At 37.8% G+C, this 125919-nt stretch overlaps 3 protein-coding genes, 2 long non-coding RNA genes and 1 other non-coding gene across 24 annotated transcripts in view; 3 read left to right on the top strand and 3 right to left on the bottom strand.

The window, feature by feature from the left end:
* nphp3 (nephronophthisis 3) overlaps positions 1–9803 on the bottom strand; it is a 25999-nt gene extending 16196 nt beyond the window's left edge. Inside the window, exons 1-11 of one of the 2 annotated variants that reach the window (XM_046848046.1) lie at positions 9674–9803; positions 8757–9149; positions 8483–8608; positions 6304–6454; positions 5389–5541; positions 4655–4788; positions 4245–4405; positions 3719–3893; positions 2212–2286; positions 903–1058; positions 6–109 (exon numbers count right to left, since the gene is read on the bottom strand). In XM_046848046.1, the coding sequence (XP_046704002.1) occupies positions 6–109; positions 903–1058; positions 2212–2286; positions 3719–3893; positions 4245–4405; positions 4655–4788; positions 5389–5541; positions 6304–6454; positions 8483–8608; positions 8757–9080 (1559 nt within the window). In that variant the 5' untranslated portion in view covers positions 9081–9149; positions 9674–9803. Of the gene's footprint in view, positions 1–5; positions 110–902; positions 1059–2211; positions 2287–3718; positions 3894–4244; positions 4406–4654; positions 4789–5388; positions 5542–6303; positions 6455–8482; positions 8609–8756; positions 9150–9449; positions 9624–9673 lie in introns of those variants that run through there. The other variant, XM_046848045.1, reaches the window with a different exon arrangement.
* Positions 9804–21356: 11553 nt separating this feature from the next.
* Positions 21357–23144, bottom strand: si:dkey-96n2.3 (uracil nucleotide/cysteinyl leukotriene receptor). The gene is made up of 2 exons (XM_046848028.1): positions 23089–23144; positions 21357–22575 (listed from the first exon to the last, which is right to left on the bottom strand). Exon 2 carries the CDS (start codon positions 22552–22554, stop codon positions 21610–21612), a length of 945 nt encoding a protein of 314 aa, XP_046703984.1. The 5' UTR covers positions 22555–22575; positions 23089–23144; the 3' UTR covers positions 21357–21609.
* An 11625-nt stretch (positions 23145–34769) lies between these two features.
* si:ch211-285f17.1 (sickle tail protein) lies at positions 34770–111090 on the bottom strand. 15 transcript variants are annotated; one of them, XM_046848628.1, is made up of 22 exons: positions 110965–111090; positions 100409–100698; positions 82607–82693; positions 77327–77531; positions 74034–74232; positions 70875–70968; positions 59114–59781; positions 56948–57055; positions 56704–56753; positions 54255–54412; positions 53953–54128; positions 51488–51624; positions 50528–50675; positions 49553–49943; positions 48846–49062; positions 47663–47982; positions 46338–46490; positions 42585–42689; positions 41397–41474; positions 39547–41118; positions 37216–37353; positions 34770–36236 (listed from the first exon to the last, which is right to left on the bottom strand). In XM_046848628.1, exons 1-22 carry the CDS (start codon positions 110972–110974, stop codon positions 35760–35762), a joined length of 5781 nt encoding a protein of 1926 aa, XP_046704584.1. In that variant the 5' UTR covers positions 110975–111090; the 3' UTR covers positions 34770–35759. The 15 variants fall into 15 exon arrangements, with proteins under 15 accessions (XP_046704584.1, XP_046704581.1, XP_046704596.1 ...); XM_046848625.1 differs by lacking the exon at positions 110965–111090 and adding an exon at positions 103869–103944; XM_046848640.1 differs by lacking the exon at positions 110965–111090 and adding an exon at positions 103869–103944 and having other exon boundaries at positions 41029–41118.
* trnae-uuc lies at positions 89356–89427 on the top strand. The gene has a single exon. It is a non-coding gene; the product is annotated as a tRNA-Glu (tRNA).
* On the top strand, positions 96685–105837 carry LOC124385340. Of its 4 annotated transcripts, none has more exons than XR_006925726.1 (5): positions 96685–96773; positions 96981–97146; positions 97240–97397; positions 100348–100572; positions 103936–105837. It is a non-coding gene; the product is annotated as an uncharacterized LOC124385340 (long non-coding RNA). The 4 variants fall into 4 exon arrangements; XR_006925724.1 differs by having other exon boundaries at positions 96710–96880; XR_006925725.1 differs by having other exon boundaries at positions 96710–97146; positions 103936–103986; positions 104698–105837.
* A 286-nt stretch (positions 111091–111376) lies between the features above and the next one.
* Positions 111377–115069, top strand: LOC124385341. The gene is made up of 2 exons (XR_006925727.1): positions 111377–111502; positions 113934–115069. It is a non-coding gene; the product is annotated as an uncharacterized LOC124385341 (long non-coding RNA).
* The last annotated feature ends 10850 nt before the right edge of the window (positions 115070–125919 follow it).

Genomic DNA, 125919 nt, shown 5'->3' with positions numbered 1-125919 from the left:
AATACCATTTAGCAAGGAGGAGAGATTTGCCAGAGCCTGGTCCTCCTGACACTAATAAAGGAGGAGTGGGGGGTGGAGCAGCAACCATATCATTCAGGTGATCAATGTACTACAGAGAGACAGCATGATGGAAGGTGCAGAGAGAGAGAGAGAGAGAGAGAGAGAGAGAGAGAGAGAGAGAGAGAGAGAGAGAGAGAAAGTGTGAGACAGACAGAGAGCGAGAGAAAGAGACAGACAGAGAGAGAGACAGAGAGAGAGAGAGAGAGAGAGAGAGAGAGAGAGAGAGAGAGAGAGAAAGTGTAAGACAGACAGAGAGAGAGAGAGAGAGAGACAGACATACAGACAAACAGACCGAGAGTGAAAGAGAGAGAGACAGACAGACAGACAGACAGACAGAGAGAGTGACAGAGCGAGAGAAAGAGAGAGACAGAGTGACAGAAAGAGAGCGATAGAGAGAGACAGAGAGAAAGATGAAGACAGAAAAGACAGAGACAAAACAGAGAAATGAAGAGACAGGCAGAGAAACAGAGAAAGAGGCAGAGAGAGACAAAGTGACAGAAAGAGAGAGATAGAGAGACAGAGAGAGACAGAGAGAAAGAGAGACAAAGAGAGACAGAGAACGAGAGAGAGATAGAGAGATAACGAGAGAGAGAGAGAAACAGACAGAGAGAGATAGAGAGAGACAGAGAGAGAACGAGAGAGAGAGAAACAGACAGAGAGAGAGAGAGAGAGAGAGAGAGAGAGAGAGAGAGAGAGAGAGATGTTTAATTCCAGTACTCTTAAATACAATTTTGTGGACTGATATTTATCTGATTTACATTCTGTCTCCGCCAAATGCCTATTCTGACTCTAATGGAAATGAAATGTTATGGCATATGAAAAAAACAGAGAGATAGAAGAACCTTCTGAAAGCTGTGACTAGCTGAAGAGCTGCAAATCTGCTGGTAGGCCTCAGTCTGCTCCTGTTCATCATGTAAATCCCACAGCACATCACCAGAATCTGATTCTTCTCTGTCCTCCAGTCCTGTGCTGTCCTCCAGCTCCAACCCCAAAAGTTCCTACAGAGTAAAAGGAACAGAAAGGAAATCACAGATAAAAGAAATGTATCAACCACCACAAAGACCAGAAAGCTGTATATGAGAGTAAATTGTATATGAAATTCTAATCATATGCATTTTTAATCTCAGACCCAATTGTTTTAGTGGAGAGCAAACAAACCATTGTCCTTGTCACTTCAATAAAGGAAAAAAAATAAATAAAATAAAAAGAGAATCAAAAATGCGATTGGATGCATATGTTCATTGTCAGACAAAATATATGTAGAATTGTGATTTCATTTGTGGTACCATCATGAATTACATCAACAATAAAGGTTATTAAACCTGTTCCAGGAACATCTATGGAAGCTATTTGGCCTTTTACAGCACTTTGGAGGTTGATCTTAGCACAAATCTTGTGGCTCCTTTTGTACTACTTTGCAAAATACCAACCTTGCTTTCTAATACTTACTGCTGATAAGTGTTTTACATCTTGTGGTATGACCTCTATATTTCTGCTCTATAACTGTTCTGCAAATAGAGGATTTGTGCAATGTACCTTGTTCCTTTTTTTTCTCACTCATAGACAGCCCTTTGATCTTCATGCTGGTTTTAATCATTTTGTATGAACAAATGCAGTCCTCTCAGAGCTCAAACTAAGAGCAGGCAATCAGTATATTTAATTTTTGACAAAAATCTAACAGGACAACAAAACACCAACTAGTCACATGTTCCAATATCTTCGATCACTTGAAAATGGGTGGGTTTGTACAAAAAGTACCATGGTCTAAGCTGCACACACACATGAAAGGTACAAATATCAGAAGATAAAACATGAAAACTCTGATATATATGATGAGCTAGACTACTCAATGGGTTTCATATAAAACCAAATTATATTCAGTAAATAGCAAAAACAACTCAATTGATCTTTTTATTTCAATACTTCCAGAGGGAGTATTATTAAATGTCTGTAATAAAAATTACACACATTTAAAGTATTAAATGTACATTAGGCAATATAATACAATATAAAAAAGATCGTCAAAGATTCGGCTAAATGTAATCTCTCAAAAATGTGACATGGCTCCATTATGAAACATTTCCTGTGTGTTCCATTCACTCTTCAAATTTCTGTGCTAATTTGTCATAAAATGTAAGAAATGTTGTGTACCTGCTTTATAATCTTTTCTAGCTGGGCATAAATAAGTGCGGCTCCCTCTTCTGCAGAGCCTGAGTGGTCCACCACCTATATATCAAAACACAATGCAGAGTATATACATGCTGCCTACACTGGCATTGCAGATACAAATCAGTTGACATAAACACGAGAATTTAAATAGAATACATAGCTGAAATTATCTGATAACGGCAATCTTCAAGTAAACTCAATCAAATTTCATTTGTATAACCCCAATTGCAAAAAAGTTGGGACACTTTTTGTAAAATGTAAATAAAACGGAATGCAATGATCTTATTCACTTCTCAATTCACAAATGATTTTATTTTATTCAATGGAAAAATAAACAATTGTAAGGGACAAAAAGGTCATTTTGAATTTTAAGGCTACAAAAAAAGGCTGGAAAAGTCAGTGTTAGTAAAAAACAGTGGTGTATTGTCAGGGCCAGCAAGTCCTTCTCTGCTGGCCTAAACATTATCAGAAGCACTGAGCTACAATTACAACCTAAATTCTAATATTTGTTCCATGAAATTGTATTAATTTGCTTCTAGTACATGTATGTGGAAGCACGATTTTTTGTCCAATCAGATTTCAGCCTCTATTTGCTGCCAAGTCAATCTTATCTGCCCAAAGCCTTCATAATCAGCAGTCCTGGCCGATGTACCTTAAACAATATTTGCAATGGGACTTTTTTTTTAACCAATCAGATTTGGCCCAGAATAGCGTCAGCATTTTTCTATCCTCTGATTGGGTGGTCAGAGAGAAACTGTTACAGCCAAGTTCGACTAGCAAAATACGTCTGTAGCACTCTACACACATTAATACAACAAAGTTAGACTTTTTTATGCCCACAATGGCTGACAGAGGAAGAGAAATTGATTTGGTCTGGGACATACTTAAAAATACATTTTCAAGGCAGACCTTTCCAGTGGAGCTAGAGGGAGAGGTCAGCCAAACCCGAAGCTCTCAGCCCTGTAAAAGGGTTTGTGTACCACTTCCCGACCAGTGAATACGAGCGGTGATTTCTGTTGTAACTGGAGTTAGCGAGCTCTCCCTTCACCCAGACTCAACGCGTTACAATGGCTTGTATCTAAACAGTAGCCTTACAAGAAAGTCATTGTTCACTGTCTTCCTCCTTCCTTTCACAACTATTTCTCTCGGGAGTTTATCTTTCGGCATCGTCGTGCGTTTTTTTTCTCCCGATGTCGTGCAGCTCAGAACACAGGTGAAGTGCGTTTTTTCGTTTCCGTTCAGAAAATTTAATTGGTCTAATGTTATGGGGTTCAGTTTTTTGGCTTGAAGTTTGTGAAAGCGGGAAAAACCCAGGAAAAAATTCATAAATTAGCCGCTTCGCTGTTTAAGCCGCGGGGTTCAAAACGTGGGAAAAAAGTAGCGGCTTATAGTCCGAAAAATATGGGGTTTTTTTTAACACATGAGATGTGTGGTGAAATATCTGTGTGTCATAGCTGGAATTTTTTTTTGAAGCACAGCAGATACCGACCTTAACCTTAGCGGCCTTGTCAGCATTGTTCACTTTTTCCAGCAGGTCTCTGGTGGCCGAGCTCAGACAGGAAACCCCCTCAGACTCCTTCTTTTCACCCATATTTAGGTAAAGCAGCAAAGGACGAGAGTCTGGAGTGCGTACAAATGCCTCCTCCACATCTTCCATTACACAACTATGCAATAAAAAAAAGACCACCAGAATTCACAAATAACAGCAAGGATGTTTCTCTACTAAACATAAAGTAAAAATATGGAAACAAACTAAATTTATTCATTTATACATTTATTAAAGACTAATTGAAGTTAAACACACTGTGTTATAATTAGCAATAATTCAACTGTTTAATTTAACAGGATAAAATACTTTAACAGTGTGGTATTTTGTCTGGTTACATATTGGTTTGATCAGCTCATTGTCTATAATAAAATCTCAAAAGGCTCTCAAAGAAGTTACACATTATGTATTAATAATTGTTTATGTGTATGTGCGTGTGTGTGTGAATGTGTGTGCGTGTGTGCCATGCCTGGACACTGAGGACTTAAGTAGCAGGATACACACTGAGCTCCTTTCGAGCTCCAGCTGACGCTCACTAGCGTAAAGAGAAGCTTTTTCCTCAGGGAAACACACAGTTAAGTAGAAATGGCCCAAACTCTCACAAAACTTCTTCAAATCAGGAGAATAATTCTGAAGAGAGAACACAAGTGATGCATTTTTATATTTTATTTACATTTTACATTTATGGTTTTTGGCAGACACTCTTACAGCGACTGACAAAAGGGCTTTGAAGTCTCAATCAATTAGTGCATGCTGATGCTTGTTCATTAGCATACAGACTAAAAACACGATCAATCTACAACTACAATCTACAATATAGCTGAAAGGCAATTTTTTTTCTTATAATAGCATAAATGCTATTTATGTGTATGTGTGTACCTCTATAAAGCAATGGAGCTCTGCTCTGGTCTCTTGGGTGTAGATGAAGTGACAGCGGACTGTGTTACTCCATAAAGCCTGAGACACATGAGGAGAAACCTGCAGCAGACTGGCCACTGCTGCATCCCAATCATCTAAAAAACACACTCAGTGTCAATTTAAAGGCCCTCAGTTAAATACATCTACTAACTAATTAGTTAAATTATGTTTAAAGATGTTCAAGGCCTGGGAACATTCTAACTATATAACTATATAAAGCCTTTTTTGTGGAATGCACTTCATTTTTATTGAATGACACCATGACAGGAATCTGTAACATTTGCATCTCATCATTAGCTTATAAAAGAATTGGGCGTTATGACTGAAGTATGAGTTATAACAGAATTGGGAGTTATTACTGAATTAGGAGTTGGTTGGGCATGTTGTAAATGTTTATAATGCATAAGACCTTCTAAATCAATTTAAAATCAATACGTTACATGTGCTAAGACAAATGTAAACAAAATTATCTTTAGTTCTCTTTGAATGCTTTTAGCATAAAATCTAATATTTTAACATCTTCACCATATTAACTGTCATGTTGTAACTTCTTAATGGTTCAATTATGTCCGAAGCAACACTGTCAAAACTGCATATTCCATGCATATTTTTTAGGCTGAAACACTTATCAAGTTGGCATACGAAAGCAAAGTTTTAGTAGATCACAGCCTAATTATGCAGTGATGAACTCTAACCTCTGCTGACATTAGCGAATGGCCCCTCAACATCGATGAGACTGTGGGCAAACTCTGGCCCTCTGTGACCCTGCTGCAACTGCATCATACTCCCCATGGAAGGCTCACTACCCAGAATGCCTCCATTCCAATATTCGCACCGAGTCCCTGAAGCTAGAGTCAAAGAAATAAGGTAGTTAGTGGAAAAAATACAGACTTAAAAGCTAGCAATTGAAAAAACTCATATAACCCAATAACATCAACTGTATCAATATATACTCAGTAGCAGATGTGTACATACCTTCAAAATCTAAAGTTTATGAATAACCAGTCACATATTTGATTAAATCCATTGACTTAAATGCCTACAAGGACAGAACGCTGAAGGGGATGGTTCAACATTAACAGCCTAAAGATTCCTGAAATTACTAAGCAACTGATGGTCAAACTTTGAGGATAGATCTGGACTGCATTAATATTAATATTTTGAGTCTGGTTCAACTCATGAACAAACTTATACATTCTTTTATAACCGCTTTATCTCTGTAAAGCTACTTTGAGAAAATATTCATTGTCAAAAGCGCGATACAAATACAAATTAGCTGGAAGCAACTTATAGAACATATGGTAACTAAGATAAAGCAGAGTCATGTGACAGCAGTTGTGCAAAAGCTTGTTGCTTTATGATTATGTTACAAATTATTTATTACAAAGTCGTAACATACTGTTACTGTTACATTTCCATATATAAGCCCAAAACATTTATCTTAATGACCTTAAAATACCTGAAATGAACGCAGAACATTTACTTCAGTTGGCACATCTGAAAAGTGTCATCCGACAGACAATGACTTTACTGCCTAGGTCTGAACTACTCATTATTCCCAGTAACAAATAATAATAGTACACTTATATAGATAAGTATATACATCTTACTTGTGACACTTGTGTGGTTGTCATCGGAGTCAGAGTCAAGAGGCTCGTATAGCTGGATACCCTGAGCCTGTAGCTGCTGCAGTTTGGACTCCAGGTCACGCTTTGCCCTTAACAAATCCTGAATTTCCTTTTCTTTTGTCTCACGGAAGATCTGGCCATCAGGTAAAAAGAGATGTGGTGGTGTTAGATGTGCAAAAAGGATAGCAGATGATAGTGTAGTTTGAAGCTAAAAGGTTAGTATAACATCCAGAAGACAAAAGGTTTTGATAAATACTTCCAGAAAAAAGTGTACTAAACTAGCACTGAGAGTAGCTCATCACTAGAGTAATATCCTGATAGATCTTTAAAAACCTTTATCATTTTTATTTGGAAGATGATTTAATATTAGATTAGATTAAACTTTATTGTCATTACACATGTACAAGTACAAGGCAATGAAATGCAGTTTAGGTCTAACCAGAAGTGCAATAGCAGGAAGTACAGGATATACAGTGTTTACATAAGTTACATAAATTAAATTAAATGGTATTTATTAGTAATTTACAAATGTGTATGTACTATGAACACAATATACAGATGGCTATTACTATAAACAGAAATATACAGAAGGATATGTACTATGAACATAATATATGGCTGTTACTATAAACAGAAATCAGGTGGATATATACAATGGTAAGTTAGGCAATGGTGAGCAGCAATTATATATAAGTAGTATTATAATACAATATTAGAAATCAGAATTGGACCTCAATGATTAATGCTCATCTTTGACAAATACAAACAGACCTATATATAAGAGGTTTCATCTTTCAAAAACACTAGGCAGTGGGACTCGCTGAGACAGAAAGATAAAGGTCTTCCTGGACCTTTCAGCAGCATTTGACACAGTCAACCACAAGACACTTTTGTCAACCCTCAAGAGCCTTGGTATCTGCGGAACAGCATGGAAATGGTTTGCTTCCTACCTGGAAGGTTGCTTATACCAGGTAACATGGAGGGGATCCACATCTGCCCCGTGCAGACTCACCACTGGTGTCCCACAAGGCTCTGTACTTGGTCCCCTCCTTTTCTCCCTCTATACCCACTCCATTGGTGAAGTCATATCGTCACATGGGTTTTCTTATCACTGCTATGAAGATGACACTCAACTCATCTTTTCTTTCCCTCCATCAGACACCACAGCTTCCGCTCGGATCTCAGCATGCTTGTCAGATATATCTTTGTGGATGAGTGCTCACCAACTAAAACTCAACCCCAGCAAAACAACTGTTGATCATTCCAGGTGATTCATCTCCAGGTCAAGATCTCCAAATAACTCTACATGACTCGTAACCTTGGGGTAACTATGGACAATGAACTGTCTTTTTTCCCACATGTCGCTAATGTTGCTCGTTCTTGTCGATTTCTTCTCTATAACATCCTAAGGATTCGACAATTTCTGTCCATAAAGGCTGCCCAGATGCTTGTTCAGTCTCTTGTCATTTCAAGACTTGACTACTGCAACTCTCTGCTGGCAGGTCTCCCCCTGAACGCTATTCGTCCACTGCAAATGATCCAAAACGCAGCTGCACGACTTGTGTTCAATCAGCCCAAGTTTTCCCACACCGCCCCACTGCTGCGCTCCCGTCACTGGCTTCCAGTAGCTGCACGTATCAGATTCAAAACACTGATGCTTGCCTACAAGGCCAAAAATGGACCAGCACCATCATACCTCAGTGACCTCATCACATCTCGCACTGCACCACGCTGTCTGAGATCCTCCAGCACTGCTCGACTGGTACCACCTTCTCTCAGAATGAGAGGTAAGTACACTTCAAGGCTCTTCTCTGTTCTGGCACCGAGGTGGTGGAATGAACTTCCCCTAGATGTCCGTACAGCAGAGTCCCTGACTATCTTCAAACGACGACTGAAAACCTACCTTTTCCTGAAAAACCTAAATTAGCACTTTCCAAGTTTGTAGAATTCGAGTTATATTTATATTAGGTTTATAATCTTGCGTACCAGTGTAGTTTTATTCATTACTAGAGACTCAAAGCACTTTTGTACGTCGCTCTGGATAAGGGCGTCTGCTAAATGCCACAAATGTAAATGTAAATGTAAATAAAGAACATGAAACAGGTTTCAGGTAATGAAATTATGTGTGAAAATACAAACCGTAGATCAGAAAGTTTTGCACCTTAAATTGTCGTTTCACTTTATCTCGATCATGTTCAAAGGTGGCTGCTCTCTCCATGGCCTGGTATTTTGCTTCCAAAGCACTTTCCTTCTCCCTGAGAATCTTCTGGTACGTCTTTTGCAAGGCCTGACAATAAAATTGAGTGTGTTATAATCTTTGCTATAATGTTTCTCTAATTCACCAAACCGTCGATGAACACAATCATACTAAGGTGACCTTAATTACTGACACCTGTGATAGACACATGGGTTGAGATCTGGTACTGTTCTGCTACCTGCAACTCGGCCCGTAGCCTCTTGTTCTCTTCGTCCAGCTTGGCCTCTTTCTTCTGCATAGCTCCTATCTCGTTGTTCTTGCTTACTCGGAAGATCTCATAGTCCTTCCGAAGGCGCTCATATTCAGCAGCATACTCCAGTTCCACAGAGCCTGTGGATTTGAAACTGGCACCGATGACCCGTGGGCCACGTCGGAATGAGCTGCGTACCAATCGTGCCTTTGGCTTTACTTCCACGGGAATCTCACACGCTTCTCCACCCTCAGCCCCATACCCATCCTCGATCACATCTCCAGGACTTACTAAAGATGAGGCTGTACCCATAATGATCTTGTGAAACGCTATTTATCTCCTTGGGGACATGCATTGGCATCACTGGTCCTGCTGACATATCTGGAGGAGAAAGAAGAAAAAGATTGATACAATGATGACACTTGCATATGACACAGTAGAAAAAATTACATAAAAAAATGTTTCATTTGATTTGTAAATGTAAAAGTATTAAATGATCCTCTGCAACAAAACATAGAGCTTAAGGTCAAATTGGTGGCGTTGCGATTAGATTTAATGTTAATTTTCGGTCATTGTTTATTTTAATTATTATTATTATGGAAAGAATCATATGCTGAAAATCTATTTATAAAGATCAAAGTGAAGATTCCGAATGGATCTTGTAGAACAGTGTTTATTTACCGCAGTCAGTTTAACTTTTCTTTAATGACAAGGACCAACAGTGAAGGTGAATAAAAGAAACTTCAAAAACACGTCGTAGCTCTGTAATAAACTCTTTGGGTTTCTCTGAGTACCGTTACCTAAACCCGCGTGCTCAAAACACTCCAGCCAAGGAGGAACTGCTAGTGAACACGTGACCTCGACCACAGCCTGATCAGTAAAGTGATTTTAAAAGATTAACTTACGGTAACATTTTACTACTTTAGTTTCATACAAACAGCGAACGCGAACTTTAAGTTTGTTCAGAAGTAAACAGTTGTGCGCTTCTTCCGGATAAACCGGGCAACTGGCCACGCCCACTGTACGGGGTTTCTCTGAGGTCAAACTGCTGAGGTTCTTCTTTCTTGCAAAACTATTTAGACCCATGTAGTAATAGATTGAAACTATTGAACTGCAGAGAATTGTGTCAAATTATATATAAAAAATGTATTATATTATTAAATATTGTGCAAAAACAAAACTGTTTATGCACATCTTTTTGACTGCTGCTTTGCACAAACCCTTTTGTTTATGTTTAGTTTGTTTACACTGCACTGTGGAATATACAGCAGGTTAACTGGTGCAGCTATTTTGTGTTTTGTGTATTTGTCCTACACTGTCTTGTGTTGTCTTGCATGGTCTGTCTTGCACTGTTTGCACCAGGTTGCACATGATGCACTTTATGTGGCGAGGACACTTACTAGTCCTCAGCTCAGTGTTTTCTGTTATGTGGTTTTATGTTGTTAAATGTAGCACCAGGGTTCTGGGGGAACGTTGTTTCATTTCACTGTGTAATGCGTCAGCTATATATAGTTGAAATGAGATTAAAAGCTTCTTGACTTGACCTGATATAAAAAGCTCACGAGAAGCGTATGTAAAGCATGTAACTGCTTGTCCTAAGCAGAAGTATGAAATGATCTGCAACAAACAAGGACAAGCTGCCACTCCACCTACATTAACAGCATTTAGCAGACAACCTTATCCAAAGCAACTTACACCTGAGCAGTTGATGGTAAAATTCAGTTATCATCTGGTAACCAGATTTTTTATTCATTTTTATTTGTATTGTGCTTTTAACAATGAACATTGTCTTGAAGCAGCTTTACACAGATAATGTGGTGATAAAAATAATTATGATGTTCTTTATGTGTAAGTTTGTCTCTGATGAACAAGCCGGTGGCGACTGCAGCAAGGAAAAACTCCCCGAGACGGCATAAGGAAGAAACCTAGAGAGGGACTCAAGAGGGAACCCGTCCTCATCTGGGTTTCACTGAATGTCCATTTATTACAGCTAAATGATGTTGAGGTGATGATCAGATAGAAACTGTAGTCCTGAATCAGTGTAGCAGACTGTTGATGTAAACTTCAGTCCAAATTCCAATCCTCAAAGCTCCTGTTCTTACTCTGTTTTGTTTCTGTATGGACTATTTCAGCCTGGTGGTTGTAAATTTTTGCACACTTGTTTTTTGTTTTTTGTGTTTTTTTCTACGAGGACATTGTATTTTGCTAATTTTTTTTTGTACAAATATTTTTGTGAAAAAAAAAAAAAATTCAGCAACACACACACACACACAGTGTATATGAATATATAGGTGTTCCTAATAAAGTGTTTGCAATACGTAAACACAATTGTACATATAATTGTACATACAGTAACATGGTCATTTTTTAAAACATATACACAGAGTCGTTAAAGACTCATAATATAAATAATACAAAATTACCTTTACATATAAATATCGAAAAATGGCACTGCTGGAGGATTACGCCAATGGAAGTTTTATTCCACATGTGACTAAATACAGACAGAATTGTATATTCTTCTTTGTAAGAAACAGCTTCCTTCTGATCTCCCTACCAGACAGCCAAGACTTGTACAGAATACAGGATATGATGGTCACATGCAAGGAGTGACCAGTACCTGCCAGAAACTATCTGTAGTTCCTTAAGAATTGCTGTTGGCCTCTCGACTCTAGACTGCCTATCAATTTATTATTCTCATCATCATACAAAATACAGGAAAACTATAATGCAAGGAAAAAAATTCATAAAGATGCATGAAAAAACCCAGGAATTTTTTTTTCGAGGTTAATATTGATGTTTCTGCTAGAGTTCATATTTGTGAGTGGTGCCGCTGTGGCTTCAGTGAAAAGAGACTTGTTAAATTGTGTTCATTGGGTTTCTTGCTTTAGTAAAGGCATTATTCACACTCTATAAGATACCTGTCTGTAATACAGCGCTCTGATTTATCCGATTTCCTTTGTAATAATGAAGGTTTCTATAGCTGTGGCATCATAATGATTTTATTAAGAGAGGGATTGGGACTGAAGGCCGAGGTGTGAAATGCACGGCCCATCACCCTGTAAATTATAAAAGACGACCAATAATATACAGTGAGGAAAATAAGTATTTGAACACCCTGCTATTTTGCAAGTTGTCCCACTTAGAAATCATGGAGGGGTCTGAAATTGTCATCGTAGGTGCATGTCCACTGTGAGAGACATAATCTACAGTTGTGTTCAAAATTATTCAACCCCCACTGAAATTGATTGTTTTGGTCGGTTTGACATTGATTATGATCATTCAGTCATCCTGCTTACAATTAAATCAAAGAGGCACGTGTAGGTCAGACAAATATAACATAACATTTATAATGAAATAACCACAAATGTCTTTTCTGAGCTCACATCATTATCAGTTTTATTCAACCCCCAAGTGACATTCAATCTTAGTACTTAGTACAACATCCTTTTACAGTTATAACAGCTTTTAAACGTGAAGCATAGCTTGACACAAGTGTCTTGCAGCGATCTACGGGTATCTTCGCCCATTCATCATGGGCAAAAGCCTCCAGTTCAGTCACATTCTTAGGCTTGCGTACTGCAACTGCATTCTTTAAGTCCCACCAAAGGTTCTCAATCGGATTTAAGTCTGGTGACTGCGATGGCCACTTCAAAATGTTCCAGCCTTTAATCTGCAACCATGCTCTAGTGGACTTGGAGGTATGCTTGGGATCATTGTCCTGTTGAAAGGTCCAACGTCTTCCAAGCCTCAGGTTTGTGACGGACTGCATCACATTGTCATCCAATATATCCTGGTACTGAAGAGAATTCATGGTACCTTGCACACGCTGAAGCTTCCCAGTACCTGCAGAAGCAAAACAGCCCCAAAGCATGATTGACCCCCCGCCATGCTTCACAGTAGGCAAGGTGTTCTTTTCTTCATAGGCCTTGTTCTTCCTCCTCCAAACATAGCATTGATCCATGGGCCCAAACAGTTCTAATTTTGTTTCATCAGTCCACAGAACACTATCTTTGCCTTGAATTTGCGAATGATGCTTCCTATGGTGTCTCTTGGTATGTTTAACATCTTTGCAATCTTCTTATAGCCATTGCCCTTCCTGTGAAGAGTAATCACCTGTTCTCTTGTCTTCCTGGACCATTCTCTTGACCTCACCATGTTTGTAACCACACCAGTAAATGTCTAGAAGGAGCTGAGTATCACAGTCATTTTAAAGCTGCCTAATTGGTGCTTATTAGGCTTTATTGCTGCTCCCTGATATCCACAGGTGTTTTCAATACCTGATTGAAAACACTTCATTGAACCTCTGTTCTTCAGAGTGGTAGTCTTTAAGGGGTTGAATAATTATGTCAATGAAGAATTCACAAAAGAAACATTTACTACTGTATTACAAAACTAATTGATGTCATTTTAGTTGCATATGGTTCTTTAAGAAGTCCTTGTAGGATTTCATTCTGAATACAATTACAAATGTACACTAAATTCCCTAAAACCATTTACAGCATTGGGGTTGAATAATTTTGAACACAACTGTAAAAAAAAAAAATCCAAAAATCACAATGTATGATTTTTTTTACTATTTGTTTGTATGATACAGCTGCAAATAAGTATTTGAACACCTGAGAAAGTCAATGTTAATATTTGGTACAGTAGCCTTTGTTTGCAATTACAGAGGTCAAACGTTTCCTGTAGTTTTTCACCAGGTTTGCACACACTGCAGGAGGGATTTTGGCCCACTCCTCCACACAGATCTTCTCTAGATCAGTCAGGTTTCTGGCCTGTTGCTGAGAAACACGAAGTTTGAGCTCCCTCCAAAGATTCTCTATTGGATTTAGGTCTGGAGACTGGCTAGGCCATGCCAGAACCTTGATATGCTTCCTACAGAGCCACTCCTTGGTTATCCTGGCTGTGTGCTTCGGGCCATTGTCATGTTGGAAGACCCAGCCTTGGCCCATCTTCAATGCTCTAACTGAGGGAAGGAGGTTGTTCCCCGAAATCTCGCAATACATGGCCCCGGTCATCCTCTCCTTAATACAGTGCAGTCGCCCTGTCCCATGTGCAGAAAAACACCCCCAAAGAATGATGCTACCACCTCCATGCTTCACAGTAGGGATGGTGATCTTGGGATGGTACTCATCATTTTTCTTCCTCCAAACACGTTTAGTGGAATTATGACCCAAAAGTTCTATTTTGGTCTCATCTGACCACATGACTTTCTCCCATGACTCCTCTGGATCATCCAAATGGTCATTGTCAAACTTAAGACGTGCCTGGACATGTGCTGGTTTAAGCAGGGGAACCTTCCGTGCCATGCATGATTTCAAACCATGACGTCTTAGTGTATTACCAACAGTAACCTTGGAAATGTGGTCCCAGCTCTATTCAGGTCATTTACCAGCTCCTCCCATATAGTTCTGGGCTATAGGATCATTGAGACCCCAGGAGGTGAGATCTTGCATGGAGCCCCAGTCCGAGGGAGATTGACAGTCAAGTTTAGCTTCTTCCATTTTCTAATGATTGCTCCAACAGTGGACCTTTTTTCACCAAGATGTTTGGCAATTTCCTCGTAGCCCTTTCCAGCCTTGTGGAGGTGTACAATTTTGTCTCTAGTGTCTTTGGACAGCTCTTTGGTCTTGGCCATGTTAGTAGTTGGATTCTTACTGATTGTATGGGGTGGACAGGTGTCTTTATGCAGCTAACGACCTCAAACAGGTGCATCTAATTTAGGATAATAAATGTAGTGGAGGTGGACATTTTAAAGGCAGACTAACAGGTCTTTGAGGGTCAGAATTCTAGCTGATAGACAGGTGTTCAAATACTTATTTGCAGCTGTATCATACAAATAAATAGTTTAAAAATCATATATTGTGATTTCTGGATTGTTTTTTTAGATTATGTCTCTAACAGTGGACATGCACCTACGATGACAATTTCAGACCCCTTCCTGATTTCTAAGTGGGAGAACTTGCAAAATAGCAGGGTGTTCAAATACTTATTTTCCTCACTGTATATATATATATATATATATATATATATATATATATATATATATATATATATATATTTATTTTTATAGACATACACTTCTATAATTATAATCTATAAAAAAAAAATGGCTTTTTTTGGTCCATGTGTGATGACAGGAAGCTGATCTGATTCATGCACTTTGTGATGGCTGGGGGAACAGGCTGCCATAATGGCTTTGGGGTTGCTGGGTGCAAGATCATGACTAAATATGAATCATGGCTTATGAATAACATTTTTAAAATGTATCAGTCAGGATTTCGGCCTCATCATAGCACAGAGACAGCGCTGGTTAAGGTGGTAAATGACCTGTTATTGGCCTCTGATCAGGGTTTTGTCTCTTTACTTGTTTTACTCGACCTTAGTGCAGCTTTTGACACCATTTATCACACTATACTGCTTGCTAGACTTGAGAAAGTTGTTGGAATAAAGGGAACGACTCTCTTTTGGCTCAGGTCTTATTTGACTGATCGCCATCAGTTTGTTGATGTAAATTGTGAGTTCTCCACACTCTCTGAGTTAAAGTTTGGTGTTCCTCAAGGATCTTTCTTATGCCCACTGCTTTTCTCTTTACAGGTAGTCGTCGATGTACGACCACGATTGGGACAAACAGACCAGTCATAACATGATTTGGTCGTAAGTAGAGTAGGCTATATGTACAGTACTGTGAAATTATGCCGGAAGCTGCTACGCACTGTCGTATGCCGCGGCTAGCAATTGTGGTTGTAAAGTCGAATAGTCGTAAGTTGCATAGGTCGTAAGTCCACGACTACCTGTATATATGCTGCCTCTTGGTGAAATTATAGATAAACATGGTATTCGCTTCCATTGCTATTCTGATGATACACAGTTGTGTATTTCAGTAAAGCCAGATGAGAGAGATCAGCTTAACAATGTTGAGAAGTGTGTAAAGGACATTAGACAGTGGATGCTTTATATCTTTCTTCTGCTCAACTCAGATAAGACGGAAGTACTTTTACTAGGACCACATGCAGCTAGAAGCAAACTTTCCGATTACGTAGCATCTCTGGATAGTGTTTTTGTTTCAGCGTTTCAGGTCAAAAACCTTGGTGTTATTATTGACCCTAGTTTTTCCTTTGAGGATCTTGTGAATAATATCATCAGGATCGCCTTCTTTCACCTTAGAAATATTGCTTAAATTAGAAATATGATGTCGTTACAGGATGCAGAAAAACTAGTTCATGCTTTTGTTACTTCTAGATTAGACTACTGTAACGCTTTACTGTCTGGGTGTGCGAGTAAGTGCATAAATAAGCTTCAGTTAGTTCAGAATGCAGCAGCAAGAGACCACTGTTCCTGCCCCTCTCCCCTCCGTGGATCTTCCCACTTTGTCCAGGCGTTTCTCATCAACGCCTTGAGTGGTTCCATGAAATTTTGGAGTAAGAATGGGCGCTTTGAGGATAGATTGGACTGTAGTTAATGTCAACAGTCTGCTACACTTCCCTCTTAAGTCTGGTTCCTCTCAAGGTTTCTTCCTTATGCATCTCGGTGAGTTTTTCCTTGCCACAGTCGCCACCGGCTCACTCATCAGGGACAAACTTACTTATAAAGAACATATTCACTTTTAATCACCACATTATCTGTGTAATGCTGCTTTGAGACAATGTTCATTGTTAAAAGCGCTATACAAATAAAAATGAATTGAATTAAATTAAATTCATAAGTACAGTAACAAATTAGATTTACTTTGTTACTGTCCACCACTGCTCAGTGTCATAATGTCAAACTGTACAACTGTTAAAAATTGACTCACGCAAAAAAAAAAATATTCATCCAAAGTTTTATGCCATCGATCCGTGACACGTTCAGACCACCTGACTCGTTTCGACATTTTTCTTGAGCTGGTTTGAAGTTGTCATGGTAACAGACTCACTAGGTTAGAAACAGTCAAGCTTTTTTGAGAAGTTGGAGAAAATAACATATATTTTAAAGAAGTGGGACTGAAAAATACGTCCTGTGCAGGTCTTTAGGTTAAACTACATCTTTAATACTTGTGCAATTTCTTGCATCACTTTTCTCATCTTCATTCCTTAAACTAACCCAGGAACAGAGTAGGAACATTCTGACCACCTGCTGTTGTTTTTTTTTTCGAGAGACTGCTGAAAGGAAATTTCTGGAACTATCTATGGATTCAGACTCGGTCGAGCTGAAACGGTCACCCGACTCTCCTGAATATCATTGTATTGAATAGAAGTGATCGAACTGAACTCTCTTGAACCGAGTTACTTGTACTGAATCTAAGGAGTTGAAATCATGGAATCAAATCTTTTCAAACTGAATTGACCAAACTGAATGGAATGAATTATTAAAACAAATCTATTAAATTAAATAGTTAGTAATTAATAATTAAATATTTCTGATGTTTTTCTATTAAATGCGCTTGTCAAAAGTTACACTTGAACTATGATATTATGAGGCTGCATTTAAACTAAACTTTATAGTATTGTGTGCACCAGATAAACCCATGAAGAACTCATGTATTGTAAATTGATTTAATCTTTTTGTTATTGTGATTTAATATTTGAATTGATACTGTGAATCCTGTTCAATAACTGTTTATTTTATTACTTTAACTTCTGTTCATGTAAAATTGGGTTTAAACAGAACCTTTATTTTAATATCATTTACTTTTGTCCCATTTTCCCAAAATTTTATCATGTGGAGTTACATTTAAATGACGTCCAATAATAATGTAATAATTGAAACAAAACACACACTATATTTAAGATATTTATTTATTTTGAAGGAAGGAAAAATATTTAGTTACAATAATCACTGATATTCTTGTACTTTATTATATGTAGGACATGTCCAGCTTGATCTCCTCTTTTTCTTTCTCTTGTTTTCTTTCTCTAGTGCTGAAGTCATATTGCTGAACAGCTTCCTCCAGTCACTCTCGGGTTTCCATCCTCATTTCTCTTCCCTCACTTAAGAATCTTTGTTTCCTCAGAGATTTTCTGCGACTCTTTGGGCTTGTAGAGGTTCAGCTTTCTGTTTCTGCTGTTTCTCATAGTCAGAACCCAAAGTGCCCTCAGCTGAGCTACATGTTTCTCCAATTGCTCTTGGTTTCTCAGAATTATCTTTTTGATTATATATTTTTATGGAGAGCAAAATATTTTGAGTTATTTTAAGTTTAAGTTTATTTATTCTGGAATGATATTCCTGTCTGTTTTTATTCATATTTATGTTCAAAAATCATTGTTTTAGTGTGTTCAATAAATGTTTATCCTGTTCGGCCCGTGACCTAAAGTGTGCTTTAGTTTTGTACTTTAGTAAAGTTTTGGCTCCCTGTGCAATTGAATTTGACACCCCTGACATAGATGAATATCATTAATTATTAAAAATAACATAATTAAAGGTAAATTGAGCAAATTTTTTATCTCAGAAGTTTGTATCAAACTGGTAACCCTTCACATTAGTTGGTACCCAAGAAGTAGCTCTCAAAAAGGTTGGTGACCCCTGATTTATAAGCTTGTTACTTTTGATCCTACATGCACATATAAATTTTTATATTTAGTCATTGTGATTTCATCCTTTTACATTGTATCTCTGTTGGTTTCTTTTATTCAGCTCCATCTCACAAACTTCTGGGACAGCTCTTAGGAGCGTTCTCCGCCGACAGTATTGTTAGTTTCAAATCTTCTCCCTCGCCACTGAGATTGCTCGAATTATTGAACATCTCTCTACTCCAGCTGTTCCAGAGAACTCCTGTCTGCTTCCTCGCATCGTGCAGAGTACTTTTAGATGTGATATAGGCACACAGACCTCGTCTGACCTTCCTGCTGTTTATCATCAGGTGACACAGACCGACAATGAAGACTATGACGACTCCCGAATTCCTGCATCAACTCTACCATCTCCTCTTTATCCTTTATGTTGGTCCCCTACTGATTATTCTCCTACTTCCCCCGTTCTCTCACCTGATCATTATTATTGATTGTGTGAAATTTGTGACAAAGGATAGAACGACAATTCCAATCACGATGTTTTGCTGGTTCAGTTGTCCATAGAACATAGCCACAGAAGGTTATGGTGTAGTTACAAAGGTGCTTTGCATGACGAAGTCCGTGAAGAGAAATCTGTGAGTTCTCGGAACACCCAGCGAGCGGGCAGGAACTCCAAACGATTGGACAAGGGTAATAGCCCTATGCACATGAAAGATATGGGTGATTAGCTGAAGTCCTGCAGGAAGATCATAGACAGAGTTCTGGATGAAATCTAGCCACATTCCATCTGGGGAGAACATGTCAGCGTGGTGCAGAATGTCGATCACCGGTCTGAACTGGTCCGCATCAGTTTCCCAAACGAATTTGTCCTTTTCTGGAGAAAACTTGAAGAACTTACAGGGTCCATTATGGCACCATTTACCTAAAGAACAGGTGGGCTTCTGCATGCACCACAGGCAATGCTTTGAAAGATTGGAAACAAGGACATAACAAGCATAGCAGGGAGTTCTAAAGGTGTCAAAGTCGAAGCGATACCCCTTAGCACATGCTTTGATGCAGACGCATACCTTTCAGAAGCCTCCTATGTTCACCAGCTGCCATGTTCCTGCACACAGCATAAAATACACACACAACAACAACATGATTTATACGATATAATCAAAGGATCAGAATTGAAGTGTAGAAAGGGTTTAGTGCTTTTAGTTATAAGGAAACGTTTGTTACAGTAATTTTTTTTTATTGACTAGGGCCATAATCCCTCCATCCAAAACCACATAGATGTTTTGATCCATATCTGTGGAGATGTTTTCCGTAGAAGACTCTTTACCTGTAATTTTATACACTGGGAGCTGTACATATTGTCTAAACAATGGCAAGGAATTCCACAACAGATAAAACATGCCACGGCTGCAAGGATTATTAAAATTGTAGTCCCAGTCTGACCCTATTCTACTCTATTTATTAGTATATTATGTTAATTAGGCTTGGAGTAAATAGGTTACATGAGTTTGATTAAAATATGGGATAAATAGGTTAAATTAAGCTACTTTATTGTATCTAATAGATTATATACTAATTATTAGGTCAATTTGTTGGATTAATATAAAAAGCTAAACTATAAAAGCTAAGCTTAGCTAGTTACCCATGCTAATGTCACTAAATAATTACTTTTTACTTTTTGAGTCTTCTACTAAATAATCTACAATTTTATACAATAATTATTTAGATGACTTACCAGGTACCTGTATGAAGAAATGTTTAATAGAAGAGAAGTTGTAGTTTCTTTATTGCTGCTAATCGCTGCTGCTTCTTGTTTATTTGGTGGTTGTCAAGGAGAAACTATAATTTTTATGATGACATCATAGGAGCGATTCTGTACACATTACTCTGGTCACATGACCAGCTGGACACATGAGTTCCAAAGCACTTTGCTTAAGAAGCCAGCAGTGGTAGCTGAGTGGTGCTGAGATCTGAACTCATGACCTTCTGTTTCAAAGTTCAATGCTTTAACCACTGATCTACCATCTCCCATCCATGCTTTATTCCTAGTCATGGGAGCAAGCGCTGAAAATGTGTGTTGCTGCTGTTGCCTATGTTTTTTCTACTTTGGTCCATGAAACTAGGCTCAATTGCCACCATTGGGTCTAATTAAACCTAATTTACAGGTACACTGTTTGTCCAAAATTTGATAGCCAATTATCCCTGTGTTCCAAGAGGGGGAATGCTAGTTTTTACAATGTTAGTTATTATATTGTCTGCATCTTGAATGTTTGTTTTATAATAATTGCAACAACATTCTGTTTTTAATTAACTTAATTTTTCAGTTATTCATCTGAATGCCATCCCATGCTAATGTTCTAGCAGTTAAGGATTTAAGTCCATTTTGGTTGAAGCAAGAAAAAATTATGGATGTTTTTTCATCCCAACTTGCTCAAATTAGCATTATTCATTTCAGAATGTTTTTATTTTGGGTAAATTTTTATGGATTTATAGAAATAGAACTACAGAACATGACACAGAAGCATCAACAGAGCCAGCAGATCTTCAACTCGAAACTTTTTTTGCAAGTCCAGGTGAAAGTAAAGGGTTGTCTCATATATATATATATATATATATATATATATATATATATATATATATATATATATATATATATATATATATACACACATGTCATATATATATATATATATATATATATATATGACAATTATTAGCAAAGACCATTTTAGTAAAGTCCAAACCTTCTACTACTACTAAAAGTGATCACCAAAGTCACCAATGTTTAGTGCAATTTTCAAGGAATATCCTTGGTTTCTTGACATGCCATCTGCAGAGAAGCTCATAAAAATAAATATATAAAAACGTTATATTTCATAGATTGTAACATCAATTTCTCTTCACTTTTATTTTAGACTCACACTGATATTGAACATTGAAATTTCCGAACTCACAGATGTGAAAGAAGATTTTTTTTTTTATCTTGTTTATTCAGCAAAATTGACACACAGAGTAAAAATTCACACACATAGTAAAATTATGTTTTATTTTATTATTACACAGAATCAACAAAAAGTCACTTGACATTTAAGATCATTGGCATTGAATATGATCCAACCAATTAATATTTCATCCACATACAACACTGTATGAATGTGATCTTTAAACTTCACTGCTTTTCCACACATTGCATTACACAAACAAGAAACATTTGATTCTACTAATCTGATAGCTATCATCTGAGGATGATCCAGCTAATATTTTAACAAGCAGGTTGCAGAAAGATTTATTTGTTTGACCATTTATCCAAGAAATGTGGTTTTGAAAATCCTCTATTTTCATTCAAGAGGTTAACTGTGACTGGTCTTTGTTGCTGTTCCATATAGCCGACGCAGAGACCTCTTGTAATTTTGAGCCAGAAAGAAGTACAGAAGAGGATCCATTATACCACTAACACATGTGAGAGCAGAGGTTAAACGGTTACCAAATGCTAAAGATCTAATTTCAAAATCAAATAAATTGCCCTGTTTGTGGCGCTCTATGTAAATCAAACGATGTATGTGATAGGGCACAAAGGCCACTATGAAGGTAACCAAAGTAAGTAATATCATTCTGATTGCTTTACTTTGAACAGATTTTCTCTGGTTAAATGTCATCCCTCTGAGTTTAAGAAGAATGAGAATATAAGACACTGTCAGAGAGAACAGAGGGATAGAAATTGCAACCGCAGTTGACACAAAAGCTTTGATAGATCCATTTTCCAAGTACAGCTGATTACAATTGGTCACATTCCTGCCAGAGGGCAAAAAGTTAGTTGTTTGGTGAGAGAAGAGCACAGGCACCATTGAAAAAGTCACCAATGTCCACAAAATGGCACAGACCACTTTAGCGTTTTTACTTTTCCTCACGGATTGGCCTTTCAGGGGTAGGCTGATGGCCAGTAGGCGGTCCAGGCCAATGCAAGTTATGAAGTACATGCTGCAGTAAAGATTTATAAAGAACAGAAACCCCACCATGCGACAAAATGCCTCCCCAAGTGGCCAGTCACTATTTAAAGCATGATAAATCACACGCATGGGCAGCACCAAAACATAACACATGTCAGCTATAGCCAGGTTCAGCAGAAACACATTGGAAGAGGAGGAGCTCTTACTATGAAAGAAAACCCACAGAGCCAGCAAGTTGCATGGAACAGAAATGATGAAGATAATAATGTATAAAGTGGCAAAGAGCATGTTCTCTTCATAGGAACCAGCTGAGTAGAAGCCATTCTGTTTCTCCACTGAGAAATTCATATTTATATCTTTGCTTTGAGTCTGAGAGAGAGATTGAAAAGATGCAATTGATTGTACAGATAAAATGAAATGCACATTAATAAAGACATTGTTCTGTCTGAGGTCCAACTTAAATGTTATTTACATGCCATTAAATATATGCAATCCAAAATGCCTTTATAGATCATAAGCATTTATTTGTACCTTTAATTATTGACATCAAAGCTGTCTCAGAAAATTTAAACTAAATCTAAAATCGGCCCACTAATGAGAAAGATTGTGGGTGTCGGTAACACATATAAATGACTAGAATGAGCTAATCATTCTAGGGTTAAATAATATTATACTTTGAGTGTTTGGGTCACCATTACTGGGCTGTAAAGTAGAAATGAAAATGAACTTCTTAAGCTTTTCATGGTTTCAGATGCAATATTTGCTGATGGTAAAGTCAGCTGATCATACAAAAGATATAACATCTGATATTTAATACAGAGCCTTTTCAGAAGACCACAATTTTGTTGAATAAAAAAAAAATAGCAGTGCTCAAGTACTTACTGATCAGTTGAATGATTCTATTTTCATGGTGATTTCTGATGGACTAATGCTCTTTGGCTTCAAAAGCTTTTTTTTTTTTTCAAAAGGCATTTACCTTCTTCCTGTTGTGGGAACTCACCACCCCCTCTATTTCTCAGAAGAACGTCAAGTTGAACATCACAGACCAAGTCTATGAACTTGTAAACAATGAATATTTGTGCTGTAAAGAATAGATCACAACAGTGACCAATTTATTAATTAATTAGCTTGAAGCTATGCTGAATAAAAATTGTGTAAGTAAAAATAAGGGACAGTCATTAGACATACTTAATTCCTTAACACTAAGGAATTTCATAGTGCTTCACTATCCATGACGCCTAGTGAGCAGTGGTCTTTTTCTATTTGGGAAAGGAGAGGACTGCTGACAAACTGAATATTAACAAACAGGCAATGGTTAAGTATCTTACACCTACAGGGTGCAGGTCCGCAGTAAGCAGCTTCAGAAAGTCCATATAACACAGTGCTAGTCATCTAATTTCTTAGTCATCTCATGTCATTATTATAGCTTATGGAAATCATAGCTTTGAAAACTTTCCAAAAACATATAAATAAACTGTGGATGACATTACCACAGGGGTGGCCAACCAGTCAGAGACCAAGAGCCACATTTTTTACATTTGCGGCATTTAGCAGACACCCTTATGCAGAGCGAGGTACAAAAGTGCTTTAAATCTCTAGTAATGAATAAATCTACACTGGTACGCAAGATTACAAACTTAATATAAATATAACTCGAATTCAGTCGTCGCTTGAAGATAATCAGGGACTCTGCTGTACGGACATCTAGGGGAAGTTCATTCCACCACCTCGGTGCCAGCAGAGTCCCTGATTATCTTCAAGCGACGACTGAAGACCTACCTCTTCCTGAAATACCTAAAAGCACTTTCCAAGTTTGTAGAATTCGAGTTATATTTATATTAAGTTTGTAATCATGTAATCTTTAAACTGTGAACTGTGTTATCGCAAGGAGCCCCATCATACACATGAACATCACCCATCCCTTCCTCTTACACACACACACACAGTCAGTTCAACCAAGTCCACAATCAAAAATATAATAATTTACAATAGTGTTTTTCTTTTACTATACATGTTGCTTAGTGGAACTTCTGGCATTCCAGGTCAGAGTGCAACTGTGATTCAATAGCCGTGGTAATGTCTGATATTCTGTGTTCAACAGTGTGGAGGGACAGTTGGACGTCTGATACAATGCATTTTAGTTTGTCTTTTTTAGAAGACAAGATTTCAACAACATCACTGAGGCATTATTTAACAAACTCCCCTTCATTGTATGGCTTTTTAGCCCATGCAATGTTCCAAGCCAAATTTCATTTTCATTTAATTTTCATCCACAAGATCATTTAAGTTTTAAAAATACCGTATTGAACTCAAGCAAAGCGAACACGCACATAAAAAAAAAAAAAAAACACAAACACAAACTTCGATATGAACGTAAGAGCCGCATGAAACCAGGCAAAGAGCCACATCTTCTCTTTAGATCTGCCTGATTCATCCCAACCCACCCAAGAACTATGAGGACTGTATTTAATACCGATAGTCTGCTACAATGGCTTAGGACCACAATTGGCATGAACAGTTCTGCATTTACTCATTCATCACCAATGATGCAACCAATTTAATTAATGGACATTTGGTGCCACCTAGATGAGAATGGGTTCCCTTTTGAATCCATTAATAATAATAATAATAATAATAATAATAATAATAATAATAATACATTTTATTTATAGGTGCCTTACATCACAATCAAGGACACCTTACATACAATATAAAACAAAATAATTAACAACATTTTCAAATAATGAAACACTCCGTAACCAGAAAGATGTACAAATACAACATCAACTGAATTTGAAAACAGAGACAGATTTGCTGTTGCTGATATCAAAAGGAAGAAAAATTCCACAGGTATGGGGCAGCATAGCTAAAAGCTCAGGATCCCATTGTTGCCAAACACATAAGTTAGACGAGGACATTGATCTAAGAGTTCAAGAAGGAGTATAGAAGGTCAGACAAAAATGGAGAAGCCAGGTTTTGTAAAGCCTTATAAACATAAAGCAGTAATTTATATTCATTGCACTGTTTAACAAGAAGCCAGTAGGGCTGTTAAAAAACAGGAGATATGTGGTCCATTGTAGGAGTTCTAGTGAGTATTCGTGCTGTAACTCGTGCAGGAGTTTATAGGTTAGACCAACAAAAGGATTTTTTTTTTCCCCACAAGAAGAATTTAAGTTTACTACTGTGAAGTTTTTAAAATTTAGTTGAGAACCAAGTTTTAACTTTAGACAGTTAGAAAGAGAGGATGGAGGAAGGTAGGTTTTTAGGACAAGTAGAGTTGTGTGTTGTCAGCGTAACAATGCAATTGGATACATCCAATCTGCAATAAATAAACAATGAATAGGGTGAGTAAGGGGCCCAGAACTGAACCCTGTGGGACACCTGCAGTGATGCTTGAAGATTTAGATTTGAACTGGCCAAACTGAACAAATTGAGTGTGACCAGAAAGTTAATGTTATACATTGCATTCCAATTGTTGCACAGTTTGACCTTTCAGCTCACCGTACTGGTTCTTTGATTATGGCACATGTGCAGTGGGCGTGTGCCATAATCAAAGAACCAGTACGGTGTGCTAAAAGGTCAAACTGTGCAACAATACACGATCACTTCGTGCAGATAAAATAAAACTGGCGACAAGGATAAACGTTCCTTTTTTTTTCTTCTGCAACATTTCTAGAGGTAGTGTTATCCAGCTGACAGTGGCTCCCCGCAAGTGCGTTGTCAGAAGCTAATAGGCAAATCGCACGTGCAATGCTCACCATGTTGGGAGAATAATAAATTGTTCCTTTTTGTGGGAGGAAAGAGACAGCTACAAAAGAGTGAGCAATAAATAAAATTATAATAATAATACACTGACTACCAAACCAAAATGGCAGGTCTAGTGGGACAAATTGTTCCATATGATGAAAATATCAAGCAGTGGAGCAGTTCGATTTCATCTAAGCTAACGGGAATAAAGATGAGGTTTTAGTACCAACATTCCCTACTGTAATGGACAGCAAGACATATAATCTACTGTGCAGCTTGGTTTTATTGCATAGTAGTATTGCTTAAAGAACATTATTTACCAAAACCCCTAACCATTGCTGAAAGATTTTGCAATCAATTACAGGAAGAATTGATTGCACAATTTGTTGCCGTATTGAAGCGACTATCGGATCACTGCGAATTTGGCACAACACTGAACGACACAATAAGAGACAGAGTCCTCTGTGGGCTGAGTAGTGAGACTATCAAAAACCACTCCTATGCAACAGTAATCCTACATTAGAACGGGCAATGAAAATCAGTGTATCCATGGAAATGGCTGCGAAAGAGGCGCAAGAGTTAAGCGTATCCACACAAGTTCACAAAGTATACAGTGAGAAAATAAAACAGGCTGGCAAAAGAGCATGTTATCATTGCAGAAAGAATGTTTATTCGGCAAAACAATGCTGGTACAAAGACAAAGACAAAGACTGCAAAAATTGTGGAAAAATGGGGCACATAGATTGGTTATTAGAGCCTGTCAAAACAAAAAGATGACCATAAATGAGAAGTAAATCCAACAAAAAAAGGTGCAACAAAAAGAAGGTCATGCCATACAGTAATCATATAGAAAATACAGGGAAACAAGATGATGAATCTGATAAAAATGAATTCTCGCATATAATGCCTGTGTTTTCAAATATTGATGGTTACTGGGTGATGCCACTGTTGAATGGGGAGGCATACATATGCAGGTGAACAGAGGAGCAGCTGTATCACTTGTGGCTGAGTCAACATACCTTGAGAAGTGGCCATACCTCCATCCCAAGGAAGCAAAGCGAACTCTGAAACCATACACAGGAGAGCTTGTGCCTCTTTTAAGGGTGGTGGATGTGGCTGTGAGGCTAAACAACCAGAAGGTAAAATTACCACTGTATATTGCGGAAGGTAGTAGTCTCACAGCTCTGATTGGCTGAACATGGCTAGAGAAAATAAAGTTAAATTGGCAGGAAGTGCACTCAGTAGGGAAAGAGTCTACCAGTTTGCAAAACATCCTGCAGAAGCATGCGAGGTGTTCGGAGATGAGCCGGGGAACATAAAAAACATCATTGTAAAGCTGGCCGTTAAACATGACAGTAACCCTAAGTGCATTAAAGCCTGCCCTGTTTCTTACACAATTAAGCCTAAGGTGGAAAAAGAACTGGAAAGCCTGGAGAAAACTGGAGTACTAAAGAAAGTAAGTGTAAGCGACTGGGTCACACCTATTGTTCCTGTATTAAAAAAAGATGGAACAGTCAGAATTTCAAGGTTTCAAGGTTACTATTTTTTATTATTTACTGTAAACTGTAAATTAATTGATGATTTTTTTGCTGGATCAGCCGGTGGCCAGAAATTTAGCAAAATAGACTTATGTCATGCGTACCTTCAAATGCAGGTCGATCCTGTTTTACAAGAAATGTTGATCTATAAAGTTACCAGTGGCTACCTTTTGAAATAACTTCGGCTTCAGCATTGTTCCAGCGTGCCATGGACCAGATCCTGAGTGGTTTAAATGGAGTACAGTGTTATCTGATGACCTGTTAATCACAGGGAAATATGATGAGGATCATCTCAAGAACTTAATACAACACTACAGTGGGTAAAGAAAGAAAATTAGAATTCTTCCAACCCACCAAATATCTTGGACACGTAACTGACAGTGCTGTCTCAACAAAGCTTGATCTAAGGCAAAAGCTATTCTGGATGCACCCTTTCAAATCTGGCCAGCAGGCTTCGTCTCCCTAGATGAACTGTTAAACAAGTCCAAACAGTGGAAATGGTCCGACAGATGTGAGAAGGCATTCAGGGATGTGAAATGTGTATTAACACAAGCCAAGGTCCAAAACTGGCATTTCCTCACTGGTGGCAAATCACATGCAGCACTGGGCTCTGTTGCTGTCAGCGCATTAATACAACATCAAAGACAGGAGATCTGATCAGTAACACAGACGCACTGACCAGGCTGCCCCTGCCGGACACACCACCAGTATGTGGTCAAGCTGGCATTTTATTTATTTTTATCATTACATTATCTGTGTAAAGCTTCTTTGAGACAATGTTTATTGTTAAAAGCGCTATACAAAAAAAAATTAATTGAATATTTTACTTTAAAGAAGTACAAAGTGCACCTGTCACAGCGACTTAAGTGAAACAATTCACAAGAACGTTTTGTCAGTAGTTTTGAACTGGATCTCATGGCAAGAGAGGCAAGATGATTGACAAGACAAAAATCAATCCTTATCTGGTCGACAAAATGAACTAACCGTACGGTCTGCTACTTACTATGGGGTTATTGTGTCATTATACCCTTGCCTCTGAAGTACATTTTTGCTGAAAGAACTTCATGTGAGAGTGGTGAGGATGAAAGAGATGGCACAGAGATACTTCTGGTGGCCTGGCATAGATGCAGAGATTGAAGAAGAAGCAAAATAATTGTCCAGATTGCCAGACCTATTAATATTTCCCAAGGGAAGCATGTATATTGTGAAAAGCAGGAGTCCTAGAACTGAACCTTGTGGCACCCCATAACTTACTTGCATTAACCTGGGTAGTTCTGCATTTAAATCTATAAAATGGTAATGATCAAATAGGTAGGATTTAAACAGCTTAATGCCTGTCCCTGAATAACCCAGCCATTAGGAAAGCACAAGCCAGTACACTCTTAGTGCCGGTCCCAAACCCGGATAAATGGGGAGGGTTGCGTTAGGAAGGGCATCCAGCGTAAAACATGTGCCAAATTGAATATGTGGGGGTAACGATTAAGAATTTCATACCGGATTGGTCGAGGCCCAGGTATCGTTAGCCAACAGGGTACCGGTGGAAATTAGATTAGATTAGATTAGATTCAACTTTATTGTCATTACACATGTACAAGTACAATGCAACGAAATGCAGTTGGGCTACTGTTGGCCGAAGGAGGAGAAGGAGAGGAGGAAGACATCTACAGAGACGGCAGGAAATGGAGAAGTATAGGAGAGTAAAGGTTAGGGTTGGTACTTTAAATTTTGGCACTATGTCTGGTAAAGTGAAAGAGGTACCTGGTATAATGGAGAGGAGAAAGGTAGATATGTTGTGTGTTCAGGAGACCAAGTGGAAAGGGAGTAAGGCCAGGAACATTATAGGTGTGTTTAAACTGTTCTATCATGGTGTGGATGGAAAGAGAAATGGTGTAGGGTTGATTCTGAAGGAAGAGTACAGTAAGACTGTAGTGGAGGTGAAGAGAGTTTCTGGTAGGGTGATGAACGTGAAGCTGGAAGTTAAAGGGATGATGTTAAATGTCATTAGATGAAGTGGTAGAAGGTGTACCTAGAAATGAATGATTGGTGATTGGGGCAGACTTTAATCGGCATGTAGGTGAAGGGAACAGAGGTGATGGGTAGGTATTGCCTTAAGGGGAGGAATGTGGAAGGGCAGATGGTGGTAGATTTTGCTAAAAGGATAAAAATAGCAGTGGTGAACACTTATTTTAAGAAGGAGGATCATAAGGTGACCTATAAAAGTAGAGGAAGGTGCACACAGGTGAACTATGTTCTATGAAGGAGATGCAACCTGAAGGTGATTGGAGACTGTAAGGTGTTGGCGGGGGACAGTGTAGCTAGACAGCATCGGATGGTGGTCTGTAGGATGGTTTTGGAGGCGAAGAAGAAGAGGAGGAGAGTGAGGACTGAAAGAAGAATAAGATGGTGGAAACTGATGGAGGAAGAGTGTAGTGTGAGATTCAGGAAAGAGGACAGACAGGGGCTCTGTGGTGGTGAAGAGGTGCTGGATGATTGGGAAACTACTACAGGAGTAATGAGGGAGACAGCTAGAAAAGTACTTGGTGTGACATCTGGAAATAGAAAGGAAGACAATGAGATGTGGTGGTGGAATAAGGAAGTGGAGGAGAGCATAAGGGAAAAGAGGTTGGCGAAACAGATGTGGGATCAACAGAGAGATGAGAAAAGTAGGCTGGAGTACAAGGAGCTGCAGCAGCAGGTAAAGAGGGATGTGGTGAAAGCCAAGTAAATGGCATATGAGGAAGCTGTATAAGAAGTTGGACACTAAGGAAGGAGAAAAGGATTTGTACTGATTGGCCAGGCAGAGGGACCGAGCTGGGAAGGATGTACTGCAAGTTGATGTGGAGTTGGTGAACCAGGAAGTGGATAGGATTAGTAAGGAGGAAGTGAGAGCAGTGATTAAGAGGATGAAGAGTGGAAAGTCTGTAAGACCAGATGACATACCGGTAGAAGCGTGGGGATTTTTCGGAGAGATGGCAGTGGAGTTTTTAACCAGATTGTTTAACAAGATTCTGGAAGGTGAGAAGATGCCTGAGGAATGGAGAAGGAGTGTGCTGGTACCGATCTTTAAGCATAAGGGAGATGTGCAGACCTGCAGTAACTACAACGAAATTAAGTTGATGAGTCACACCATGAAGTTATGGGAAAGAGTAGTGGAAGTCAGGCTGAGAGAAGAGGTGACCATCTGTGAGCAACAGTATGGTTTCATGCCGAGGAAGAGCATTACAGATGCCTTATTTGCTTTGAGAATGTTGATGGAGAAGTATACAGAAGGTCAGAAGGAATTGCATTGTGTATTTGTGGATTTAGAGAAAGCGTACGGCAGAGTGCAGAGAGAGGAGTTGTGTTGTTGTATGAGGAAGTCAGGTGTGTCAGAGAACTTTGTGAGGGTGGTGCAGGACATGTATGAGAACGGTGTGACAGCAGTGAAGTGTGCAGTAGGAACAACAGACTGGTTCAAGGTGAAGGTTGGACTGCATCAAGGATCGGCCCTGAGCTTTTTCCTGTTTGCAGTGGTGATAGACAGGTTGAAAGACGAGGTCAGACAGGAGTCTCCCTGGACTATGATGTTTGTGGATGATACTGTGATTTGTGGTGAGAGTAGTGGAGAGGTGGAGGTACGCGCTGGAGAGAAAGGGAATGAAAGTCAGCAGGAGTAAGACAGAGTACGTGTGTAAATGAGAGGGAGGGCAGTGGAGTGGTGCGGTTGCAGGGAGAAGAGGTGGAGAAGGTGGAGGAGTTCAGGTACCTGGGGTCAACAGTGCAAAGTAATGGAGAGTGTGTTAGAGAAGTAAAGAAAAGAGTGCAGGCAGGTTGGAGTGGGTGGAGAAGAGTGATAGCAGGGGTGATTTGTGATAGAAGAGTATCTGCAAGAATGAAAGGGAAAGTTTATAGGTCTGTGGTGAGACCTGCGATGTTGTATGGATTAGAGACAGTGGCATTGAGTAAAAGGCATGAGGCGGAGCTGGAGGTAGCAGAGCTGAAGATGTTAAGGTTTTTGTTGGGAGTGACGAGGCTGGACAAGATTGGAAATTAGTTTATTAGAGGGACAGTTTATTTGTAGGACGTTTTGGTGACAAGGTGAGGGAGGCGATATTGAGATGGTTTGGACATGTGCAGAGGAGGGACATTAGTTATATTGGTAGGAGAATGCTGAGGATGGAGCCACCAGGAAGGAGGAAAAGAGGAAGACCAAGGAGGAGGTTTATGGATGTGGTAAGGGAAGACATGCAGGTAGTTGGTTTGAAAGAGGCAGATGTGGAGAACAGGGTGGTATGGAGACGGATGATCCGCTGTGGCGACCCCTAAATGGAGCAGCCGAAAGAAGAAGATGAAGAAGAAGAATGCCTGTCCATGAATGCCGATGTAATTCTGTTAGTGATCCAGGAGAAAGTCATGATCATTTGTGTCGAATGCAGCACTAAGGTCTAGTAAAACCAACAGAGAGATTTAGCCTTGGTCCGGAGCTAAAAACAGGTAATTCTTGATTTTCACTAGAGCAGTTTCTGTGCCATAATCGGCCCTGAAACCTGATTGAAACTGTTCAAAGATATTGTTTTCTTGTAAGAAGGAACATAACTGGGCAGACACAATCTTTTGACATACAGTACAGACCAAAAGTTTGGACACACCTTGTGTCAAACTTTGGTCTGTACTGTATATATATATATACAGTACAGACCAAAAGTTTATATATATTATATATACAGTACAGACCAAAAGTTTATATATATTATATATACAGTACAGACCAAAAGTTTGGACACACCTTCTCATTCAAAGAGTTTTCTTTATTTTCATGACTATGAAAATTGTAGATTCACACTGAAGGCATCAAAACTATGAATTAACACGTGGAATTATATACATAACAAAAAAGTGTGAAACAACTGAAAATATGTCATATTCTTTAAAGTAGCCACCTTTTGCTTAGATTACTGCTTTGCACACTCTTGGCATTCTCTTGATGCCTACTTTGAAGAACCTACAATATGACATATTGTCAGTTCACTTTTTTGTTATGTATATAATTCCACATGTGTTAATTCATAGTTTTGATGCCTTCAGTGTGAATCTACAATTTTCATAGTTTATTTTCATGAAAATAAAGAAAACTCTTTGAATGAGAAGGTGTGTCCAAACTTTTGGTCTGTACTGTACATGGAAGGTTTGAAATGGGACTGTAATTTGATAGTGTGTTTGGATCCAAATTAGGTTTCTTAATGAGGGGCTTAATAACTGCCAACTTAAGGGCTTTAGAGACGTGACCTAAAGTGAGAAGTTAATATAATTCAGCAGAGGTTTTCCAGCTGTATGTAACAGTTCTTTCAGTAATTTACTTGGAATGGGATCTAACAGACCTGTTGTTTATTTGGTTTTGGTGATAACATCTGTCCTATATGTGTAAAGCATTGTAAAGCATGTCCTCACCACTAAACTTTTCGGATATTAGATTTGTCGTTAATTTAGCCACTGTACTAAAAAGGGAACCTGAGATTGGTTGTTTTCTATCAGTTTGCTCAGGTGCTCAGCCCTAGCAGTGCTTAGCGCCTGTCTGTAGCTGTACTGTCTTTATACGCAATTCTAAAAACATCTAATTTAGCTTTTCTCCATTTTCTTTCCAGAGTACAGGTTGCTTTCATGTGGGAATGAGTATGACTATTATACCATGGTGCAGGTGTTTTTCTCTAACCTTTTTTTAATCAGATGGGCAACAATGTCTAATGTGCTAGTGAGGATAGAGTATATGTTGTTTGCCACTTATGAATCTGTCCTAATGGTCAGAACAATAGTCATACCAAGTCGACAGTCACCACTGGTTTGCTCATAGGGATAAACTCATGAGGAACAAACTTATAGGCACTGCACTTATACGTTTCAACTTCCTAATACTTTTATCTCTGTAAAGCTGCTTTGGGTTGATGCCTATATCTGGCATCATGTCAGTTAAAGTCACACACTTTTTTTTCATTCTGATGTAAAATATCTGCAGTTATAGTTTGCAAACCAGGAAGGAGGAAAAGAGGAAGACCAAGGAGGTTTATGGATGTGGTGAAGGAAGACATGCAGGTAGTCGGTTTGAAAGAGGCAGATGTAGAGGACAGGGGTGTATGGAGACGGATGATCCACTGTGGCAACCCCTAATAGGGAGAAGCCGAAATAAGAAGTTATAGTTTGCAAACTATAACCGCATAAATGCAATATAATAATGCAAAATAGTTTGAACATATTTATCCCAGGTGTCTTTATTGCTCTTATCTGTACACCCTTTTAAATTGCTATCGAAAAAGCTGTTTCGAATAAACTGTTTGCTCTCGTAGTCCTGAGGCATGAAGTAATGACAGTCACTGATCCTGCTAAGGATGGTCAAACCTTGACACCATAAAAACTGTTCTTCGATATACTAGTTTTTTAGAAATCATAAAGGACTATGATTCTCCATTCCATTCTCAATCTCCATTCTTCTTATTTTTTCAACACATGCTACTGGTCACTATCATTTGGTACTAATTTATTTTATTTATACCCAGCTATACAGGGTGGGTGAAAAGTAACTAGGCAATATTTAATGCCTATAGAACTTGGCGACCTTATTATCATGCAGGAACCATGATAATAATAACCACCCTATTTTGCTCTTACTGTGTGTGTGGTTTGACAAGCATTTTCTAGGATACAGGCTGGATGACGTGGACCTCATGAATGATCTCCAAAAAACGTCTCACTCCATGTGATTTCTTCCTATGGGGCTACGCAAAGGAGGATGTGAACAGGACAAAGCCTCGCACACTGGAGGACTTTGGAGACACGGATTCAGGAGGTTCTCAGCAATATCCCAGACGACTTCCTTCAGAAGACTGATTCCATTCCAGGCCATTTGAGGAAACTGGTTGATGAAACAGTGCCTACGTTGAAATTTAAAGATCTGCTTTCATTTTCCTATGTAATAAAGTACATGTACAATTTGTTTCAATAAAATTGTATTAGAAATATCGACTTTATTACCATATATATTTTAATTACTTTTCACCCACACTGCATTAGTAAAAGAATTTATAAATAAATGATCCCAGGATGGGTTTTCTTTTGTATCCGGTGCTTTTTCTTCATCATGCCTGTTTACTTGCCATGGTTGTCCCTGGCTTGTTCACTAGGGATGTTTCTGTATGTTAATGATTAAATCTGAATATTGTTTAAAAGGTGAAAATCATTATGGAGTTAATCTTATATCTACATTAGTCCACTTTGTTTATAAACAAACATAAAAAGATACAGACGATAAACATGCAGATGTTTTAATGTTTTCATACATAGCCTTTGCCAGTCTCGTTAAGTTTTACACAAACGTAAACATTTTTTTTTTTTTTTAAATACATATTTACAAAATGTGTGCATTCATGGTTATCCTCTTACACAGCTCCTGCATGCATTCTCTAAAGATTCACAAAGACAAAAATAAAATATTTGGTGTAGTATGCAACCAAAACTCAGCTAAATCTGAGGAAAAGTATATACAGTGGGAGCAAACTATTGATTAAAGCACATTTATTATCTATAAAGCCACAGCCTTACAGTAAAGCGAGAGAATTCCTTAGGTAGGTTCTGTTGGAGTATATTCATTCATTCTGAATAAGGATTAAAAAAAAAAGAAAACAACTTTGGCAAACAAGTACAATTATTATTGACTTGTTTAAAAACATATAAAATCCACTGGCAGTGAACAGAAAACAATTTCAGATGGCAATTTGACTAAAAAAATGAAATAAAAAATTCGGTACACATTCGGTACTTAAAACAAGAAAAAAAAAAACACTATTGCGGGCGAACATCTGTCAAGGTAAGAAGAAAAACATTAAAATATTATATGAACATCCAGTTTTATCTTGTATTTATTTATGAACACTTATTAAGCAGTCACTTATGAGAATTTAAGTATTCTGTTGCCATGACTACTAGAAAATTCAAGCTTCAAATATTTAGAATAATGTAAGGATGCAAAGAAAAAAAAGAAAGAAAGAAAGAAATATATTTCTAATATATTTCTATTATAATTTTACACTTATGTCTTCTCTGTATCAGAGAAGACATAAGTGTTAAAGAAAAATCTCCCCCAAAATATTCGACCTACTTTGAACATGCTTGAAGGTAAACAGAGTTGGAACTGCAAGATAATCAGACAAACACAATAAAAAGTATACTGTTTCTGAGCAAATTAAGAGCATCACTACCTCATTAGGACAAAAGCCACTGGTGACAGAGCAGCTGAACATTCTACGAGGCATCCTTGGTGCTTGATGCTGTGGGGATTGCAGATTTCCCAGCACTCGCATTGTGTGGCCGACTGTAACTGGTGAAGCTGGGGGTGTGAATGGTTCGAATACTCTTTGAAACCTGTGACAACATGGTGGGGGACAGAGGAGAGGGAGAAGAGGAAGAGGAGGAATATCGTCCATTTTGGTTCTGTGTGGACAAGGACAGGCTTTTAGTGCTGTGAGTGGACTGTGCATGCTTAAGAGATCCATTCGAAATGGAGGGAATATGAGAGGACGAGTTGGGGATTGAGCGATGGTTGAGGATAGAAGACTTGGAGGAGGAGGAGGATACAGCAGAGTGGTTAACAGGGTTAGTAGCATCAGGCTGAGAAGCAGCTTTTCCTGCACTAGAAGAAAAAGCAGGGATTTTAGAGACAGGTATTGTAGGAGAAGTAGATTTGGGATCTCCTCCAGCTCTTTTAGCACTTCCGTTAGCCTGTAAACAAAGATGTCAGAAAACATGGATTTTCATCCCTAAGATTCAGTGATTGAAGATGTGAAGCTGTACAAACCTTTCATTTACACTAACAGGAGTTACAAGTTAATTATCACAAAAAAATCTGAGTCAGAAAACACATTAATATAAACTACAATATTTAAAGTACATTAACATCCTTTTTCTCAGGGCTGTAAGTTAAAGTTGAGGGTGAATATTAGGTGAAAGACAGCACATTCATGTTTTAAGAGCATTCATATTTAAAGTGAGTATTTTAAAGTGTGATGAAAACCAACCAGTTACATAAGCCCAGAGGAGGCTCCAAGAGTGGAGAAGGTGCACTGTGGGAAGGTTTCCAGTGGAGGTTTAGTAGGGGGTTGTTCCTCAGATTGGGAAAAGGGACTCATCCCATATGAAATAATCAGGGAAAAGAGTCTGATACTGGGTTTAGTAGAAGAGCACCTTGGCTGGCAAGGACATTTGTCTCTTGGGAAACAGTGATACTTGTGGTGTTAGAGCTGTGTCAAAGTGAAATAAAACATGTGATGTAGATTTAGATAATAGTTAAAAAGCAGCATCTACCCAAAGCACAGTATAGGTTAGGAGCAACAGAGTAAGAAATTAAGGAGAAAAGCTTTGATAGCAACTCAGGAAATTATTTAAAAAAAAAAGAGTTTGTTTTTCATCCTTATCACCTACTTAGAATAAAAGCCACAAGCAGAATGATTATGTAGAAACATTCCATTATGTTATAACAGATGCATTATGCCTTGCAGACATGCTTTCAGCCACAGCCAATGAAAGCACAGTCATCAAGATCACATCCATCAGTGACAGTCAGCATGGAGTTGATCACACAAAGAACATTCTTTTCTTTCTTCATTGTTTAAATACCTTTTAGAGCGATTTGTTTTAGCTGATACATACGCTTATGTAAATGTTCTCTCAATGTGTAATCCCTAGCTGAGTATATGTCTACCTGGCGAAACTGCCTCTGTGAGTCTTGCATCTTTAATTGCTTTGCAGCCCTTTCTCTGTCTGACGTGCCCGGCTGCTGCTTGGCCTTCACAGACATGGGCATTGGCATCCGACTAGTAGGAAGGGACACGCTGACATTCTGCAAGAGGGATTCAAACCAAACAGGAGAAAAGAAGAGATAAAAATAAAGAAACTCTAAATGTTGTGTATTGGAAGGTTTGTAAAAATAGAAACAATGTCTGCATAAAATCTTTGTGGTATTCCATAACATTTAACTGGATTTACAACAGGGGCCATGTTCACAAAGTCTCATATCTTACCATTACGAGTTCTAAATGGCCATAAAATGTTAACTAAAGGTTTTTTAATCATTCATCTTTAATAACTCCATTATCTCGATCAGGGATGCAGTGGATCTTTCACAGAAACAAAACACCGGCATTGAGGTTAAAAAAATGCGTGTACATATATATATATATATATATATATATATATATATATATATATATATATATATATATATATATATATATATATATAAAATAGTGTATATATGTTGCATAGTCAATCCACCTCCGGCATGTTTTATCCAGGAAACTACACACATAACATAACTAAGAGTTTGTAAAACTACTCACAAGTGCAGAGACAATTTACAGGTGCATCTCAATAAATTAGAGCATCATTAAATAGTTATTCAATAAAAAAGGTGAAACTTGTATATGATAGATTCATCACACACAGACTGATATATTTCAAGTGTTTATTTCTTTTAATTTAAATGATTTTATGCTGACAATGTAGGGGCTGCTTTTGCTTTAATTACTGCCTCAATTTAGCGTGGCAGGGAGGTGATAATTCTGTGGTACTGCTGAGGTGGAAGCCCAGGTTTCTTTGACAGTGTCCTTCAGCTCATTTGCATTTTTTTGGTCTCTTGTTTCTCATTTTCCTCTTGACAATACCCCATAGATACTCTTTGGGGTTCAGGTCTGGTGAGTTTGCTGGGCAGTCAAGCATTTAACCAACTTTTGGTGCTTTTGGCAGTGTGGGCAGTGACTCTGCAAACTTTACACTGGACCTCAAGCAAGTTGGATCCTGTGCCTCTCCTTTCTTCTTCCAGACTCGGGTACCTTAATTTCCAAATGAAATGCAAAATTTTCTTTCCTTTCATCAAAAAACGACTTTGGCCCACTGAGCAACAGTCCAGTCCTTTTTGTCCTTGTTCAGGAGTGGCTTGACACAAGGAATGCCTCAGCTATAGCCTATGGATTCGTCTTTGCAGGTGTTTGGATGTAATGAGCTGATCAGAATGTAACACCATGAGTCTCCAATATTGAACTTTTTCATAATATTCATAATATATATTTTCTGAATTTTGTTTTTTTATTAGCTGTAAGCCATAATCATCAAGATAAAAAGAAATAAAATAAAATGTGTGCGATGAATCTATCAAATATACAAGCTTCACTTTTTGTATTGAATTACTAAAATAAAATCAACTTTTTAATGATATTCTAATTTATTGATATGCACATGTATATTATTAATGTTTTCTTAAACTAGGTTGAAATGCAAAGTTTATCTTGCTGGATGATGCACACTCATTTAATCAGCATTGAAAATATCTGGCTGATCCATTAAACTGTTAATAAATTAATTAGTTTTCCTTTATTGTGGCTCAATTAATATTTACTGTATAACAGCAGTTTTATTTGGCTGAATAGACCCTGATCAAGAAAAAGTGGTTACTGAAGTTGGATGAATATTAGGATTTTTTTTTGGTCTATTTGACCATTTCCCAATTCCCCAACTACTTTTTAAAACTATTTATTTATTTATTAATTCTTTGTTACATGGAAGCTGAACATACTTGAAGGAATGAACTAAAGGGCTAATTCTAACCTTTTATTTTTTGTGAATATGGCCCCAAAAGAAGAAAAGATGCATGCAGACCTCCAACACCAACAGAAAAATATTTTGTTCTTATACCTTAGTCCCCACTTAAAAGAATCAGAAAAAAGACAAGGTGAAGGTGTGCTTCTTAGTCTGTGAGTAATCTTTTTGGCTGCTTAAATCCAATGTTAGAAACTCTGCAGTGAATTTATGAAGGCACTGGTGAAGGCTGTCATAAAATCACCCATAAAACACCACACTAGTTATATACAGACATATTTACACTATAGAGTTAAAATGTTGAGATTCCCATAGTCATTGCAAGAAGATAAGGTTAGGATCTGTGAAAGCCACTGGTTAGACTGGGATTACTGTGAGGAATAGGAGATGGAGAAACCCATAGTCTTCACCACCAAGGCGGTCAGAGCTCGAGAGAGACCTGTTGAGGTGGAGCTGGTGTGATCACAGCAGGCCGAGGAAGAAGCTGTGGTTTTGGCTTCTTCCGAAGGCTAGGGCGCTTGCTGGAGTTTGAAGTTTTGGTGACTAAAGGTTTCTGTGGAACTATTTTGGGTAAAGTCTCTGCACCCTGGATGCCATGAGGTTTAGAGTATTCAGTGGGCTGTAGGTCCTCAGAAGACCGTGGCCCCATTTCACTGATTGTAGTCTCAAGCTGTTTTATCGTCTGTTCAAGGCTATCAAGTGTCTTGTAAGTGCTCTTTCGGATTTCTTCTGTCCTTCCCTGTGGTTCCTGGGCAACAGCTTCTAATTTTGGGTTATTTTGTTTGGAGCAAGAAATTTCAAATCTCTTGGTCTCTTTATGTTTAATAGTACCATCTGATTCCTCATCATCTTCATACACCACAACTTGTAAGGTTTTCTTGCCTGTCTTAGTACCAGTGCGGATGGCCTGTGTTAAAGCTGCCAATTGCTTTTTAGGGAACTTAAACTTGAACTTCTTTTTAACATCCTGTTTGGCCTCACTAGTAGCAGGTGTTACAGTCCCCTCATCGGATAACAATGATGAAGACAAAACAGGGTTTGATCCAATTTGGGCATTCACAAAACTCATCTTATCTCCATGATGTGTGACCTGTAAACCCCCGTTTCTTTTATCATCATCCTCGGTTTCCTCAATTTCTTCCTCTATCCTTTCTTCAGCCAACATTCTTTCCAGCTCATCTTCACACTCAAAAATGGTGGAGAGACGTTTGTAGGCTGAACGTATATCCATTGGTTCATCAAAAATTATAATGACAGGCTTTTTGCTGAATTCACTATTTCCAGCATCAGCAGAACCATTGCTACAAGTTAGAGTGGAAAAGTCAGAGCCACATTTAGTCTGTGGTTTGGCACCTACAGTCACAGTTTGCACATTTCCTCTTTTAGCATTTACAAGCTCTTGGTACTCTCCAGTTGTCAAAGCCTGCACTTTGGTGTTGGTAATCATGAAAGCAATATTATCTGGTGGCGGAGGAGGAGGTTCTTCCCCTGGCAAGTCAGGGCTGAGGAATGTCTCATTTTCATCTTCTACTTCTTCATACTTCATCCTCCTAGACTTGGGAAAACTTATTACCTGCTGCTGATTTGCTGAGCACAACTCCCCATGGTTTTCAGGCACCTTGGTGTAAATGAGATCAGGGCCACCCAGTAAGATGGGTGTACAAATTGCTGTTGGAGACTCCACTGTCTCCTCTATGCTAAGTTGTACCTGTGGAACCTTAACCACATGGACTTTGCCCTGTGTAGGGCTGCCTGGGCCTTGTTCCTCTGTCTCCACTGGACTTGAACAAGTCAGTTTATATGGTAGGTCATTAGTAAGGCTTAAATTGTTGTCTAGGCCATGGCTTGGAATACTGGATGCAGCATCTGAGGATAACAGCAGCTTGTTTTGGGATTTCTCATAGGTATTGACATGTGACACCTGGGATGGAGATGCGAGGGATGCTGCTATGTTGTCAGTTGACTCTTCTTGAGGCTCCTTGGCGATCTGTGCTGTGAGGTAATAGATGACCTTTAAGGTTTAAAGGTCACAAAATAAAAGAATAAAAATATTACCAGGGAGCTACATAATTATGCAAGCATTTTATTAATAATACAAATACTTCATAAAATAATACAAAAATTATTTACATCATGAATAATAGGTCAAAGGACTGCCACTGAATTTACACAAACAAAAAAGTTCATAAGTTAAGGCTGTTAACCTTCACATGTCAGTGATTGTAATTTTTTTGACTGTTGACACCGAATGGAACAACAAACGACAAATACACAGTTGTAGATGCTCACCCCCGTATTTTGACGTGCTGTGTTGTTGCCATTTTCATCCATGACCATATCGTTTTTCTCCTGGATGTCTGTACTCTGCTAAAAATGTGAATAATATAACATTAAGTCACAAAAAAATAGCTTCCACTAAATTATGTAACTGGTGATACCTTAAAAGTTTTTCAGGTAAAATGTGCTCAACTTGCATCATTTTGAGCAGATATTATTTACACCATTACTTAATCTATCTGGTAACAATTTATTTCACTTCTAATATTTTCTAAAATCATGTAGTTTGGACATTCTATTAACCCCTAAAACACTTAAAACCAATATTTCTCTATCTTGTAACAAAAATTTCAATATAGTTTTTTGATAAATCATATACTATAAACTGACATCTCAAACATTTTAAAACCTTTATAAACCTTACAGTATTGTGCAATTTACATTTGTTCTATCCATCATACCAAATATCATATCTGAAGATGCCGTAAAATATACTCAGTAACTGAGCAGAGATGCAGAGGAAAAGCATGCAGCAGGTGAAAACAAGTTTGCTTGTTTTTGTATGTTGCTACAGTAAATGCAACTCCCCAGTGATAGCAGACAATTTGTTTTAAATGCATTTATTTATCAGTATTGACCAAGTGTGAGAAACTTAGATGCAGGCAATGCAGTCAAATATGCATTAAATATTATTTATTTGTTAGATTGTTATTTTTTAGACAATATTTGATAAATTTTTTCTTTTTTTTTGTCAAAATACATCAATTATGTAATTAAATTTACAATGAAATGGGTTGTAAATGTTTTATCACTGGGAAGCTCTAGGTTTAAGTATATAAATATGCATTTATGTTTTGATATATGCATATCTAAAAATCAGGAAACAGTGACATCAGTAAACAGAAAACAGTTGACTACATGGCAAAGAATTTCCTTGGTTTATTAAGAATGCCAGACAGAAGATATGTGAGAATCTTTGGTACAGAGAAGGTCAAATATGAAATCAGTGAGATTTTTTAGTACAGAGAAGGTCAAATAGAAAAGCAGTGACAATCTTTGCTACAGATTTCTACCACAATACAGTAAGCAGAATGAAAATGGCAACAAGCTTTTTTTTTTTTTGCAGTGCAGCCCTCAGGCACAGGTAGCAGACTGGAACAAGCAGCTAGTGGGAGAGCTAAAAGATGCCATGTCCATTACCTTCTTATCTTTGAGGGACAGTAAGGCCCCAGATCTTAGCTCTTTGATCTGTGGCTCTACCAAACCTTTGAGCTTTATGTCCTTAACCAAACACTTCTGGAAAACCTGAGAGGGGGAGAATATATGTAGGGGTTTAGGTCCTGGTTTTTAAACTGCAGTATCCATGAAGTTACTGAGCACTTCGAACTTTGAGGATGGATTTGGACCGTAATTAATATAAAGAGGCTGCTCCAATGGCTTAGGAGCAAAGTTTGCATGAACAGTTCTGCATTTAAGCTTGCGTCACTGAAGAGTATGCCACAACAATGATGCAGCTGTAATAAAAGGACATTTGGTGCCACCCAGATGAGGATGGGTTTCCTTTTGAGTCTGGTTTCTCTCAAGTTTTTTTTCCTCATACCATCTCAGGGAGTACTGTGTTGTGCATTGCTAATGTTATTCTAATCTCAGCCTAGTAGGTGGTGTCACTAACATCAAAACATTCATGCATACAGACTCGTGAGCAAATAATAATTGAAACAACTGAAACAACTTGCTTGCTATTTTCAGAGATCTGTGAAGGGAACTTTAAAAAAATGCCAGAACTCATTCATGTGTTTTTGCCATCAAACTAATTAATTTTAAAAGTACATCGACAAATACATAGAAAGGACATGGCATGTTTAGACTGATTTTTTTTCTGTGAAGAATAGATACCAATCATTACAGTAAACCAAGAAAAAAAGCACTGCACAGACACAAGCAAAACTACCATGGCACCAACATTACAGCTTAAAAATGTGCCATTAAATATTCCATCTATAGAGTGTGTGTGTAAAGTTCAAAATTAATAAAAATGTCATCGCTGGCTGTGAAAATACAATACAAAGTTTTCAGAACAGCATCACAACTTTCTGCATATGGGGCTTTGTAGTTTGTAGCTGGCACTTGGTGCTTGTGCTAATCTATTTCAGATGCCAAAAGAAGAGATGGTACCAGAATGAGCGATATTCTGCTAAAGACCTGGGGTCCAGGTATTCTCATGGAGGTTACTTGGTCATGTTCCACCTACCTTAACACTGCAGGCCAAGTACACTTTCTTATTGTATTGGTATTTCCTAATCTCTTTCCTAGTCTCTTTCAGCAGAATAATGCTCTCTGCCACACTGTAAATTTGCTCAGGAATGGTTTGAGGACCATGACATTTCTCCAGATATGCATCTGTGTGATGTGTTTAACGAACACACACAAATATGCTTACTCTACACATCCTAGGTATGCCTTCCCTTTGCTTTCAAAAGTAAATTTCAAAATTTTTTGTTGAATTAATTTACCTTTGTGTTGTCATGGCAACTGTTTTACAGTGCTTTAAATTGTTTATAATGGCTTTATATCCCTTCCCAGATAAAGTTCAAAGCAAATGTATTTCTTTGTTTGCCATTGTGTTAAACATACTTTACAAAAGGAACGTGATACAGAACGTCCCTCATATCATTAAAGTAAGTTTGCACTGCAACACAAATTGCTACAAATCTTAATGCTGGCTGACACATACAACGGTGTCTGAATAACATTATAGTTTTCTGCATATGGCATTATGTGTGTGTGTGTGTGTGTGTGTGTGTGTGTGTGTGTGTGTGTGTGTGTGTGTGTGTGTGAGAGAGAGAGTGTATACATATATACCAGTGGTGGGCCGTCAAGTCTTCTCTGCTGTCCTAAACACTATCAGAAGCACTGACCTACATTTGCAACCTAAATACTAATATTTGTTCCATAAAATAGTTTTAATTTATTCCCAACAGTTTATTTTCTTTATTTCGTAGCGTTTCTCTTGGCTACACTGCTTCCAGTACGTGTATGTGCATGTTAGATTTTTTGTCCACTCCGATCTCAGCCTCTATGTGCTGCCATGTCGGTCTAATCTGCCCAGGGCCTTCAAATTCAGTAGTGCTGGCCTTTTTATCTTAGAGAATATTAGCAATGAGTCTGTTTCTTTAACCAATCATTTTTTTTCAAATTTGCCTCACAGGGCCAGCCAGCTGGCCCAGAATAGCGCCAAGATTTTTTCCGTCCTCTGATTGGTTGGTCAGAGGAAAACCGTTATAGCCAAGTTCGACTAGAAAAAACGTCTATAGCACTCCGCACACATTAATACATCTGATTTAGACTTTTTATGCCTACAGAGGAAGAGGAGTTAATTTTTAAAAATAAATTTTGAAGAAAAGCTAGACATCGTGAGAAGAGGTCGGCCAACCCCGAAGCTAGCTAGCTTGTGTCAGGTTTTGTTCGCTATTTCCAGACCAGTGCCTACGAGAGGTGCCACTGGCTTATAGCCTCTGAGGAGTGGTGCACATTATGAGTATGCATCTCTGTTTATGTCATGTTATTAGACGCGGTTTTCTAGTCGAACTTGGCTATAATAGTTTCCCTATGACTAACCAATCAGAGGACAGAAAAAATCCTGACGCTATAATATTGATTTTGAACTGCTCCAAATGATGTACGAGGCACAGTTGCGGTTGTAGTGTAGAGTTTTGAAATCTTAACTGAGTTTCTTGCTTTAGTAAAATGGTATTCACCCTCCATACGTGAAATGTCTCTCTCTCTGTAATTCCACACGTTGTTATATTGCGTTTTTGTATAGTTTTGATGGTTTCTTTAATTGTGATGTGATATTGGTGGTATTTAGAGGTGGATTAAGTCTGGTAAGTCCCCACTGAAGTCCCAGGTAGTCCTAACCCAAATGCACAGCCCTCAACTAATATACACACTATAAATACTGTATGATGCTTGACAGGCTCATCATGCTTTGCTGAAGACAACCTGTCCAAGAGCATAAATTAGTGGAACCTTGTCCTGTGACTGATGAGACTAAGATAAACTTGTTTGGCTCAGATGGTGTCCAGCATGTGTGGCGACGCGCTGCTGAGGAATACCAAGAAAATAGTTTATTTCCTACAGTCAAGCATGGTGGTGGTAGCATCATGCTGAGCCATAAAATGATTTTTTATATCTTCAGACCTGAACCCTATTGAGCACCTGTGGGGCTTGAGGATGCCCTATAGGTGTACTAACATCCAGCAGCTCCTTGATGTACTAACATCCAGCAGCTCCGTGATGTCATTATGGAGGACTAATAGAGGATCTCAGCAACATCCTGTGCAGCTATGCAGAATTCCATGCCAGGGAGGATTAAGGAAGTGCTGGATAACACAAAATATTTACACTTTGGACGCAGTTTTGACATGTTTATTTAGGGTGTACTCACTTTTGCCAGCTATTTTGACATTAATGGCTGTATGTTAAGTTATTTTCAGGGGACAGTAAAGTGTGTATTAACTATTTGTAGATTATTGTGCATTTTCCAACAAAAACAGCTTTTACTCTATGAGGCATAGACTGTACAAAACATTCGCAGTGCAAATTGTGTGGTGTGGCCTCAATGTATTTGACTTTTTTGTCAAGCACAGTGGTGTCCAATGTTCTCTGCAAAGTTCTGGTGTGGAGGCAGGCTTTATTTGAAATGTAATTAAAACCTGGTCCTAGGCAGAGAAGACTGACAGCATTGGTTTAGCAGTGTGTGTTTTGACTCCTTTGTATCAGAGCTATCACTAAAGATTTCAGCTGTAAAAGCTCTTCCTTGGGATCAGACCAGATGGAAAAATCTTCACTCCCCACCCACATCAATAAGTCTTTGGTGGCAATGACACTGCAGGTTAAAATGTTGTCTTCTTAAACCACTTTTGGTAGGTATAAAATTCATATATCTCCCACCTGCAGTTCTGCCATGATCTTCTCCCCATCATCCTCCTCTTCCAGAATGGCAGGAGCTGTAACAGGAAGAGGAGTGCCAAGCTTGGGCATCACCTCTGGAGAGCCCTTTGGTTTGTTCTGAGGTGTCTGCACTGGAGTCTCAAATTCACCCTCCTATTGAGTAAAACAATATTCTTTAATTAACCATTTTGTCAATTTAAGAGTGCAACACAAAGCCAAAAAATGTTAATGCTGGCTGTGTCAAGCTTTCTGCGTATGGGGCTTTGTAGTTTATAACATTTACATTTACGGCATTTAGCAGATGTAAATGAAAATGTTTATAATGGGTCAGAGTGCTTGTGCTGACAATTGTCAACTGCCAAAAGTACCAGAATGGACGATATTCTGCTGAAGACCTGGGGTCTGAGTATTCTCGTGGCTGTTACTTGGTCACGTTCCACCTACCGTAACACTGCAGTGATGTCTGTTTCTGTCTATGTATACATGCATAAGTGCCAACAAATGACACATAAGTCAGATGTAAAGCCTTGTATAGTTTAAATCACAATGTATTCAAAATGCTTTTTTTTTTTTTCCCCCTTTTCTCACTGGTGTGACTTATGTGTACGTAAAGAGAAACATGAACATGTCTAATGCTACTCTTATCACACCAATCTATTAATAGAATCTTATTAATGAGTCAAACACTGATTGATATCTTTCAAAATGATCATAAGCACTACTGCTTGATCAACTACTTAAAAATATTGTGCAAATAAAGCCACGGGTGTTGCGGCAAGCTGAACTGTATGTTCATGATAAGTGAATACTTCCGAACGACAATCAAATCAAGTTCAAAACTACACTGATTGGTGATTTGCTGCGCGTTTGACCAGTTACATTTTTATCCACTTATAAATAAAAAGGAACAACTGATTTTGCAGAAGACATTTTACTTATGTAGTGTAATATGTAGTGAAGTAAAAGTCTTCCTAAATGGAAATATTTCAGCAAAGTGCAAAAGACTGCTTAAGTAGTGCAAAAGACTGCTTAAGTACTGTAACTACTGCATTTACTTTGTTACTGTCCACCACTGCATTTCCACAAATACAAGAAAATGTAGTTATAGAGGAACTCAAGGCTATGTTCTGTGGGAGTAATTGGTTCTATGCACTCTTTCATTGCAAACAGATATGCAAACATGCTCTCAAATCTATCGCCACTTTTTTCCTATCTTGGGATATCAAGATGAAGGTCAGGTCATCATGTATGATGCCTTTACAGTTCACAAATATTCTGACACCAGAATATAAACCAGGGCACACATGCACATAAACAAACAAAACCTGTGCAGATCCAGACTCCTTCTTGCAGGTGTATACGACCTCTCCTGAGCGGGTGGTGGCGACTCCCATGCTGTTGATGTAGTTCCTGCGTGGGGGAGGTGGAGGCGGAGATTTGTTGGCCTTCTCTGAGCTCTGACTTGTTTTGCTGGTTTTGTCCTGAGACTTTGCTTCTCTATCCGAACTTGTTTTTACTGACAGGTTGGGTTTTACAGGTTTACTCAACACTGCTGCTGCTTTAGGTGCCTTTTCAAGCTTGGGTTTTAGAGCTTTATCAGTTTTAGTAGACTTCTGAGAACTGGGCATGTCAGGCTGCTTGTCCTCTGCAACACAATCAATACAATCATAATTTAGTACAGGATGTAGGTACATTAAGGTTTAGGACTGTAGGAAAATGTAACCTCAAAAGCTGACAAAAAAAATGAATCATATATTCCAATGAGGAAAACCTAGATAAGAAACCAGATTTCCTTTTCATGAGATGAAAGTTGTGTTTAAGCCCGGGATTGACACGGGCAGCCTAAATGTAAAGAAACAGCCACATCATGCTTTACTGATGAGCTTGAACGCTTTGGAACATGAGCAGATGCTTTCTTTCCTAACACTTTGTTACCAGATATTTTTGTTTGACTCTCCTCTATGTTTCTTTGTTAATAGCCTTCCAATTCATGCTGCTGCTGATCTCTGCATGTTGTAACATGACCTATAATTCTGCGTTTAAAGTCATCTTCAAACGAAGAAATGTAATACCTTGGTTCCTGCCCTGGGGAGGTGGTTTATGTTACTGAAAAAAACAGGGTCACGTTTTGGGCTTTTCTTCACAGCTCTCACAGCATTTCTGTCTTTAAATGGTGGGGTTTTATTGTCCTAACTGTTCAATGTATTGTTGTCATGACATCAGTGGTTTCTTTCTTTTTCAGGACATTATAATTTGCTGTATAAGCTATGCCTGATGCTTCCAATGGCTTCAAAAGATTTCACACCTTTACTCAGCTTCAAAATTGCCATGGCTCAAACCGAGAGAAGCCCTTTAGAGCAATTAGTTTCTTAAATAATAACACTAACAGGGTTCATGCTTGCAAGAAGAAACAACTTTCATTCCAAAATGTCAATATATTTCTCATTATAAAAATTAATTTTAAATTTGAACATTTTAAACAAGGTGTCACAGAACATGATGTCTGACCTTTTACTGAGGGTGCAGAAGGCTTGGGTTGCTCCACTCGGTCCTCTGTAGCACAAGGTGGGGCTGCAGCAGGGCTTGGCATAATGCTATCCTCAACATCAACACTTGGTGTTCCTTTCAGCATATTGGCTTCTGCTTCCTGCAGCATCTTTTCAAACTCAAACCCATCATAATGATGCATATTTTGTCTCTTTTCTTCCCATTCTTTTTCAGCTGCCTGGACAGAGAAAGAGGGACAGACAAAAGACGAAACATTTAAAAAAATTTTTGGTTTGAAGCTCGTGAAACTGGGAAAACCCCCGGAAAAATCCATAAATTAGCCGCTTCATTGTTTAAGCAGCGGGTTTCAAAGCGTGGGGAAAAAGTAGCTTATAGTCCGGAAAATATGATAATTTTTTGTTGTATAATGCTTTAAATAATGGACAGTCACAAAGCATCTTCAAAGAAACAAAAACCTTTAGGCCTTTTTGTCTAAAATGTTAATTATATGACTATATTTTAGAATCCCCTAATGGCATTTGAATCTTCACCACAGGAAACAGTCAGTCACTCTTACCAACAAAAAGTACTTTTAAACTTTGACAACTTGTTAAGTTCTAAATATTTGCCCACAAACGGCTTTGTACAACAGACTGGACTGGATTGGATTTTTGCTTACATACTCCCGTTACTTACAATGAAATTTGCTGCTTATTGGACATACTCACTGCAATAGACGGGGCTCTGTTTTTGCCCTTGCTTTGACTGATAATCTCCTCAATAAATAGGCTCGAAGCTCCACTCATGGAAGATCCATTACAGCGAGCAGTGCTAAGAGCCACTTCACTGCTGCTGCTCAATGATGTTGTGAGTTCTGGCAGAGCTGAGCTGCATATCTCAACATGGCTTGTCTTGCTGATCGACTTTGTAGGCAACTCCGGAGTGAGTGAGAAAGAGCTGGTACAGGGCGGTAGCAAAGGCTGGGAGTTAGCAATCTCTGAACTCATAGAAAATTTTTGAGGCTCGAGCTGAGTGACTGTACTGTGGATATTATCAGGAGATGTTGGCTCTGTCTCATCCACAACATCAGAAGATTTCAGTAAACCCTCTGTGGCACACCTACAGAATCCACCAAAATAAAAAAATAAAAAAATAAAACACACACTATATCTCTTAACAATTAAACAAACCCTGTAGATAACATTACAACCACATCAAGTCCCCAATTAAAATGTTTTACTCTTCAAGATATTGAACTAATTGCATTAATTTCCTCATTAAAACTTGTGTACCAGATCTTTAACCTATACTGTATGTTTCTTCTAATGTATAATATATACAAAGCAAGATCCTTTTTTCCCTAACTTCTAAAAAAAAAAAAAAAAAAAATCAAAAAGTGATGAACTAAAAGAGTGTTGACCCCAATAGATTAAATGCTACATTCTAAGCTGCCTTAACTAAACATGGGTGCACACTAATTCTACCAGGTTAATAACATTGTTACACTTAAATTGATATTTCTTGCATTGCATTTTAATTGATTGCACATTCACAATCCAGGCTGTGAAATGATTATTGCAAACACAGTTTCCACAAAAATCTGCCATTTGATCAGGTCGGATATCCACAACCTTTTGGCCATATAGTGTATCTAATATCATTATATCAGATCCACAGTTTCACACAGACAAACACAAGTGTACCTTCTCAAAGTGCTCAGAGTTTCAGTGAGTGATTTGACTCTTCTCAGCATGCTGTCCAGTTTATGTGGTTCCTCTTTGAGAAACTTCACAGCTTCCACCTCCACTCGGAGCACAGCCCGCATTCGCCCTTGCAATGCTGGGAACTCTCCTGATTAATACATGTGTATGTAAAGCTTCAACATGTCATGCACAAACCTATTTTAATAGACTCTTTTTTATAGCCATTTATAGTCATTCCCACAAGAAATAGCAGGACAAATTCAGGTGTTAGCAATGACATTAATTTGGGTTTTATTCTATTCAGGTTTATGAGAGCCAGGTTCCTGCTATTGCTGAATACTAAATATTTCCAACTTTTGCCTATAGAAACTGCATACACATTTCCTTTTTTTTTGCTGATTGTACTAAAGAGACCGAGAAATAATATGTATGGCATTTCCCTTGCTGAAACAACAAATCTAATGTTTTTTGCACAGTACAGTATTTATTAAATATGTGTGGTTCAATTATGATACACCTATGAATTCATGAGTACAACTCATGACAGGAAATCATAGAGAGAGGAAATTGTTCAAAAATTACCTCCTGTTTCACAGGGTTATACATATAACCATCCTCATTACATTACGTTCTTTAGAAACCAAAACAGAGCTTTTTGTAATCAACACCAGTAGTAATTTTGGTGCACAGTGAGACATAGTGATATAGAAATGTACCTAATGGCCATGATTAAATATGGTGGGTGTGCTTTATTTTTTGGGGTAGTTTTTTTTTGCCAGAGGACCTAGACCATTTGTTAGGACATATTTCATCAAGGGTAAACCAAGAAATCATCAAAGAACCAAATTCATGAATTTTTAACCAGCCTGATTTTTACTTGTTACATCTCTCTCTTTTAGAGTATGCAATATTTTAGAAAGCCCTGAAGCATACTGTATCCTCATTTTCAAGAAATTGTACCTTTGAGTACTGCCAGACTTTCCCCAACCTTCCTCAGGCCCACTGCTCCTTCTTCTACTTCCTTCATTGTGATTGGTTTCAAAGCTGTGGCTGAGTTTGAGTCCCTTCTCACAGACTTGACATATTGCTCCAGATCCCTGCACACATGTTTATAACTGTGATTGTACAATATGAGTATGAAATTCTCAACACTGCACAGAGAAATACCTCACATCTAGAGAAATATCACCCCCTACATTTTTAAAATTTATTTTATTATTAAAATTCTAAAAAAAAAAAAAAAAAAAAAAAACTTTGGCAGGTATGCATCTAGGAATTCCTCTTTAAAGTGTACTTAAAGACGTAAAATCTTATAAGATTTAGATGAGTGTTGTTTACATAAAAAAAATAGAAGTAAATCCCAGGAGAACATTTTATGCATGAATTCAGTTGCATTGCTATACATTGATCACCCATGCCCTAGCAACATAATATGAGCCAAAAGAAAGTGCACAATAAGACAGACACAAACCCCCTAAAGAAACTCCAGCACTGACTTCATCAGATAAGATGAACAGAAAAGTTTCTTACAGGAAACAGCTTCCTATATTACAGCTAATGTATTTCATCAACCAATTGATTCTATGATATTTAAAAGACATAACTTTCTTTATATACGCTCTGCATCAACTGCAATGCATCTTTCATGTCACAAATGAAAATTTTACTCTGAGGAACATTTATCACTGTTGCACTGTCTACATAAACTTTGCTGCAGTATGATTTAGCATACATTTGAAGAACACTCTGATCATTTAGATTTAGCAGGTAGAAGACAATACTCAAGGAGTGAACTTAAAAATGGACTTAGCAAATGTTTTACACATGCAGATATTCAGAGTCAAATTGCAAAGTTGTTTTTATTCTGGAGGACATATAAAAGATATAAAAATAAAAGAGAGGGCGCTCACATTCAGGTTAATCGATATTTGCAAGCTTTTTTTTAGCTTCTGAACTTAAAACTTCACAGGACATCTGCATGCTGGTCAGTGCTCATGTATAAAAGCGAAGTTGTATACGTTTGCTCATGCAGATGAGTGTTCATGCTAAATTCCTCACTGGCCTGTGCATTCAAACAGGCATTGCAAAGCAGTTTTTCCCCATTAATTTCTGAGTGAGTCCAGGTAATTCTGTTCTGTGTGTTTCGGTCACACAAAAGAAATGTAAATCAATATCAAAATCTGGAAGTGTGGTGAAGCAATTTATTACAAGTTTGAATCCTTTCAACATGGCTTATCCATGACTTCTATAAGTTTATACATGTGCTGCACTTTAATCTTAGTGTGTTACACCTCTCTCATAATTAAACATTGGCTTATTCCTTTGTAAGGCCTGACATAGGAGATTAGAGCTAAAAGTGTCTTTATACCGTTTTTACATTTTTAAATAAAGAAAATGTACACAGGTTCCCCTGTCCCTCAAATCTATCCAATCAGTTATGGTATATGGTACTTGGTGTCATTGCTTTGCTTTTCAGTTTATTTTCTGCAATTTGTGTATAAAAGTTATCCAGAAACATGCACAAAAGAAAAAATTTTACATATAAAGAACCAATAGTAACAGGTATTTATAGTTTGAGTTGCACTGGCAGGAGGCCTATCGAAGATATATGAAATGTATGAATTGGGATTTGTATAATAAACTCAGTCAGAAGATAATATGAATGGCAAAGTTTGAAAGAGTATTAAGTGCTGTCTCCATTGTACAATGCTAAACTAGTGATTATAAGCATATATTATATGATACCTGCATCAGTCTTGTAGGATCAGTTCAAAGCTTAAAAAAATTATAAATAAATAAATAAATATGGACATCAACCATGTTTCAAACTGATTTCATTTAGGGGGTGGTAGCTCAGTGGTTAAGGCTCTGGGTTACTGATCGGAAGGTCGGGGTTCAAGTATCGCCAAGCTGCCACTCTAAGGCCCTTAATCCTGTGTTCTCGAGAGGTGTTGCATCATAGCTGTCCCTGCACTCTGACCCCAGCTTCCAAACAAGTTGGGGTATGCAAAGAAAATAATTTCACTGCACTGTAATGTATATGTGACAAAGGCTCTTCTTCTATATTCTGATTTGTTATAATTGAGGTAAAGGTATGTCAAGTAACTAACTTATATCATTAGTATCATCTTAAATCATACATTTCTGGAAGGCCATCTCTGATTAAAAATAAATAGTGACTGACTTCGCATTTGGTTATTTCCATATGAGATTAACTGTATACCAATTTCTATTGATTGAATTCAGCTCCACTTGATTATGTATTGTGATGTGTGCAGTCACCTTCCTTTCAGCATCACTGCAATTCACGTCATGTGACAAAACTTCCTAACTTCTATCCTATGTATCCTAATCCTAATTTGTCTACAGTTTTCCTTCTTTGAAAGCAGTGTACAGAGAACAGTGAACAGAACTCTGTGCCTCACCTTAACTGAGACAGAACTGTTTCTTCCATGCTGAGATATTTGTGTCTCTCTTCCTCCACCAGAGCTCGTTGCCTTTGTGCAGAATCCTCTTGTAGTCTCAACGCTTCAGCCAGCCTTGCACTGATCTCATGCTCCACCTTTTTAATCTGAGCACGCATACACTCCTGATTCTGCAACTGCAAAAGGCACACCCACACAGATACGGACACCATAACACAAATAGAACAGGTGCATGTTCCATACTGCATGTTAAGTCACACAGTTTCTGTGAACAAAATGACTGGCCCACTTATTTACTGTACCTGGAGTTGTCTTAGCTGTTGTAACTGAATGCGTAATCCAGAGACGTTCTTCCTGAAATGTAGGAGGTTCACCTCGAGAGGGATGGTACTAATAGAATGAGTTGTGACGAAGTTACTCTCTGGTGTAACTTTGGTTCCAAGCACTGGAGAAGAACCTCCTGATCAAACACAGATTTAAAAAACATCAGGGACCTTTTTGCAAGACACAAATAAACTATACATTTGTAGAAACTTGACTGTCATCTTAACGTGTCCTTGCTGAACATCACATTCCAAAGCTAGTCTTCACTTTTGCCTTTATAAAAGCCTCTATTGTTGTAAGAAGGCTTCTGGACTTGATTTTGTAATGTGTCTAAAGATTTGTGTTAATTAAGCCACAAGGGCTTTAGTGAGGTATTGAGCATGTTGAGCAAGATGGCCTGTTGCACAGTCAGCATCCCACATGTTCAGAGGCATTGAATTCAGAACTCTGTGCAGACCACCCAAATTATTTTACTAACCCTGACAAGCCATTTCTTTATGGACCTGAATTTTTGCACAAAGTCACTGTCATGCTGGAACAGATTTGTTCAGTTTCAGGAGGACTCGCATAGATGTGTGATAGTCAGCTATCCACATACTTCTGGCAAACATGGCATGTACGGCTGTTGTTTGCAGTGAAATGTTTGAGTAAGACCTTGATTAAATGACAGCTCTGTCGGTAGAAATGCCTTGCTGGTCATAGGAAAATTGCCACATTGGTAAAGTTTTTAGGAAGGATACAGTAACACATACAAATGATAATTGAAAACTGTAGTAAGAAGAAACAAATCTTAGCATTAACAAAACATCAAGCTACACAGTGGATGGACGGATCTTCTTCCATCATGAAATTTAATTGAAGCTTTTGGCCTGTTTCTGTTTTAATTCATGCACTGTGCTGCTTAGTGGATAGTGGACAATATATATATATTTTTTTTTAATTGTTGATCAGTCTAATTTATAATTATCTGATTATCTTCTGGTAAGATAAATGTTATCCAACAGGATTGTAACTGTATTTTTACAGCAAGTAATGATGATCACAATAAATGTTCATGGTTTGTACAATTTTTTAAATGTGGAAAAAAAGAGACTACACTGTATGGATTTAGAAGTAAAAAAATTGTTACTTGAAAGTATTGAACACCATTATGTCCTGATCACCTTGAAAATGCTGCTTTGCTGCTACCTAAAAAGCTAATATGCTATTGATTTGTTCCAAGTTATTCAAAGTATTTATTATTAAACCTCCAATACACTTATAGAAATACATCCAAAAATACATAATAGAATAAGAATGTGATTTTATCAAGGCTAAGTCTAAATCAATAAAACTATTATATTTATTTTGAATCAATATTAGAATTACATTGTACATATACAGTACATATTCACCATCCATCAAGCCTATCCACTTTCAACTTACAGTGTAAGAAATCAACTTAATTTAAATATTAAATAATGAAGCTACATAAAATAAAACAATTGTGTACAACTAAAACCAAATACACACACAGATTTTGTTAGAGAACTATAGTTTGAAAGGTATCAATTTATAAAAATTATATTAAAAAAATAAATAAATACAAAAGACGATGATCCCAAAAGAAGTGCTATATGCAAAGTCCAACATATTCTATATTGGACTCATCAGAAGAGATAAACTTTATAAGTCTCCAGCATGAAATTTCATAAGGCTCTCCAGTCTTGCATTAGGCCCAGCTTTGTGGATAGCCAGGACTATGGTTTTCCTGTAAAAAGCTTCTCCAGTCTGAGCTGTAGATTTCTCCACCTCAACCAGAGTTACACTTGAACTCTTGGCTGCTTCTCTTACTACTGCTCTTTTTACCATGGCCACTCACTTATTTTTGCTGTTGGATGGCATGTCAGTAACAGGTGTATTTATATAGAGATGCGCGACACTTTAAATGTTAATAGCAACTGATTATCATAAAACCTTTAAAATTTGCTATAGCAACAGTCTGAATACAATCTAATAACCTGAAAAATAGTGTAATGTGTAATGTAATGTAACAAGGACAGTATTATTGCATACCACTGTACCTATACAGACGCATGTGCATTAAATTGTTAAATATAATATACCTAAAACTGTGTTAAAAGTTGAAACAAATATTTGAACCTATTTGAACCCAATAGATTCATTATGAGTCATAATGTAGCAGCACATACTTGTGCGAGAGTGAAAGTGTAACTGTGTGAACAGGTTTATTTGGTAACTAACTCTGTGTCATGAAGCAAATGGGAGAACACACTACATTTTTGTATGAGATAATGGTTGGTTCTGCATTTTAATGTGCATCACTGTCACATACAGTTCACATTTAGCCAGACAAAGAATCTAACTAAAACAAGAATACAGGCAAGGTGAAAGAGGAAATTCAAAAACTAGAAAACCAGATCTAACCTGCTCTAGATGTGATGTAAATAGGTGATCCCGACTTCATGGATTGATCACTGAAATAACAGGAAATAAACAGCATATAACAAGCACAAAGACAAACAATACTGTAGCCATGATATACCAGTAAGTTACATTAGAACAAGCAAACTAGTTTAATGAGTTAGTGTGAGCAGCCAGGCCATGCTGACAGTTAGCAGTTATGCAACCTACTGATACTAGACTACACCTCTCAGATTGCCCTGCTTACCTGACATGCTCCCTGTCACTTCTTTTAATGCTGGAATCCATTAGTAATGCATGATGCACAAGGCCACTCAGACTGGCTATCTGCTCCTCCATAGCTCTCATTCTCTGTCTGCAGAGAGACAGCAAACACAGATGCACATGCTCACTGCTAACCGTGTGTGCGCACATGCATAACAGGTTACAACAGTAATAAAAAAGTATAGTAAGACAACTGCAAGATCAGCTGTAATGCAAGCATTACATTATTTAGTTACTATGTTGTTTCTCAACACTGGGCAAATTTACTGTGGCCTGAATCCCACTAAAGCATTTGTCTGGATCTGTTTGATTTACTTGATTCTATCAATCTTTTTCATATGAAACCATCCTATCTGATCATTACTTATATCATTGGTTAAAAGATATGTGCAGGATACTTTGTGTGTTAAAAGAGCCTGTGCACACCTCAGTATGAGTTCCAATGCTAATGAACTCTGGTACAGTGGTGCAATTTAAAATTTTACTGTATTTAATTTATTTGTCTATTTAATTTGTTTGTGCATGTGAAAATGTATATTGATTGTAATTGTATAACAATGACCTCACCACAATAGTAAGTCTATCATGGTACTAGGGATATCTTTTTAAAACAACGCAATGTATTGGTCCTGTACTCCCTAAAAGATAGGCCACAGATAATGAAATTGGGAAAACGAGCAGTTAAGCCCTTGTCATAAACAGTGGTGCTTCTCAGGGAGGTGTCCTCTCCACTTCCTTTGTGTTTTTTTTGTTTTTTTTTTTACATGAACACCAATGGCTGCATCACCAGATTTAAATCCAGATTTTCCCCTCTTCAGAATGATGGGTTCATCAGGGTAAGAAGATCGGCAAATGAATAGTGCCTAGTGCTTATAATAAAGCCTTCAAGTCTGTGAGGCAAGTGTTATGATCTGGGGTTGCAGCAGTTCGTCAGGTCTTGGTTCAGCAACATTATATGCCCAAAAAGAGGACACAACATTTATAAACAATTGTTGCAACAGGGCACTGCACAATATTCTGCTGAAAGGGGTCACTGCTGTTATGGAATATCACTGACGAAGTATTCCTAGTCTGCAGCTTTACAGTAGGTTCTGTTCAGAAATTTGTAACATGTGAAAATAACATCAATATGAATCCCAGCAGACAAGGTTTTTCACCAGAACATCGAGCAGAGAATCATATTGCTTCCGCCAGTCTTTCATAGTGCATGATAAGTGAGCAACACAAAGCTTTCCAAATGAGGAAAAATAAACCAGGTACCACCACTTCATGTCACCTTCTTCTACTGATTAATGACCCAGTTCTGAAGCTCATGTTACTATCACTTGATAGCAGTTCTCTGGTTACCTTCATTGGACCACTTTAGTAGATACTAAACACTGCATACCAGGAATACCCACACAAGAACTGCCACATGGAGATGCTCTGACCCAGTCATCTAGCAATCACAATTTACACCTTATAAAAGCTGTTCAGATCATTACAACACATTAACTTAGAAAACTTACTGTGTGCTATAGCATTACATTTTCTTTTTACAGTGTGGCCCTGATTTTAACCACAATGCATACCTTTGGGGTGAAATAGAATCACACACCTCTCACCCCAACCTCTTTGCCCTAGACCTCCCTCAGCCAACACTCCCTGACCGTATGCTTACATCAATAAAGGCATTATTCAGAATGTTTTAAAAGTCTTCCAAGAAGAATAGAAAGTTATACAGAAAGGAGTTAACCAAATCTGGATTATCCAATTATCCAAAAAAACTTCTGGCCATCTAGTGTATCATAGTATTGCTGACAATTGTTGTGTATAGACTCAAATGCCTTAAAAATGTAAAAGTTTTAAACAGCATTAAATTCTATCAATTTTGGCTATAACTTTAATATTGAAAATTCAAACTATTCAAAATGGTTTTTTTACAATTTCTAAATAAAAAGGGCCTTAACACTTCATTAGACTGATTACAAGACAGATCAATATAATTTTCAGTGAACCAGTATAAACAGCCAATTACCCTCTGCAGTTTGTGGTGAAATAATATATTGAGTTAGAGCATTCATTCAGGGTTAGCATGCATTTGCATGATGATGTTAAGGAGATATTTGGTTATATCTTCACAGGTGCTTTCTCCCCAAAGCACACTTACTGTGTTGGAGGTTCACTGGGCGGTGCCAAAGGACCATGACCATGATCAGAGGTTACTGGAGACCCCAGTGCATTCTTGCCCTTATCAACAGTAGGCCCTTCCTTTCTCAACGATTGTCTCACTGGTGAAGATCTTTCAAGACCCAGAGTTCCTTGAGACTGGCTTGCCTGGATGTCAATTATTCTCATCTCACCCATTCTGTGTGGTGATGGGGGTGGAGTTTTCCAGCTTTTCTGACGAAACACTGAGTGGTGCTCTGTCGGCTCCATAGTCATTGCAGGAACACCATAAGCACGGAGAGAACCACGATGGTAGCCTTGGTCCAGTGTTTCTGAGAGTGGAGCATGATGATGTATCAGAAAGGTATCGTTGTACATTCCCTCTCCACCCCTCCCCATGCTTTTAGCAGAGACATCTTCATCTGGCTTGACATCACGCCGTTCAAGGATGGCACTGGAGCATGGTGAAGCTGAGCGTGTGGGTGTGGCCAGTGGGTGGCCTGGTCTCTCACGAGGCATGGTGGCTCCTCCTCCAGATGAGCGGGGGCCAAAAGGGATCCGTGAAGGCAAAGACGTTATTGAATGGGGACTAGAGGGCATAGACGGACTGTTACTTGTCTGACGCATCAGAGGAGCATCTCGACTTGTGTACATCACCTCCCTGTTCATCTGTGGGAATACAAAAAATTGTATATTTAAAACATGACATGAAATACTACTTTCCCATGTAACACAAGTATATAGAATAGTCTCAATCTTGTGCAGGGTATAACTCTCATGATATCTTTAGCATAGATTCATCCAAAATAATACCTCAATGCTTTTCATTGCTCATGAAAACATTAATAATGATCTTGTACAAAGTAAAAGTCAAAAAGTCAAAAGCCAAGGGGAGCTAGTGATTGTGGGGGTAATAAAGGAGTCCAACAATAACTGGTTCAGGCATGTAGCTTTGGTTTTCAAGACAGATAGTTTGTGAGCTCTGTGTGGACTTTTGAAAATGTCAGTGAGTATCTAAAACTGATGATGAACCCAGTGACTCACATCCAACACTGAATTTGACAAATGTATATTGGCAACACCAATTCATACACCTTCATTTTATATTGTCACTAGCCCTGACAACATTAGTGATCCATTGACAAAGTCCTCTGTCCACAAGCTGCCTATACTTCACCCTATTTATATAATATTATTCATAGCAACAAGCCAGTACATTCAGTGTCTGAGTGCTATCTTAGGAATGCTGAAGCAGGCTTACAACAAACTCAAAGAAGTCGTGATTGGACAGGTAGAAGTACAATATCTGGCTTCCACTTGGGACATTTACCAAACTGATAAAACAACAGTAAATGGGCAAGCCTCAATGCCAAGTACCTGTTCCTGGGCTGGGACTCATTATTTCCAGTATTTTCTTAATTATTCAGATGTCCACTTACAGAGGTCACTAATTAAGGCCAGCAATCAGCCAGGACTGCAATGAATGGACATTCGGATGAGGATGGTTTCCCTTTAAAGTCTGGTTTCTCTCAAGGTTTCTTCCTCATACCATCTAAGGGAGTTTTTCCTTGCCACAGTTGCCACTGGTTCACACATCAGGGATAAAGAATTATAAAGAACTACCTTATATGAAATAAACTTAATGCTTTATCTGTATAAAGCTGATCTGAGACAATGTCAATTGTAAAAAGAGCTCTGCAAAAAAATGTAATTAAATCACAGTTAAACAGGTAACAAACACACATACTTCCTCCCTCACAGATGATGAATTATGAATAACTATGAATAGTCTGCAGCACTTAGTGTTATTTTTCTACATACTGAAGTCAAATGAGTCCTGTCTTATGAGGATTTGGTGCTGCTAACACTGGTGCGCCACTCACAAACCAAACGTTTATTAAACAGGACAAACACCCACTAGAGATTCTGTAGCCAGAAATATTTAAAACACATACTAGAAGTACACCAAGACTCTAAGGAATGCCTACAGAGCAAAATAGGGGCCTACTAATAATTAAAATAAAAAGCTATCAAATGCCACGCTGACATAAAAAAAAACTTCCTCAATCATAAAGCCCTGAGCTCGTCTCTAAAACAAGAATATAAAAATCAGAATACCCGAGCACAGTGGCCAACCCTAAGCCATAATTCAGACCAGACTCAGTGAGCACAACGTAGCCATAGAGACAGGAGGACAAAAGAAGATCCTATTTTGTGTGCCCTCACTGAACGCAAAATGAAGTAGAAAGAGGACTGCACCAAACAAAACCTTATAACATACCCTACTTATAGACAAATTAGGGAAACATCTTCCCTACTTCACATCCCATTGAAAAGATTTTCATCTAATGCCAATCAAAACAAACTTCTGCACTCTCTAATCTCTTAGCAACTTAGCAAGTTTGTTTGTTAACCTCGCCAAGTGAAGTCTGTGAAGAGGAAATTAACCAGTGCAACGAGACCCATCAAGCACAAAATAACATCATACTGTAAACCTGCAGAAAATGCTGAAAAACTTTTGGATAATAAAACAAACAATTTTATTTTATTTTTTTTAAACCTTCTTATTACTATTATTAAATTAAACCTTTTGTAAACTGTAAATACTGCATGAGAGAGAGAGAGAGAGAGAGAGAGAGAGAGAGAGAGAGAGAGAGAGAAAACAAGAAAGACTGGGATGAATCCTGGGCAGGAAAATTACATAAATAATGCTCCTTCAGACTGGCACAGGCAGCAGACACAAAGAACCCATGCTGACACTACCACCTTTAGAAAACCACTTTAGTGTGAGTCTATAGTTTCCCTCCTGTTACCTCAGCAATGAGGACCAACAGGAATAACCATGTCAGCAGTGAAAGTGGCAAAAGGTCTTAAGAAGTGAAAATGAAACAAGCTGGAATGCAGCTCGGCCTGTCTGTGTTCTTGCAAGAAATGCTCCTTGTACTGGATTATCTAAGTATTCTTTCCCATTTAAACAAATCCAGGTAATGTTGATGAAAATCTTAGACATATGATAGATAATACTGTTTAGTCAAGTATTGGGCTTTTTAATATTTACCAAATAATTTAAAATATATATTAAATCTGAGTGATGTGAGTGAAACTTCATGTAATGATGCACCTGGAAATAATGTTAAACGCATTGTCACAGAAAAGGGGTACCATGACACGGTCACTTCTTTTAACACAATCATAAAGACATGTGCTTAAATGTAAATAAAAAGGCAGAACCTTTTATACTTCACATCCATTTATCCATTTACCAACCAAATACAAAAACAAACTGAAACTCTTTTTGATCTGCAGCTTTTTCCCTGACATTCTTTGAAAGGTCAAACAGTCAATTACTCATTGTGCTACTCTCGTTTCTAACAATCAAGGCTTTTTACAGCACTGAGTCAGATGCCCAACCAAAACCACACCCAGCACAGGTGAGGCCCATGTCTCTTTTCACTTTAGTTCTAACAAAGCAGAGCACAAACTCAACTACACTTAGCAAATCATTAACAATAACTTGTTTAAATGCCCAATATTACTTGATGTGAGTACCAAAGTTCCTTTTAACATTTGTATTTTTATCCAAATATATTTTTACCCACATAATAATGTAATAAGTGCATTTAGTTTAGTTAGTCACATACACACACACGCTTTCAATTGGTGAAATTTTTCTATTTTAGGTGTCTACTTCATTGATAATCACAATGAAATATCTATTTTAAAATAAATTGTACAATTGCATTTTTTTCCTAGACAAATGTCGAGGCTCATTGGGAAGTTTACAGCAAAGTAAAGGAGGGGACAGGAGTTGAACATTTAGCATCTTTTTAAAACCAGTGTATGTTATCCTTTTTTTTTTTTTTTTTTATAAAATCTTGTGGAAATACGTCAGAAAAACCTCAAAAATAAAGGTGACCTGGATTAAAGGTACATAAATTTGTCCTAGGGGACAGAGGGTAATACTTTAACCTGAGAAAAAGCTGGGTGTGTCAAACAAAGTAATATAATAAGGCAAATGTGTGTGCACGCACACACACAGTATTTAATACTATAAAAAGAGACAAAATAAAAATCTACACCCAGTAGAATTTACCATATATTGCCTAATATATATATATATATATATATATACACACACACACACACACACACACACACACACACACACACACACACACACATACATACATACATACACACACACACCATACATACATACACACTGATTTCTTCTTTTTTTGCATGTTTGTCACACTTTAATGTTTCAGATCATCAAACTAATTTAAATATTAGTAAAAGATAACACAAGTGAACACAACATGCAGTTTTTAAATGAAGGTTTTAATTAACGAGGGAAAACAAAATCCAAAACTACATGGCCCTGTGTGAAAAAGTGTTTGGGTAGGCCACTCTTAGTAGCAACAACTAATAACTTGCAATGAGTCTGTTATAGCGCTGTGGAGGAATTTTGGTCACTCATATATACACACACCACTATATATATAAATAATTAGAGGTGTAATAGTACACAAAATTAATGGTTTAGAACGTACCTCGGTTTGGTACAATTTCAGGACGGTTAGGGAGAGGAAATGCAAACCATAACATTGCTTATTGTTTTTTATTAAGGCAGTTTATTATTATTAACATTTGTAAACATCAGTTTACATTTTTTAAACAATTTAAAATAAAATGCCTGCTTGGCTAAATAATATATAAAATAATGTTTAGTGGTAAATAATGGTGATATTTTATAAAGATAAAAAATCCATAAAAAATAAAATAGGATAAGTCAAATTAATGCAATACATGTTTTTAGTAGATATGTTGATTTTTTTTGCATACTCTGGCAAATGTCTTTAATCATTCCTTCCATCCTTCTTTTATTCACTCCCTCGAAATGCGGAACTGTCAGGATTTTTTTCTTTGAAGAGAAATTCTGGAAGCAAACACTAAAGATTCTATATTGTGGGACTGTCATAAAACCAGAAGTTGCTGTGATTTTGCAAAGGCGCAAAGCAACGCACTACAAATCGTATTTCTGGTACAAAGTGAGTAGCCACAGTGACAGTGTGCTGACTCCAGTTTCTTTTTTCATACCTCTGGCATTGTTGTGCATGTTTTCAAGTTTAATAATAATACAAATGTGCTCAAAGTTCAAGGCGGAGACTAAACAAACTTGCGGTCCGCCACATAATACGTTCCCGTGGGAACTTAGATTTGAACGATGTTCTGCACGTAAAAAGTGTTACATTTTGTATTATACTGAACACATCTTTTTTTTGTTATTAGGAGATTATACAAATAAACGTAGACCCTTTCCCTGTTAGCCTTACAGTACTACTTGTAGTCTTCTGCCTTGCTCGCTGTTAGCTTCGTAAACTAGCACAAGTCTATGATGTGTGAGATCCAGAAAAGGATACACCAGCTGTAGATTGAAAAAGCCACACAAAGAGAAGAAATGGGTTAATGGGCTGAAAACGGCACACTATTAGGAAAAAAAAATGGACATTTCACGAAATAGATTAAAACTAAAGTAACAAGCCTGTTTTGAAAATGTACAATGTAGAAAGAACAGATAAATGTGTCAAAAGTGTATGATTGAAAGGAAGAATTTGTCTAAAAAATAAATAGTAAAGTACTAATACCAGAAAAATCTCCTTAAGTACAGTAACATAAGTGTTTGTACTTCCCACCTCTGTTTTGATGTCACAAAGTAAAAGTCATCTCAAACTGGTTTAAACATATCATTAAACTGGTCAACAAAATCTAAATCCAATAGAACAAATTTGGATGTGGGTAGAGACTTAAAAGGCACTTTTATAAGTTGCTTTTGGAAAATGGTGGCATAAATATAAAAGGAAATGAGATTCACAGCACCTGAAAAACCTATGTTAAGTGCAAGATGCAATCACAGACCTGAATGCTAATGTTTACTACATCTTGTGGAATCCATACCATAATCCACACCATCCATACCAGCTTTTGTTTTGAGAGTAAAGGTAGGCTCAACCTTTAATTTTTTAAAATAGTACTAGGGAATACAGCAGGAATATTAACACTATAGTTTAACACCATTAAATTATGGATTAATACCATATTATATTCTCAAAAAATATCCAATATTTAAATGCTATATCCCAGGCAAACTGAGATCCACACACACAAAATGTATAAAGAATCAGTTTATGATCACATCTTAGCATAAAACCAAATTGAAACAAAAATAAAACCAAATTGAAACACCAACTGCAGTCTCTGAAAATACTGAATATAGCCCAATGGAAACAAACAAATATCTCTCTCTCTCTCTCTCTCTCTCTCTCTCTCTCTCTCTCTCACACACTCACACACACACACACACACACACACACACACACACCATTTTCTCCATTCTCCTGTAGTTTTGAACACACAAAAATCTTTACATTTACCTCAAAAGCATGCAACCAGTTTGGGTTTGTTTTCACCTAAATCTGGTTTAAAATAACTTTCTGTACTTGTATTTCTCCACTTCTATTTCTGTGCTAAAGTTACTGTTATTGCAATCATATTCCCATAATATGAGCATGTCTGCACAGATGCAGGGTAAAATCTGGTGTGCTTATTAAACCTGCGTTTACATATCTGAGTTGACTGCGGGTACAGACTTGCATGCCTGTGTATTCCATCATGCACACACAGTCCACAATTGTAGACTTTTACAATCTACATAGTGTTTAGTCTATTTGTGTGCCCATGTAAATAAAGGGTCAGTAAAACTGCAAAAACTTAAATCGATTTTTTTTCTTTTACATAGCGGCTCAATGACATTTCACAGAATTGTACACTTTTATTGTAACAGCAACTGCACACACGTTCAAGAATAATGGGGAAATACACTATAAGACAAGAAATCTCTGGCCACAATGCTTGAATATTTATTGCAATAATAAAAATTGGTTCATTTTAATTTTTTTTTTACCGAATTCAAACAAAATCTTTACTTGAGTCAATTATCAGTTATCAGTGGTGGGCGGTCAGGGCCAGCAAAGCCTTCTCTGCTGTCCTAAACACTATCAGACCTGACTACACTGACCTACATTTACAACCTAAATTCTAATATAGCTCTATGAAATTGTATTAATTTATTCCAAACAGTTTATTCTCTTCATTTCGTAGTGTTCCTCTTGGCTGCACTGCTTCCAGTACGTGTATGTGAATGTCAGATTCTTTGTCCAATCAGATTTCAGACTCTATGTGCTGCCATGTCCATCTAATCTGCCCAGGGCCTTCAAAGTCTGTACTGCTGGCTTTTTACCATAGTCTTCTTGAGAAAAAGCTCTGTTTCTTAAACCAATCAGATTTTATATTTGCCTCACAGGGCCAGCTAGCGTGCTGCACACATTAATACATCTGAGTTAGACTTTTTTATGCCTACAGAGGAAGATAAATTGATTTGGTCTCGGACATACTTAAAAATATATTTTTAAGAAAAGCTAGACATGCTGAGGAGGTCGGCCAACCCCAGTCTGCATCTCAGGTGAGTAGGTTGTATTTTATTTTATTTAAATATTAATTATGAACTGTGACGTGATACTGGTGTTATTAAGAGGTGGATTAATTTGGGTAAGTCTCCACTGAAGGCTCAGGTACCAAATGCACGGCCCGCCACTGGTTATAATGGTTACTAGTGAGTAAATTTAAATCTATTTGTTCTCAATATTATTTTTCTTTAAAATACTTTAAAGTTTCGTTTGACTGTTCTGTTTACAACTTGCTTTAATGTGCAACAAGATCATGTAACTGAAGCTTGAACAGAATAAGCCCAAACAGCACTCGTGGCACAAAAGTTATGTTATACACAAATGGCACAAATTGAGTTTTGTTTAGTTAGCCATTGCATAATTCTTTCAAAGTGGGTTTCAGAAAATACAAGAGCAGTTGGTTGGAGATGCTGAAGTTACATACCCTATAGCCTAAGGTTGTAGAGTTTAAGACAGTGATGTCCAATTTTTTACACAAAGAGCCACTGTGGATGCAGGTTTTCATTCCCACACTGGCCCTTTGTGGAAAAGATTGAATGCCCCTGGTTTAACCAATCCTTTGATTAATCCCAGAACACTAAAATGTTTTTTATCAGATTAGGGTGCAAACGTGCTTCCAGCGTATGCTGTAATACAGTGGTGTGCTGATTTCTTATTTTTTTGCACGTTTGTCACACTTTAATGTTTTAATCCATCAAACTAATTTTAATATTAGTAAAAGATAACACAAGTAAACACAACATGCAGATTTTAAATTAAGGTTTTTATTATTGAGGAAAACAAAATTGAAAACTACATGACCCTGTGTGAAAAAGGGTTTGCCCCCGTTAACTGTGATTTAGCACACCTGAGTTCAATTTCTCTCACCACACCAAGACATGATTAGCTGTTCACAATCAAGAAATCTTTTTAATAGGACCTGCCTGACAAAGTAAAGTAGACCAAAATATCATCAAAAGCTAGACATCATGCCGAGATCCAAAGAATTCCAGAAACAAATGAAAAAGAAAGTAATTGAGCTCTATCAGTCTGGTAAAGGTTATAAAGCCATTTCTAAAGCTTTGGGACTCCAGTGAACCACAGTGAGAGCAATTATTCACAAATGGCAAATATCACGGAACAGTGGAGAAGCTTTCAAGGAGTGGCCAGCTGACCAAAGTTACCCCAAGAGCACAGCGACGACTCATCCAAGAGGTCACAAAAGACCCCACAACAACATCCAAAAATCTGCAGGCCTCACTGGCCTCAGTGAAGGTCAGTGTTCATGACTCCATCATAAGAAAGAGACGGGGCAAAAATGGTCTGCATGACAGAGTTCCAATATGAAAACTGCTGCTGAGGAAAAAGAACATAAAGGCTCATCTCAGATCCCCAAGACTTTTGGGAAAATACACTGTGGACTGACAAGACAAAAGTTGAACTTTTTGGAAGTTGTGTGTTATTAGGTTTAGGGGCAAACCCTTTTTCACACAGGGCCATGTAGTTTTGGATTTTGTTTTCCCTCAATAATAAAAACCTTCATTTAAAAACTGCATGTTGTGTTCACTTGTGTAAAAGAGATACAAAAGGTAAAATATGACTTTTGAGTAATATTGAGTGATGATATTGAGTAAAAGTACAAAAGTATTTCCCTTCAAATGTACTTAAGTATCCAAAGTACTATGATTTATTATGGTTATAATGTTCTTATCATTTTTATCACAAAACTTTTTGCTTAATCAACAGTTTATGTGAATGCTAATGTTACATTTAGCACACCAAACTATTAATAGAATGATATAAGTTAAACACTGATTGATATCTAATAGATTATCATGAGCCCGAAACCTTTAAAAAACCGTTAAAAAAAGAAAAACATGTAAATAAGGCCACGGGAGCTGTAGTGAGTTAACATCGAGTTGTTTCCATCATTTATTCCTCTCAAAATGTTGTTTGCTGTTGAACTGACTCTGAACTGTATGTTCACACCAAGTTGACACCACCAAGCAGCAATGGTGGTTCTAGCTTGAATGACACTCTGGGTGAACAACGCCATGACCCAAATTCTCCACAATTGATTAGTTTCAGCTTTGAGAAGCTTCTATCTGCTTCAGCTACCATCACTTGAGTAAAACATTCTCAGAGCAGCCCACAAATTTGGAGACATTTAATGTATAAATAAACATCCTAAATGCATATATTATGCAATTAAATACCCATGTCATTGTGCACAATTTATCAAACTCTCAGAACCAAGAACCAAACAACTCCTTGGCTAATTGTAGCCATAAGATTCATACAACATTTATATCCTTGTCATATACAGTATGTCTTTTGAATTTTAAGCCTTTAAAGCTGCATTGGAGATTCTGCTTACTAAACTGAGTCAGGACATTTTTAGTACAATCACAGAAAACCTTTAGGACATCACCTATAAGTGCCAGTTTAACTACAATCCAACTAGACTAGTTACAGTAAGTTGTAAATGTTTTGTTGCTACACACATTATCATAAACTACATACTATAAATTATGTTATGCAGCTTAATGAAATATTGTTGCTCTAAGTAAAAGCATAGCAGGCAACAGCATAATCTAAGTGATATACAGCTATTAGCTATTATTATTATTATTATTATTATTATATTAGCTGTTATTAGTTATTTAATTATATGAATTAGCTTTTATTATCCTCATAATGAGCTGCAAACACTCCTTTATCTTTTGCACATTTCCCCCTATTCAAGCTGAAATTAAAACAAGTTTAAAACAGTGCGAGTCAGAAGTTTCATCCATCATTTATTTGTCTCAAAATGTTCTGCTTGCTGTTGAACTGATGCTGAACTGTATGTTGGTGATAAATACATACCACCAAGTAAGAATCAAAACAAGTTAAAAACAACGCAGGCTCTACCCTGATTGGTGGCTTGCTGCATGCTTGGCCAGTTATGTTTTTATCCACTCATTCATAATAAAGATGTTAAAGCTAAAGTTAGAGTAAAAAGTTTCCCCAAATGGAAATACTTCGGTAAAGTACAGATACGTGAAACAGCTACTTGAATACAGTAACACATTATATTCACTTCGTTTATGTCCATCACTGTTGTGGTCAGACCATGCCTGTTAAAGTTTATCGTTATGGATATAATTACCCTGCCTTAACCTTGACTCCTGCTGTGTTTTATGGTCACAATTCCTGGATTGTACTTAATCATAAGCAACACAATATTTTCACACACTTGTGCATGTTAATAAACTTTCAGAAACACAAGTACTACACTGACTACACATTTGCACATCATTGAAGCGGTACCATAAAAGAGACTTAATACCTTTAATATTTTTGTACCTTTGTACTATTATTATGGATATTCCTAAATCACCTGAGCACAATTTAAATGAATGATTTCTAGAAAAAAAAGCCCATCTTACCCAAAAAGCCATAAAAACAAAGACAAAGCTTTTAGACCAATGTTGCTCTTGTAATATGCAAATAAATGCTTCTTGTTTCTTTTCCTTCATAAAACAGCAGAGCTGCCTGGACTGCCTACAAAGTCACAAGACTACAAACATTTGAACAATAAGAGTTTAATCCTCTTACCAACACACAGGGAAGACAACATTCAAAGTAACCAGGAGAATGGAAATGTATATGTGAAAATGTATATGGAAATTATAATGTGAAAGGTTAAGTAACAACAACTTTGTATTTTTTCCTAAACGACAGAAACAACAAATAGAACATTCCTAACCTGATACTAATTTTTTACATTATATTTGAAATGTATGTATGTATGTATTTCTTTCGGCTTCTCCCGTTAGGGGTCGCCACAGCGGATCCTCCGCACGTTTTTGATTTGGCACATGTTTTACGCTGGATGCCCTTCCTAACGCAACCCTCCCCAATTTATCCGGGCTTGGGACCAGCACTGAAAGTGGCTGGGGATGGTTCCCTGACCGGGAATCGAACCCGGGTCGCAGCGGTGAGAGCGCTGCATCTTAGACCACTAGACCACCAGGGGACCTTACATTATATTTGAAATATAGCCACATATTTCAAATGACCTCACACATACTTTCTCAACCTGCAATATGAAATCTCCTAATGATTTGTCCTTATATTCAGTGAATTAGGTCAGAATCATCATCATAACCACTTTTAGAGCAATTTGATTTCGATTCTGGACCTCTGGACCCCACAGTCAATAGACATGAGCAACCATTAAACAAAAGTATATTGATCAAGGCTAGCACTCACCCTGGAGTCTCCACTGCTGGGCCGTGTTGCATGGCTGAAGGCATGTGCTGTGTCCTTGTGGTAAACCTTTAAACACGACTGATCTGTGATGCTCCTAGAAAAGGAGAGATCCAAACATGACCATCAGACCGCGGGCGAGTGTGGTCATAATTTCAGCTCTTGAACTTAGTTACTGCAGGATAAATTAGGTTAGAAGGGAGATCCTTGCAAGAAAGAGAAGAAAACCTGTGCGAGAGGAGAGACAACATTTCATCAGGCACAGAACAAAAAGACTTTGTCAAAAGTGGAATCCATAAGTCCTACTGCTTTCACTTCTGCCTATCCATCTGGTCTTGTCTGTGTTATGAAGTAAACTACCACTACAGTGTCTGAGTGACAGCACACAAAACTCTATTATAAAGTAATTAGGTGTGTGCATGTGGCTTGTATCTTATTTCTGATCAATGTGTGTGTGTGTGTGTGTGTGTGTGTGTGTGTGTGTGTGTGTGTGTGAGTGTGAGAGAGAGAGAGAGAGAGAGAGAGAGAGAGAGATAGATATTTGTTTGAGATAGAGAGTGTTTATGTGGTATGTTCTAGTTTTATGACCATAACCTAATATCACTATATAAGAGAAAGAGAGACAAGGAAGATAATTATAAAGTTCAGCTTACATCACTATGGCTTTACTGTATAAGACAGGAGGTGGTTATCAGCTCATTTAATATCTCTGTCAATATATCGATTGATTCCCAGTATGTTTTGGGTTTGTTTTGCAGCCATTGGCACAGGAAAGTAGAAAGAAGCATAGATACCATAAACACCATACCATTTGTAAATAAGCTAAAGATTAAAAGAAGATGCCTTCCATAAAAGGATCATCATCAAATCCTAAATACAACACAAAATCTAAGTTGGTCTGGCCCAGGCACAAGAGGAGGATTTTGACACTGGTGGACAATGTAATTGTTAAACTGTAAAAAACGATAAAAAAAATAAATAAAAAAAACCCCGATTTACCAGTATACAATACAAACCACCGTCCATTCTCCATACAAACCTTTATTATATTCTCCAACATTATAAACACACAGATCGCTCAAAAAAAAAAAAAAAACAGCGGCTGCACAGTGCCGTCTCACATTTAGTCCACATGTGGAAAGAAAGACAAAAAAAACCATAACTAAGTGTCTGAAAACTTATGACCATCAGGCTGAAGTAATCCGCACAAACACACAAAGCAAAGTGTCCGAAAAAACGTCCGCGATGCCGAGGGGGAGATAAGCCGAGCGAGAAAGAGAGAGAGAGTTTGTAAATGGAAAAATAGGGAAATAAAAAAATACCGCGACCGGCGGCACGGCACGAAGCCGGAAAAAAACCCCGGAAGATCCAAAACCGAACCCGAAACAAAAAAACGAGGGACAGAAAAGTCTCAAACGTCTCGAACGGCCGAAGGGGGCGTGGCAGGTGCTTTCTCGTCCGCTTTCTCTGAAGCTCCCGGCTTCAACTCCTTACCGAGAGAGCCGTGCTCCTTACCGGCGCGCGTCGCTCCTTACCGCTCGGTAAGGAGCACGGCTCTCTCGGTAAGGAGTGACGCGCGCGCGCTCGGTAAGGAGTTGAAGCCGGGAGCGCCGCGCTCCCGTTCATCGCATAACATTTAACAAAAAAATGCATATGTGCACTTACTAACAGCAGAGATTCACCAGTATACAATACAAACACCTGTAGTGTCTGTAAGGTTTGATTTTTCCGCCACTTTCGTGAGTTCTTCTGCGGCTGCACAGTGCCGATCGACATAACTGACGTTAAAATTTCTAATTTTTCCCCCTTGTGATCGAGATATTAGGGTTCGGCGACATAAAAAAAGTCGACGTAACCGAAAAAAATGCGTAGAAAAAGCGAGAATTTGGCGGTTCCACTTCAAAAACGTCGACTTAATAGGGTTGTCGAGTTAACCGAGGGCGAGATAACCGGGTTCCACTGTGTATATATATATATATATATATATATATATATATATATATATATATATATATATATAAACATGCAAGATGCTTTCTAAAAATCTGGTCATCTGTAGACACACACAGACACACAAAAAAGAAACTAGAGTTAGCGCAGTGTCACTGTGGCTTGTAGTGCGTTGTTTTGCACATGCAGGCAATAGCTTCCGGTTTTACGACAGTAAATCCAAAATATGGATTCTCTTGACAATTTTGCATCTCAAGGGAGTATCTGTATTACCCAAATGGGGTCTAACAAATTTTAAATATATACATTTCCATTTATTTAATTTAGTCCACTTAATTTGTGGCAATTTTATCAATCACTTAATTTGTGATCAATGAAAAAAAAGGCAATTTTATTTTAATAAAATATTATAAAATATCCTTTTATAAAATTATTAAACCAAGCAGGCATTTTATTAAAACTTATTTTAAAAATGTAAACTGGTGATGTTCACAAATGTTAATTTAATTAACTATGTTATTAAAAAAAAAAAACTATTATAATAAAGTAACCCAGACATTAGGGTTGCACAAGCCAGTGCACTCTCAAACCAAGGCTATGCCACCATGATCTTTTTTTTTTCTCCTGGAAACCCTACTAAGCAAACCATAATTGTTCAGTCTTTTTTATAATTGTACAGTCATGAACTTTTACACCGAACATGCTGACTGAGGCCTGTAGAAACATATACAATAGATATATAAAATATAAATAATAATTAATTAATAATATGTACATTGACACCTTTTGTTTCACAATTATGATCTTTCACACCTGTATTGATTCAATGGTGTTGATTCCTAATCAGTAACTAATGATAGCAAATAATAAAGATTACTGTAGAGGGCAGATGTTTTTCTTACAAAGCCACACAGCTATGAAACAGCTTCTTTAATTAGTGTCAGTAAAAACCAAGAGTGTGTCTGAATCTAAATAGTGAAAACCTCTTTGCCTCACCAGACATTTGGTTAAGTAGATTTAATATTTAACTCTTAAAAAAATATATTTAGATTTGGAGTTCCAAATAGCTGCTGTCAGAATGTCTTTTGTTTAAACCACTTTGTACATAAAATTAACCTGAATAAGTCGAAGCACAAGCAGTGTGAGCATTTTAAATTTTGCTATTATAGTATACCATGTTGTAGTTTAAAAGATCACATCCATAACACATACCTGACATCCATCAGTTCATAGTACATGTTTCTGATGTCATCTTTGACGTAAATGGCTGTGCTAGGCGACTCGAGCATTTTCATGCTGAGCTGCTGTGGAAACGCACTGACGAACAACGCTTGCACTGTGTCTACTGTTGTGATCTCATTGGGCATCCGGATTTGCTTTGTGTCATCACCATACTGCAGGTACAGCACACCTACAACAGGTGGAGAGTGAGCAAGAAAGACAGAAATCTACTTTAATGAATGGATATATGAAATATACTATAAATGATAAATGCGTCTATCAGCATTTATCAGAGGCCCTGCTCCTGAATGACTTAGAGTCTCTAACATCACATCCTCGTGCTAGTTTACCAAGATGACGTTATTTGAAGAATTACAACAAAATATTTTATATAATTGCAATTAATTATTGAATATATAAAATAAAATAAATAAAAGCAAAAATGCATTTAGACAAAGAAAGATTGATCATTTAGCTATGACAAAAGGAAATGTATAAATGGAGGCAGAAGCCATAATTAAATGCATATCAATGTTTCTATAGTGAATCAGGTGAACATTTCAATGTTTAGATCACATGATACCATGATATGAGCTTACACTGAGCTGAGCTGAAAGTAAGGACAGAAAGAAAGGAAAAAAAAAGGAAAAAATAAACAAGATGTGTGCATTGAAAAAACATTCATTATCTATATGTATGTTATTCATTACACATTTATTTCTGAATATATTATATATATTATTTATCATGTATTTAATGGTATTAAATCATTACAAGGCAGCAAAGTGTGTGAAAGTTGTATTGCTATGCCCAGCTGTGTGAACAGTTTTTCCCCCTCAAGTTTTCCCATTATTGTTGTCTATAATCTATACAGAATATTATATACAATTTGTGGATATTTGACACAATTGTGTGCTTTTTGAACTTCCATCCCAGATTCCAAACCGATTTAGTCACTAAATTTTGAGTTTTTGCAGGTCATGAGTTTACAGTCTTTTAAAAAGCTTGGAGGAGTCCAATCATTGGCTTCTGATTGAGCAAGTATCATAATTTGGCATTAATAGGAGCATATAAAAGGTAAAAGGGACTCGAGATACAGTGGGGTTTTTTTTGCACAAAATAGCATGAAACAACCTAAAATCTCAAAACAAAAAATTATTTGGAGATAATAATATAAAGATATTGATTGCAGAAGATATAGAAAAAAGAAAACACACTACATTATTCATAAAACAGGCACAAATTTAATCTCATAGATAAATGAAGAATGGCTTTATATAGTTTATTGTTTCAACTTAATCTTAATACCAAAGCATTTGGGGGCATTAGGTACAATAAATATCTGCTCTAATGCCTGAAATGCTGTTGCACATTAAAGTACCTCCTATTTTGAAACTGGCATTTAAAAAGTCAGAATCAGGTCTGTGGGTGATCATCAGTCTTTAGAAAGAAGTCTGCCCTGGTTTCTTTTAGCTGATGAGGAATTTAAATACATTTTAAAATATAATTAAAAACATCCTATAAGCAAAAAAAAATAACCACTGTACAATGAAGCAAAAATATTTGATTTTTTTTTTTTTTAATAATTGGAGCTTTGCACAAAAGTTCAAGTTAGCCTATTCTTAACCCTAAACATACCATAAAGAAATTACATTTTGTCAAATTTTGTAAATATGAAAAAAAAAGACTATTTTTTACAAACTGTCAGTGAAGAATATGATGTGATTTAGTGAGCCTAACACTGAATGTAAAATGAATAAATATTTATATTTGTTCATCCTATAACTGATGTAATCATATTCTAAATGTACTTCCTGTAGTAACTATCAAATATGCATCATAAAAATATGCTTTTTCTTAAGCATAGACTTCTTATTAGATAATATAAAAAAAATAAAACTGAAAAAAACATAATTCTAAATGAATTATGCAGACACAGACATTGGAGAGGATTCTATTCAGCAAGAAAGTCCCTGTAGCTTCAGTGTATTCCTGCTGTCTCTGTAAATGAGAAACAAATGTTCGGCACATCCAAATTGGGATATTGTTTAAAGAGACAGGCTTAGACAGAAGATTTACTCCAGATCTTATCACAGACGCATCCGAAATACAGCTTTAAATCATTTTTAACAGATAGATAGAAAAAAGGTCTACAGCCCAATAGCTGAACAAACTTCTATAGTTCTATAGAGCAGATAAACAATGCTTTAAAAACAAACTATTATTTAATAATATGGATTATCTAAGAGTATCTAGTTTCTTTTCTCAATCTTTTTCTGTCAAAAAGTAAAAAAAATAATTTGAGTACTTCTGAAGTACTGAAGATGGAACTCGCCATGCCTCTAAACATCTTACAACAAACCAGAATTAGATCAGGACCAGCAAAATGAACCTAAAGCTTTTTTATTATCTAAAGCATACTAGAGTTAAAAGTCAAAATAGTCATGCTGTTAAACAATCACATTATCCTTAAATCAGATGCAAATATCCAAAAACAGTTACACTGAAAAGCACACTTACTGTTGCTCTCCGCAGTGCAGTAAAAAACCTGACCGTCTCTAAACCCCTGCGATTCCACAATGTTCTTTCACAAGCTTTATTTAGAGAAGACATTTCTCCCCCCACTTCCCCTTCTTTCTCTCCATTTCTTTCTATACCTCTCTGCCTCTTTCCAGCTGTTGCGCATTTAAACCAACCAATCAGTGATTTTGGGCCAAGTGGAGGCTTCTCTTTCAAAGTATGCGTCTGTGTCTATAAAAAAAAAAGTAGGTGTGTTTTGAGTACTGGTAATAAAAACATGAAAGAGAATCTGAAAGAGGGTTTAAAAAAAAAAAAAAAAAAAGGTTTGTGTGCGTGCCAGTACATTAGTGAGGAAATGTATGTGTGCCTGCCCACAATCTAGTCTCTAGCCAGTAATACATGCCTGTGTGTGCATAAGTAGAGCCTCTTACTGGCTGGATGGAAAAAAACAAAATTGCATCTATGACTTGCATTAACACACACACACACACACACACACACACACACACACACACACACACACACACACACAATAATTTTGAATGAGACAGAAAAAAGTTAACCTTTTCTCCATAACAAATGAAAAGTATACTTTTCACTTTTGCTAAATACTCTGTTATTTAAAGACTGTATTTAAGTCTATATGAATGTCCAGCACTTTCTAAAAACATGTGCCTATAATAGTAACTAACTCCAGTTTTAATGAGACTGTTAATGCCAGATCAAACAATCTAATTGATCTGTGTATGTATGTACAGATGTACCAAGTGAGCGGTCCTTGGTCTGGTTAGCAGAGCGCACCACAGGTAGGCTGGCCCGGGAGCGGGAGCCACGGGTAAAGGCAAAAGGCACTTCACACTCTGACATGACCGCTAAATTGTCCAGAGACACCAGCAAGCTGAGGTCTGGCTGATCACTGAACACTGGTACCAGACTTGAGCACGCCACCCCTGCCCTGGCACTCCGGTTCTAAAAGTAACAGCAGAAAAAGACACATATAAATCATACAGTTTAACTTAACTAAAGGAAGTAGTATCTACTTGAAGTAGAAAAGTAATAAAAAATCCATCTGGTGTTAAAATGAAAAGGGCTTACCACATACAGCCATGTAAATAAAACTGTTTGAATTATATAGTGGAATGTATCAGGACATCACAGAAATCATCTGGTCCCTATCAGGTCTTAAAATTAGGTAAATACAACCTCAGATGAACAACACACGACATATTACACCACGCCTTCAAGCTGAAATGGAGAAACCATGCGTGGAAGAACTAAGTACACCTTTACTGCTTCCATAAAATTAAAGAGGTTAGTAGCAGCCAGGGGCTGTTAATCAAACATGCCTTTATAAATTGATCATCAGCAAGCGTGACCACCTCTTTAAAAGCCCAAGGTTTAGTCTGGAACATCCACATTAGCAAAGAAAGACATCAGCAATGATCTTAAAGAAGCAACTATTGCTGCCCACTAACATGAACAAATTAAATTCAATCATTCTACAGTGCAGAACATTTGTAAAAGTGGAAACATTCAGGACAGTCATCCCAGGAGTGGACATACCAGCAATTTCACACCAAGGTCAGACCAATGCTCAGAGACACTGCAAAAAAAACCCCACATCATAGATTCTACAGGTCTGAGTTAGGATGTTAAAAGAGATGACTAAACAAGCATTGTTTGTTTGGAAGGGTTGCTCAAAGAAAGCTTCTTCTCGCTAAAAAGCTCATGGCAGCACAGCTTAGATTTGCAAATTTGCATAAGAACAAACCACATAACTTCCTTTGACAGGCAAGATAATAGTGAAGATGAATGTCCATAAAACAGGAAAAATACATGAGAAGCAAAACAGAATATCAGCACAAACACCAGCTCATACCAGCTGTCAAGCGCAGTGGTGGAGAGGTCATGATTTGAGTATGTTTTGCAGCCACAGGACCTGGGCATCTCCACAAATGTTTTCGTCATTTCAGCTTGATTTTTGTAAAACAAACAATGACATGGTGCAACGTGTTATGTGTTCTTGCATATGGGGTTGTATTTACCCAATTCTAAGACCTTATAAATACAAGATTTTTATTATGTTCTGATACGTTAAACCATTCAAAGAGGGTGTAGGTTCATGTTTACAGGATGGTATACACACAATGTATACAATTTAACCTGTCAAGAGGCTGAATACATTAAGCAGCAAGCAAACAGTCCGTTCTCCGGTTGGTCTTTTGGAAGCAGGGAAAAATCATACTAATGTAAGCTGGCACGTTTAAGGAATCTGAGTGTCTTTGACAATACCCAAAGTAGCGCTACTGTAGCACAAATAGTAGAAAAAAGTGACTGGCGGCTTGGATAGTGTGTCGGAACATTACAGCGTGGTGCAGAGCTGCAACCTGGTCCGAATGATCGTTCTGTTTTTATACACCACTCATGTACCTATTGTACATGAGCATCAGATCAAGACCATGAAGCCAAAGAAGAAGGTGATGTGGTCTGATGAAACGCATTTTCTTTCATGTAGATGGCAGGGCGTGTGATAAGGAAATGATACTCTGCGTGATGTTATGCTGAGAAACCTTGGGTCCTGGCATATATGTGGCTGTTTTTGACATATACCACCTATATTAACATGTACACTTCTGCACAGCATTGGTACTCCCTACTGTTGCGGTCTTTTCACAGCACACCTTTAGAGATTTTGTAGAGGTCATGCCTCGAATTTGTTTTCTGGTAGCACAAGAGGGCCCCTATATGATATCAGGCAGGTAGTTTTAAAGTTGTGAACGATCAGTGTATAATAACAGTTTTGACGTTCACTTCAAGGTTAGATGTTTTTCCGCCCGTATATTTTGTGGCCTTTCTGATAAGAAGTCTAGCGCCCAGTTAAAGAGAGGGGAATTCCAGTGACTCAGTTTGTGTATTAGCTGCTGGGAGATGATTGTGTTAAATGATGAACTAAAATCCAAGAACACCATTCGCACCTAGTCCAGTTGTGTAAGGGCTGGATGGAGAGCGGCCGAGCTGGCATCCTCTGTGAACCTGTAGTTCTATATGCAAACTGGAACGGGTCATGGGAGGTAGGAAGAATGGATTTTATGTGCTGCATGACCATTTGCTCAAAGCACTTTATAATGATGGAGGTCAGTGCAACGAAACTTGAAATTGTTGTAGTGGCCTTGAAACACTTTGGAACAACTGTTTGACTCAGTGAGATGTTAAAGATGTACATCTTTGAGTTCTTTAGCACAGTCCCTTAGAACCCGACCAGGTATGTTGTCTGGTCCGGCTGCCTTGCGTGGATTGATCCTCATGAGGGTCTTTTCCACACTAACTGGGGACAGACACACAGCGTGCTCCTGTGGGAAAGATGAGATCTTTGCCTGTGTGGTGTTTTGGATGTCAAATCAGCCAAATAATTTGTTGAGGCTGTTTAGCAAGGATATGTCACTGTCACAGATCTGTGGTAGGGGTTTATAGTTTATAGTAGGGGTTTGGATGCCTTGCCAGACTCTGAAATGTCCAGATATTTTATTGCTGTATTGAGGTTTTGCTTCCCTGGTTCGACTTGACAAGTTGTCTCTTACTGTTGCCAGGCCTGCACTGTTACCGGCTCTAAAGCCTGGGGCTGCATGGGACTAGCAGCAGAACAGGCACTCCACTGTCTGCCACACCTCTCCAGGGAATTCCAAATGGCAGTGTACCCAGCAAAGAAGAAAAGCGGAAGGGTCGCAGATCGGCAACTAAGCATGTGCGGGCACCCCAGTCTGAGGTCCAGAGTGCTCTGGAACAGGTTTATGTGTAGTATAAGGTGACAATGTGACACTGTGCTGTGCAAGTCCAGAGTTAAAATGTCATACGTAGTGCAAAAATAATTGCGCATTGAAGGAAAAGAGACAAAGGGAGAAGTCCAGGTGCTAGTTGCTGGGTGTCTCATGGTTTAGACACAGTATGGCCTGCGGAAAAAGCGCCTACTCATTCTCTCTGTGTTTGCTGTCAAAGACCAGAAGCGCAACAGAAAAGTGTCCATTGTTGAGGCTGAGGTCCTTCACAATCTTCCTGGCTCTGTTCCGGCACCACATGCTGTAAATGTCCTGCAGGTTATGGAGCTCAGTGCAGATGGTACATTCCTCTGGATGGCTTGCCTGTCCTGCATGGTGCTGTTCCCAAACCAGGAAGTGATGCTACTCATCAGGACGCTCTCAATGGTGCAAGTGTAAAAAGTCCTTATCACCTGAGAGGGTAGTTTAAAGTTCCTTAGGAGTCTCAGATGGTACAGATGTTGCCGGGCCTTCTTCACCAGGGTATTGATGTGATAGGACCAAGACAGGTCCTCTGTGATGTGAACACCTGGGTACCGAAAATTGTCCACTCTCTCCACTGAGGTTCCATTGATGTTTAGTTGGTTTGACCGCTCCTGCTTCGTGCTGAAGTCCACTATTAACTCCTTAGTCTTTCTGATGTTCAGGAGAAGATTGTTCTCCTGGCACCACCTCACCAGGTTTTTAAACTCCTGTAGCTGGACCCTCTCGTCGTTGTTGGAGATCAGGCCCACCACAAGTGTTGTCAGCAAACTTGATGATGGTGGTGGAGTTGAAAGTAGCCACACAGTCATGTGTGTACTGTGAGTACAGCAAGGGGCCCAGAACACAACCCTGAGGAGCTCCAGTGCTTAGGGTGAGGGTGGATGAGGTGTGTTTGCCCACCTGTACGGCTTGTGGTCAAGGTTTCTTCCTTATACCATCTCAGAGAGTTTTTCCTTGCCACAGTCGCCACCGGCTTGCTCATCAGAGACAAACTTACTTATAAAGAACATATTCACTTTTAATCACCACATTATCTGTGTAAAGCTGCTTTGAGACAATGTTCATTGTTTAAGTGCTATACAATTAAAAATAAATTGAATTGAATTGGTCTGTCTGTCAGGAGGTTGGAGATCCATTGACACAGGGGTGGACTGAGTTCCAGGACCTCCAACTTTGAGGTAAGCATGGAGGGAATCATGGTGTTAAACGCTGAACTGTAGTCTACAAACAGAATTTTTGCATAATTCCCTTTTCTGCAGTCCAGGTGGCTCATCTTTGTGTGTAGAAGATGTACAATGGTGTCATAGAGCAGTTCTGGTGGTACACCAACTGTAGAGGATCAAGTGTGTCTGGTAATGATGCAGTGATTAAGTCTCTGACCAGTCTTTCAAAGCACTATCACTACTGCGGTCAGGGCTACAGAGTGGTAGTTGTTGAAGCAGGCGGGTTAAGGTTTCTTCGGGACAGTAACAATGGTGGACTGTTTGAAGCATGAGGCAACAATAGACTGTTCCATGAAGAGTTTAAATATCTCGGTGAACACCGGTGCTTGTTGGTCAGTGCAGGCTTTCAGAAATCGACCTGTGAAGTCATCTGTATACGTGTACCGTTACACTCAGCAATTTGAACTACAGGAGCATCGTCTGTTGGATCGGATCACATGGACCAGCCTTCGCTCCCCACCTGCACCCATGAACCTGTCACTGGTTCACCATTGTTCCTTCCTTGGACCACTTTTGATAGATACTGACCATAGCAGACTGGGAACAACCCAAAAATAACTGAAGTTTTGGAGATGATCTGACCCAGTCATCTAGCCCATTCTAACACATCAACTTTGAGGAACAAATGTTCACTTGCTGCCAATAATATCCAACCCACTAAAAGATGACATGATGAAGAGATAATCAGTGTTATTCACTTCACACCTCATAATGTTATAATGGCAATGCTTGGTTGGTTGGATGGTTGGATGGATAGATGGATTATTATAAATATTTAAAGTAATACTGTATCAGCGAATGCTTCTCTACCTTGTGAGTTATATAGACATCAAATATGTTAGTTTATAGCTTTCAAAGTTATAAAACTGTTTCTGGTGATGAACTTAGATATTTGGACCCTGAATCAGGCAGTCCACACACTCATGGCAAACAATGCATTGTTTTCTTTCATATTATGGGTTGGGATGGATACACACACATGCACAAATGTTAACTGGAATTCACTGGCCTGTCAATTACTGACTGTGGATTGATGGAGTGACTCAATTTTTAGAAGATATCTCTGAATGTTAACTTCACACTGTAGAGAAGACAACATCCCCTGCAAACACTATAGAAAGATACATAGAGACAGAGTAAAAGAAAGAAAGAAAGAAAGAAAGAAAGAAAGAAAGAAAGAAAGAAAGAAAGAAAGAAAGAAAGAAAGAAAGAAAGAAAGAAAGAAAGAAAGAAAGAAAAAAGAAATAGTTTATTTAAACAATATCACAAAATAAACACTAACACAAACTGTCACATTTAGATTTTCTTAAACAAACTTACTCACTCAGTAGTGTTTAGTGTATCTTTGTTCTTACTTTTTAACAGGATTGTGTTTAGTCACTATGCATATGAGCCCATTTACCTCAGCTTCTTCGCTTTCATGCACTTCACAAAATGTTTCTGTCATAGGGCAGTGAACTCAATGAATACAGTGCGTTAAATAAGACCCTAGGCAGCCCCCGTAAAATAGGTTATGGGAAAATATTAGTTTAATGAAGCTCATAAAATTTCTAACAACTTCTTCTTCCAGGTTCTCCCATTAGGGGCCGCCACAGCGGATCACCCGTCACCATACTTCTATGTCCTCTACATCTGATTTTTTTCAAACCAACTACCTGCATGTCTTCCTTCACCACATCCATAAACCTCCTCTTTGGCCTTCCTCTTTTTTTCCTTCCTGGCGGCTCCATCCTCAGCATTCTCAAGTCAAGTCAAGTCAAGTTTATTTCTATAGCGCTTTTCACAACAGACATTGACTCAAAGCAGCTTTACAGAAATCAACAGTCAAGGTGAACGGTGTGCATTTATCCCTGATGAGCAAGCCGTGGCGACTGTGGCAAGGAAAAACTCCCTTAGATGTAATAAAGAAGAAACCTTGAGAGGAACCAGACTCAAAAGGGGAACCCTTTTTTTTTCTCCTACTGATATACCCCATGTCCCTCCTCTGCATACAGTTGAAACCAGATATTTACATACACTTCAGAAAAAAACACAAAAACTTTTATTTCTTTACTGTCATACATTAAATCAGTGTAAACTTTTTCTGTTTTAAATCAATAAATATTAACATATTTTTTGCATTTGTTAAATGTCAGAATCGAGCGAGGGAGAATTTTTATGTATTTTTATTATCACTTTCATCAAAGTCAGAAGTATACATACACTAAGTTTATTGTGCCTTTAAACAAAAAATAAAAACTCCAGATGATTCCATTCTGAGCTTAAGAAGCCTCTGATAGGTTAATTGATTCCATTTGAGTTAATTGGTGGCACACCTGTGGATGCAAATAAAGGCACACCTCAAACACAGAGCCTCTTTCTTTGACATTATGGGAAAATCAAGAGAAATCCACCAAGACATCAGAAAAAGAATTGTTGACTTCCACAAGTATGGCTCATCCTTAGGTGCAATTTCCAGATGCCTGAAGGTCCCACGTTCATCCGTTCAGACAATAATATGCAAGTATAAAAAACATGGGAATGTACAACCATCATACCGCTCAGGAAGGAGACGGATTCTGAGTCCCAGAGAGTAACGTTTTTTGTTGCGAAATGTGAAAATCAACCCCAGGACAACAGCAAAAAATCTTGTGAAGATGCTGGCTGAAACTGGTAAGACAGTTTCATTATCCACAGTAAAACAAATACTGTACCGCCATGAGCTGAAAGGTTACTCTGGGAGGAGAAAGCCATTACTTCAAAACCACCATAAAAAAAGCCAGACTACAGTTTGCACATGAGGGGACATTGTTTGCACATGAGGGGAAAAAATCTTAATTTCTGGAGACATGTCCTGTGGTCTGACCAAACAAAAATTGAACTGTTCGGCCATAATGATAAACGGTATATTTGGAGGAAAAAAGGGCGAAGCTTTAAAGCCTCAGAACACCATCCCAACTGTCAAGTATGGGGGTGTAGTACAATGTTGTGGGGCTGCTTTGCTGCAGAAGGGACTGGTGCACTTTACAAAATAGATGGCATCATGAGATAAGAAAATTATGTGGATATATTAAAGCAACATCTGAAGACATCAACCAGGAAGTTAAAGCTTGGGTGCAAATGGGTCTTCCAAATGGACAATGACCCCAAGCATACCTCCAAATTAGTTACTGAGTGGCTTAAGGACAACAAAGTCAAGGTATTGGAGTGGTTATCACAAAGCCCTGATCTCAATCCCATAGAAAATTTGTGGGCTGCACTGAAAAGGCAAGTGCGAGCAAGAAGGCCTACAAACCTGACCCAGTTACACCAGTTCTTTTGAGAGGAGTGGGCCAAAATTCCAGCAAACTATTGTAGAAAGCTTGTGGAAGAATACCCAAAACGTTTGGCCCAAGTGAAACAGTTTCGGGGCAATTCCACCAAATACTAAGAAAGTGTATGTATACTTCTGACTTTGATGAAAGTGATAATAAAAATACATAAAAATTCTCCCTCGCTCGATTCTTACATTTAACAAATGCAAAAAATATGTTAATATTTATTGATTTAAAACAGAAAAGGTTTACTTTGATTTATGTTTTTTTCTGAAGTGTATGTAAATATCTGGTTTCTGTATGTCCAAACCATCTTAATCGTGCCTCTCTCACTTTGTCTCCACAAAGTGTCTCCACTTTGTCCTACATTCCCTTTAATAAACTCATTTCTAATCCTGTCCATCCTCATCACTCCCAAAGAAAACCTCAACATCTTCAGCTCTGCTACCTCCAGCTCCATCTCCTGTTTGTTACTCAATGCCACTGTCTCTAAGCCATACAACATCGTCTTATAAACTTTCCCTTTCCTTCTTACAGATACCCTTCTATCACAAATCACTCCTTCTATCACGCTTCTCCACCCACTCCACCCTGCCTGCACTCTTTTCTTTACTTTTCTAACACACTCTCCATTAATTTACACTGTTTACCCCAGGGTACCTGAACTCCACCTTCTTCACCTTTTCTCCCTGCAACCGCACCGCACCACTCCACTGCCCTTCCACTCACACATTCAATCCAACCTGCACCTTGAACCAGTCCGTCATTCCTACTGCACACTTCGCTGCTGTCCCAATGTCCTCATACATGTCCTGCACCACCCTCACATACTTCTCCGACACACCTGACTTCCTCATACAATACCACAACTCCTCTCTCTGCACCCTGTCAAACGCCTTCTCTAAATCCACAAAACACACAATGCAACTTCTTCTGACCTTCTCTATACTTCTCCATTAACATTCTCAAAGCAAATAATGTTTCTGTGGCGCTCTCCCCCAGCATGAAACCATACTGTTGCTCACAGATGGTCACCTCTTCTCTCAGCCTGGCTTTCACTACTCTTTCCCATAACTTTATGGTATGACTGATCAACTTTATTTCCCTGTAGTTACTGCAGGTCTGCACATCTCCCTTACCCTCCCTTAGAATAACCTGGCTAAAATCTTAACTGCCATCTCTCCTATACATCTCCATGCTTCTACTGGTATGTCTGGTTTTGGTCTAACCGGCTTTCCACTCTTTATCCTCTTAATAGATGCTCTCACTTCCTCCTTACTAATCCTATCCACTTCCTGCTTCACATCTCCACACCATCCAACCTTCTCTCTCTCTCTCTCCCATTTATCTCATTCATTAGCTGCTCAAAATACTTCCTTCATCTTCTCAACACACTCTCGTCACTAGTCAACACATTTCCATCGCCATCCTTTATTGCTCTAACTTGTATCATATCCTTCCCAGCTCGGTCCCTCTGTCTGGCCAATTGGTATAAATCCTTTTCTCCTTCCTTAGTGTTCAGCTTCACATAAAGCACCTCATATGCCTTTTCCTTGGCTTTTGCCACATTCCTCTTTACCTGCTGCCACATCTCCTTGTACTCCTGCCTACTTTTTTTTTCTCTGTCGATTTCAATTGTGTTTTGCCAACCTCTTTCTCCTTATACTTTCCTGCACGTCCATATTCCACCACCATGTCTCTTTCTCTTCCGTTCTATTTCCAGTTGTCACACCAAGTACCTTTTTAGCTGTCTTCCTTATCACTTCTGCAGTAGTTGCCCAATCATCCAGCAAAACTTCAGCACCACTGAGCCCCTGTCTGACCACTTTCCTGAACCTCACACTGCAGTCTTCCTCCTTTAGTTTCCACCATCTTATTCTTCTTTTAGTCCTCACTCTCCTCTTCTTCTTCACCTCCAAAACCATCCTACAGACTATCTGCTATCAGCTGTCTAGCTCCACAGTCCCTCACCAACACCTTACAGTCTCCAATCACCTTCAGGTTGCATCTTCTACATAGAACATAGTCCACCTGTGTGCACCTTCCTCCACTCATACATCACCCTATGATTCTCCTTCATCTTAAAATATGTATTCATTACTGCCATTTCCATCCCTTTAGCAAAATCTACCACCATTTGCTCACATTCCTCTCCTTAAAACAATACCTACCCATCACCTCCTCATCACCTCTGTTTCAACTACATGGTCATTAAAGTCTGCTCCACTTACCAAACTCCAAAATTTTTCCTTCTCCTCCATTTCACAGCTCACTTGTGGAGCATAAGCACTGATGACATTTATCATCACCCCTTCAACTTCCAGCTTCACAATCATCACCCTATCAGAAACTTTCTTCACCTCCACTACACTCTTACTGTACTCTTCCTTCAGAATCACCCCTACACCATTTCTCTTTCCATCCATACCATGATAGAACTGTTTAAACCCACCTCCAATGTTTCTGGCCTTATTCCCTTTCCACTTGGTCTCCTGAACACACAACAGTACCTTTCTCCTCTCCATCATATCAGCTACCTCTCTCCCTTTACCAGTCATAGTACCCACATTTAAAGTACCAACCGGCACCTCCACTCTCCTCCCTTTCTTCTTTTTCTGCTGTCTCTGTAGACATCTTCCTCCTCTCCTTCTCCTCCTTTAGCCAACAGATGCCCAACTTCCACCGGTGCCCTGTTGGCTAACGATACCGGTTGCGGTCGATGGTCACCCGGGCCTCCACCAATCCGATATGAAATTCTGATTTGTGATCCGCATATTTGTTTTGGCACGTTTTATGCTGGATGCCCTTCCTAAAGCAACCCTCCCCATTTATAAGGGCTTGGGACCGGCACTAACAGTGTACTGGCTTGTGCAACCCTAATGGCTGGGTTGGCTGCAACTAACGATAATTTTTCTTTATTATAACTACTTATGTAACCTGAAGGTACTGATGCAATCAATGTTTTTTAATTTGGGTAAAATGTAATGACCCAAGCACAATATGGCCAAAGGTTTCATCAATGCATCAAGGTTTCATCAAAGGGTTCATCAATGCCAATTAATAAAAAAATTAAAAAAGAAAACTGCCAGCCAGTCAATCGGTCAACCTCGTTTCTAAATGTAATAAAACCTCCTCTGGTTGTCTTGAAAAATTGTTGAGGCCAACAAATATATTTGCATGCTGTCATACTACCTGCAACTTTATAATACATATTAATGTCACTAAAAAAAGATTTTCACTAATAATTAACGTTAATAATGAGTACACTAGCAGGCAATAAGGCTGCAATAAATTTTCAGGTTTCTCAGGTTTTTTCAGGTTCAGGCTGCACAATCATGGGGAAAGACTGCTGAACTGACAGTTGTCCATAAGACGATTATTGTCACCCTGCACATGGAGGGTAAGACACAAAAGGTCATCGCTGAAAGAAGTTGCTGTATTCAAGCACATTAATGGAAAGTAGAATGGAAGGAAAAACTGTGGTAGAAAAAGGTCAAACAACGCCAATTCAAAAATTTAGAGGAGATTCACAGAGTGGACTGCAGCTGGAGTCAGTGCTTCATGAGCCACAGTGCACAGACATATCCATTGGCTACAAATGACGCATTCCTTGTGTCAAGCCACTCCTGAACCTGAAACAACGTCACTGTTGCTCAGTGGGCCAAAGTCGTCTTGTCAGATGAAAGGAAATTTTGCTTTTCATTTGGAAATCAAGGTCCCGGAGTCTGGAAGAAGAAAGGAGAGGCACAGAATCCAAAGTGCTTGAGGTCCAGTGTAAAGTTTGCACAGTTAGTGGTGGTTTGGGGAGTCTTGTCATCTGCTGGTGTTGGTCCACTGTGTTTTATCAAGTCCAAGGTCAGCACAGCCGTCTACTAGGAACTTTTAGAGCACTTCATGCTTCTCTCTGCTGACCAACTTTATGGAGATGCTGATTTCATTTTCCAGCAATATTTGGCACCTCACTGCCAAAAGCACAATAATTTGGTTAAATGACCATGGTGTGGGTGTGCTTGACTGGCCAGCAAACTCCCCAGACCTGAACCCCATGGAGAATCTATCGGGTATTGTGAAGAGGAAGATATGAGACACCAGACCCAACAAAGTAAAAAAAGATGAAGGCCGCTATCAGAGCAACCTGGGCTTTCAAAACACATCATCAGCGTCACAGACCTCCAGGCCTCCATGCTACTACAGTAATTCATGCAATGGGAGCCCCGACCAATATTCATACTTCAGTAGTCCAACATTTCTTTGCTAATCTTATTTTTTATTTTATTTTTTTAACTTAAGTTATATTCTAATTTTCCGAGATACTGAATTTTGGGATTTCATTAGCTGGAGGCCGTAATCATTAAAATGAAAAGAAATAAACACTTGAAATATATCAGTCTGTGTGTGTGTTTCACTTTTTATATTGAATTACTAAAATAAATCTACCTTATAATTATATTTAAATTTATTGAGATGCGTGTGTGTAGGTTCCCTGGTGGTCTAGTGGTTAGGATGCGGCGCTTTCACCGCTGCAGCCCGGGTTCGATCCCCGGTCAGGGAACCAACCCCAGCCATTAGGGTTGCACAGGCCTTAGTGCCGGTCCTAAGCCCGAATAAATGGGGAGGGTTGCGTTAGGAAGGGCATCCAGCGTCAAATCAAACATGTGGACGGTCCGCTGTGGCAACCCCTAATGGAAGAAGCCGAAAGAAAGTATTGAGATGGTCGTGTGTGTGTGTGTGTGAGATCTATATATTATCTATTTAACTGTTCTGCTTATTTCAGCATACTTTAACAAATGTCTTTTTTTTTTCCATCCTTCATTTATTTACTCTCTCGATATGCAGAATTGCAGCTGGACATAAAACACTAAAGAATCCACAGAGCTCGCATTAGCCGCTAACCAGGAAGTGTCTAGCGGCTAACGCTATTGGTTCAACATTTTTCATATTTCTTAAACCTTTCTTTCTTTGCAAAGTTTATCCTGCATATAACTATATTTGTGACAAATAAAAAATCTTGACTCCATAGCGCTAGCTAAAGAATCAATACTGCTAGCAGGCTTACAAAGTCTGCAAACAATTTGCTAAAGAAAACCTGTCCAAGAGCATGAATTACTGGAACCCTGTCCTTTGGTCTGATGAGACTAAGATAAACTTGTTTGGCTCAGATGGTGTCCAGCATGTGTGGCAATGCCCTGGCGAGGAGAACCAAGAAAACTGTTTCTTGCCTACAGTCATGCTTGGTGGTAGCACCATGGTCTGGGGCTGCAGACATGGTCTGGGGCTAAATACATTAAAATATAGAGACACATCTATATACAGTACAGACCAAAAGTTTGGACACACCTTCTCATTCAAAGAGTTTTCTTTATTTTCATGACTATGAAAATTGTAGATTCACACTGAAGGCATCAAGGGCTATTTGACCAAGAAGGAGAGTGATGGGGTGCTCCGCCAGATGACCTGGCCTCCACAGTCACCGGTCCTGAACCCAATCGAGATGGTTTAGGGGTGAGCTGGACCGCAGAGTGAAGGCAAAAGGGCCAACAAGTGCCAAGCATCTCTCGGGGAACTCCTTCAAGACTGTTGGAAGACCATTTCAGGTGACTACCTCTTGAAGCTCATCAAGAGAATGCCAAGAGTGTGCAAAGCAGTAATCAAAGCAAAAGGTGGCTACTTTTAACCTAGAATATGACATTTTTCAGTTGTTTTTTCAGTAGTTTTGATGCCTTCAGTGTGAATCTACAATTTTCATAGTCATGAAAATAAAGAAAACTCTTTGAATGAGAAGGTGTGTCCAAACTTTTGGTCTGTACTGTATGTATGCGCTCAGATCATTGCACAAAAAGACAAAAGAAAGAAATAAACTATGTTCATATAGGGAGTGATCTTTTTGTACATCGTGGATTTTGATTAAAAGACAAAATCGTGTCTATGAGATTATTATTGTAACATATTATTATATTATATTATTATTATTATTATTATTATAGCATATTTGGTCGATTTTTCCCAAGTACAAAGTTCCAGTTTCAGTTTATTGTTTATAAATGCTGTTTTGCTCTATTTTAAAAATGTCCATTGTAATTTCTAACCATGCATTCAAGGTAGGACTCTGCTGTGACACATTTTGACAGCCATCAGCAATATCTATCTTTTTTTGACAGTTTCTGGGGTATTTTATCAAAAAATAGAATTTTTCTGTCAAACAGAATCACACATTCCAAAATATCCAGTAATCCTTAATAATATAGCAGTCTCAGAAGACATGTTAATTGCATTTAGGTTTCCACAGTTTCTACAACACACAAAAAATTTGCTAAACATGGTGTGCTTTCTGAGATGATGTAATAAAATATCTTAAAGTTTTTCTACCCAAACTCCCTCTATTTCTGTGACTTGAAGCATTTCCATTGATATTTCTATATTATTGTCCATTCTTTCTCCGTTATAACTATCCCTCCTTCCTTCTCCCACTTCATTTAAATATACAAGGTCGAGTGCGTTTTAAGATTCAACAGACATTTGTATATGTCTGAAATAATTTTACTATCGGAATCTGAATTATATGCTTTTCTAAATAATTATTCCACGTTCTTCATATTCACAAAGTGTCGCATCTGTAAATATCTATAGAAGTTTTGTGTTTTTAATTAATGTTTCTCCTTTAGTGCTTCAAAACTGCCTAATGTATTATATTTCATTATATTAGACAAAACCATTTTCTTCTTATATTCTTATATAGTAATTTTATTTGACTCAATATGTAAAGTGAAGTTGAAGAAAGGAATTAGGTTCCATCTTGCTATATCCTTCTTAATTTTTTACTATTTATAGGCAAGAATAGTTTTATTCAATATATCTTTTGGTATGCTGATGCCAAGATATTTTAGAGATTCCAGATGCAATATCAGGGGTATCTATTTTTAATTTTGTTTGGTGTGGTATAGTTTTATGAAAGTAGTTGGTTTTGCCCTTATATCATGATAAATGACCAAATACTTCAAATGGCTGGATACATTTTTGGTAAAGAGTAGACCCAAATATATCAGAATATCTGCATAACATGTCACTTTGTGTTCTGTTCCTTTATTGTTAATTTCTTTCATTTCCTCATTCCGTCTGATATATTGAGCTAATGGTTCCAAATATAAAGTGAAAAGTAATGGTGACCATGCACATCATATACATCATATAGAGATTGTAAAGTTTTTATAAGTGTGTCATGACAACCATATCTATATAAAACTCTGTAAAGAAAAACCTAATTAACCAAATCAAATGCTTTTTCAGCATCTACTCTTATCACTAGTGCTTCAATGCTGTTCTTTTTAATATAGTTCATAATTTGTAATGTCCTTCGTATACTATTGTCTTTGACATTGCTGTATAAAACATATCTGATCATTATGTATTAGCTTTGGCAATAATGTTTAGCAATTCTCCAAAAACGCAAGGAATAATCCGAAGCTAAACTAATAGTGTTTTGTTCAAAAACACCTTCCTCCTTCCCCAGGCCTTTCACAACACCTCATTTTTAACTTTGTAGTGGTGGAATTTGACTATTATTGACTGTGGCTTATCTTTCTTGTTACCAGTGGGGTTTGGGGTGAGTACACGATGTGCTCTCTCGATGCCACGGTACATAGTCAGAGGGATATATATAATATATATATATATAGGAAGGAGGGATAGTTATAACGGAGAAATAATGGACAATAATATAGAAATATCAATGGAAATGCTTCAAGTCACAGAAATAGAGGGAGTTTGGGTAGAAAAACTTTAAGATATTTTATTACATCATCTCAGAAAGCACACCATGTTTAGCAAATGTTTTGTGTGTTGTAGAAACTGTGGAAACCTAAATGCTATTAACATGTCTTCTGAGACTGCTATATTATTAAGGATTACTGGATATTTTGGAATGTGTGATTCTGTTTGACAGAAAAATTCTATTTTTTGATAAAATACCCCAGAAATTATCAAAAAAAGATAGATATTGCTGATGGCTGTCAAAATGTGTCACAGCAGAGTCCTACCTTGAATGCATGGTTAGAAATTACAATGGACATTTTTTAAATAGAACAAAACAGCATTTATAAACAATAAACTGAAACTGGAACTTTGTACTTGGGAAAAATCGACCAAATATGCTATAATAATAATAATAATATAATATAATAATATGTTACAATAATAATCTCATAGACACGATTTTGTCTTTTAATCAAAATCCACGATGTACAAAAAGATCACTCCCTATATGAACATAGTTTATTTCTTTCTTTTTGTCTTTTTTTGTGCGCAATGATCTGAGCGCATACATACAGTACAGACCAATAGTTTGGACAAACCTTCTCATTCAAAGAGTTTTCTTTATTTTCATGACTATGAAAATTGTAGAGTCACACTGAAGGCATCAAGGGCTATCTGACCAAGAAGGAGAGTGATGGGGTGCTGCGCCAGATGACCTGGCCTCCACAGTCACCGGTCCTGAACCCAATCGAGATGGTTTAGGGGTGAGCTGGACCGCAGAGTGAAGGCAAAAGGGCCAACAAGTGCCAAGCATCTCTCGGGGAACTCCTTCAAGACTGTTGGAAGACCATTTCAGGTGACTACCTCTTGAAGCTCATCAAGAGAATGCCAAGAGTGTGCAAAGCAGTAATCAAAGCAAAAGGTGGCTACTTTGAAGAACCTACAATATGACATGTTTCAGTTGTTTCACACTTTTTTGTTATGTATATAATTCCATATATAATTCCATGTGTTAATTCATAGTTTTGATGCCTTCAGTGTGAATCTACAATTTTCATAGTCATGAAAATAAAGAAAACTCTTTGAATGAGAAGGTGTGTCCAAACTTTTGGTCTGTACTGTATATCACATGCTGACCAATGCAGACTAGGAACAGTCCACAAGAGCTGCAGAGCTGCAGTTATGGAGATGCTCATCACAATTTGGCCCTTGTGAATTTGTCAGCTTCTAACACAAACTTTCAATTGCTGCTTAATATATCCCACCCACTAACAGGTGCCATAATTAAGAGAGAATCTGTTATTCACTTCACCAGTCATAATGTTATAATGTCATAGACAACAAGCAGTGAGCCAAACATGATAACAGTGAATACTCAAAGTGGTAATAAAAACTGTTTTATTTCCTATTTTTATTAAGTAGGCAAACAAATCTGATATACCAAAAAAATACACTGGGGTTTTTGATTAGCATATGAATTCTTTACCTTCAAGCACTACTTTTAAATTCTTTCTTGTAATGAAGAAACCCCACAGGACAGATGGGGAAAAAAGAGTGGATAGATGCTAATGTTGGAAACCATGTGTTAATGACAATATTTGCAACTCAGTTTGTTAATGATTTTAAACAGAGACCAATATGTACCAAAAGTCAACAGAACTAGCTGTCACTATTAGAGATGGGTACCAAAAACCGTTATTTTATGGACCGGTACCTAGATTTATTTATCAAGCTGGTTCAGGAATAGTAGACAATAAATAATTGCTAGCGATGCCAGAATTCTGTTACATTCTGTTGGCTCCTATGCACATCTATTCAAATATGTTGTGCTGTGGTATGCTGAGGAAATCTCTCTCTCTGTCTCTCTGTCTCTCTCTCGCTTGGCCTTTTATTTAAAAAAAAAAAAATAAATAATCTTTAGTTTTTAAAGTCTAGCAGCAATGAAATAACTTGAATTTTCATATCATGTATTTTTGCACCAAATTATAGAGAGGAGTATTTATAACATAATTGTAAAAAGTACCGGTAACGATAAAATGTAACCTGACAAAAGAATTTACCCATCCCTATTCACTGTACATTTATCTGCCATGAACTCTCAGCTTGGGCATAGTAACTGATGCCAATTCACCTGAGTGATAGTTGTAGCATACACAAAACTGGAAAAGTTAATCAATCATTATCATTTAAAATACATTAGTTAAGAAAGAATGATTTTCTCATCTTTGTGTTTGTTAGATGTGTTGCATGAGTCATAAATGCAAGCTGAGGCACATCACTGTAATCTCCAATTCCAGGCACTGACAAGTACTTATAATGGTGTTGGTGCTGCATGTCCACACTGCTAAATTTTACACAGCTCTATTTCATACAGACTAGGGTCTGTAATTTCCTATTGATTATCTGATTATCTTGTCAATTCACCAAATAATCAAAGAAGAAATCTTGCTTGCTAGATAAGATTAAGCATCAGGCTGCGAAACAGCAGCCTGGCTAATGTATAAAAACTATCAACAGCAGCCTGGCTAATGTATAAAAACTATCAACAGCAGCCTGGCTAATGTATAAAAACTATCATTCAAAACGAATTACCCCACAAAAACATATCTCCTGAAAAAGGCAATAAAATAACAGCAACAAACTAAACAGTAGCCTAACTTGCCATAACTCAATTTTAGTGGCGGCCAATACATTTCATACCTAGGTCTTCAGTCGTGTCCTATCTGAATCAGTCCACATCTTAAAACAATCATAGACGGGTATCTCATGCAGCAAGAATGAATGCCATTTTCTAAAGCAAGAAGCCCAATTGACACAATCCAACAAGTTTCCTTTCACTGCAGCCACAGCTGCACCGCATACATTAGACATTCTACATCTGGTAAAGGTATCAAAATTAACCTCATTAAATAACCCTGGGTTTTTCCTACAGTTCTGTAGTACTTTTTGAGTTCTCTGACTACAGAAACCGAAAGTTTAGAACAAGATTACTTGGGGATATGAAATTAAAGCAAACTGTGTGTTTTTGTATAAATTCTACAAGAACAAAAAAAAAAAAAAAAAATGGTTCTTGAAAAAGCTTAACAACTGTTTTGAGAGGTTACTGTGCAGCTGTTTTGGAAATTTACTGAAAACGGCCTTGTAAATATATCTGAAATAGATTTCTTCTCCTCTATCAGCTATTGTGGAATGAAACAAAAACAATAACTATAAAATCTGAGCTCATGCAGTTTGTTACAGATGCAGTTTGCAAGCTTTGACTAGTGTGCTCTCTGACCATCTAATCAAGTAACGTAAAAATGCACGCCTGCCAGATGGCCCCAGTGTCACCAACTGGAAATATAACTGAATAAAACAACAGCTTTATTTTCATGCACTGTTGATTCTGAAGACTTCAAGACAGATTTCTTTGACTATATGACTGAAATATTATTGTATAGAAACTCCAACATAAACAACTGAGAGAAAAGCTATGAAATGAAGAGAATAGACCTTTGGGAATAATTTAACACATATCCATTGAATAAAATATATTAAAATGTAAATCATTGCTTGTAGGCTAATAGAGAAGACCTTTCCGGCCCTGACGCTCTGCCATTGCTTAATTTCTATCTGGAGCTTTGACTGTTCTATTGTGTGACTAATTCCAGCCATTGTGTGGTTGCAGACAGTTGACAGTAGCTCCCAGGTTGCTGCTCTGCTCCTGTACTGGGGATGATCTCTGTGTAGGTGCAGAAGCATGGATGCCATTTGGCTCCTGTTCACATTATATGCACTGTACAATATTTTACATGTTCTAGAGGTCCAAATATTTATTTTTTTGTTCTTATTTGTTACAGCATAAACTTGTCATTTTGTTTTACTCGTGCATCTAATCGAAAAACTCATCGTACATCATGATTTTTAAAAAATCTAACAAGACATTTTGCTGTATTTTTTCTCTGAAAAGTTTTACTCTGATTTTTGTTGGTAGACAAGAAAAAAAGTAAGAAGACATACTCGGTAGGAAAATCATTTGTACCCAAATACTTTTATCTAACTACCGGAAATGCCCAGGAACGTACATTCTAAATAGTCGACCCAAACAAAACACTGCAGCACACCGGAGCTGAGAAGTTTAAGGACCGCAGACTCTGGAAAACTACTACAGTATGCATACATTAGTACAGGCCCATATGGTGCCATTGGTAATGTACTGTTCTTCCACTGTTTAGTACGACAGTGTACGATTTAGTAATTTTCCGCTCTAGTCAAAGGTTTGTTTTCGTGAAAAATAAGCAACAAGTTGCATGTCTTTAGGTTATGCCGTGCAATCTTTGATACAATTAAGTGCTTTTGTATGCGGTTTACTCCCAGCACGGAAACAGCAAATCCCTCGCTTGGTGGATCTCCTCCCTCACTGGCTCTTTAACAGCGGAGCGCGGATTACTTTAACAGCAGCTACAACAAAAACCAAATATCCGCCTCTTCCCCGGTTAGCAGCCAGCCAAAGCCCACACCCGACCTTAAAAGATATCCAAAAGTAAAAGTCTGACTTTACCTTAACTTTTTTACGACCTTGACAATTATTCATCAGATGATCCTTAAGAATTCAAAGTTTTCTTTCGTATTGCAGACGCGTAGTGGATCACTGCGCCATGCAGTCGCCCGGAGTCCTGTTCCCGGAAAATCCGCGAGGAAAGCGCGCGCGCGCATGTATGCGCGGTTACCGCAAGCTGGAACTAGCCCGAAATCCGGACTGCCCAATAACTCAAACTCCCTCTCGCTGCTCAGGTAAGAGAGATGAGCCCGATCGACCTAATGGTGGCGATAGAGCAGTGTTTTACGTTCTGCCCTTCAATCCCACAGTGAAAATTCTTTCCCCACTTACTTCTTGTTTTCTTTAAAGTATCATTGAATTCTGGAACACGTTTTGTGTTTTTTGAGACACATGCAATTCCATCACCATACCTAATTCCATCACCATACCTAAATCGTATTCAATTGCTCTGAGAGAACTACCTTATAGAAAATAATACTAAAAGTGATTCTAACAATAATTATTTTGTACCAAGAGCAACCCCTGAGCCGTCTCCTTTAATATCTGATGAGTATTTGGGTAAACTAAACCTATTTTAATATAGACTGGACAAAGACATAAAATACAATGATCCAATAATAGTGAATAATGAACGATATTTAATAGATTTGCAAATAACATTATAATATAATAAATATAATATAATATACACGCTTATATTATATAATATAATATACACGCAGTGAAGAATTTTGGTGAAATTAGCTCTCTGTGTCAAATAATGTTCTCACAATAAAAGAAAAGGAGTAGCAGCTTTACTTTTTTTCTTTTTTCGGCATCAGGCCGAAGAGACCACCCAGGCTACTTCCATTTTCATCTCATCTTATACTCTCTTTAAAAGATTGACAGTGTCAAACTTGAGTTTTGAATAAAACTGTATCAACTGTGTATGTGTGAAATTAATTTCCAACCCCTGTTCATACTGCAACTGCCAGGTACAAATAGCATCCATCTGAGTACCCCCTGCTGTGGCCTCACAAGCCACTTCATACATTTACATATTTTTTTAGCTTTACTTTTCTTTTATTACCTGGAAGCACTTTCATGGTGTATATCTCTGAAAAGTTCACCTTCAACTCAATTTACTTTATTTTCATATCAACCATATATACTGTATCTAATATGTGCAAGAAAAAAGTTCTTACATGAAGGACCTTTTTATCATTGTTGATTATTGTCATGATGGAAGAACCAACTACAGCCCATTTCAAGCTTTCTGGCAGAGGCAGTCAGATGTTAATTTAATATCTGCTGAGTCCACAATACCTGCAATTCTATCCAATCCTCTATCCTCGGAAAGAAATCCACAAAACATTAAGGAACCTCCTTAGGTAAAAAAAGTACCACATTAGGTACTTTTTCGTATAGCTACCTCACTGTGTGCAACAAACACACCTCTCTATTTTGGTTTTATCTGACCATAGAACCCTATTCCATTGTCAAGTTCCTTTTGTGTCTGGCAAACTGAAGATGCTTGAGTTTAGATGTTTTTAGATGAGAGTAGAGGCTTTACTTGAAACCCTTCCGACCAACATGTGGTGATATAGGTGACCTGGCATTGTAGTTTAGGAGATTTTCTGACCCCAAGATGCATCTTAATTCTGCAATTCTCTAGCTGTATTCCTTTTTGGCCACATTCTTTTGCCACACTTCACACCTATATTCTTACTCATATAGTAATAAGTCTTGCTCATTGTGATAAAATTACTTTTATAAAAATATACAAATATCAAAACGTTAAATATCACTGGAAATATACTACAAATATGGTAAGCTAATACTTTGACACATTTTTAATCAAAACATTTTTGCAGTTGTTTGATATCCATGAAATCCTACTATTTCAGTGTATTTTAAATAATGACAGCTAAAGAAGTTAAACAATAAATACAAATGTATTTATTGTTCAATGAAATGTACACCAGATGATCACACCCATAGATGAGTCATCTGTCAAGCTGTTGCATTACTCTTTACCTTCACTGGAACGAAATGGCCTAGACCAAACCTCTTCCATATTGACAACTCCCCTGTAGACAAAACATGGCCATTAAGACATAGTTTTGCCGAGATTGGCATGAAAGAACTTAAAGTGGCTTGCACATTAACCTGACCTCAACCCCACTAAGCACCATTGGGCATAATTGTAAAGTGAACTGTGGTGTAGACCTCACAAATTGTTTTGTGGCTGGATGTACACAAATCTTAGCAGCCACATTCTATTTAGTGGAAACTAAAGCTGCAACAACTAATCGATAAATTAGCTAATAATCGATTAAAAGATTCATCGTCAACAACAGACATTATCCATTAGTTGAGCTGCTCAAATTATGGGTTAGCATGATGGTAAGATAACACAGCGAAATGGTGGAGAGTACAGGACAACCTGCAGCATAAAAAAGTGTGCATTCCAAGTCATAAGCGCATTTTATATTAAACGCAACAAAGAAAACAGTAACCTGACAGTTATGTTAGTTTGTGTGGGATGGAAGCACCACAGCGATGCACAAGCACATGGAAAAAAAAAAAAGGTGTCATAGGTGAAGGTGAAACATCAGCACGGTAAGCAAAACTGTAGAATCCTCATCATGTGAAAAAGGTGTAGTTTAACAAAGTGTTATTGTGTAAACTGTATGTTTGTAACATCAGGACAGTCGCAGGTTGTGCAATCAGCTCAAATGTTTATGCATTTGTACATCAATGCAGATTTTTCCTTTTTTAAATTTAATTCTGTAAGCTTGCTGCGTTTCTCCATTCGATTCTTTTTTCATAGCATTTGTCTACTACATTAACAACATGAACTTATCTGTTATAAGATGTGATGTACTGCAGATTTACTACGTTCAAATCCTTGTTTTCAATGTTTGTATATTTAATTTTGCATATATAAATTAATTACTAAACTATATTAAATTAAATATATATTGTAGATGCTTATATCTTCACAACTAAACAAAATGTCTGTGTATTTTGTTTTAAACAAAAATTGTCAAAACAATATTGTATTATATTTTATATAGATTTTTTATGCATGGTTAGCAACTTGCAATCTGAAAAATATATTGTGTAATTGTACAAATGTTGATTTATACAATTGCTTCACCTTTCTTACCAAAGTGCTATTTTTATTAATTTTTTTAACAGAAAGAAACAACCCAGCAAGCAAATAAGTACAAGGTGGTGGGGGTGTGTTCTAGGCTTGTACCTGCTCTCGAAGTCTCTCCTGGTGGCTAATAATGACTGAAGCATGGTGTGGGTACTTCTGCTTAAGGTGCTCCAGAAAGGCATCTCTCTTCTTATCCAAGTCTGAGGGCTGCATGGCCAAAATCTGCTGTGAGGTCCTTGCCCCTCCCACCATAGGGCAACAAGGTACAGCCATCTGGCTTAACTTGCAGTGCTTGGACTCGTTGGCACACAGCACAGTGCTACTCGAGGACTGTTTGCTTTGTATGTGCTCAGTGTCCTTAAGTGATGTCACCTTGTCCATTACATGCTCTAGAAATGAGCAAAAGAGAATTATAATGAAGTCTGTAGGAACTGGCTTTGTTTGTTTGTTTTGAAACTCAACAGTGCTTTACCTTCCTTTATTGAATTTGCTATGATTAATACATTTATTTAGCATTTTAATCTTGTCATTTTTATATCACATACTAAAACAATCCTATACACAAACATGTATATAAATATTTGAACACTGATGAAGATGCTGTTTATTTACAACCCTAATTTCTAAAAAAATTGGGGAAAATGTAAAATGTGAATAAAAACAGAATGCAATGATTTCATAAACCCATATTTTATTCACAATAAAGCATAGAAAACATATCAAATGTATAAATTGAGGAAATGTACCATTTTTAGGAAAAACTAAGTATGATTTTATTCAGAAATGATGAGTGGAAGGAAGGACACAAATGCAGGATGCAGAAAGAGTAATATAAAATACTTTAATGAGAAAGAGTCAGGGGGAAAACACTGGTCAAAAGCCAGCAGACAGAGCAATGCAGGGAAAAACAAAAACAGAATCCAACAAACTGTCCAAAAATCCAAAAGCCACCAAATAGAACGCCTTGGGGGTCGGAAAAAGCCAGATGAAGCATGGAGCGGGCCTCTTGGTGACAGTTATCTGGTTGGCAACCAGGCTTTCTGGCCAATGTGATGAAGCGACAGCCTCTGAGACGTTCTCTGTCATGCAGCAGGTTCAGGGAAGCTGAAAGGCTGGGGGGGGTTTGCTCGACAGGGCAGACAGGCAAAGCGGTGATCTTAGCAGGTCAGGCAGTACCCCCTAGCAGGTCACAGGGGCTGGAGTGACAGCTATTTTTATTTGATGGCAATATTTTTTTTCTTCGGTTTTTCCCATTAGGGGTCATCACAGCAGATCATCTGTCTCACCACATCCATAAACCTCCTCCTTGGTCTTCCTCTTTTCCTCCTCCCTCGTGGCTCCATCCTCAGCATTCTCCATCCGATACACCCCATGTCCCTCCTATGCACATGTCCAAACCATCTTAATCGTGCCTCCCTCATCTTGTCTCCAAAACGTCCTACATGTGCTGTCCCTCTAATAAACTCAGTTCCAATCCTGTCCATCCTCGTCACTCCCAACGAAAGCAACAACATCTTCAGCTCTGCTATCTCCAGCTCCATATCCTGTCTTTTACTCAATGCCACTGTCTCTAAACCATACAACATCACAGGTCTCACCACAGTCCTATAAACTTTCCTTTCTTTACTTTCTCAGATACCCTTCTATCACAAATCACTCCTGCTATCACTCTTCTCCACCCACTCCACTCTGCCTGGACTCTTTTCTTCACTTCTCTAACACACTCTCCATTACTTTTTACAACTCAGTTGACCCCAGGTACCTGAACTCCTCCACCTTCACCACCTCTATTCCACTGCCCTCCCATTCATTTATGTACAGGAACTCTATCTTGCTCTTTTCTTTTCTTTCATTTCCCTTCTCTTCATTATGTACCTCCACCCCTACAGGTTCTTCTCAACCTGCTCCCTACTCTCCCCACAAATCACAGTTTCATCCGCAAACATCATAGTCATAAAAATAGTATAATACTTTATATAATCCATAATCTTTTCTGACCTCATCGCTTAACCTGTCTATCACCACTGCAAACAGCAAAGGGCTCAGAGCCAAACCTTGATGCAGTCCCACATCCTCCTCAAACCAGTCTGTCAATCCTACTTCACACTTCACTGCTGTCAAAATTTCCTCATACATGTCCTGCACCATCCTCACATACTTCTTTTCCACACCTGACTTCCTCATACAATACCACACTTGCCAACCTGTTGTACACTTTCTCTAGATCCACAAACACACAACACAACCTTCTGACCTTCTCTATACTTGTTCTTCAACATTCTCAAATATTGTGTTCCTAGTGCTCTTCCTCAGCATGAAACCATACTGTTGCTCACAGATGGTTACCTCTTCTCTCAGCCTGGCTTCCACTACTCTTTCACATAACTTCATGGTGTGACTGATCAACTTTATTCCCCTGTAGTTACTGCAGGTCTGTACATCACCCTTATTCTTAAAGATCGGTACCAGCACACTCCTTCTCTATTCCTCAGGCATCCTCTCACCTTCCAAAATCTGGTGAAAAATTTCACTGCATCTCTCCTAAACATCTCCATGCTTCTACCGGTATGTCTTCTGGTCCAACCAAATGTTCACACTTCATCCTCTTAATCAATGTTCTCACTTCCTTACTTCCTTACTTCTTACTAATCCTATCCACTTCCTGTTCCACTTCACCTTATCCAACCTTCTCTCTCTCATTTTCTTCATTTTTCAACACACTCTCATTACTAGTCAGCATTTCCATCTCCAACCTTTATTGTTTTAACTTGCAGCACATCCTTCCCAGCTTGGTCCCTTTGCCTCGCCAATCTGTACAAACCCTTTTCTCCTTCCTTAGTCTCCAACATCCATACAGCTTTTTCCTTAGTTTTTGCCACATCCCACTTCACCTGCTGTCCTTGTACGCTGCCTTCTTTTTTCATCTCAAATCTCAGTCTCCTGTACTTCACAGGCATTCTCAACCCTCTTTGGCAAAAGTAGCTAAGTAGCTAAGTAGCTAAGTGTCAAATGAATTTCAGTCGGCAGCTGAGGGTTATACTTGCATGAAGAATGACAGTAATTAATAAATATCCCTGAAAGGCATTAAAGAGAAAGGAATGCTTGCTTATAATGTATTATACGAATGCTTTAATTTAAATATTTTACATTGGATTAAATTGCTCATAAAGTACAAAAACAGATGAAAATGTATTTGTTTTGTTAAATTTTATGTGACACACCACATTCCTATGCATTTTAAATCCAGCACAATACCAACCAAGCATTTTAAACCCAGGAAGGGTATTAATAACAATGTTCAAATATAGCACATTTTACTCTATTTATGCAATCATGTAATACTATTTATTTCAATTTTTACTGCAAGCAGCATTTCTGGTGTTAATGTGTTTGACAAGCCTTTTAGTGTCATAGCACAGCAAACATGTTCCTAGTGCTATTTATAGACAACACACACTAGTTCTAGACAGCTGATCAAGTGAACCATTGAAAATAGATGCCATAAAATAAACAGCTTGTGGATAAAACATAAGCTTCTTCATGTTTTAGCAGTCATTACCTTCATCAGTGGAGTTACTTCTGCTCTTCAATACTTCCACTCTTTTTCTTGGTATTTCCATTTCAAGACAGTTTTGGAGATGGTGAAGAAGAAAGTGAAAGTCTGATCATAATTACAAGTAAGATATTCAGTTTATATCACATTATAACAAAAGTGTTTTTTCAGACTATGACTTGCAAGAGTATTAAAAATAACCCTCTTAGTTTCAACACAAACTGTGTGTTCCCAGCGTCCCCTAACATAAAATGAAGAGCCCCTTACCAACAGGTGTTAGAGAAGCTCACTCTATTTCACTCCCCACTCATTTTACCACTACTTTGGTCCCCTATCATTTGTGAACAAGTGTGCTTCAAAAAGGTCTGGCAGTTCTTGCACTGTGAAAAAGACAGACGCAGATTAGTTTACTGGATATATAATTTAAAAGAGATATAATTTATATTACATGTATTTGTTATTTTATAATTGTATAAAACTTTGTATCATTTTCACCTTCTAGTCAAGATGTTCCAGTCTAAGATTTTTGGGACTTTTGTGATTTTTGCTCATATATACATAGTCACACTAATTTTGGCACCCTTGGTAAATGTGAGCTGTGAAAATTTGTCTTTAATGTTTAATCATTAGATTTTTTTATTCCAAAAATACTTCTCTTATGAATGTCAAAAAATTGCAAATACACCACAGTTTTTAAAAATACAACATTTGTTAAATATATGTGCTACAATTATTGACACCTATTAGTCAATACATCTTTACCAGCTGTGAGTCTTCTATAATGATAAGGTTGGAAAATACATGGCAAGGATGATGAAACCATTTCTCCTTACAGAATGTTTATCAATAATTTCAAATCTCATCAGCTGACTACCAGAGGTGAGCGTTCCTACTCTCTCTTACCCTCATTCTTCTCCTGCCTCACTGAACCTTCCTCTTTCATCATCCAATTATGGAGATTACTAAATAATATGCAATTAACTTAACCATTCTGTAAATTTAAATCTAAATGGATTGTATTTTGAATTAACCATTTTAACAATAAAATTATAAACTATTTAGATATGATTATGTTCAAAAGCTGCTGTTTTAACCAACAAATTTGCAGCATTGTGACATCCGAACATACATAGTTCTTGTTCATAGAACAATGTTGGAGGAACACTATTGTATAGGATGTCTTTGGATGTGGTTGCATTAAATTTTCCCTTTACTTAATCTAGGAGACTCAAACAAGTTTTAGGTAGACAAAGCCCCTGCGCAAAAAAACAGCTGCATTAAGATAGGGTTTACTTAGTTGGAGTGGAAGATCTTCAATGGCCTACTATAGAGCTCTGACCTCAACCCTAATTAATACCTTTGGGAATAAGTGGAATGCTGAGTGCACCCTAATCCTCCTCACCCTACATTAGTATCCGACTTTACTAATGACCTCATCTTCCCAGATACATGGAGGTTATTATAACAGCAAATGAGGACTACATATGGAATAGGATGTTCGAAAAGCACATACGAATCTTCAACAAAGATACAGGGTTCAACAAAATTGTGTACATATAGTGTATGACCTCATCTCCTCTGAGCCACATCAGAGTGCCATCAGCATCAAAGAATGCCAGTTATGTAACAAAGACTACAGCAACTTTTAAATTTTTTTAAAACTCTGTTACAATTTACTCTCTGGATTAGTACACACTTTGCCTGAATCCACTTTTAGTTTTTTTTTAGAACAAGCTAATGGGCTACTTCAGCTGCTTATCTGAACATGACCTGTCTGAAATACTTTCTAAGCCAAAGTTTTGAACCTTAATGTTACAAAATAGGTATTATCCTTAACTACATTACTATACTGTTCAGTTATTTTCACTGTAGCATTACATAAGTGAAGTATGTGATATTTACTTTATATTGTTAATAAACTTTCTTTCTGCTTTTCCCGTTAGATGTCGCCACAGCGGATCATCCGCATGTTTGATTTGGCACATGTTTTTATGCTGGATGCCCTTCCTAACGCAACCCTCCCCATTTATCCGGGTTTTGGACCGGCACTAAGGCTTGTGCAACCCTAATGGCTGGGGTCGGTTCCCTGACCGGGGATCGAACCCGGGCCACAGCGGTGAGAGCGTTGCATCCTAAACACTAGACCACCAGGGAACGCTTACCATATTTTTCAGACTATAAGCCACTATTTTTTTCCCATGTTTTGAACCCCACGGCTTAAACAACGAAGAGGCTAATCTATGGATTTTTCCTGGGTTTTTCCCGGTTTCACAAACTTCAAGCCAAAAAACTGAGCCCCATAACATTAGACCAATTAAACTTCCGAACGGAAACGAAAAAACGCACCTCACCTGTGTTCTGAGCTGCACGACATCGGCACGGAAATTTTTCAACGCACGACAATGGCAAAAGAAAAACTCGAGAGAAATAGTTGTGAAAGGAAGGAGGAAGACAGTGAACAATTACTTTCTTGGTAGGCTACTGTTTAGATACAAGCCGTTGTAATGCGTTGAGTCTGGGTGAAGGGAGAGTTCGCTAACTCCAGTTGCAACAGAAATCATATAAGCACAGACAGGTTTCCAAAACTCGTGCTTTTTTAGTTTTCTTGGCAACAGCGCTACGGTTTAGTCAAAGAAACTTAGAAATGAGCATCAGAAAATAATAAGGACATATTCCTCGGTTTACACACATGCAGTAATACGGGAAAAATGCGGCGGCAGGCTATTCCCAAAATTCCGCTCTGCTCTTAAAGGAGACACAACATATTTCACCCGTTACACCGTGTAACAGACACTGTCTTTCGTTAAAGCCTGTGTAAAGTTCATTAGTTTCAATGTATATATATATATATATATATATATATATATATATATATATATATATATATATATATATAGGCTTATAGACAGGTGCAGCTTATTTATGTTCAAAATAAAAATCTTTGTCAAATTCCTATATATAGGTGTGCTTAATAGTCCGGAATTTACGGTACTTTATATTGTTAATAAACTTTCTAAAGAAATGTTTATTCGAGCAGTTTCTATCTAACTCTTGCTGACGGATTCAATTTTTACACTGATCGTAGATCCTGAATAATTCATAGTAGTTACAACATATAAAAATAATGATCAAAAAAGGCTGGACTGGATACGCAGATATTTAGCAGATATGCAGCTAAATATCTTTTTACCAATTAGGTAAATAACGTACAAATATCATATATCATCAAATGTCAGCCAAAAGTATGTGCATCAATATTTATACCATCTATATACCATGTTCATGTATATATTCTATCCTTGCTCCCTGTATTCACAGAAACATATTGTTATAATCATCATTAATTATATAATAACTCCTATATGAAAATGTATTTCCAAGAGTGTCAGAGCGAAGACCTAAAATGGGTCGTTGTTTAAAAAGTTCACAAAGGAGGGAAACTAGTTTGAACTCTTAAGCAGCGCATGAGAAACATATCAAGAACATACTGTAATGTATCCTAGAGTGTTCCCATTGTTTGTGTTTCCTCAAGCTTTTTCCTGCTTCCTTCTATTGAGAGCTGAATGTAGAAAAGGTAAACAAGTGGATTCAAAAAGAACTTTTAAGAAAACTCCTAACTCAATCTGCAGCTATTGGAGCTTCTGATTATAAAATAAAACACTGAAGTTATAGAATGCAAACTTTGTCTTTTTCAACAACTATTTAAGAAAAACCTCTTAATTATTAACCATTTTGCAAAGTTGTGTGTAAATATTTTTTCATAGTTCTAAGCAGCACAGAAATTGCAGATCAATCGTGAGGTGATTATAATTGTACATTGCATGCTTCTTAAAACTATCTGTTAGTCTGCCTTTAAAATGTCCACCTCCACTACATTTATTATCCTAAATTAGACGCACCTTTTTGAGGTCGTTAGCTGCATAAAGACACCTGTCCACCAGATACAATCAGTAAGAATCCAACTACTAACATGGCCAAGACCAAGGAGCTGTCCAAAGACACTAGAGACAAAATTGTACACCTCCACAAGGCTGGAAAGGGCTACAGGGAAATTGCCAAGCAGCTTGGTGAAAAAAAGGTCCACTGTTGGAGCAATCATTAGAAAATGGAAGAAGCTAAACATGACTGTCAATCTCCCTCAGACTGGGGCTCCATGCAAGATCTCACCTCGTGGGGTCTCAATGATCCTAAGGAAGGTGAGAAATCAGCCCAGAACTACACGGGAGGAGCTGGTCAATGACCTGAAAAGTGCTGGGACCACCGTTTCCAATGTTACTGTTGGTAATACACCAAGACATCATGGTTTGAAATCATGCATGGCACGGAAGGTTCCCCTGCTTAAACCAGCACATGTCCAGGCACGTCTTAAGTTTGCCAATGACCATTTGGATGATCCATAAGAGTCATGGGAGAAAGTCATGTGGTCAGATGAGACCAAAATAGAACTTTTGGGTCATAATTCCACTAAACGTGTTTTGAGGAAGAAGAAGCATTGAAGAATTAGAGCATTGAAGATGGGTCGAGGCTGGGTCTTCCAACATGACAATGACCCGAAGCACACAGCCAGGATAACCAAGGAGTGGCTCTGTAAGAAGCATATCAAGGTTCTGGCGTGGCCTAGCCAGTCTCCAGACCTAAATCCAATAGAGAGTCTTTGGAGGGAGCTCAAACTCCGTGTTTCTCAGCGACAGGCCAGAAACCTGACTGATCTAGAGAAGATCTGTGTGGAGGAGTGGGCAAAAATCCCTCCTGCAGTGTGTGCAAACCTGGTGAAAAACTACAGGAAATGTTTGACCTCTGTAATTGCAAACAAAGGCTACTGTACCAAATATTAACATTGACTTTCTCAAGTGTTAAAATATTTATTTGCAGCTGTATCTTACAAATAAATAGTAAAAAAATCATACATTGTGATTTCTGTTTTTTTTTTAGATTATGTCTCTCACAGTGGACATGCACCTACGATGACAATTTCAGACCCCTCCCTGATTTCTAAGTGGAAGAACTTGCAAAATAGCAGGGTGTTCAAATACTTATTTTCCTCACTGTATATATATATATATATATATATATATATATATATATATATATATATATATATATATATACTTTTATCATGGTCTTTTAAACATGCTGAATGAGGTTTTTCTCTGAACAGATGTTTCAGAAACAGCTGGAAGAATGTGACCAGACATAAAACATAGTTCAAACATATTTCAATTATTATAAAATATTTAACTCAGCCAGGCATTTCACAAGACATGTTCATCCTTCACACTTATAAAAAAATAGCACTGCTAAATTCCAATGTAGTTAAATACATTTTGATGTGTATTTAAAAGAGTATTAATTATCTTGTGTTGAATTCCAAACAAATTGACGGTCAGTTCCAACAACTTTGAGTTTAGATTAAAAAAGATTTGACTTTTATTCTATACTGTCTGTACTTTTATTTTGGAAGTGTCCCAAGGCCTGAAGCAAATCTAGTGGAGTGGCAAATGGAAAAATGGTAAAGATCAGTGTTGGGGGTAATGCGTCACAAGTAACGTGCGTTACGTAATAATATTACTTTTCTGGAGTAACGAGTAAAGTAGCGCGTTACTTTATAAATTTACACATTAATATCTGAGTTACTTTTCAGTTAAATTATTTTGCATAAAAAAATAAATACTGAATTAAAATGAACGTAGTCTCGTAGAATCGCGCATTCTTACGTGCGGGAACAGAAGCTGGTCAGAAGCGGAGATGGCAAACCAGAGCATTACATTACTGTGATGGAAGTGTTCTTATTATTTTGAAATAGTCGAGGAAAAAAGAAAGAAATAATGGTTAAGTGTAGATTATGTGTTGGTGAAAAGCTCTTGACAAATGCAATAAAATAGCACTTAAAAAAAAAAAAAAAAAAAACATCTGCATGCAAAGCACAGCACTACAGATGTGTGTGTGTGTGTGTGTGTGTGTGTGTGTGTGTGTGTGTGTGTGTGTGTGTGTGTGTGTGTATAATGTTGAATATATGCAACAATATGCAATGTTGCATATATGGAAATGGAGACAGAAATATAGAAAACTTTTGCTGACTTTCCAACACTGCAGCTCTATGGACTGCTCAGAATAAAAGTTTTTCGTGGGAGACACATGTACGATGCCTTTGCAGTGGAGAAAGAGAGCAAATTCACAGCTCATTTGCTCTTTGTGGGAAGATAAACTGCCACGGTCACTGATAAAAGCGTGAACTTTGTAAAAGCGTTCAGAATGTTTCAAGCTGATGATGAAGCAGAGAATGATGTAGACGAGGACGAGGTCATATTTACGGAATTGTTTTACGTGATGACAGCGAAAGGTATGTTCTCCCTCCACATCACTGGTGTGCAGCCCACACCCTTAACCTTATTTACACAAACGATAGTTACATTCCTGACGGCAAAGGCAGATTGAAAAGCAGTGTACAGAAGAGCGACTGGAAAGTGTTCAGCCTTGTGGTCAAAATTTAGTCGATCATCTTATTGTTGTTATCTAAGAAGTTATTAAGCATTTTAAATTTTGCCCTAATATAACTTATTTCTTAATGGCAATTATCTATATTACACCTGTTACACCTGTAAGGCCTGAAAGAGATACAGGTAACGCAAAAGTAATATAATGCATTACTTTCCATAAAAAGTAACTAAGTAACGTAATTAGGGAGTAACTCAATATTGTAATGCATTACTTTTAAAAGTAACATTGCCCAACACTGTTAAAGACACAGAACAGCAGCCTCTGTCTATAAAACTGTTGAAAATAATAAAGCACTAAATATTTCAGTGTGTTTGTAATGAATTGGAGGAGAAAACTGAGCAGTGTAAATAGTGTAAATATCTGCCATTTGACCACTTATATATCAAATATAATCCATATTTAAATGAAAAAAGGAACTTATGCAGCTATTTTCTGCCTGAAAAGTAAGACACAGGACTGATGCTGCTTTCAAGATGGAAAGATTCAGCATTTAAAGGTTGCTTTGTCATGACAAGTATTGCATTTTTAATTTGCCATAGCTTGGGTACAGACCCTGCAAACAAATCAGAAAAATAACAACAATAAGAGTATAAATCTCACTCACCTTCACACATACTGTACACTTGCTGGAAAGTCCCTTTGCACAAGCTCAAATCAATCTCTTCGACCTCAGTCCAGAATTACTCGTGCAGTGTGTGTGTGTGTGTGTGTGTGTGTGTGTGTCATGTTGAATGTTTTGTACCTTTAGAGGGTAGGGAGGAAGACTTATAGCAGCTAATGCACTTATTCACACCGCACTTTCCAGCGGGCTTTCGAATCTTAACAAAAAAACAGCACAATTCAACAAAAAGCTCATAAATAAATAGAGGAGACACAGCAGAGTGTCGGGAATAACACACGGGAGTCCTCATGCGTTACCCGCTGGATCACTCACATGGTTTTATATGGGCATCTAGTGGTCCGGAATATTCCGCGCTGTCAGACTGTTCGAACAGGATAAATAGCAACAATGACAACACATGCAGTAAATCTCGGTAACCGCTAACGCAAATTGTGCCTTGATTACTCTCTTGACTACATTTATCGTCGAATTATTGTTTTAATATTGAAGAGCGACTGCTCCCATAATGAATATACTTACGGTAGGTTTACTTTCATATTCATTCATATAAGCATGCACAATAAATATGCAAATGACTACTCAATGTATAACCCCCTCAAAAAAGATGCTTGATCAATAATGTTATATAAATGTGTTAATGAAAGGATATGTTATGACCCGGGGGGAAAGTCACTAATATTTACCGCCAATTGACATAATCTCCCACATGGAGAGATTGCAGTAAAGTAATAAAAGTGTTCAAAAAAGATATAGTTATCTCTTTCTTTAATTGGAACAGTTGGAACAAAATGACATTTGGACACCTTAAGTGCTGATCATTTTCTTTCAGGTTAATTAATTTAACTTGATTATAACTGCTTAAAATATTTCCAGACATACATGCAAAATTTTATCCTAATTTGATCCACTAATAGCAAATATCTGAATCAGAATCAGAATGGGGTTCATTGCAAAGTGTACTCTCTCTCTCTCTCTCTCTCTCTCTCTCTCTCTCTCTCTCTCTCTCTCACACACACACACACACAAACACACCAACCCAATGTTACACACAAAAATTTGTCTTAGTGACAATAGCGTTTAGGTTCAACAAAATATAAATAAAAAACAAAAGAAAGAAACATTCAAATTGCATGCACAAGTAATATTACAATTATTACTACTGTTACTATGTAATATGAATGCTACATTTACTAAATTATAGTACTATTAATATATATAAGTACTAGTAACTAAAGCTGTCTGACAAATGTAGTGAAGTAAAAAGTGCAATATTTGCCTCTCGTAATGAACATTAGGTACCTCATGTTTGTGAGTAAATGTGCTTATTACATTCCACCAGTAGAAGAAAAACGTCATAGACCCCAAGGGAGACTTGAACTGAGTCAAGTATGTTGCTACTGGGGAGAACAGTGCGTAGAAAAGAAAGATAAAACTGAGTTAAAGTTTATGCACTGAAGGACAAGGATAAATACACCTCAAAAGCCAATGTGTAAGCAAACATTTAATGAGGTATCAATGTACCACATTAAGTGAGGTTATAAAGTGTAATAATAATATTTATGCTGCTAATATCAGCCCTCACTGATGCACAGTCAAACAAATAACATTTTTTGTTCCACATTCTAGGATTTCCAGGCCCAATCATAGCATAAAGAAAATGCTCTAGTTAAAATCTCAGATGACCGTCCGTCCAAGGCTACATCTCCCTGTTAGTTTTACTCAGTGCTGCATTTGAAACTATAGCTTATGACTTTCACCTAGATTGCTTACAGAATTACATAGGCATTTAGGGACTGGCATTAAGTTGTTTTAAATTTTGTAGATTTAAATGAAGAACTATCCAGGTTAATGCAAGTTAATGTTGGGGTGCCACAAGGTTCAGCTCTAGGACCATTGCTTTTCACAATATACATGCTTCCCTTGGAAAATATTATTAGAAAGCATGGGATTAGTTTCCACTGTTATGCTGATGATACCCAGCTATATATCTCCTTAAAACAAGACAAATATCCCAATTGGCCAAGTTAACTGAATGTGTTAAAGAATGAAAAGATTGGATGACGCACAACTTTCTATTATTAAATTCTGATAAGAAGGAGATTTTGCTCATTGGCCCAAAAGCCAGTACACAAAAGCTCCAGCATTTCAACCTGCATTTAGACAGATGTTCTGTAACTACTAGTTCAACAGTAAGAGACCAGGGAGTTATTTTAGACAGCAACTTGTCTTTTAAAAATCATATCAACCATGTTACAAAAACAGCCTCCTTCCACCTTAGAATATTGCTGAGCTAAAAAAAACGTTGTATATCCGATGCAGAGAATCTCGTCTATGAGTTCATGACCTACAGATTGGACTATTGTAATGTATTTTTAGGTGGTTGTCCTGCATCATTAATAAACAAGCTACAGTTAGTCCAGAGTGCAGCAGCCATGTTTTCACAAGGTCGAGAAAATATGGCCATATAACCCAAACTTATCAACCCTACACTGGCTACCTTAAGTTTCAAATCAACTGCAAACTATTGCTACTTATTTACAAAACACTAAATGGTTTAGCTCATGTATCATGTATCTATCCAGTCTTCTAACACGCATACAATCCATAACGCTCTTTGAGATCTCAAAACTCTGGACTTCTAGTAGTTCCTAGAATAGCAAAGTCCACTTAAGGCGGTAGTTCATTGTCACATTTAGCTTCTAAACTTTGGAATAGTTTTTTTGACAGTGTTTGGGGATCAGAAACATTTTTTCAGTTGAACTGTAGATTAAAGATATATCTTTTTAGGGAGTCCTACACAGAACACATCACGTATCATAAATTTGTGCTTCAGTCTGATCAAATGCACATTGTCCTACGCATTACCTTATCTGAACTTGTGCTTGTAAATATTATGAACAGCATCTATGCTAATTCCTCTCCATTGCTTCTCTTTCTATTCCCATCCTGAGGCATCCCGAGGTTGTACTAGCTCCAGTTGTGTCCCACCTAATGAAGATTATGGACATTCAAAGAGTAGATGCGGACCCTGCAAACATCCCGAACCATGTAGAGACGTATCAGCGCCATTTGGAACCCATTTCATGTAGAGTTTTAATATTGGACCTTTTTAAATGTTTAAAGGCTCTGCCATGGAAGAGTTGGTGTTGGATCTATAATGATCTCAGATGTTGAGCTATTTTAGGAGTTGCTCAGTATCATCATTTCCACAACGTCAAATGACGAAAACCATTCAGTAACATTTGCCTCACGCATTTTGCCATGTTAAAACCAGGTTTCATCCATGAAGAGAACACCTCTTTAAAGCGCCGGATGCCATTGAATGTGAGCATGTGCCCACTTAAGTCGGTTACGATGATGGACTGCAGTCAGGTTAAAACCCCAATGAGGCTTTCTGACAGTTTGAGCAAAAATCTTTGGTTATGCAAACGGATTGTTGCAGCAGCTGTCCAGGTGGCTGGTCTCAGACAATCTGGGAGGTAAGATTCTGGAAGTGCAGGTCCTGGGCTGGTGTGGTTACACATGGTCTGCGAAAGTGATTTCTCCGAATTCTCTGAAACGCCTTTGGAGTTTGCAGTTTTATCAACAAGCACACTGACACAGATTTCGCAAGTTTTAAGGAAGCGTGCAATTGGCATGCTGACTGCAAGAATGTCTACCAGAGCTGTTGCCTGGGTTCATTTTTTGACCATAAGCACTGGTGCCCCCAGGGATGTGTTCTCTCCCCATTGCTCTTCTCCCTGTACACCAATGACTGCACCGCTACAAACTCCTCTGTCAATCTCCTGAAGTTTGCAGATGACACAACAGTTATCAGCCTTATTGATGACTGTGGCAGCGGGGGTGTGGCCGAGCGTCGTTTTGTGAATGGGGGCGGGGCAGGATGCAGGTAAGCGGGGATTTGCCTCACCTGCAACTAATAAGACCTGATGTCTGTGCTCTCTTTTTCAGTGATCAGGAGGCGCATAAAAGCTGAGTGAGCGGAGGCGTGTGTGTGTATGTGTGTGCCAGAAGTGCCAAATTTGTGAGACAAATTAAACAGAAAAGAATTCATTGAATAAAAACGGCGGTGACGCCTGAGAACCGACCTGTTGTGGCTGTCCTTTTTCCTCACTCCCACTCGCTCTTCCACAATGACGTTGATAAGTCTGCATGCAGAAGCAAGGTTCAGCAGCTGGCTGTATGGAGCAGTCATAACAACCTGAAGCTTAACACGCTCAAAACAGTGGAGATGACTGTGGATTTTAGGAGAAACCAGCTGCACTCCCCACACTCACCATCATGAACAACAACAATAAGAGTTTAAATCTCACTCACCTTCACACATACTGTACACTTGTGTGCTCAAATCAATCTCTTCGACCTCAGTCCAAAATTACTTGTGCAGTGTGTGTGTGTGTGTGTGTGTGTGTGTGTGTGTGTGTGTGTGTGTGTGTGTGTGTGTGTGTCATGTTAAATGTTTTGTACCTTTGGAGGGTATGGAGGAAGACTTATACCAGCTAAGGCACTTCAGTGGAGTCATTCAGGTTCCTGTGCACCACCATCTCTCAGGGCCTGAAGTGGGTCAATCACATCGACTCCATTGTTAGAAAGGCCAAACAGAGGATGTATTTTCTTCATCAGCTGAGGAAGTTCAACCTGCCACAGGAGCTGCTCAAACAGGTCTACTCAGCCATCATCGATTCTGTCATATGCACTTCATTAACCCTCTGGTTAGAATGTCTGAAAGTATTATTGGTGGTCCCCTGCCCACTCTACAGAAACTGTACACATCTAGATTGAAAAAAAGGGCTCAGGAAATCACTCTAGATTCCTCACATCCAAGCCACATGCTTTTTTAACTTTTGCTGTCTGGCAGACACTATCTACGTCATAAAGACTTAAATGCTCTCCCCATTGTGCAATAAAATAAAAAAAATGCCACTTTTTACTTATCTAAATCTGTACTTTTCTTTCTTTTTTATTTTCTTTATAAATAATTTTCAATAACTTTTATTCTTTTTTATTTAAAAAAGTTTCAATTAAAAAAATGTGCAACTGGAAGCTTCTGTCACCAAAACAAATTACTTATAAGTACAAACATATTTGGCAATATAGCTCTTTCTCATTTTGATTTTGATTCTGAAAAGAGACTATACTGATAATTAAACTTTGATATATTTAGTGTAGTAAATGTGCAGCTTGTAGTGCAGTACATATTTACTTTCCTCTAAAAATAACTCAACTTATAGCCATTATTGTTTAAATAACTGGCAACAAAAGTAAGTACACCCTAAGTGAACATGTTAAAACTGTGTCAGTATTTTGTGTGAGCACCCTCTCTAATCCTCCATAATGACATCACAGTGCTGCTGGATGCTAGAAACTCAATTCAATTCAATATTTGTATAGTGCTTTTAACAATGGACACTGTCTCAAAGCAGCTTTACACAGATAATGTGGTAAGAAATAATAAATAAGAATGTTCTTTATATGTAAGTCGGTGTAACAGATCCAAATCCATCCTCAAAGATACTCCTGGATCCTCAGGCCGTAGAGGTGAAACATCCCCAGCTGCACAGAGTGGCCTCCAATCGAAGAGAACACCATCCAGATGCAGGCTGTGATGAAGTGGGCAGCTCCGAAGCCAGGAGAGGGGCAGGAACAATAGTCGCTGGAACCTCAGGAGCATGTTTAACTCAACAGAGAGAGAGAGAGAGAGAGAGAGAGAGAGAGTGGTGACAGGGAGAGAAAGATATGGATTATAAAGTATCCTTATTGTTGTATCAAAGTTAAAGACACTGTGTAGTTGGCGACTCCGGCAAGACTAAAAAGGAGCCAGAAGGTAACACAGACATGAGGGATCTCTGGGATGAGAGAGGCCACCACACAACTATCAACAAACCTGAGTGAACGTGTGAGAGTGAGGGGATGACAGCATACAAATATCCCTGTTTACCAAACACTCATTATCCAGGATCCCTCCAGATTTGCACCTTTAACTAAGATAAGATAAGATAAGATAAGATAAGATAAGATAAGATAAGATAAGATAAGATAAGATAAGATAAGATAAGATAAGATAAGATATACCTTTATTTGTCCCACAGTGGTGAAATTTCCATGTTACAACAGCAAAGAAAAATGGTAAAATATAAAGCAGAGACATAGCACAAATATAGACAGTACCGTATATAAATACAACAGAAAAGCAACAAACAATATAGTAGTTACACTATCAAATAATACATTTGTACTAGTTAATACTAGTTTTTGTGCAACAACTGTGTAATAATACAATTGTTTAAAATTGTATTATTACACAGTTGTTGCACAAAAACTTCATTGCTATTGCACAGTTTAAAAAACATTATTAACACTGTGCATTATGGAGAATGATTCGCTGGGAGCAGCTCTGATTGTAAAAGTCTAATTACAATAGGAAGAAAAGACCTTCTATATCACTCCTTCAGACACTTGGGATGTAACAGCCTTAAGGGGCTGCGCAGAGATTAAACTCTTCCATACATAGGGTGAGTTCCATGTTTCATGTAACATGAAAAATGAAATCCATGTTTCCCCCAATGAACCGCAGCTCCCCAGTACCAGCAGCACTCATGCAGCCCCAGACCATGATGCTTCTACCACCATGCTTGACTGTAGGCAAGAGACAATATTCTTGTTACTCATTTACATTTACATTTGGCATTTAGCAGACACCATTGTCCAGAGTGACATACAAAAGTGCTTTGAGTCTCAATCAATGAATAAATCTACACTGGTACTCTTGATTACAATCTTAATATAAATCAGCCTACAACTCTGTTGAGAGGATTGTTTTTTAAACAAAGCAAACCTGGAAAGTGTTAGTTTGAATGTTTTAGGAATAGGAAGGTAGATACTCCACTGTTCAGACATCTAGGGGAAGTTCATTCCACCACCTTGTTGCCAGAACGGAGAAGAGCCTTGAAGAATACTTACCTTTTACCCTGAGAGGTGGTACCAGTCAAGCAGTGCTAGAGGACCTCAGTCAGCATGGTTCAGCGTGAGGAGTGATGAGGTCTCTGAGGTAATAGGGTGCGGGTCCGTTTTTTGGCTTTGTAGGTAACTATCAGTGTTTTGAATCTGATGCATGTAGCTAAAGAAAGCCTGTGGAGAGAGCGCAGCAGTGGGGTGGTGTGGGAGAACTGTGGGCAGGTTGAACACAAGTCACACAGCTGTGTTTTGGATCATTTGCATTGGACAAATAGCGTTCGGAGGAAGACCTGCCAGCAGAGAGTTGCAGAAGTCCAGTGTCGAAATGACAGGAGACTGAACAAGCACCTGAGCAGCCTGTCCAGTGTGGACAAAAATAGTCAAATCCATTGGATGTTGTAGAGAAGGAACCAACAAGAACGAACCACATTAGCAACATGTGAGGAGAAGCACAGTTGATTGCCCATAGTTTCCCCCAAGATTGTGAGCAGTGGCTGAAGAGGAGAGCAGAGAGTTACGAAGAGTTATTTTGAGATCCTAACCTGGAGCATCCAGCAGTTTTATCCAGCAGTTCGGTTTTGCTGTGGTTAAGCTTTAGTTGATAAGCACTTATCCGCAAAGATATGTCTGCCAAGCATGCCGAGATCTGAGCAGAATCTGTGGTATCTAAGGGGGGAAAGAAGAAGATGAGTTGAGTGTCATTAGCATTACAATGGTAAGAAAACCTATGTGAGAATATGAGGAGAAAATGTGAGGAGAAAAGGAGGGGACCAAGTACTGTGGGACACCAGTGAAGAGTCTGCATGGGGCAGCTGTGGACCCCCTCCAGTGTGATTGAGCGAGTACTCCTCACCATTGCCACACATGCTGGACACAATCTGAGCCAAACAAGTTTATCTTATTCTCATCAGACCACAGGACATGGTTTCAGTAATTCATGCTCTTGGACAGGTTTTTTTCAGCAGACTGTTTCTGGGCTTTCTTGTAAGAAAGCTTAAAAAGAGACTTCCTTCTGGGACGACGGTCATGCAATCCGACTTGTTGCAGTATGCGCCGCGTGGTCTGAGCACTGACAAGCGGACCTTTTGCTTCTGCAACCTCTAAAGCAATGTGGCACTAGTCATGCGTCTATTTTTTTAAGCCACTTTCTTCCTAGCCACTGTACTGTAACTCAGTTTCAGGGTGTTAACAATATTCTTATACCCTAGGCCATCTTTATCTAGAGCAACCATTCTTATTCACAAATCCTTGGGGAGCTTAGTTGTCATGAGGTAAAATATGTATTGAACACTTCACCATTTTTCTCAAAAAAAAAATATTTCTAAAGGTTCGGGTTTTAAAATATTTCTAAAGGTTTACGCTGTGTGGATTATATTTGGACTGCTAAACTCTGTTTGCTTGTATTTTCTGGCTTCCACCTCCATGTCTCCGCATGACATATAGGCATGTAGGTACAAAATGTAATGAAATTTGTTGTTTTATTATTTAAATAAATCTTTAAATTAATATTTTTTTAATTTGCAGTTTATATCACTGATCTTGTTCCCATGAAGAACATCCTATGTTATGGTGTAAGACCATAAATGATTTTTAATTGCCATTGTTATTATTGAGATGGGCACACATTCGCTACAGGGAAATTGCCAAGCAGCTTGTTCAAAAAAGGTCCACTGTTGGAGCAATCATTAGAAAATGGAAGAAGCGAAACATGACTGTCAATCTCCCTCGGACTGGGGCTCCATGCAAAATCTCACCTCGTGGGGTCTCAATGATCCTAAGGAAGATGAGAAATCAGCCCAGAACTACATGGGAGGAGCTGGTCAATGACCCGAAAAGAGCTGGGACCACTGTTTCCAAGGTTACTGTTGGTAATACACTAAGACGTCATGGTTTGAAATCATGCATGGCACGGAAGGTTCCCCTGCTTAAACCAGCATGTGTCCAGGCACGTCTTAAGTTTGCCAATGACCATTTGGATGATCCAGAGGAGTCATGGGAGAAAGTCATGTGGTCAGATGAGACCAAAATAGAACTTTTGGATCATAATTCCACTAAACGTGTTTGGAGGAAGAAGAATGATGAGTACCATCCCAAGATCACCATCCCTACTGTGAAGCATGGGGGTGGTAGCATCATGCTTTGGGGGTGTTTTTCTGCACATGGGACAGGGCAACAGCACTGTATTAAGGAGAGGATGACCGGGGCCATGTATTGCGAGATTTTGGGGAACAACCTCCTTCCCTCAATTAGAGCATTGAAGATGGGTCGAGGCTGGGTCTTCCAACATGACAATGACCCGATGCACACAGCCAGGATAACCAAGGAGTGGCTCTGTAAGAAGCATATCAAGGTTCTGGCGTGGCCTAGCCAGTCTCCAGACCTAAACCCAATAGAGAATCTTTGGAGGGAGCTCAAACTCCGTGTTTCTCAGCGACAGGCCAGAAACCTGACTGATCTAGAGAAGATCTGTGTGGAGGAGTGGGCCAAAATCCCTCCTGCAGTGTTTACAAACCTGGTGAAAAACTACAGGAAACGTTTGACCTCTGTAATTGCAAACAAAGGCTACTGTACCAAATATTAACATTGACTTTCTCAGGTGTTCAAATACTTATTTGCAGCTGCATCATACAAATAAATAGTTAAAAAATCATACATTGTGATTTCTGGATTTTTTTTTTTAGATTATGTCTCTCACAGTGGACATGCACCTACGATGACAATTTCAGACCCCTCCATGATTTCTAAGTGGGAGAACTTGCAAAATAGCAGGGTTTTTAAATACTTATTTTTCTCACTGTATGTCTGGGCCCTGGTTACTTTGTCTTCTTACCCAATCAGGAACAGTTTTAGCTCAGGTTTTTCCAGAGTGTATGTACACTTGTCTGTTATCTGCAAGAACTGAAGAACATATGCGCCATTCTGTGTGCTGCGTGATTCTTCTCTGATTAGAAAACACACCACAGGCATCGTAGATCACATGGGAAACCCCTCCAAGAATAATTTTTTTGTTTGGGCATGATACAAATCTAACAGATTTTTTTTTTATATTTATAAATGATTTACAATTAAACATCAACAATTTTTATGAATATTTTTATGAATGATTTGGTCTTGAATTAATAAATATTAAATCTTAATTAATAATCAATATTATAATTATATTTAGAGTAATTCATCATTATAAGATGAACTGTCGACTCACTATGTGCATCATGTCTTACAGATGTTTGCGTTTTTTTAACAGCTTTATCATCTTGACGTACATTTTTGCTAATATTCTGACTCTCAGACAAACATATGAATGTTCTCTAAATGTAACAACTGTAATTAAGTTGTAACTTCATTAAAAAAAACCTATCTATTTTTACTGTTTCAGAGATCTTGTCAAAGTAATTCCAGTTTGTTGTATTTTTGACTCCAGTTTGGGATAATCACTCAATTCAATCAATCAATTACTGTATGTTTTAATTTCTTTTTTTTCCCCTTTTTTTTTTTAACCTTAACTTTGTAATTTCTTTGTAAAAGGGTTGATGTCTTTTGTTTTCTCTCTCTTTTTTGACTTCGATATGTGAGTTTTGGGAGTACATTATTACAACCTTTTTGACCCCAGTTTGGGAAAATCACTCAAATGCAGTGTTTCAAGCTTCAGATCAGTAAGTATTAAGTACAAACTGTACCATGCAATGATATGTTAATGGTACTTTGAAAATGTGAAAATATTTGAAAATGTTGCAAAGTTACATTATATTTGTAAAACTTTTTTAAGCACTTTTAAACCAACAATAAATGTTTGAAATTCAATTAAGTTTTTGACCATTTATTTATTAGAATTAAGGAAATGTAAGGTAGTTAACTGAAGTAAGTGATAAGTTATTGGAAAAGAGTAAATTGTATGTATTACACAAGCACAATGTGTGTGTGTCTGTATTATAAATACAAGGATAAACATTCTTTACCCATATGTGAATGTTTAGTACAGGGGTGGCCAACCCGCGGCTCGCGAGCCGCATGCGGCTCTTTGGCTGGTTTCATGCGGCTCTTACGTTCCTTTCGAAGTTTGTGTGTGTTTGATTTTTAATGTGCGTGTTCGCTTTGTTTGAGGTATTGTTAAGACTTAAATGAACTTGCCCCTACTGGGAAACTTTGCGGTATATCAGACCTTGGCATGAGGCCAATCATAAATTACAGGGATGCACGAGAATTTTCGGAAATACCTAAATCACCGAAACAACACTGCAGAAACACAATTGTAATGATGCAATAAAAAAGCGCAGCAGCACACGGTTATCTGGATAAGAGCAACATATCTGCGGTGTGTGGAGAGCGATTTGCAAAACATGCAATGCTGAAATTTTAAGAGGGAGTGTATCTGCAAAGAGTTTCTCCAAGTCGGGTTTAATTTATCACCTGGAATCCAAACATCCCGATTGCCATTCTAAATATGAGAAGAACGCGGTGCAGAAAATTAAAGTCAATCCGAGCATGCGCACTCAGTCTGTAGAGGACGTTTTTGAAAAGGCAGGAAAGTTTTCCAGTGATGGTGCCAAGGCTAAAGGCATAACACAAAAAATTATGGATTTCATTGCCTTTTGAATTAGATTTTCATTTCGGTGCATCCCTAAAATATTATCGTTGGTGTGGCCCTCTGACACAATTCAGGTTTCTCATGTGACCCCTTGTAAAAATTAATTGCCCACCCTGTCATGTATTAGGATTGCTGTGGTTGTTACCAGTGTCCGTCGTTAGAGGGTGCTGGAGGAGGGGAGAATAATTGTGTTCGGAGAAAGTAAGGAAGTAAAGGTTTTGGAAAAGCACAGGTGTTTGTCTATTTTAATGTAGGCAGTGATGTTACACACCCCTGCGGTATATTCATCTCACGCACATGCGCATTTGACGAAAATACCGTATTAAACTTAAGCGAACACGCTTAAAAAAACCCAAAAACACAAAGTCTGTGTTTTCTACCCTGAAACACGTGAAATCAAAGCATCGATCTGTTCTGACTGACACTCATGTAAAAGAATTGCTTTGAGAGGCAACAACGAAATACGAGGCAGATTTGAAGGGGATTGTTTAAGGCAAGGAATGCCAAAAGTCCCACTAAGTAACATGCATAGTAAAAGAAAAACGCTATTGTAAATTATTATATATTTTTTTGTGGACTTGGTTAAACAGAGTTTGTGTGTGTGAGACAGTGCAAACAATGTTAATTGTTGAAAATGACTGTCCTGTGGTCTTAGAACTGTAGGAGTCAATTTCTGTCATTATGTTGGTGTGTGACATTTACAATAAATCTGGCTGAGCAGCGGTGTGTGTGTGTGTGTGTGTGTAAGAGGAAGGGATGGGTGATGTTCATGTGTGCCCATGTGTATGATGTGGCTCTTTGCGGTAACACAGTCAAAAATGTGGCTCTCGGTCTCTGATTGGTTGGCCACCCCTGGTTTAGTCTATATGCCAATATGTGTCACATATACAGTATGTAATATTTTGAAATATATGTGGCACATATGTACAAGTATCTGACATATATTTCTATATCTGTGAAATTCAAACATGAACATATACACTGGAGATCAAAATTAAAAAACAATTTATAAACAATTGAACAATTCTGAAATAATGTCATCTTCACTGCACAACAGTTGAAGGAGTTTTTGTCCTGTCTATACCATGCTACCAGAACACCTTTTCCACAAAATAACTAAGGCATTTAAAACAAAAAACATTATTTTGCAGAAAACACACTGATCAAAATTAGAGAATATTTTCAGATACCTCCCGGTTATTGGTGTTAATCTGGCACCTGGTGCAAATTTCCTTGATTATCTGTCAACCCCTATTTAACTGGCAGCCTAACTTCCAGTTTCACTGACTCTGCAAGATAATGGGCCATTCTAAAGTGAATGAAAGCCTCCAGCAGCAGGTTGTCCAGATGAAGGCCAAAGGGACGACCCTATCAGCCATAGCAAGACAAGTTGGTCGTTCCAAATCTGTGATTTCAAGAATATTGAATCTTTACAACATCACAAACTCATTAAAGTCTGCCAAGAAGGCTGGTTGTCTAAGGAAGACAAATACAAGAGAGGACAGGATACTGTGGAGGATCTCAATGGGCAATCGTTTCCTCACTGCAGCTGGAATTGCTCACCAGTTTGACGTTTAAGAGCATTTGGACTGAAAGCCCACTCTGCAGTGACCAAACCTCTTATTAGCAGAAAGAATCAAAAGGCTAGACTAAGCTTTGCTGAGGAGCATGTTGTGTGGACAGAGGAGAACTGGTCCAAAGTTCACTTCAGTGATGAAAGCAAGTTTAATTTATTTGGGTCCGATGGGAAACATTATGTTTGGCGACATACAACTGGAGAAAGACTGAACCCAAAGTGTGTAAAGAAGTCAGTGAAAAGTGGAGGAGGAAGTGTCATAATTTGGGGCAGGTTTTCTGCAGCAGGAGTTGGGCCTCTTATACAGCTACATGGCAGAGTAAATGCAAATGTTTATCAGAACCTTCTTCAACAACATATGGTTCCTTCCCTGCGTTTATCACCCAATCAGCCCACGGTGTTCATGCAGGACAACACTCCATGTCACACAGCAAAACGGGTAAAGGTATTGTTATGAGTTGAATAAAATTAAAAATTAAAATGTTTTGTTGATGTTTCAGTTGTTATTAGGAAATTATTTTGAACCTCTGTAAAAAAAAAGCACTAAAATGAATAGACAGGTCCATAATCTAAAACTCTTTTAAATGTAAATGTAAATGCATGTTGGGTGTGCAGTTCAGTGGCCCATAGAGATTAACAAACTTTACCCCTCTGCAGATACCTCTCAACTATTTCTAGTCTGTCTGTGGAGATAACCCTTGAACACATAATAATGGATGCTTGTACCAAGTTAAACTATACATCATAGTGTTTCACAAAATAGAGAATATATGGTTCTCCAATTTTTCTAATGGTTAGCAATAAATCCCCTTGCCTACAAGTTTCTTCAAACAGATAATTCCAGAAGTAATTGAACCTGTTTTAAAATTGACAAACTCTTACATTAGCCCTGGTTATGTACCTAAATCCTTTAAAATGGCAGTTATCAACCACCTAATTAAGAAACCTGACTTTGACCCTTGTCAGCTGTCCATCCATAGGCTTTACCATACCCTAGTTTTTCTTGCTAGACATCAAGTTATGGTAAAAAATAAAGTTTATGTTGTTACTGGCTTTTAATATGAATATGTACTTTTTTGAAGCAACTAATAATTAATTAATATTTTTATTACAAAATGGTATATTAAAATTGTGTTAAACATATGTGTCTACAATATGATACAGCAGGTATATAAGGTAATATAGCTTAGTAATCACTGTATTGCATTTCATTATGCAATCTTCATTGTTCCTGAAACAATGCCAAATAAAAGATTTATTATTTATTAAACTAATAAAAAATTTATTGTAATTTTAAAATAATTATTAACTGATCCATACTAGTGTAAATTAAATATGTACAAAATATCATATATATATATATATATATATATATATATATATATATATATATATATATATATATATATATATATATATATATATATGATATTTTGTACATCCAACCTAATGTTGTAACTTGCTAGTATTTGTCTTTTGTCATTTTCAGTAAAACAATTAAATTATTATTAGAATCTATTTTATATTTACCAATTTTGAATTTTGAAAGGAAATTCAAAATACACAAACATTACAAACATTACAAACAGTTTTTTGTATGTATTTTTATGTCAAAAAAATACTGTGCTGAAGTGACTTCAAGCAGTTAGGGGAAGATGAGGATAATGAGGAGGAGACGTGAACTCCAAATGCAATGCTTGCTGAGGAAAGTTTAAATAGTAGTGATAAGGAAGACTTTCGAGCTGACAGTGTCAACAGACATGTGCAGACAAAGATGGCCCATCACTGCCAGATGAAAGTGTAGATCAGATGAGTAGAGGAC

The sequence above is a fragment of the Silurus meridionalis genome, chromosome 4, assembly GCF_014805685.1.
Source record: "Silurus meridionalis isolate SWU-2019-XX chromosome 4, ASM1480568v1, whole genome shotgun sequence".
Taxonomy (NCBI): Eukaryota; Metazoa; Chordata; class Actinopteri; order Siluriformes; family Siluridae; genus Silurus; species Silurus meridionalis.
The sequence above is the reverse complement of the archived record's forward strand: the minus strand, read 5'-3'. Positions and strand labels throughout refer to the sequence as shown.

Bases quoted from the DNA above. Each gene is read 5' to 3' on its own strand.
- si:dkey-96n2.3 (XM_046848028.1), bottom strand. From the start codon at position 22,554: ATGAATTTCTCAGTGGAGAAACAGAATGGCTTCTACTCAGCTGGTTCC.
- si:ch211-285f17.1 (XM_046848625.1), bottom strand. From the start codon at position 103,929: ATGGAAATACCAAGAAAAAGAGTGGAAGTATTGAAGAGCAGAAGTAAC. The intron at 42,690-46,337 runs GTGGGAGATATA...TCCCCCTCTCAG, and splicing joins AGATCATGGCAGAACTGCAG to GTTTTCCAGAAGTGTTTGGT. The intron at 41,475-42,584 runs GTAATGGACATG...TCACATTTTTAG, and splicing joins TGTCCCTCAAAGATAAGAAG to CAGAGTACAGACATCCAGGA.